This window comes from Xenopus tropicalis, chromosome 6, assembly GCF_000004195.4.
Source record: "Xenopus tropicalis strain Nigerian chromosome 6, UCB_Xtro_10.0, whole genome shotgun sequence".
Taxonomy (NCBI): Eukaryota; Metazoa; Chordata; class Amphibia; order Anura; family Pipidae; genus Xenopus; species Xenopus tropicalis.
This window is the reverse complement of record NC_030682.2, coordinates 10,033,823-10,178,001: the sequence shown is the minus strand read 5'-3', so window position 1 is coordinate 10,178,001 and position 144,179 is coordinate 10,033,823. Positions and strand designations below refer to the sequence as shown.

At 45.0% G+C, this 144,179-nt stretch overlaps 1 protein-coding gene across 1 annotated transcript; it reads left to right on the top strand.

Moving 5' to 3' along the window:
* Positions 1-36,321: 36,321 nt before the first annotated feature.
* wnt3a (Wnt family member 3A) lies at positions 36,322-99,857 on the top strand. The gene is made up of 4 exons (XM_002939308.5): positions 36,322-36,735; positions 77,823-78,064; positions 94,940-95,205; positions 98,518-99,857. The coding sequence occupies exons 1-4, from the start codon at positions 36,665-36,667 to the stop codon at positions 98,995-98,997; spliced, it is 1,059 nt and encodes a 352-aa protein (XP_002939354.2). The 5' UTR covers positions 36,322-36,664; the 3' UTR covers positions 98,998-99,857.
* The last annotated feature ends 44,322 nt before the right edge of the window (positions 99,858-144,179 follow it).

Here is a 144,179-nt window from a genome sequence, read left to right as displayed (position 1 = left end):
GGAGATCCAAATTACGGAAAGACCCCTTATCCGGAAAACCCAGGTCCCAAGAATTCTGGATAACAGGTCCCATACCTGTACTTTTATGGGCAGCTTAAGAATGAGAATAGGAGATTGATTCCCCCACCCAATTCAGAACGACCTGCATGGGGGTCAGAACTGAAGATAACTGCCAATGGAAATGCTGATTTCCTGATGTCCCTCCCCCCAGGGAAAAACATTTTCAATTAGTTTGTAAAATAGAGTTGAGCTTGAAGTTTTTTTAACCCATGATAGTGATGTGTTACTATTTCACTAGCAAATATCTATGAATTTTAAAAGGTTTAAGGTTTGTTTGTTCTGTGCCAGTCGTACGAGGGACTGTGCCCCCTTAGTGAAGGAGCCAGAATATCCAGTGGTGCAGGGGAGTAACATAATGTAGGGGACCCTATTACCTTTGAGAGAGTAGTTGCCCAATTGGCCCAAGGGAGTTATGACCAAATCCTGTTTGTGCTTCATGTAATGGCTCTTCCACTCTGCTCACCTCCATCTTCCAGGGAAGGGTGTGCTGGGAGCCTGGAGCCCGAGTATCAATCTTTGGGCCTTAAGGAGACCTTAGAGAAGTCAGGAAGCCCCATGAATGAGGTAAAATCAGTGGATACTTATCTGTCAACTCCCGTGTATTCCCTGGGAGCTTCCTGGTTTTGGACCCCCCCCCCCGGACTCCCTTCACTATATGCCATTCCCAACAGTCTTACCATCTAAGTTATATTTATACATAAGAAGTGACCATTGGACCCTCCCAATAGGCCACACCCATATTTTTGTCATGCTCCTCGCGCCTCCAATCCCCTGGGAAACCTCACTTCATGGTTATAGCCCTCTCATAGGAGTTGTGGGTCAGGCAGCCTAGCAAGAGCAGCTTTTACTCCACCAAGGAGTCGTAGTGTGGAGGCAGAACTCCCAGGAAACACTTACCAAAGAGTAGGAGCTACAGTCTGGAACGGCACCATTTTTTCCCCAAAGTACTTATATGTTTAAAGTTAGAATTTAGCCTCAAACCTTTCCTCCACTACCTTGTGGGGGTCCAGCTGAGAACATCCCAATTTAACTAGTCAGCAGTTGAGGTAAAAGAGGGCAAATCATTCAACCCTTTCCCCCCTTCTACCCATTACAATTCCCTTATTGTTACTGGTTGATGTTCAGTTCTACAGCCCAACTGAATGCCGGCGTGCCATATTGGCAGTTGGGAGGTTCCAGCTGGATCAAGAATGTCAGATGGTTTGCAGTAGAACAGGAGAAGCCACCATTATCAGTCTCTGTGATGGAGGAAAGGGAATGGTGCAAGGGGGTGGTGCCAATGGTGCAAGGGGGCGGTGCCAATGGTGCAAGGGGAGGTGCCAATGGTGCAAGGGGAGGTGCCAATGTTTCAAGGGGAGGTGCCAATGGTGCAAGGGGCAGTGCCAATGGTGCAAGGGGCAGTGCCAATGTTGCAAGGGGAGGTGCCAATGGTTCAAGGGGCAGTGCCAATGTTGCAAGGGGAGGTGCCAATGGTTCAAGGGGTGATGCCAATGGTGCAAGGGGAGGTGCCAATGTTGCAAGGGGGGCTGCCAATGGTGCAAGGGGCGGTGCCAATGGTGCAAGGGGGCGGTGCCAATGGTGCAGCTGCATCCTCCTTACATGTATTCAGCTCTACTTAATTTTTTTACTTTAGTAAGCTTTTATCTTCAAAATGACAGAAAAGAAACAATTAAAACCCGCTGGGCAGAATTAGGCTGGAATTTTGGAGAAATTGCTGCATTATGGGGAATGAATTTCCTGATTTCTTGCACTTTGTAAATGAGATTAAAAAGGCTTTTTAGGTTGTTGCTCGTGCTTTGAAGGGGCTCGTATTTCTCTCAACCGGCCGCCTAGGGACCCCCGGATCCACGCTCCATTTGCGCTGCCTGAGCTCAAATCTACGCAGCGAATCCAAATGGGCGCTTGGGGGCCGTGCTGGATTTTGCGAGCGCAGAGAGAGCCGCCATGCAATGAAATGACACGGGCTTTTGAGCAGGAAGAACCGGCACAGACTCTCAGATTTACAGCTCTGCGGCCAATGTGGGGTCTCCGGAAAGGAGGAAGCCCATTCGCTCAAATCACTGGGTTAATATGGGGCAATAAAATTCAGAGCAGAATAATGTATGAGTCTGGGGGGGGGGGGTTCCCCTAATAAATTGGATTTAAGCACAGGATGAATTATTTGTCTGTATATTTGTCCCTGGCAGATCATACTGTACCTGCCCCTGTCTGGCCAATGTCTTGCCCCATAATAATTCTGCTTCAGAAATAACCCAGAAATAAAAGCAATAAGGCCATGGCCTACACAATGGCTCGTTGGGATTGGCCTAGCCAGCTAGGGTCGGTGCTGGTACAGGTATGAGATCTCTTATCTGGAAACCTGTTATCCAGAAAGTTCCGAATTACAGAATGGCCATCTCCCATAGACTAAGATATAATTACCCCTTATTGGGGGCAGAACAGCCCTATTGGGTTTATTTAATGGTTAAATGATTCCCTTTTCTCTGTAATAATAAAACAGTACCTGTACTTGATCCCAACTAAGATATAATTACCCCTTATTGGGGCAGAACAGCCCTATTGGGTTTATTTCATGGTTAAATGATTCCCTTTTCTCTGTAATAATAAAACAGTACCAGTACTTGATCCCAACTAAGATATAATTACCCCTTATTGGGGGCAGAACAGCCCTATTGGGTTTATTTCATGGTTAAATGATTCCCTTTTCTCTGTAATAATAAAACAGTACCAGTACTTGATCCCAACTAAGATATAATTACCCCTTATTGGGGCAGAACAGCCCTATTGGGTTTATTTAATGGTGAAATGATTCCCTTTTCTCTGTAATAATAAAACAGTACCTGTACTTGATCCCAACTAAGATATAATTACCCCTTATTGGGGCAGAACAGCCCTATTGGGTTTATTTAATGGTGAAATGATTCCCTTTTCTCTGTAATAATAAAACAGTACCTGTACTTGATCCCAACTAAGATATAATTACCCCTTATTGGGGCAGAACAGCCCTATTGGGTTTATTTCATGGTTAAATGATTCCCTTTTCTCTGTAATAATAAAACAGTACCTGTACTTGATCCCAACTAAGATATAATTAATCCTTATTTAACAGACTTAAGTTATGGAGATCCAAACTATGGATATATCCCTTATTCGGAAAACTTCAGGTCCCAAGCATTCTGGATAATAGGTCCCATACCTGTATTACAAATTGACCAGAAACCCTTCCTACAGACCCCTCCCTTCCCTTACCCTCTCCTTCCATCACTCCTTCCCCTTTTAGCCTCTGCCCCACCCACTCCACACCCCTTTTCCCTGCCTTGCCCACACATTTCCCCGCCCCATTACATCACCAAACCGCCCCCCCCATGCCGAAGGCCGGTATTAACTCCGCACAAAGGTGGCAAAGGTATTAACCTCAATGCTGGCCATGGAAATCCTATAGAAATGACTCTGATCCCAGAGATCTGAAGTGATTGGGGCCTGTTATGCCCCCTTTGCCCCCATGCCCTGTCCCCCCTGCCACTCTCCCTGCTCCACTGCTTCAGGCAGTATCGGAGGACTTTGGGTGATAATTCTATGAATTTTAATAGAGCAGGTCACTTAGGTTTCAGTTACTGACAGCGAGGATGGACTTGTTACTGACGGCAACCAGTGGGGAGGAGCCTAAATCAAAAACACTCCCAACAAAAATGGGAAAGACAACATGTCTGGGATACTTGCCTGTGAAATGAAGTTCCATTCAGATAGCGAATGGGAGCAACAAATAGTGGCCCAAATGGTCAAAATTGTGCCACAGGTCTAACTCATAGTTGCTAACATTGTCGGGCTAAATCTGCCTGTGGGGCCACATTAAGGCTCCGCTGAATGCAGTAAGCTGGGGGCGGGGCTTGATGTAGACAACAGATACAAGATGGCTGAACACAGCAGAGCTAATAGCTAACAGACTGCAATACAAAATCAAAACTTCTGCTTCAAAGAAAACATTTTACACACGTGGAAGGTATATGTTATAGTCTGTAAAATCAAAAATCATCGCGGTAATTTGGGCCGTTACTGATACTTGTAATCTTTTAAAGGGGAGATATACCCCCATTTTCAACATGAGTTCAGCAAATAGGTCATTGGTTCTGCCTATTCTTTTCATCAAGATATATCTGAATCTGAACAGCCTATAACTGGGGTAGAAGGGGGTTTACTGCCCCTTGAAAAAGTCGTACATGGACATTGGGTGGGATTAGTGGGCCACTATACATATACCAATCAGTGTATATATGGCTAGTGATGGGCGAAATATTTCACCAGGCATGGATTCGTGGTGAATTTCCGTGTTTCGCCATTGGCGGATAGTTTCGCGAAACGGATGAAAAAATTTGCCACGGGAAACATGTGTTGTGCGTCCAAAAATTGTCGCCCGCGTCAAAAAAGAACACGGGCGTCAAAAGAATAGTCGCGTGACAAAAGAATAGCCGCAAGCAAAAAAAGAATAGCCTCGCGACAAAAAAATAGCCGCGGGCGACAAAAGAATAGCTGGGAGCGAAAAAAGAATAGCCGCGGGCGACAAAAGAATAGCCGCGGGTGACAACAGAATAGCCGCGGGCGACAAAAGAATAGCCGGGAGCGACAAAAGAATAGCCGCTGGCGACAAAAGAATAGCCGCGGGCGACAAAAGAATAGCCTCGGGCGACAAAAGAATAGCCTTGGGCAACAAAAGAATATCCGCGGGTGACAAAAGAATCGCCGCGAGCGACAAAAGAATAGCCGCAGGCGACAAAAGAATAGTTGTGGGCGCCAATTTTTTTTTGATGCACAACATTTTCGCCGTTTCGCAAATTTTTTCGCCGTTTTGCGAATCTTTTGAAAGATTCGCTAATTTTTCCGTGAATCGAGACGGGACAGATTTGCTCATCATTACATATGGCCAGTGTAGGAATGCCCCTGATCTGGTCCCATTGTTTGCTGCCTCGATTAGTAGCCCCCTGATTTGGGGGGGGCACCATAAGCACCAATACCCCCCCCCCCCACCTTCTGCCAATAACATTCCCTGCATCTGTGCTGTTTCTTGCCTTCTATTTAGCATTTCCAGTCAATCCCCACAAAGACTTGGCCCCGCTCGCTCCTAACGCTCGCCGGGGGACGCAAATAATCTGGGATAAAGTCATAAATATGCAGATTGAGTGACTGCGCAATGTGTTTCTCCGCACGCCCTCACCACAAACGATCCCTGCGCTGCATTTTTTGGATTAAACCAGAGAAATAAATTTCACATCCTTTGCATAAAGCGCTTATAAAATACTTGCGCATTTCCACCCAAGCGTAGATTCCGTTTCCAGAACTTTCCGAGAGCGCGGGAGGAGTTGATTTGTAGTTCCTGGGAATGCCCATAAGAGACTATGATGTCAAGGTTTTAATGATGTCACACAGCCAGGTTTTTCTTACCCACGATATAAAACTGCATAAGGCCAAGGCTGGGGTTGGAAAGGAACCTTTCTGCTCTTTGTCTTGAAGGACTTTGGACATGGATCAAACTGGTGGACACCATAACCCTGCACAGACAACTTGTCCCCCCTATCTCTTATCCATTTATTAGTTATAACCAAATGTGAACAATGATATGATGAGCACCCTCCTGAAAACCAACCTTCCCCCCCCCTGCCCAATTGCCATGTCATGGTTCCACCTTGGCCATGGATCGAAGGGAGAAAGACATTACATGGGACTGGTCAGGACTGGGGAGGTGAAAGGACAGGGGTGAAAGACTGAGGAAAGTCAATATAGCCAAACTGGGCCCTCAGAATTGGGCAAGTGTCCAGTTTATTAAGGTGGCCCATTTTACCCCAAAAACAGTTATTTAGGTTTAAGTTGCAAAGTAATAAAGTAAAAAGTCAACCACTACTTCCCATCATAACATTGGCCCATTGTATGAGCATCTCCTTCAGCTGCTCTACAGTGGAACATGCCAACAAAGTTTGCATCGATAATTGCATCTGGTAATTGTTTTTTGGCCCATTTTGTACATCCATTTTTAGTTCCTTTCTATCCTAATAAATCAGTCCGCCCTGCCTGTACCCACATAATAGATGGAGTGATAGGGCAAGTGGGCAGGCTGAATTACAAGTAGGAGCAGCTCTGAGAGTTGATATTCCAACCACACCCAGTCAAGCCCAATGCCCGGGAATACATGTTATTTGTGTACCAACAGTTGTCTTTATTTTTGTGCAGTCTTCCTTTAGTGCCAATCAGTATAATATTTTGGAATCAGGCATTCCAAAATTCCAACATTCCATCCAGTAGAGAGGGAACTAAAGTTTTGCTGAGGGGCCCACAGGTATTGCCGATGGAGGCCCTAAGCGATGTTCCTCAAGAACTTGCTGTGGAGTCTGGGGTCTTCCCATTGTACCTTGGGCAGAAACACTGCACAAATACACTGACCTGGGCTCATTTTGATAGGCTACAATAGCTGGCCATAAGCATCCCAAGCTTCCGAGACATTGGTGCCTTCATGGTTGTCTTTTAATGAGTGTCCCTACTTATGTTCAAAGCTGGAGGGTCTTGTAGTGTTTCACTGCGATGTACAACCTTAAGGTGCCCATACACGTAACGATCTGCTCGCTTGGCGAGGTCGCCAAGCGAGCAGATCTTCTCCCGATATCCCCACCTACGGGTGGGCGATATCGGGTGAATTTAGGCTAATTCAGTTGTTTGGTCCTGGGGCCAACTGATCAAATTAGAACGCCTGTAATGGGTGCAGTCAGTTCGGGGACCCCATCAACGAGCCGATGCGGTCCCTGATCCGACTAAATTTTTTAACCTGCCCAATCGATATCTGGATGATTTCAAGCCAGATGTTGGTCAGGCTGGCCAGTCATTAGTGCCCATACACGGGCCGATAAGCTGGCAAATCGGTCTATGGGACCCATATTGGCAGCTACAATCTGCCCCTGTATGGGCACCTTTACAGTATCTTCATATCACTAGCCACGCCCTCTCTGGTGATGTCAGAGGTGGGTGAGTTGAGCATGGGTGTATCATTGTGATGCATCTGGGTGGGTTCAGGTAGGAAGAGGGTAGGTTAGAGTCGGTGCAGATATCAATATTATACAAGGTGCATTGAGATGACTCTACTCTAACGTTATCCCACCATTGGATACTCAGATACAGATGTACCTTTAAACAAATGCACGCTTGGTGCCCCCACCCTTCTCCAACATGGTCAGGCTCCGCCTCCTTCCAACAACATGACCTAACCGTGCCGTGCGCGGCAGCCACTCCATCTCAGGTGTTGATTCGTGCTCTCACCCTTGGCTCTTTAACACCCGCACAGCCACCCTTCAGACGCCGGCATCACTTAACCATTCACACGACTGGCAAAGGAGAGAAAATGTTACCCCCCCCCCCCAAAAAAAAGCCTAATCTGCGTAAAAGTGATACATTGTGCGTCGCGCCAACATAAACCACAAAGAGAACTTGGCTCAACGGATGGTTTGTAGGAAGAAATGTTGATCTGGGCCTTCGGGGGATACATTTTCCAAAATGTACGTGTAATTGCCGCAGCGTGCAGCTGGTACCCGGCGAATGGGAGCCGGAATATTCAGCATTTAACCTCTTCCTCACCGGGCCCCCATGCACTGCTGTGTGCTATGTAGAGGCAATATATCATAAAAACCAGGGAAATGCACAAATGGGGTTATTGCTTCATTTTAAAATTGCAAAATTGTGAAAAGAAAGGTTCTCACCATAAATGAATGGTATTCATTCCTCCTGGCTTCTCATATTCTGCTTACCCGTTACTGGGGGTTCAATACCCGCCTACATCCACAGGCAGACATGTAAATATGCCATTTATGTGCTTTATTACGGACATAAGCACAACAGAGACCTTTTCCGCACACCCTGGCTCTCCCAAATAATGAAATGCCCGGTGCACACTGCTGGAGGGATCGGCACCCTCCCAAATCCAATCTCGCAACAGAACCAAATGGCACTCAGAGCTGCAAACAAGGGAACAAAATGACCCCTTTATCAAGCATATTATTATTATTTTATTGCACCTCCGAAATAAAATTTTTTAAGGGCTTGTTCCCTTGTTTGCAGCTCTGAGTGCCATTTGGTTCTGTTGCTTTATTACGGACATCACCGGATCATCATCTGCCCCAAAAGCAATAAAGAAGTTTGTTTGAGAGACATTGGAGGTTCTGGTCACTTACTCAACGGGTGTTTCCCCAACAGTTGGGCTGACCCCCATCTGAATGAGCAGAACTAATGGTAACATTTGGGGTCCCCGGGTGGTGCCCTAAGGGTATAGCATGCAGCCCACACACACCGTTACTAAAGCCAACACCTAAGGGTGCACCACAATGCTTATGTTTTGGAAACCATCTTGGAACCCATTTGGAATCCAAATAAACCCACTCTTCATTCTTCTTATTCTGCATTATGGGTGAAAATATCTTTTCAGAGGGGCAGAAACCCAACAGCTATTTCATGACCTCAGAGCCAAATTGTGCGCGAGGCCCAAAAGGCCGGCCAGGTGGTTATAGAGAAGATCCAAGTACCTGCCTATCATCCCAACAATGGGCATTTAGCATTCTACATGCAAGATTGATTCAAATATAATTATATAATTATATATATAATTCTATTGTCCATTATGCATAGCATTTAAATGTTTAATTAATGGATTGCCAAAAAGTGAACGACTGGTAGAAATACTTAACCTTCACTATCACAACCTACTGCATAATAATGTTGAAAAAATATATATCCTGATAATTGTGTATGAGGATGTTTAGGATAGTTCTTTCTGAAAAACAGAATCAGGTACCTTCATGAAAGATCTATTTCCAGGGGTACCCATGGCACAAATAAGCACTCACCCCAAATCCCCCCCTAACTGGCCTTCAGGCTGGGCCCCCTTAGCCCATAACAAGGTTACAGATATATAGAAACATTGGGGTAACAGTCACCCCGCTATAGTTCCAGGGGTACCCAGGGCACAAATAAGCACTCACCCCAAATCCCCCCCTAACTGGCCTTCAGGCTGGGCCCCCTTAGCCCATAACAAGGTTACAGATATATAGAAACATTGGGGTAACAGTCACCCCGCTATAGTTCCAGGGGTACCCAGGGCACAAATAAGCACTCACCCCAAATCCCCCCCTAACTGGCCTTCAGGCTGGGCCCCCTTAGCCCATAACAAGGTTACAGATATATAGAAACATTGGGGTAACAGTCACCCTGCTATAGTTCCAGGGGTACCCAGGGCACAAATAAGCACTCACCCCAAATCCCCCCTAACTGGCCTTCAGGCTGGGCCCCCTTAGCCCATAACAAGGTTACAGATATATAGAAACATTGGGGTAACAGTCACCCCGCTATAGTTCCAGGGGTACCCAGGGCACAAATAAGCACTCACCCCAAATCCCCCCCTAACTGGCCTTCAGGCTGGGCCCCCTTAGCCCATAACAAGGTTACAGATATATAGAAACATTGGGGTAACAGTCACCCTGCTATAGTTCCAGGGGTACCCAGGGCACAAATAAGCACTCACCCCAAATCCCCCCCTAACTGACCTTCAGGCTGGGCCCCCTTAGCCCATAACAAGGTTACAGATATATAGAAACATTGGGGTAACAGTCACCCCGCTATAGTTCCGGGGGTACCCAGGGCACAAATAAGCACTCACCCCAAATCCCCCCCTAACTGGCCTTCAGGCTGGGCCCCCTTAGCCCATAACAAGGTTACAGATATATAGAAACATTGGGGTAACAGTCACCCCGCTATAGTTCCAGGGGTACCCAGGGCACAAATAAGCACTCACCCCAAATCCCCCCCTAACTGGCCTTCAGGCTGGGCCCCCTTAGCCCATAACAAGGTTACAGATATATAGAAACATTGGGGTAACAGTCACCCTGCTATAGTTCCAGGGGTACCCAGGGCACAATTAAGCACTCACCCCAAATCCCCCCCTAACTGGCCTTCAGGCTGGGCCCCCTTAGCCCATAACAAGGTTACAGATATATAGAAACATTGGGGTAACAGTCACCCCGCTATAGTTCCAGGGGTACCCAGGGCACAAATAAGCACTCACCCCAAATCCCCCCCTAACTGGCCTTCAGGCTGGGCCCCCTTAGCCCATAACAAGGTTACAGATATATAGAAACATTGGGGTAACAGTCACCCTGCTATAGTTCCAGGGGTACCCAGGGCACAAATAAGCACTCATCCCCAAATCCCCCCCTAACTGGCCTTCAGGCTGGGCCCCCTTAGCCCATAACAAGGTTACAGATATATATAGAGACAGAAGATCACCCAAACGCTGCGGTGCAATTAGGATTTAATAGCCCCCCCGTAGATCACCTACATTCAGTGACAAATCTTTCCCTCGCCCTCGTTTATTCTACAATCTTGCTTGGATTTTGTCCATAAAACGGTATTTTTTTCCAGTCCATTTGTTTTTGTGCTAAAGCAAATTTTTGTAAGTTTGCAGAATATAAATATCCCCCCTATGTCTACGGATCTGGCTTTTGTTCTGGAAAACTCGGACAAGTCTCGCTTTGTCTTTAGTATTTACAATGGCTGACTGGAAGCAGATTTATTCGGGGCTATTTATTTTCTTTTATTTTTTTCATACTGGACATGAAACTCCTTTATTACTTTCCCTTCTTTACGGGACGAATATCAAATCTTTTCTCTTCTCGTTTTTACACGCGGACGAAAACCTTGCGCTTTATCCTCGGGTATTTTTTTGAAATCCCAGACACACGTGATAAAAACGATTTTACAAGCTCATAAATTCGCTCGCCCTTAACGTAAAAAATATAGGATATTATTTATGCCGTGGAAAATGCCTTCTATTTTTTTTATGGTCCAATGAAATTATTTTAGGAGTGTTTTTAAGAAGGCAACGAAAAATGGATCAATTAATAAAAATGAAATCTGTTGCCGTCTCGAAAGGTTGTTGGACGGAAAAGCAGCGGCGTTATCCAGAATGCTTGGGACCAAGGGTATCCCAGATAAGGGGTCTTTCCGTAATTTGGATCTCCATACCTTAAGTCTACAAAAAAATCAATAAAACATGAATTACAGTAAACCAAATAGGGCTGTTCTGCCCCAATAAGGGGTAATTATATCTTAGTTGGGATCAAGTACAGGTACTGTTTTATTATTACAGAGAAAAGGGAATCATTTAACCATTAAATAAACCCAATAGGGCTGTTCTGCCCCAATAAGGGGTAATTATATCTTAGTTGGGATCAAGTACAGGTACTGTTTTATTATTACAGAGAAAAGGGAATCATTTAACCATTAAATAAACCCAATAGGGCTGTTCTGCCCCCAATAAGGGGTAATTATATCTTAGTTGGGATCAAGTACAGGTACTGTTTTATTATTACAGAGAAAAGGGAATCATTTAACCATGAAATAAACCCAATAGGGCTGTTCTGCCCCAATAAGGGGTAATTATATCTTAGTTGGGATCAAGTACAGGTACTGTTTTATTATTACAGAGAAAAGGGAATCATTTAACCATTAAATAAACCCAATAGGGCTGTTCTGCCCCCAATAAGGGGTAATTATATCTTAGTTGGGATCAAGTACAGGTACTGTTTTATTATTACATACCTGTACTTGAAATTATGAAGCATTTTAAATTGTAAATTGTAATAAAGCATTTTAACAAGTCAGCAGGTGCTTTGCACTATTTTATAGACTTGTGTGGAGAAAGAAATGTCATCAATATATCAGCCAAAAAGTGTACCAAAATTCTTTATAAACAGAATGAAATCGAGATCCAGGAGGCTCATCTGTCACAGGCCTGTTGTAGTATTTCTTGAGCTCAACCCACTTGGAAATACAAAGTGGCCAATGTCATTGCAATGCTCTCTGGGAAAGTTCTTGCTTGGGCTTCTCCATCATGAGAATAGGATGACCTTCTTGTCCACAATTTAGCTGCTTTTCTCTCCCCCTTCTGAAAGATATTTAATGTGTCTGGTCACAAAATTAATACCTCCGTCTGCCTCATGACAATATCTCAAGGCTCACTGTTCCTTAATAATGACGCCATAGTAGCTGCTTTTTGGCAAGGTTAAAACAAAGATCTCAAAGATGAGTTGGTCACCTGAAATTTGCTTTAAAAGCTTGAAGAATTGGTGTCTCTAGTTAACAGAATAGACACTAGGATAAGGTGAGGAAATCACAGAAGCCACATGCCCCTAAACTTGTTCCAGCTTTAGGACCTACTTCTGAGTCCTCTTTGGTGGAACTCCTCCAAGTTGAACAATTCATGCAGCTCAGAGCCACTCTTCTATCTCTTCTATCTTCTGGGCTATGCCTACATTGGGGTCAGAGTGGTCACCCTCTCCAGGTCCTGTCCAGTCAAACCCAAGCAACAGGGAAACTCTCTCTCGCCTAGGTTTGACTCTCCCCTAGGTATTTCACATCTAAATTCCTGCTTCCTTGCTTTGTCTTCCAAGTCATATCCTTGTCAAGCACCCCTGGACTCTAGAGCAGCTACAAATTTCATTGACGTTTCCTTCCAGGAACCATGTGGTTTTCCTTCTGTTCCTCGCAAGGTGTCACTTTCTGCCCAGGTGGTAGATAGCAGACTTGTTAGTCCTGGACTATTGACTTCTGCCTCTGTAGGAAGGCTACACATGGAGGCAATCACCTTTCTAATTATTAAATGCCCTGCCACTCCTTTCATGCTAAAGGTTCTTGGCTAAGACTGCGTAATCCTGTCCTTAACTTAGTCTCAGGGCAGCTCACAGCTTGGAGTCTGTCCTACTTGTTGACAGGGTTGGACTGAGCCGCCGGGACACCGGGAAAAATCCTGGTGGGCCCCGGCCCTAGTGGAGCCCATTGGCCCAGACCCGACCCTTGCCATCGCTCCTCCTGCCCGACTGTTCCTCCCCTGATGCATTGAACTTACACGAGGTCAGGGGAGGACATAGGGTGGGGGACCCTGAGGGGGGTTAGGGGGGCCCCTGCGGGGGAAGGTGGGGGGGGGTCAGGGGACGCAACCAGCAGGAGCCCTGGTGCGGTGGGCCCTGCAACCCCCAGTCCGACCCTGCTTGTCCAATTGGATTTTGTTTCCTGTTCTACCAGTTCCTGTATCTTCCATTCTTTATGGTTGAACCCTTCCACTTGAGTGCTACTGTGAGTTCTCTGATGTCTTTGAGAAAAAAAAAACAGAGACTCTTCCTCCATGCAGGTCATACCTAACCGCTCAGGGGTAGAACTTATTCTTTAAATGTCCCAGACACTTAAGCCATGAAGGACTTCCAAGAAAACCTCCCAACGGTTTTATCAGAAAATCTACTTCTTCAGCGGAAGCCAGCTTCTTCTTCATTTCGCATTCATTACTGAGGTCTTAATAAAATGACTGTAAAGAATCGTTACCCTCTTCTTTTAGTCCCTGAACTCAAAGGAGGCCAAGATTTTCTCCAAACTTGATCTTCGTGGTGCCTTCAATCTTTTTCACATTCGACAAGGAGATGAATGGATCATCAACGATTTCAATGACATCTTCTGAAATTCACTTCAATCTTGAGGTCTACTCCTCTTCTTCTCAAGTTAAGACTTGTTCTCCGGCATCCAAGGGAAAATAAACTTTCCACAGTTTTAAACTGATCCACGCCTGTTGGCCTAAAAGCCATTCAGCATTTCCCAAGTTTCGCCATTTCCTTCCGAAGATTCATGAAGAGGCTTCTCCCAAGTTGTTCTTCCTATTGCGTTCCTCACCAAAATTGAATGCAAAGTGTACACACTTGCATTGTGGGTTCATTGATCACACCACTTACATATAAAGATCTAATGGTCTGTCCACTCCAGGCATCAAAATTAGTAGATCTAATTTACCCACCCTGGTGGAACAGTGAATCAAGTTGATCCTAAAATGCAGCCCAAACCCAACCTTAGTTGGTGCTGGAGACTATATCAGTCAAGCCACACTATCATCATGTCAGGGAAGCACATTCATTGGAATCTCAATCGCTACATATAATAAAGAACTAAAGAGAATCAGCCTACAGAGGGGTCCACTAGGGCAGGTCTGGGCTGGGAGTAAATTCAGGCAAAAACATTCCAAGTAAGCAGAAAAAGGGCCCCCCCAACCCACTAAATAGTGACTTTCTATGGCGTCTTACAGCACCCCCTTCCCCCCTGGCATTTGCCAGAACCTACAGATTGCCAGTTTAGGCCTGCACTGGGGTCTGGACCTACCAGAAGATCATTGGTACAACCTTGAAGGTACTTGACCTTGACATTTGGTGTGAGCTTGCTGACCAGTCCCCCCAAAAAGGCCCTTTCCAATCCCAGTCTTTAAAACTAAAAGAACCTGCTCCCTCTTTACAGGTAGGACAAGAGCTGCAAAAGAGTTTGGTTGGACCTCACCAGGCATGTTCTCCACTCAAATACCCGGTCTAAAAAGACACCAGTCTATTAATTGTTAGATGGCTCTGGTCCACCCTTTTTAGCTCCATTCCACACAGCCATGTCTCATTTTATATACTGCTTGGCTGTCATTGGCTCTTGATGTCTCAAAACCACTAAGACGGGACGTAGTTGGTGGTGGAGACTATATCATGCAGACTCACATCTGTCAAGCCACACTATCATCATGTCAGGGAAGCACATTCATTGGAATCTGAATCGCTACATATAATAAAGAACTAAAGAGAATCAGCCTACAGAGGGGTCCACTAGGGCAGGTCTGTATTGGGAGTCAATTCAGGCAATAACTTTCCAAGTAAGCAGAGCCCCAAAAAGGCCCCCAGCCCCCTAAATAGTGACTTTCTATGGCATCTTACAGCACCCCCTTTCCTACCTTTCTACAGATTGCCAGTTCAGGCCTGCACTTGGGTCTGGACCTACCAGAAGATCATTGGTAGCCAGGCAGGCCAGTACAACCTTGAAGGTACTTGACCTTTAAACATTGTCTACTGAGGCCCTTAGACAAGATCTAATGATGCAATAATTGTTTCCTTTGAACAAGTCATTTGGCTTAAGCTTGCTGAGCAGTTCCTCCAAAAAGGCCCTTTCCAATCCCAGTCTTTAAAACTAAAAGAACCTGCTCCCTCTTTACAGGTAGGACGAGAGCTGCAAAAGAGCTTGGTTGGACCTCACCTCTCCACTGAAATACCTGGTCTAAAAAGACACCAGTCCATTAGTTGTTAGATGGCTCTGGTCCACCCTTTTTAGCTCCATTCAACACAGCCATGTCTCATTTTATATATTGCTTGGCTGTCATTGGCTCTTGAGGTCTCAAAACCACTAAGACGGGACATAAAATGGAGCCCTGCTCCGGGGATTTAGGTCTTCAAGAAAGACTACAACTCTATTCATACATTCATGCAAAGGTCTCCCTTGACTTTAGGTGTCAATGACTGATCAGTAGAGGGTTGCCAAGCCGAGTAGACCTTGTCTCATCCACCTGTGAAAACATTGGGGAGAATATGAGGCTTTCAAGGCAAAGATAATAGACTGAGGCAAAGTATGGACCATCCTGTTCCACCGCTGCATTAGGCGTTTAGCAAGAGGGACGAGTCTGCTCCAACAAAACCCTATTTATTTTCTTAGCATTCTAATGGGATTTGCAGTAAGCCGGCTAATGGACAATTTTCGGTGGGGAGCAGGGGGGGCTAATATATCATTTAGAACCAGAGGCCGTGAGTCATATAAAAATATCAGGCTACAGGCCGATGCACTTCATTACTGCACTTGTTAATCCTGCCCTAAATGGTGCTAAATCCACTATTAAGCCCTCGGGCTGCTCCGAACCGGGGGTGGCAAAGCCGCTGCACTTCATTGAGTTGATACAATAATCACCGTACCTACGTGCGCTAATAATCAGGTATAATAGGAAAAATCTACTCGCTCAGTTAAAGGGAAAGTATGAGCAAAAAAATTGCAAATTCAACTTTTTTTTTTACCTTTTTGGCGAAAATTCAAATGAAAAATGTTGGCTACTAAGACCTGGAGAGCTTCTACGGGAGTCAGTGGGGGGTTCCAATATTCGGGAGTTGAGGGATTGAGAAAAAAATCACTGTACAGTATGTGGCAACTCTTGCACCATCTTGGGCTGAGTGGTATTGGTGCCCAAGGCAAAGCTACTTGGCCTGGTACCCAGCCTATCCATTTTAACCAGCATGGTATCTGAATCCCCACCAATTTGCTCCACCCCCTATTGGGTCACAGAGCTGCTAATTGGACATCACTGACTCTCTCATTCCCCCAGGCATCTAAGGTTGCCACCAGTCCCATATCTTACGTGGCCAATAAAACAAGAGCCCAGACCGGGGTTGGTATCACAAGTTTACCGGCAATGCACTGGGCAATAAGTTTGTAATACCCTTGGATTATGCCCCTGACCCGCCCACCTAAAGGACTGAAACTGGCAGCTCTGATTGGCCCATCTATAGGCACCAAAGATGGACCTCCCCGACCAACATCTGGCTTGAAATTGGGCAGATCTTGATCAGGCAGGTTTGATTTTTCCATCGGATCAAGGACTGCATCGGCTTCTTGATGTGGTCCCAGAATCAACGCCACTTATGCCCGCCATTTTAATTAAATCGTTTGGCCCTAGAGCCAAAGGATCGAATTAGCCGGATATGGACCACCTGTAGGTGGGGATATCGGGAGAAGATCTGCTCATACAGTGTATGGCCACCTTTACCTGTTCTCTTCCCCAATCAGTCCACAACCCATCTATTATGTCAAGCTCCACCCTGTTTGCATCATTACTCTGCCCCTTTGTGTCCCTGCCCTGCCCCTTTGCACCACTGCCCACCCACCACAAGGTGGCAGCTATATTTGCCCCCTCCCTAGTTGCACCCAAGGCAGGTGACTCTGCCTCACCCCATAAAGGAAGCAGTAGGTGCCTATAACCCAGGGACACAGGGGCCCCAGTGCTCCTGATAAAGATTCCCCGGATTCCCGCGGAACAATACAATCTCACTGGGAACAACGTGACTCTTTGCTTCCCCAAACCCCGTCGTCTCCAGCAGAACCGCGATAAAGGGCAACAATCAGCTCAGTGGCGAAGTAACACAGAAACCGAGATCCCGGGGGCAGATAAGCGCTACCCCTGCGAGTGCAGTTTCTGTTTGGACATGTGCGATAACTTCTTTGTAACCATGGCAACAGCTCTATTAGCAACTGATAAGGGACAATAGTGAAGTTCATGAATGAGTTAATGGGACGTTCAACTAACAGGTTCCACGTTCTGAACAGAATAAAGGCTTTGAGATGTCACCCAGCATGGGAGCAACCCTCTGGCATCGGGCAGGCTGTGAGCAAACTTAGGGGGCTGTTCCTGCTTAATTGTGTTTAGTACAGGAGAATCCCTATGTGCCATAGTTTTATGGTATCTCTCTGTACAGGCTATGAGCAAACTTAGGGGGCTGTTCCTGCTGAATTGTGCTTAGTACAGGGGAATCCCTATGTGCCATAGTTTTATGGTATCTCTCTGTACAGGCTATGAGCAAACTTAGGGGGCTGTTCCTGCTGAATTATGCTTAGTACAGGGGAATCCCTATGTGCCATAGTTTTATGGTATCTCTCTGTACAGGCTGTGAGCAAACTTAGGGGGCTGTTCCTGCTGAATTGTGCTTAGTACAGGGGAATCCCTATGTGCCATAGTTTTATGGTATCTCTCTGTACAGGCTATGAGCAAACTTAGGGGGCTGTTCCTGCTGAATTGTGCTTAGTACGGGGGAATCCCTATGTGCCATAGTTTTATGGTATCTCTCTGTACAGGCTGTGAGCAAACTTAGGGGGCTGTTCCTGCTGAATTGTGCTTAGTACAGGGGAATCCCTATGTGCCATAGTTTTATGGTATCTCTCTGTACAGGCTATGAGCAAACTTAGGGGGCTGTTCCTGCTGAATTGTGCTTAGTACAGGGGAATCCCTATGTGCCATAGTTTTATGGTATCTCTCTGTACAGGCTATGAGCAAACCTAGGGGGCTGTTCCTGCTGAATTGTGCTTAGTACAGGGGAATCCCTATGTGCCATAGTTTTATGGTATCTCTCTGTACAGGCTATGAGCAAACTTAGGGGGCTGTTCCTGCTGAATTGTGGTTACCAATCTGACCAGGCTCTGGTAGTCTTGGCTACTAGTTGCAGTTGCAGGGCCGGCTATGCTGTTTGCTCTGGCAGAGACGCTATCAGGCTGTACCTGGAAAACATTTCCTGCTCCCTGATAACCTTTTAATGGTTGAATTGTTCAGAGAGCAAATATTTCCCTGTGAACAGAACAGCAGAGAAGGATCTCAGTCCGGCTGCACTTCATGGGGGGCTTTATAGCCTTATGGGGGGGCTTTATAGCCCTAGTTTTATGCCAAGAAACCCCTAGCCAGGGGGGCTGAACTGGTAGTTTTGCTCTGAGCCAATGACACATGGGGCATAGTTACTGCCTGGGGGCTCAGTTGAGGCAGTGGCTACTGGCCCGGCCTCCTGCTGCTGAGGGTCCGGGTAACTAAGTCGTGTGAATGAGGCCCAGTGGCAGCCTTAATAATAAGCTCTGTGATACAGCAAAATGCTCTCACCAAAATATTCCCTATACTTCAGCCAGGTACTAAATGGCAATGGAGCGCCACCTAGTGGTAAAAATGTAGATTTTTATTTTTTTTTAAGAAACCATTTCAAAAAATAAATTGTAAAATTTTGCCTCTGTCCTGTACAATGTAATTTTATGCAGCCACCACCATTATGTTTAGAGCAGCCATGCATAAGTCAATCCCTTGTGCTAATCAACCTACATCCAAACTACAGGCCCATGGGCTTTTCAGATAGAACCTACACACCAATGGACTGCTTAGTCGGAACCTACAGGCCCATGGGCTTCTCAGATGGAACCTATAGGGCTATGATCTGCTGAGACGGAACCCACAGACCCATGGGCTTCTCAGATGGAACCTACAGGCCCATGGGCTTCTCAGATGGAACATACAGGCCCATGGGCTTCTCAGATGGAACCTACAGGCCCATGGGCTTCTCAGATGGAACCTACAGGCCCATGGGCTTCTCAGATTGAACCTACAGGCCAATGGGCTTCTCAGATGCAACCTACAGGCCCATGGGCTTCTCAGATGGAACATACAGGCCCATGGGCTTCTCAGATGGAACCTACAGGCCAATGGGCTTTTCAGATTGAACCTACAGGCCAATGGGCTTCTCAGATGGAACCTACAGGCCCATGGGCTTCTTAGATGGAACCTATAGGCCCATGGGCTTCTCAGATGGAACCTACAGGCCCATGGGCTTCTCAGATGGAACCTACAGGCCCATGGGCTGCTCAGATAGAACCTACAGGCCCATGGGCTGCTCGGATAGAACCTACAGGCCCATGGGCTGCTTGGATAGAACCTACAGGCCCATGGGCTGCTCGGATAGAACCTACAGGTCCATGGGCTGCTCGGATAGAACCTACAGGCCCATGGGCTGCTCGGATAGAACCTACAGGCCCATGGGCTGTTCAGATAGAACCTACAGGCCCATGGGCTGCTCAGATAGAACCTACAGGCCCATGGGCTGCTTAGATAGAACCTACAGACCAATGGGCTGCTCAGATAGAACCTACAGGCCCATGGGCTGCTCAGACAGACCCTACAGGCCCATGGACTTCTTAGATAGAACCTACAGGCCCATGAGCTTCTCAGATAGAACCTACATGCCCATGAACCTACAGGCCCATGGGCTGTTCAGATAGAACCTACAGGCCCATGGGCTGCTCGGATAGAACCTACAGGCCCATGGGCTGCTTAGATAGAACCTACAGACCAATGGGCTGCTCAGATAGAACCTACAGGCCCATGGGCTGCTCAGACAGACCCTACAGGCCCATGGACTTCTTAGATAGAACCTACAGGCCCATGAGCTTCTCAGATAGAACCTACATGCCCATGAACCTACAGGCCCATGGGCTGTTCAGATAGAACCTACAGGCCCATGGGCTGCTTGGATAGAACCTACAGGCCCATGGGCTGCTTAGATAGAACCTACAGGCCAATGGGCTGCTCAGATAGAACCTACAGGCCCATGGGCTGCTCAGACAGACCCTACAGGCCCATGGACTTCTTAGATAGAACCTACAGGCCCATGAGCTTCTCAGATAGAACCTACATGCCCATGAACCTACAGGCCCATGGGCTGTTCAGATAGAACTTACAGGCCCATGGGCTGCTTGGATAGAACCTACAGGCCCATGGGCTGCTTAGATAGAACCTACAGGCCAATGGGCTGCTCAGATAGAACCTACAGGCCCATGGGCTGCTCAGACAGACCCTACAGGCCCATGGACTTCTCAGATAGAACCTACAGGCCCATGGACTTCTCAGATAGAACCTACAGACCCATGGGCTTCTCAGATGGAACCTACAGGCCCATGGGCTTCTCAGATGGAACCTACAGGCCCATGGGCTTCTCAGATGGAACCCACAGAACCATGGGCTGCTTAGATGGATAGTGTATGAGGGGCCAAAACAGCATGGCCACCTTTCCATTGCTCCAGTCATTTGGACAGATGGCCTGAATGGTTGGAAGAGCAAGATATAAAGTAGCTGATAAAGATTCCCTGGCTGACATGACGCTTTGGGAGGTTAGATTTCCCACCATGTGTGTGCTTGTAGCTAATTTGGGCAGATTAGTGCCACTTCCAGTGTGCCTGTATATTTTATTCAGCCTTGGAGTGCTCCCACAACCCCCCTTTTTGTGTGTATTTATGTACTTTAGCAGAAAGAATGGCCAAATATCTATGTGGCTGTAGCACCCCCACACCCATCCCTTTAATGGTGGTCTTATGCCTTTAAAAAATGGGTGTTGGTCAATGGGTACTCGGTTACTTTACAAGCCACACATGGGCTAATAGCATGGGGAGGGGGGCTAAGCCCTGTGACCAACGCCCTGGTTAGGAGACACTTTGCCCAAGGAATGCTGCCATGCAGGGAGGTGCCAGTCTTTGAAAAATGACCGGAGGTGAATAGTCAGGACCATATGGGGTTTACCGTGACCTGGGATAGTGGTTTACCAATTTAATCCAAACTGACCGATAGCTGTAGAAGATGAATATTGGTCAGGATTGGCCACCATACCCAGGCAGGGTGCCGCTCTGCCCTGACTTGACAGGCACAAGGGTTCCAGCAGGAACAGCACAGAGTAGAAAGTACCTGCCTGCACTTGGCAAAGCAATACACTAGGTGGCGCTCTTGCTCTTCTACAGTTCATTACAGAGAGTCCCATAGCACAGTCGGCAGTCACCCAAGCACAAGTGCCGGTACAGTGGCTTAGATTGCTCTTTGCTTTTGCATTTTACATTCATTTTATTTTTTTGCTGTTCTACTTTCAAGATGTTGGTAGTTTTTATTGCAAACGACAGCGCCACCTGCTGTTCATTTCTGCCAAGTGGAGACACTCGGTGGAAAATGCAGTCAGTGAGAAGAGGAAAGTCTCTGTGATTCTGCTGAGAACTGACCGGAGAAACATTGGGAATCAATTAACGATTAAGCTACTATAGAGCAGCTCATTCCTTAATGGGGGAGGGTTCACCTTTTATAGTAGTATTTTATAGAAAGGCTTATTCCTCGCAATTTTGCAGTTGGTCTTCATTATTTATTCTTCAGAGTTTTTACGTTATTTTTCTTCCTCTCCTGCCTGTTTGCAGCTTTCAAATGGGGGTCGCTGCCCCCGGCAGCCAAAACCCTATTGCTCTGTGAGGCTCCAGTTTTATTGTTATTGTTATTTTTCATTACTTATCCACCTATTCAGTCCTTCAATCCTTCTACAAACCACTGCCTGGTTGCTAACAAAAATAAGACCCTAGCAACCAGATAGCTGCTGAAATTCCAAACTGGAGAGCTGCTGAACAAAAAGCTAAATAAATGAAAAAAATAAAAAATGAAGACCAATTGCAAACTGTCTCAGAATATCTCACTGTCTACATCATAATAAAAGTGCATTTAAAGGTGAACAACCCCTTTAACCCTTTGAAATCAGGTTCCGTGTCAGAACTTTGGGGCTAATAACAGAGAGAGTAGCCCAATCGGCTGCTGGTAAGCAATAATATCCCATAAATACCCATTTTCAGCCACTAGGGGGTGCACACGTCCACAATAAAAGCACAAAGCCCTGAGAAGCTTTTGAATGAATTTCTCTTAGTTCTGTATTGAATTAATAGTTGAGAAAGTGGCTCCCCAGCCATAGTCTTTCTCGGCCCCCCAAGGGGCCCCCGTATAGCAATGTCCAAGGGCAAATTAACTAAACTCAACTAACTGGGTTCCCACAAACAGTCACTGTTTCCTATTTTTATTCCTAATTTTTATTATTTGTAGTTTATTAATTATTTCGATTTTTGTTCAGCAGCTCTCCAGCTTGGGGTTTCAGCAGCTATCTGGTTGCTAGGGTCCAAATTACCTTAGCAACCAGGGTGTGGTTTGAATGAAAGACTGAATAGAAAGGTAAGCAATAAAAAGTATTAATAACAATAAAACTGGAGTCTCACAGAGCAATAGGGTTTGGCTGCCGGGGTCAGTGACCCCCATTTGAAAGCTGCATGGAGTTGGAAGAAAAAGACAAACAATTAAAAAAACTATGACAAGTAAATAATGAAGACCAATTGAATAGCTGCTTAGAATTGGCCTTTCCATAACATACTAAAAAAGGGCTGTAGGGGGCATTAAGTGTTACCCCCTGAGTAAAATCCCCGGCCGTTTATCTGTCTCTGGGTGCAACACCACGGCCACAGGGGGAGCTCTGTATCCTATAAAAACTCCCAGCAGCCACCCTGGGCAGGATCCTTAGCCGGGAGGTTGAGCCCAGACCAGAGATACTGCCTGTCACTTCCCCACTATTCCCTATATTACCCGTATCATTCCTTACACAGCCTGCAAATAATCTGCAAAGCAGCCTGTTAAGTCTTCCAACCAGCAGGCGGTGCTAGAGACCTTTATATGTTGATGCCTGTGGCATGGTTCTCTGCATTTAGATAGAATTTGTGTTTTTATTATTGTGTTCCAGTGGGCAACTTTGGCCCATGCAGAAACCTGTAGCAACCAAGGGCTAAACCAATATTTCACTGTTATAATACATGAGTGATCCTTATCATTTACAGTAGGGGGTACATTATCCCTTATAATACATGAGTGATACTCAGAGTTCCCTGTATAACTCAGCCTGCAGCCTTGTGCCTTTATATGGGCACAGAACCCCTCAGTGACTTCTAATATCCTTATCATTTACAGTAGGGGGTACATTATCCCTTATAATACATGAGTGATACTCAGAGTTCCCTGTATAACTCAGCCTGCAGCCTTGTGCCTTTATATGGGGGGCACAGAACCCCTCAGTGACTGCTAATATCCTTATCATTTACAGTAGGGGGTACATTATCCCTTATAATACATGAGTGATACTCAGAGTTCCCTGTATAACTCAGCCTGCAGCCTTGTGCCTTTATATGGGCACAGAACCCCTCAGTGACTGCTAATATCCTTATCATTTACAGTAGGGGGTACATTATCCCTTATAATACATGAGTGATACTCAGAGTTCCCTGTATAACTCAGCCTGCAGCCTTGTGCCTTTATATGGGCACAGAACCCCTCAGTGACTGCTAATATCCTTATCATTTACAGTAGGGGGTACATTATCCCTTATAATACATGAGTGATACTCAGAGTTCCCTGTATAACTCAGCCTGCAGCCTTGTGCCTTTATATGGGCACAGAACCCCTCAGTGACTGCTAATATCCTTATCATTTACAGTAGGGGGTACATTATCCCTTATAATACATGAGTGATACTCAGAGTTCCCTGTATAACTCAGCCTGCAGCCTTGTGCCTTTATATGGGCACAGAACCCCTCAGTGACTGCTAATATCCTTATCATTTACAGTAGGGGGTACATTTCCCCTTATAATAAATGATACTCAGAGTTCCCTGTATAACTGACTTCTAATATCCTTATAATATTCCGTAGGGGTTGCATTCTAGCGAGTAACATGGGGCCGTAGTTAGTTTGTGAGGGTCCCAGAGTGCAACAGTCGGACACAGAGAAACATTGGCAGGACACACAATTCCCTCGGATGCTTCTAATTGGATGAGCTTAAGTTAATTTGCTTAGGTGATCCATGACTCCTGCTGGGGCTCGGGGCGGATAAAGTCCTTTTGATACAGGGACCATGGCGCGGGGAGGGAATGTTCTCCTCTAATGGAACTGATTAGAGGTTTAGCCAATAATCCTTTTTTCATGAGAATCCCATAGTGAAAGGGCGCCACAATGGAGGACAAAGCCACATCTACTCCATGTCCCCGGAGTTATTTATCACTGCACCTTTTGCTCACTATTCATGACTTTGCTTTCTATTCAGGGATTTACTTTTTAGCTCATTTTGCCCCAGTTTGCCCCATTTGGAAGAGACCGAGCATGGCTGCACAAAGGGGAATCCTGTGCCATTGTGTATGGGATCCCGATAGAGAACAGACACATAGGAAGCCAAGAGAAGATATTTTTGGAATTTCACTTTATATCCATTGAAATGGTCATTAAAATACAAGGCACTGGTTATTCTGCCCAGAGAGGTCTCCGTGAGAAGCTGCCATATTGCTTCTAGATTGGAAAGGGATCCTCCTTGGACTCCAGTGGAACAGCGCCCCACTGTGACAACATATCAGGTCTCCAGTGGCCATGTTTAACTTTCACACAAGTAAAGGTGGCCATCTAACTGGCTGACACACAGTCATATATGGAGTCTATATAACTCAGTCCCCAAAGTACCCACACCTAGTCAATCTCAGCACCTCAAGAAGATCCAACCTTATTAAAGTTTACGTTTTTTATTGATCATCAGTGATGTATGGATGGGTGGCAGTTACAACCAATCATCCCGTAGGCCCACAAAACTGAAGTATGCACAGATACAACCGCAAATCAGATGAAGCTTCCTATCTGCATATGCATATAGCATCACCGGAACCAAGAAGTGACTAGAAGACCAGGAATTGATCATCAAACTAAGAAGTGCAGTACAAGAAGAGACAAGAAGATGAGGAATTGCTCAGTAGACCAAGAAGTGACTAGAACACCAGAAATTGATCATCAAACCAAGTGCATTGAAGCTCAGAAACTGATCAGCAGCTGGAGAAGAGACAAGAAGACCAGAAATTGCTTAGTAGACCAAAAATTGACTAGAAGACCAGGAATTGATCAGCAGTCAAAGAAGAGACAAGAAGACCAGGAATTGCTAAGTAAACCAAGAATTGACTAGAAGACCAGGAATTGATCAGCAGTCAAAGAAGAGACAAGAAGACCAGGAATTGCTAAGTAAACCAAGAATTGACTAGAAGACCAGGAATTGATCAGCAGTCAAAGAAGAGACAAGAAGACCAGGAATTGCTAAGTAAACCAAGAATTGACTAGAAGACCAGGAATTGATCAGCAGTCAAAGAAGAGACAAGAAGACCAGGAATTGCTTAGTTGACCAAGAATTGACTAGAAGACCAGGAATTGCTCAGTAGACCAAGAATTGACTAGAAGACCAGAAATTGATCAGCAGTCAAAGAAAAGACAAGAAGACCAGGAATTGCTTAGTAGACCAAGAAGTGACTAGAAGACCAGAAACTGATCAGCAGTCAAAGAAAAGATAAGAAGACCAGGAATTGCTTAGTTGACCAAGAATTGACTAGAAGACCAGGAATTGCTCAGTAGACCAAGAATTGACTAGAAGACCAGAAATTGATCAGCAGTCAAAGAAAAGACAAGAAGACCAGGAATTGCTTAGTAGACCAAGAAGTGACTAGAAGACCAGAAACTGATCAGCAGTCAAAGAAAAGATAAGAAGACCAGGAATTGCTAAGTAGACCAAGAATTGACTAGAAGACCAGGAATTGCTCAGTAGACCAAGAATTGACTAGAAGACCAGAAACTGATCAGCAGTCAAAGAAGAGACAAAAAGACTAGGAATTGCCTAGTAGACCAAGAATTGACTAGAAGACCAGAAACTGATCAGCAGTCAAAGAAGAGACAAAAAGACCAGGAATTGCCTAGTAGACCAAGAAGTGACTAGAAGACCAAAAACTGTTCAGCTGTCCCAGAAGAGACTAGAAGACCAGAAATTGCTCAGAAGACCAAGAAGTGACTAGAAAACCAGAAAGTGATCACCACACTAAAGAAGGACTAGAGGACCAGGAAGTGATTAACAGCTCAAGATTTGACTAGAAGAAAAGGAAGGGGTCAGCTGACCAACATATGATAAACAAACAGAGCCTATCAACCAACAAGCAGTGCAGAGCTGTTTGGGTTTCCACAATGGGCAAATCCACAATGGGGCTGGAGTCTGCCAACAGCCAATGGTTGGGTTCCTCCCCAGATGACAAGTGAAAGTTATGGAGGAAGTGCTATCTGCAGCTCCTAAAAAGGACTATGGGCAGTCTACAACTAAATAATTAACTCTCTCACTGCTACAGTTACATGCCAGCTGTTTGTAATCTCATTGGGTGTTCAAACCATAAAGATGACAGGACAAGGGACAAGATGGTTGGTTAAGGTCAATGAAATGGGCAACCTTAGGTCTGGCAGTCACTCACTTGAGACTGAGAATTCATTTGGATGAGGGCTCCTACTTTCCCATGTGGGAATCCTTCAGCCAATAGGAAGTAAAGCATTTATTAGGATCTATTATCCCATTATAGCACTTATGCCTTGATGACTATTGTATAACATCTTCAGAGCTCTACTCAGGAGGCACATTCACAATACATAGAGCTGTGTGACCAGCAGTGCTGGGGTCCCAGGATCGATTCCAACCAAGGCAATATCTGCAAGGACCTTCTATCTTCTGCCTGTGTGGGGTTCTTACAGGTACCCCTGTTTACACTCCAAAAATATACAGGTGGGGTAACTAGATCCTGATAGCAGTGACCCCTTGGGTTTCCACAAAGGGCAAATCCACAATGGGGCTGGAGTCTGCCAACGGTTGTCCAAACCATAAAGATGACAGGACAAGGGACAAGATGGTTGGTTAAGGTCAATGAAATGGGCAACCATAGGCCTGGCAGTCACTCACTTGAGACTGAAAATTAATTTGGACGAGGGCTCCTACTTGCTCATGTGGGAATCCTTCAGCCAATAGGAAGTAAAGGATTTATTAGGATCTATTATCCATTTATAGCACTCATGCCTTGATGACTATTGTATAACATCTTCAGAGCTCTACTCAGGAGGCATATTCAGAATACAAAGAGCTGTGTGACCTAGGATCGATTCCGACCAAGGCAATATCTGGTTGGAGTGGGGTTCTTACAGGTACCCCTGTTTACACTCCAAAAACATACAGGCAGGGTAACTAGATCCTGATAGCAGTGACCCCTTGGGTTTCCACAATGGGCAAATCCACAATGGGGCTGGAGTCTTCCAACAGCCAATGTTTGTCCAAACCATAAAGATGACAGGACAAGGGACAAGATGGTTGGTTAACGTCAATGAAATGGGCAACTATAGGTCTGGCAGTCACTCACTTGAGACTGAAAATTCATTTGGACGAGGGCTCCTACTTGCCCATGTGGGAATCCTTCAGCCAATAGGAAGTAAAGGATTTATTAGGATCTATTATCCCATTATAGCACTCATGCCTTGATGACTATTGTATAACATCTTCAGAGCTCTACTCAGGAGGCATATTCACAATACATAGAGCTGTGTGACCATTAGTGCTGGGGTCCTAGGATCGATTCCGACCAAGGCAATATCTGGTTGGAGTGGGGTTCTTACAGGTACCCCTGTTTACACTCCAAAAACATACAGGCAGGGTAACTAGATCCTGATAGCAGTGACCCTAGCAGAAACCTTAGATCGTAAGCTCCTCTGGGGCAGCGACTGATGTATAATCTCTGCGTAACATGTCGGCTCTACATAATGAAAGGATAATACTTGGAAGGTGGAATTTATTGCATGTTGGCCAGCACTGACCAAGCGAGCATAAGGCAATTAAGGGTAATTAAGAGTCACTCATACATAATAAGAGCAAGTGGCAGGACAGGTGGCGACCCAGGCTCTGCATTAGGACATCATAACCCTGACTAATTTGTAAAGGGCCTGAAAGGAACGGCCATAACCCAGCGGATGCCGAGCCCCCCGAGGACACGACCTGCCGGGGGAAAGAGAAAGCAGGCTCTGGGCCTTGTTGGAGACTCGCTGCCTTTGAGTTTATAATGGGAGAGGGGGGAAAATACAAAACAAAACCAAAACCATTGTCATTCATTTCCCTTTGTCCCGGGCCTTTGTGAGGGGCTGAATGCATCTGTTTATGTATTGACTCAAACCTCTTTATTATCCCCTTGTAAATACTTCATCAACTTGTTTTCATTGCAAGGAAGAACGCCTTTATTTTTCTTGGGCCCCGACAGATGTGTCAGGCAGGCGGCCGCCGGGACCCTTTAATGGGCTGATCAGGTACCGGGGGGGGGGGGGTCCGTCCAAAATGCAAGTGACAAGGGGGCTAATGTTGAGCACCAAGGGAAGGGGGGGTAGAGATTAAAGTGAAGCTGCTATTAAGCCTTAATCCTTAGCATTTCAAGTTAGGTTTAAGTTGCCCTTTTATGGCCCAACACCAGAACACACACTCACTTACCCTGACGTTGGGCTCAGTCGGACCATGATTTGGTACAGAAACACTTTGGAACAGAGGTTGGGACAGGTGGGATTCCTACGCCCCGGTGGGAGCATCTGAGGAGACTTTCAATGGAGTTGTATCTTCTCCCAGGAGTTTGAGTTTATAGAAATGGGGGAGCTTGTAGGGAATAGGGGGTGTATGTATTTGAAGGGACAAGGGGGTGGGCATGTTACATATCTTGTAGATGGGCATAATCATTGGTGATGCACCAAATCCATTATTTTTGGGTTTGGCTGAACCTCATTTTCTTCGTGAAAGATTTGGTCCAATACCGAACTGAATCCGAATTTTAATTGCATGTGGAAATTAAGGTGGGCATATATGGTAGACCATACACGAGCAGGGCAGACCATACAGGGGCAGACTATACACGGGCATGGCAGACTATATATGGGGAGATCAAACATGGGCAGGGCAGGCCATACACGGGGAGACCATATATAGGCAGACCATACACAGAGCAGACCATACACAGAGCAGACCATACACAGAGCAGACCATACAGGGGAGACCATACACGGGGAGACCATACACGGGCAGGCAGACCATACATGGGGAGACCATACAGGGGAGACCATACACGGGGAGACCATACACGGGCAGGCAGACCATACATGGGGAGACCATACAGGGGAGACCATACACGGGGAGACCATACACGGGCAGGCAGACCATACATGGGGAGACCATACACGGGCAGGCAGACCATATATGGGCATATTTCAGCTGCCAATTCAGGTCCTTCAGACTGATTCGGCAGCTTATCTGCCCGTGTATGGGCACCCCCACCAGGCCTAACCAAACAATATCTTGCCTAAAATTGGCCACATCTTGATTGGGCAGGTTTGATTTTCCGTCGGATCAGGGACTACATTGGCTTGTTTTTGCGGTCCTCGACCCGATAGCACCTGTGCCCACAGTTTCAATTAGATCATTTGGCCCTAGGTACCTATAGGTGGGCATATCAGGAGAAGATCCGCTCATTTGGTGAGATCCCCCCGTGCATGGCCACTTTTTGGCTACAGAAGGGCTTAAAAATATTTATACTTCTGTGTTCATGTAACCAAAAGTCGTGATTTTACGGATTCGGTTCAGTTCAGACACTCGGGGTCACATTTGTGAACGCTCGAACCTTCGGTTTTTCCCCAACCAAAAAATGCTTGGCAGTTTTTAGGTGCTGAGCCTTTTAATTCTTTGGTCTGGGGAAAAAAACCCCTATTCGCATGAATCGGGCTATTCGGATGAAGAAACCACATTTGAATATTCCCTCTTGGATTTTCCCAATTCCTAATATTCCCTCTTGGATTTTCCCAATTCCTAATATTCCCTCTTGGATTTGCCTGAATCCTTATATTCCCTCTTGGATTTTCCCAATTCCTAATATTCCCTCTTGGATTTTCCCAATTCCTAATATTCCCTCTTGGATTTGCCCAATTCCTAATATTCCCTCTTGGATTTGCCCAATTCCTAATATTCCCTCTTGGATTTGCCCAATTCCTAATATTCCCTCTTGGATTTGCCCAATTCCTAATATTCCCTCTTGGATTTGCCCAATACCTAATATTCCCTCTTGGATTTGCCCAATTCCTAATATTCCCTCTTGGATTTGCCCAATACCTAATATTCCCTCTTGGATTTGCCCAATTCCTAATATTCCCTCTTGGATTTGCCCAATACCTAATATTCCCTCTTGGATTTGCCCAATTCCTAATATTCCCTCTTGGATTTGCCCAATACCTAATATTCCCTCTTGGATTTGCCCAATTCCTAATATTCCCTCTTGGATTTGCCCAATTCCTAATATTCCCTCTTGGATTTGCCCAATTCCTAATATTCCCTCTTGGATTTGCCCGAATCAGAATCCTGCTGATGCCGGATTGGGTGCAATCCCTAATAATCATGGCTGGTCTGGGTAGATCCAAGGCTGGGTAGATCTGTGCCATGGTGCCCATCATGTTTCTATATTGAAATGGAAGCAATTCACGGTTCCTCCACGGGATGTGAGGGGTTAAGTGGGGGGGTATTTTATGCTCTCTTTTTCATTGAGTCCAACTTGGTTGTATAAGGAGACCCCGGCTTTATTTTTACGCCCCTCGCTGCGGTGCAATGACTACAGGAGGTGTCAGTGACGCTGCCCCGGTGCATATGAATGCCCCATAAACAGCTGACTCTATAGGCCCAGCTCTCCGGCCCCTCCTCCAGGACCCTCCCGGGGTCATTCACTCGTCCCCCAGTACAATCAGCAGCTACTTGATAATGAATACAGGAAGCAAGAGTGAGCCACACGCTTCTATTCAAAGGCAGCAGAAAGGAGTTCAAACATCTCTGCCCCCTCGGTGGCTTCTTCTTTGTGCTATGAACTTGCCCTGTGGCCCCCCGGCCAGGAAATTCCTACCCCAGGATGGGAAGGAATGTCCCCAAATGTCATGATGGGATGTAGGGGCAGTGCGTGCCCATTGTCACTGGGCGAGGTCGGGGAGAATGTGACCTGTTGAACTGAGTATTGGAAATATATATATATTGATGTCACAATGGGGAAAGGTCACAATGGAGAGAGGTATTATTCCTGGCTCTCATATTAAAAAGTTGGGGCAAAGTCGCCCACTTACCTCACAGTAGAGTCCAGGAGAATGTGGCCTGTTATATTCTGAATATTAATTCAGAATATGGCTGGGGACGGGGTTTGCACCATCAGCATAGGAGGGGTTACTTTGCTGCAAGGGCAGTCAGGCCATGGAGGAGTCTAGCAGATAAAGGCAAATATAGTTTATATGATTTGTTAGATACTTCAGGGCGTAATGAATTTTATTTTGGGGGGGTGGTTGCCACTCCTCCCGCTTCAGGTTATATTTTATTATTGGTTATACTTTATTACAATTTAAACAGCTGTTTGGTTGCTCGGGTAGGTAAGACCTTAGCAACCAGATGGTAGTTTCAATTCAGAAACGGAAGAGCTGCAGGGTACAGCGTAAAATCATTTTAAAACGACAAAGAATGAGCGAGTAATGTGCAGCTGGAAACTGCCTGTGTGCGTGATAGTAAGGGTTAAATATAAGGTGCCCCGCCTCCTTATGTTACAGCAGCTTTAGTCACATGACTGCAGTTACAGCTCAGGCCTCAGCAGGGGGAGCCGCTCACCTACCCAGGGTTTCATTACAGGTGGAGCTGATCTGAGCTGACAGGTTCCCTGGCTCTGGGGGGAATGTGCCTTTCAGCTCTGTGTATTCTCACATCAGGGGGGCCTCGTACTGTGGCACTAAGAACTACACTTCCCAGCATCCCCTGAGTAAGGCTGGCTTTAGTTATGGTGGGACCCTTGGCAGAACAGCTTTGCTGGGCCCCAGTATCTGGATAACGTAGTTCTGTCCAACCCATGGTCCTACAGATGTTATTAAACTACAACTACCAGCCTGTGTCTGCCAGTGCTGAAAGCAATAGATGGGCAGCACCAACATAATGTATTCTGGTACCTTGTCCTACTGTCCCCATCTTGTCCTACTGTCCCCATCTTGCCCTACTGTCCCCATCTTGTCCTACTGTCCCCATCTTGCCCTACTGTCCCCATCTTGCCCTACTGTCCCCATCTTGTCCTACTGTCCTCATCTTGCCCTACTGTCCCCATCTTGTCCTACTGTCCCCATCTTGTCCTACTGTCCCCATCTTGCCCTACTGTCCCCATCTTGTCCTACTGTCCCCATCTTGCCCTACTGTCCCCATCTTGCCCTACTATCCCCATCTTGTCCTACTGTCCCCATCTTTCCCTACTCTCTCCATCTTACCCTACTGTCCCCATCTTGCCCTACTGTCCCAATCTTGTCCTACTGTCCCCATCTTGCCCTACTCTCTCCATCTTGCCCTACTGTCCCCATCTTGCCCTACTCTCTCCATCTTGCCCTACTGTCTCCATTTTGCCCTACTGTCTCCATCTTGCCCTACTGTCTCCATCTTGCCCTACTGTCTCCATCTTGCCCTAATGTCTCCATCTTGCCCTACTGTCTCCATCTTGCCCTAATGTCTCCATCTTACCCTACTGTCTCCATCTTGTCCTACTGTCTCCATCTTGCCCTACTGTCCCCATCTTGCCCTACTGTCTCCATCTTGCCCTACTGTCCCCATCTTGTCCTACTGTCTCCATCTTGCCCTACTGTCCCCATCTTGCCCTACTGTCTCCATCTTGCCCTACTGTCTCCATCTTACCCTGCTGTCTCCATCTTGCCCTACTGTCTCCATCATGCCCTAATGTCTCCATTTTGCCCTACTGTCTCCATCTTGCCCTAATGTCTCCATCTTGCCCTACTGTCTCCATCTTGCCCTACTGTCTCCATCTTGCCCTACTGTCTCCATCTTGCCCTACTGTCTCCATCTTGCCCTACTGTCTCCATCTTGCCCTACTGTCTCCATCTTGCCATACTGTCTCCATCTTGCCCTACTGTCTCCATCTTGTTCTTCTTTCTCCATCTTGCCTTACTGTCTCCATCTTACCCTACTGTCCCCATCTTGCCCTACTGTCCCCATCTTGCCCTACTGTCCCCATCTTGCCCTACTGTCCCCATCTTGCCCTACTGTCCCCATCTTGCCCTACTGTCTCCATCTTGCCCTACTGTCTCCATCTTACCCTACTGTCTCCATCTTGCCCTACAGTCTTCATCCTTCCCTACTGTCTCCATGTTGCACTACTGTCTCCATCTTACCCTACTGTCTCCATGTTGCACTACTGTCTCCATCTTGCCCTACTGTCTCCATCTTGCCCTATTGTCTCCATCCTGCCCTACTGTCTCCATGTTGCACTACTGTCTTCATCTTGTCCTATTGTCTCCATCTTGCCCTACTGTCTCCATCATTGCCCTATTGTCTCCATCTTGCCCTAATGCCACTATTTTACCCTACTGTCTCCATCTTGCCCTAATGCCACCATTTTACCCTACTGTCCCCATCTTGCCCTACTGTCTCCATCTTGCCCTACTGTCTCCATCTTGCCCTACTGTCTCCATCTTGCCCTACTGTCTTTTTCTTACTCTACTGTCTCCTTCATTCTCTGGTGTCACTGACTTGGCCTACTGTTACTTTAGGGTTTCCATCTTCTCCTACCGTCTCCACCTTCTCTCAATCTTGCCCTCTTTAGTGTCTCCATCTTGCCCTTTTATGTTCATCATCTCTCTTCCTACCAACACCTGCTGTGCTAGGGGGCTCCCCAATGTATGAGGCACAAAGCAACCCCCCATGTTTGCCTCTTGCCTGAGACAGACGGGCCCAATGGCAACTGGTGACTGCCTGCATGAGTGATTGCTAGCCTGTGGCCAATACCCTAAGGCAGTGCGTGGCTATAGGTGGGAACTGTAATATAGGGAAATGGAGCCATAGTTAATCAGCCCCAAACTCAGTACATTTCCTCCCAACCAGATTCTATAATATATTATTGTCTTGTTGCCTCATGATTATTATAATTGCAGGGTCCCAGTAATTAGTGCATTGGCTTATACTGTACAGCTTGTTCCATGTTCTAATCCGGTATCAACATTATGTTATAACCCTTCTCCAAGTAATTGAAATATGGAATCTGTCATTTGGGTGGGGAAGGGGGGGGGGGCATTCTTTTATTTTTTAATTTTCAAATATTTGCTCTTTTGTCTGCTTCACAATTTATTGTGCCTGTTACTATGGGATATTCTCTATAGTTGCAATCAGCTGGGACAGTACTTATGGGTTCTGGGGATCAAATGAGGCATTGCAATGAGAGGGTTTACTTACCCTTTAAAGTAATGTGGATCCAAAATGAAAGGCAGACGTCCCTTGCCTGGGAGAAGCCAAATGAGCGGGGGGGGGGCATTGTCACAAGGGGACGTGGGGAACCAGCCAATGGGAAATCAGGGTTTAGGCAGCAACGTGGGAAGGGATATTTGAATGAAATGATTGAGGTGAGTGTTGCTGGGCAGGAATGGGGTTAATCATGGGAATAATGGGGTTAATAATGGGGTTAATAATCATCTGCTGACTGAGGAACCAAGTCAGTTAGAGACAGACTATTGGGGTGTAGCAACTCAACTGTTATCCCCCCCCCCAGCCAGTCTTTCTGTGTCCCAAATATTAACCCTTATAGAGAACCAGGGGTGGAGACTTAGGAGGGAGGGGGGGGTTGGGGCAAATATGAATTAATAACAGCAGATGCAGCCAATATTGCAGTACAGTCTTCTTAAATAATTCAGGGAGGGATTGTGTCAGGGGAGCTTCATATGGGTTTATATTACTATTAATATTTTGTATTTTGTATTATTATTACTGATATTATTATTATTACTGGTATTACTAGTATTATTATTATTATTGTTATTATTATTATTGATACTATTATTATTACTGGTATTACTAGTATTATTATTATTATTGTTATTGTTATTATTACTGGTATTATTATTATTATTATTATTATTATTATTATTATTATTGTTATTATTATTATTGGTAATAATAACAATAAAAACAATATAATAATAATAATGAACAATATGTAATAATCATCATCATCATTATCATCATCAGTATTTTATCATATTATATTATTATTATTACTGGTATTACTGGTATTACTAGTATGATTATTATTATTGTTATTATTATTATCATCATCATCATTATTATCATTATTGGGATGATGATGATTATTATTATTATTGGTAATAATAATAATAATAATAATAATAATAATAATAATAATAATAATAATAATAATAATAATAATAATAATAATAATAATAATAATAATAATAACACAATTCTGCAGTTCAAAGATAATAGGGAATTACTGGAAATCCTTACTATATTAAATATATTTATTGTATTAAAAAAAAAATATTCAGACACTGCCCTGTTACTATAATAAATATCTATATCTCAACAAACTCGGTTCATCGTTTCCTAAATACACTTTCGTTTCGGTCGGGGGTTAGTGCCATATCTGATTCGTACGATAAATCGAAAAAAATAAATAAATAAAAGCATCAGGATAAAAAATCAGGTGTTCGAATGAAATAAAACTAAAAACTGTCAAAATATTTCTCCAAGTTTAATCGAAATCGATTTTCGTTAAATCGTACAGAATAACAACATAACAAAATACAGGCAGGTGTTTCCTGGTCGCTATAAAAAGACAATATTTAAGACCAGTTGAAACGAATACGGGAGAAAATAAAACCGCGGCCTTTTCGCCGCTGCGCAAAATAAAGTCGCTGCTATTTTGTTGCTTTTTTGTGTGTGTGTTTTTTCCTTCATGGGGAGACGTCGTTTCTCCGGGCAGGTTGTTATAGTTACCCGATCCGCAGGGGTCCCGCTGTCTATTTAAACCCTTAAATCTTTCCACCCCTAAAAGAAAAAAAAAAAAAAGAAGGTATTTTATCAGTGGGGCTGCCATAATGATTATTAAAAGCCTATCTCCTGGCAATTAGCTCATTCCTGACTTGGCTTTCCTGACTGACAGACTGGGAGCAGAGTCTTAAGAATTTCCCTATGGCGAAAACTGCTGATTGGGTCTTTAAACTCAGCCAGTAACTAACTTTTTTTTTTTTTTTTTTCTAAGATTTTTGCCTGAGTGCTAGTGAGTGTGTGTGTGTGTGTGTGTGTGTGTGTAAGTGTGTGTGTGTGTAGCCTGGGAGCAGTCAACACCCTCTGCTTTCTTTATAAGGAGCCAAACTCTACCTGCTAGGGCTCAGCACCCACATCTACATACATTTATATATATATACCCTGTATTTATCAACAGAAACGCCGATAATAGCGTTTAAAAGCGTTTTTTTTTTTTTATTTTTACGCGTCTACGATTTTGGTACAATTACGCGGAATCGCTGGGGAACTGAATCTGAAGATTTCAACGATTTTTGTTGTGTGTTTTTTTTATTTATTTTTTTTATTAATATTTTTTGAACGACCCCCCCCCCCCCTGGGCTGGAGATGGGCTGCTTTGGATATTTCCTTATCATTTGCGGGCTGCACCAAGTCGCGGCGACTTATCCGATCTGGTGGTGAGTTTTGGATATTTCGATTTTATTTGGGGGGGGGGGGATTATATTTTTATAGATTTGGGGAAATGGGGTTGTTGTTTTATTTTTATTTTTTTGTGTATAGAGATCGGTTGGTATTGATTGGGAAGGATCGGTGGATAGTGTGTTTGAGCTTGTAGGTGCGACAGGGTATTGGGTGTCGCTCAGTGCTATCAGGTTGCAGTTGGGCGCTTTGATCCCGCACAGAACAAACGAATTAAGGGGATAATGATGGAAGTGACAGGGGGGGGGGGCAGGCAGGGGGGCAGTTGTTCTTACCCCCGGGAGGGAGTCGCACTGGGGCAGGTAAGAGCTGACAGGGACCGGGCAGAGGCTACAGGGGGGCAGGTTTGTACAGAGACTCAGGGAATAGAAGCTGAGATGTAGGGGAATCATTCCAGGTGTTGCACTGAAGCAGCGACTCTCTGCAACCAACAGATTGTTGGATATGGTGGTGTCTGTACTGAAGTGGGTGGCGGTTGGGGGTGAAGCTCTATCTCCTTATTGATTACAAAGGAGCAGGCAGAGATGGAACCCGGAGAGATACAGTGTAGCGCTAAATAAGCGGAACCGACGGGAGATACTGCGCGATTTAAACGTCCCCCGGTAGCGAGTAGCGCTGGCAGTCAGTACCGGCAGTGAGAGCCCCACACTCGCCCTATGGAGCCGGCCGGCAGTATGTGTGGGGTAGGGGGGCTGGGACTGGGCCCAATGGGCCGGCAGTATGTGTGGGGTAGGGGGGCTGGGACTGGGCCCAATGGGCCGGCAGCAACACTGACAGCCTAGGAGTGGGAATTGGGGAGAGGGCAGGGGTCTCATTCAGTAAGGGCAAGTACAGTAAGTGTCAGATCCCGGAAGAGGCAGGTACAGTAAGTGGTAGTCAGATGCAGTAAGGGGTAGGTACAGTGAGTGACAGTGAGGGGTAGGTACAGTAACTGGCAGTGAGGGGTAGGCACAGTGAGTGACAGTGAGGGGTAGGTACAGTAACTGGCAGTGAGGGGTAGGCACAGTGAGTGACAGTGAGGGGTAGGTACAGTTACTGGTAGTGAGGGGTAGGTACAGTAACTGGCAGTGAGGGGTAGGCACAGTGAGTGACAGTGAGGGGTAGGTACAGTAACTGGCAGTGAGGGGTAGGCACAGTGAGTGACAGTGAGGGGTAGGTACAGTTACTGGTAGTGAGGGGTAGGTACAGTAACTGGCAGTGAGGGGTAGGCACAGTGAGTGACAGTGAGGGGTAGGTACAGTAAGTGGCAGTGAGGGGTAGGTACAGTAACTGGCAGTGAAGGGTAGGCACAGTGAGTGACAGTGAGGGGTAGGTACAGTAAGTGGCAGTGAGGGGTAGGTACAATAACTGGAAGTGAGGGGTAGGTACAATAACTGGCAGTGAAGGGTAGGCACAGTGAGTGACAGTGAGGGGTAGGTACAGTAACTGGCAGTGAGGGGTAGGTACAGTAGCTGGCAGTGAGGAGTAGGTACAATAACTGGCAGTGAAGGGTAGGCACAGTGAGTGACAGTGAGGGGTAGGTACAATAACTGGAAGTGAGGGGTAGGTACAGTAAGTGGCAGTGAGGGGTAGGTACAATAACTGGAAGTGAGGGGTAGGTACAGTAACTGGCAGTGAGGGGTAGGTACAGTAACTGGCAGTGAGGGGTAGGTACAGTAACTGGCAGTGAGGGGTAGGTACAATAACTGGAAGTGAGGGGTAGGTACAGTAAGTGGCAGTGAAGGGTAGGTACAGTAAGTGGCAGTGAGGGGTAGGTACAATAACTGGAAGTGAGGGGTAGGTACAGTAAGTGGCAGTGAGGGGTAGGTACAATAACTGGAAGTGAGGGGTAGGTACAGTAACTGGCAGTGAGGGGTAGGTACAGTAACTGGCAGTGAGGGGTAGGTACAGTAACTGGCAGTGAGGGGTAGGTACAGTAACTGGCAGTGAGGGGTAGGTACAGTAACTGGCAGTGAGGGGTAGGTACAGTAACTGGCAGTGAGGGGTAGGTACAGTAACTGGCAGTGAGGGGTAGGTACAGTAACTGGCAGTGAAGAGTAGGCACAGTGAGTGACAGTGAGGGGTAGGTACAGTAACTGGCAGTGAGGGGTAGGTAGAATAACTGGCAGTGAAGGGTAGGTACAGTGAGTGGCAGTGAGGGGTAGGTACAGTAACTGGCAGTGAGGGGCAGGTACAGTAACTGGCAGTGAGGGGTAGGCACAGTAATTCGCAGTGAGGGGTAGGTACAGTAACTGGCAGTCAGGGGCAGGTACAGTAACTGGCAGTGAGGGGTAGGTACAGTAACTGGCAGTGAGGGGTAGGCACAGTGGGTGACAGTGAAGGGTAGGTACAGTAAGGGGGCAGTGAGGGGTAAGTACAGTGACAGTGAGAGGCAGGTAAAGTAACTAGCAGTGAGGGGCAGGTACAGTAAGGGGGCAGTGAGGGGTAAGTACAGTAAATGACAGTGAGAGGCAGGTGCAGTAACTGGCAGTGAGGGGCAGGTACAGTAAGGGGGCAGTGAGGGGCAGGTGCAGTAACTGGCAGTGAGGGGCAGGTACAGTAACTGGCAGTGAAGGGTAGGTACAGTAACTGGCAGTGAGGGGTAGGTACAGTAACTGGCAGTGAGGGGTAGGTACAGTAACTAGCAGTGAGGGGCAGGTGCAGTAACTGGCAGTGAGGGGTAGGTACAGTAAGGGGGCAGTGAGGGGCAGGTGCAGTAACTGGCAGTGAGGGGTAGGTGCAGTAACTGGCAGTGAGGGGTAGGTACAGTAACTGGCAGTGAGGGGTAGGTACAGTAAGGGGGCAGTGAGGGGTAGGTGCAGTAACTGGCAGTGAGGGGTAGGTGCAGTAACTGGCAGTGAGGGGTAGGTGCAGTAACTGGCAGTGAGGGGTAGGTGCAGTAACTGGCAGTGAGGGGTAGGTGCAGTAACTGGCAGTGAGGGGTAGGTGCAGTAACTGGCAGTGAGGGGTAGGTGCAGTAACTGGCAGTGAGGGGTAGGTACAGTAACTGGCAGTGAGGGGTAGGTACAGTAAGGGGGCAGTGAGGGGTAGGTGCAGTAACTGGCAGTGAGGGGTAGGTACAGTAACTGGCAGTGAGGGGTAGGTGCAGTAACTGGCAGTGAGGGGTAGGTGCAGTAACTGGCAGTGAGGGGTAGGTGCAGTAACTGGCAGTGAGGGGTAGGTGCAGTAACTGGCAGTGAGGGTAGGTACAGTAACTGGCAGTGAGGGGTAGGTGCAGTAACTGGCAGTGAGGGGTAGGTGCAGTAACTGGCAGTGAGGGGTAGGTGCAGTAACTGGCAGTGAGGGGTAGGTGCAGTAACTGGCAGTGAGGGGTAGGTGCAGTAACTGGCAGTGAGGGGTAGGTGCAGTAACTGGCAGTGAGGGGTAGGTACAATAAGTGAGAAGTCGGATATCGGTGGAGTCGGAAGAAGGAGTTTGGGCAGCGCTTGGCACTGATCTGATGAGTGTGCGCAGGTTTTACCCCCGGAGGGTGAGGGGGGGGGGGCAGAAACCTGACAGTTTTCGCAGCCTCAGTTGAGGCCTGAACTCTGTGGCCCCCGGGGAGGCTCTGATGTATGTGTGGGGTATTATGGGCACTGAGTGCGCAGAGCGGTATGAAGGCGCAATGCCGGGTTACGCAGGTCGGGATGGAGGGGCAGCGGCAGGTGTCGCAATGGGAAGTGATAAATCGCTGAGCTGAGATCGCAGTGTCATCGTATCTGGAATGAAATGAAGAGAGGGACCGTTTTTTGTGTGTGAATTGGTGCTATTGTGGCGCAGTCGCTATAGTTAGTACATACAGTAATACCAGCTTGTAGCTCTCGGAGTGTGGGAGAGAACCCTGGCATATAATACTGTAGCCACCAGAGCTAGCAATCGGTACATAACCCCAGTGAGACCTGCGCAGAGCCAGGGGTCCCACACTATTCTCTCTCCTACCGGTGCCCCCCAACTGTGCCCCCACAGGAACCCCCACAGGATCCCCCCATGAAAAGTCTTTATTATGACAGAACCCCGACTGGAATGTTCTGTATGGACTTTCCCAGGGAGACTGGATTGCAATCATCAGTAGAGTGCAGTACCTGAGGGATTAGAGTGCAGTACCTGAGGGATTAGAGTGCAGTACCTGAGGGATTAGAGTGCAGTACCTGAGGGATTAGAGTGCAGTACCTGAGGGATTAGAGTGCAGTACCTGAGGGATTAGAGTGCAGTACCTGAGGGATTAGAGTGCAGTACCAGGGAGGTTAGAGTGCAGTACCTGAGGGATTAGAGTGCAGTACCAGGGAGGTTAGAGTGCAGTACCTGAGGGATTAGAGTGCAGTACCTGAGGGATTAGAGTGCAGTACCTGAGGGATTAGAGTGCAGTACCTGAGGGATTAGAGTGCAGTACCAGGGAGGTTAGAGTGCAGTACCAGGGAGGTTAGAGTGCAGTACCTGAGGGATTAGAGTGCAGTAGCAGTGAAGTTAGAGTGCAGTACCTGGGAGGTTAGAGTGCAGTACCTGAGGGATTAGAGTGCAGTAGCAGTGAAGTTAGAGTGCAGTACCTGGGAGGTTAGAGTGCAGTACCTGAGGGATTAGAGTGCAGTACCTGGGAGGTTAGAGTGCAGTACCTGAGGGATTAGAGTGCAGTAGCAGTGAGGTTAGAGTGCAGTACCTGGGAGATTAGAGTGCAGTACCTGAGGGATTAGAGTGCAGTACCTGAGGGATTAGAGTGCAGTAGCGGTGAGGTTAGAGTGCAGTAGCGGTGAGGTTAGAGTGCAGTACCAGGGGGATTAGAGTGCAGTAGCGGTGAGGTTAGAGTGCAGTACCAGGGGGATTAGAGTGCAGTAGTGGTGAGGTTAGAGTGCAGTACCAGGGAGGTTAGAGTGCAGTACCAGGGGGATTAGAGTGCAGTACCTGAGGGATTAGAGTGCAGTACCTGAGGGATTAGAGTGCAGTACCTGAGGGATTAGAGTGCAGTACCTGAGGGATTAGAGTGCAGTACCTGAGGGATTAGAGTGCAGTACCTGAGGGATTAGAGTGCAGTACCAGGGAGGTTAGAGTGCAGTACCTGAGGGATTAGAGTGCAGTACCAGGGAGGTTAGAGTGCAGTACCTGAGGGATTAGAGTGCAGTACCTGAGGGATTAGAGTGCAGTACCTGAGGGATTAGAGTGCAGTACCTGAGGGATTAGAGTGCAGTACCAGGGAGGTTAGAGTGCAGTACCAGGGAGGTTAGAGTGCAGTACCTGAGGGATTAGAGTGCAGTAGCAGTGAAGTTAGAGTGCAGTACCTGGGAGGTTAGAGTGCAGTACCTGAGGGATTAGAGTGCAGTAGGAGTGAGTTTAGAGTGCAGTACCTGGGAGATTAGAGTGCAGTACCTGAGGGATTAGAGTGCAGTACCTGAGGGATTAGAGTGCAGTAGCGGTGAGGTTAGAGTGCAGTAGCGGTGAGGTTAGAGTGCAGTACCAGGGGGATTAGAGTGCAGTAGCGGTGAGGTTAGAGTGCAGTACCAGGGGGATTAGAGTGCAGTAGTGGTGAGGTTTAGAGTGCAGTACCAGGGAGGTTAGAGTGCAGTACCAGGGGGATTAGAGTGCAGTAGCGGTGAGGTTAGAGTGCAGTAGCGGTGAGGTTAGAGTGCAGTACCAGGGGGATTAGAGTGCAGTAGCGGTGAGGTTAGAGTGCAGTACCAGGGGGATTAGAGTGCAGTAGTGGTGAGGTTAGAGTGCAGTACCTGAGGGATTAGAGTGCAGTACCAGGGAGGTTAGAGAGCAGTACCTGAGGGATTAGAGTGCAGTACCAGGGAGGTTAGAGTGCAGTACCAGGGAGATTAGAGTGCAGTACCTGAGGGATTAGAGTGCAGTACCAGGGAGGTTAGAGTGCAGTACCAGGGGGATTAGAGTGCAGTACCTGAGGGATTAGAGTGCAGTACCAGGGAGGTTAGAGTGCAGTACCAGGGAGATTAGAGTGCAGTACCTGAGGGATTAGAGTGCAGTACCAGGGAGGTTAGAGTGCAGTACCTGAGGGATTAGAGTGCAGTACCTGAGGGATTAGAGTGCAGTACCAGGGAGGTTAGAGTGCAGTACCAGGGGGATTAGAGTGCAGTACCTGAGGGATTAGAGTGCAGTAGCGGTGAGGTTAGAGTGCAGTACCAGGGAGGTTAGAGTGCAGTACCTGAGGGATTAGAGTGCAGTACCAGGGAGGTTAGAGTGCAGTACCAGGGAGGTTAGAGTGCAGTACCTGAGGGATTAGAGTGCAGTACCAGGGAGGTTAGAGTGCAGTACCTGAGGGATTAGAGTGCAGTACCAGGGAGGTTAGAGTGCAGTACCAGGGGGATTAGAGTGCAGTACCTGAGGGATTAGAGTGCAGTACCAGGGAGGTTAGAGTGCAGTACCAGGGGGATTAGAGTGCAGTACCTGAGGGATTAGAGTGCAGTACCTGAGGGATTAGAGTGCAGTACCTGAGGGATTAGAGTGCAGTACCTGAGGGATTAGAGTGCAGTACCAGGGAGGTTAGAGTGCAGTACCAGGGGGATTAGAGTGCAGTACCTGAGGGATTAGAGTGCAGTACCTGAGGGATTAGAGTGCAGTACCAGGGAGGTTAGAGTGCAGTACCTGAGGGATTAGAGTGCAGTACCAGGGAGGTTAGAGTGCAGTACCAGGGGGATTAGAGTGCAGTACCTGAGGGATTAGAGTGCAGTACCTGAGGGATTAGAGTGCAGTACCAGGGAGGTTAGAGTGCAGTACCAGGGGGATTAGAGTGCAGTACCAGGGAGGTTAGAGTGCAGTACCAGGGGGATTAGAGTGCAGTACCTGAGGGATTAGAGTGCAGTACCTGAGGGATTAGAGTGCAGTACCAGGGGGATTAGAGTGCAGTACCTGAGGGATTAGAGTGCAGTACCTGAGGGATTAGAGTGCAGTACCAGGGAGGTTAGAGTGCAGTACCAGGGGGATTAGAGTGCCGTACCTGAGGGATTAGAGTGCAGTACCAGGGAGGTTAGAGTGCAGTACCAGGGGGATTAGAGTGCAGTACCAGGGAGGTTAGAGTGCAGTACCAGGGGGATTAGAGTGCAGTACGTGGGAGATTAGAGTGCACTGCACACAGAAATGTCAGGGTTAGGGGGCTGCACAATCCGGTTATAGGGTAGGCCTCAGGCTGGGGTGCTAGTGTAACTGGGCCACTTACCTGTATGTAGGTGCCTGGCAGTTTGATGCGGTGCCCTGCCTGTACCCACGGGGCCACAGTCGCCGGCCGTGGAGCCCCCTATATAACTGTCAGCAGAGATACAGTAAAGGCAATGGGGCAGGGTAAGTGCCAGCAGAGAGGGGCCGGAAACCAGCTGCCCCCCCCCCCCCCATACACTCAGTAATATGACTTAGTAAATCCCCTGGATCTATTCTAGGCCTATGGCTAACTGCCCCCGGGGCACATATATTAACCCTGCGCTCTGCCCCGTGTCTCTCTGTCAGTGTCACTCACAGATCCAATGAGGAGGTCTCTCCTCTGTGTGAGCGCAGTCTCATGCCTGTCAGCAGGGCCCTCTCTTCTCCTAGGCACTCTCACCTAGGCACTCTCTCCCAGCCACTCTCTCCCAGCCTCTCTCTCCCAGCTTCTCTCTCCCAGCCTCTCTCTCCTAGGCACTCTCTCCCAGCCACTCTCTCCTAGGCACTTTCTCCCAGCCACTCTCTCCCAGCCACTCTCTCCTAGGCACTCTTTCCTAGGCACTCTCTCCCAGCCACTCTCTCCCAGCCACTCTCTCCCAGCCACTCTCTCCTAGGCACTCTCTCCCAGCCACTCTCTCCCAGCCACTCTCTCCTAGGCACTCTCTCCCAGCCACTCTCTCCTAGGCACTCTCTCCCAGCCACTCTCTCCCAGCCACTCTCTCCCAGCCAGTCTCTCCTAGGCACTCTCTCCCAGCCACTCTCTCCCAGTCACTCTCTCCTAGGCACTCTCTCCTAGGCACTCTCTCCCAGCCACTCTCTCCCAGCCACTCTCTCCTAGGCACTCTCTCCCAGCCAGTCTCTCCCAGCCACTCTCTCCTAGGCACTCTCTCCAGCCACTCTCTCCCAGCCACTCTCTCCCAGCCACTCTCTCCTAGGCACTCTCTCCCAGCCACTCTCTCCTAGGCACTCTCTCCCAGCCACTCTCTCCCAGCCACTCTCTCCCAGCCACTCTCTCCCAGCCACTCTCTCCCAGCCACTCTCTCCTAGGCACTCTCTCCCAGCCACTCCCTCCCAGCCTCTCTCTCCTAGGCACTCTCTCCCAGCCTCTCTCTCCCAGCCACTCTCTCCTAGGCACTCTCTCCTAGGCACTCTCTCCCAGCCTCTCTCTCCTAGGCACTCTCTCCCAGCCTCTCTCTCCCAGCCACTCTCTCCCAGCCTCTCTCTCCCAGCCACTCTCTCCTAGGCACTCTCTCCTAGGCACTCTCTCCCAGCCTCTCTCTCCTAGGCACACTCTCCCAGCCACTCTCTCCTAGGCACTCTCTCCCAGCCACTCTCTCCCAGCCACTCTCTCCCAGCCACTCTGTCCTAGGCACTCTCTCCCAGCCAGTCTCTCCTAGGCACTCTTTCCCAGCCACTCTCTCCCAGCCACTCTCTCCTAGGCACTCTCTCCTAGCCACTCTCTCCTAGGCACTCTCTCCCAGCCACTCTCTCCCAGCCACTCTCTCCCAGCCAGTCTCTCCCAGGCACTCTCTCCCAGCCAGTCTCTCCCAGCCACTCTCTCCTAGGCACTCTCTCCCAGCCACTCTCTCCTAGGCACTCTTTCCCAGCCACTCTCTCCCAGCCACTCTCTCCTAGGCACTCTCTCCCAGTCACTCTCTCCTAGGCACTCTCTCCCAGCCACTCTCTCCTAGGCACTCTCTCCCAGCCTCTCTCTCCTAGGCACTCTCTCCCAGCCACTCTCTCCCAGCCAGTCTCTCCTAGGCACTCTATCCCAGCCATTCTCTCCTAGGCACTCTCTCCCAACCACTCTCTCCCAGCCACTCTCTCCCAGCCACTCTCTCCTAGGCACTCTCTCCCAGCCACTCTCTCCCAGCCACTCTCTCCCAGCCACTCTCTCCTAGGCACTCTCTCCCAGCCACTCTCTCCCAGCCTCTCTCTCCTAGGCACTCTCTCCCAGCCTCTCTCTCCCAGCCACTCTCTCCTAGGCACTCTCTCCTAGGCACTCTCTCCCAGCCTCTCTCTCCTAGGCACTCTCTCCCAGCCTCTCTCTCCCAGCCACTCTCTCCTAGGCACTCTCTCCCAGCCACTCTCTCCCAGCCACTCTCTCCCAGCCACTCTCTCCTAGGCACTCTCTCCCAGCCACTCTCTCCCAGCCACTCTCTCCCAGCCACTCTCTCCCAGCCACTCTCTCCTAGGCACTCTCTCCCAGCCACTCTCTCCCAGCCTCTCTCTCCTAGGCACTCTCTCCCAGCCTCTCTCTCCCAGCCACTCTCTCCTAGGCACTCTCTCCTAGGCACTCTCTCCCAGCCTCTCTCTCCTAGGCACTCTCTCCCAGCCACTCTCTCCCAGCCAGTCTCTCCCAGCCAGTCTCTCCTAGGCACTCTCTCCCAGCCAGTCTCTCCTAGGCACTCTTTCCCAGCCACTCTCTCCCAGCCACTCTCTCCTAGGCACTCTCTCCTAGCCACTCTCTCCTAGGCACTCTCTCCCAGCCACTCTCTCCCAGCCAGTCTCTCCCAGGCACTCTCTCCCAGCCAGTCTCTCCCAGCCACTCTCTCCTAGGCACTCTCTCCCAGCCACTCTCTCCTAGGCACTCTCTCCCAGCCACTCTCTCCTAGGCACTCTCTCCCAGCCTCTCTCTCCTAGGCACTCTCTCCTAGGCACTCTCTCCCAGCCACTCTCTCCCAGCCAGTCTCTCCTAGGCACTCTCTCCCAGCCACTCTCTCCTAGGCACTCTCTCCCAGCCTCTCTCTCCTAGGCACTCTCTCCCAGCCTCTCTCTCCCAGCCACTCTCTCCTAGGCACTCTCTCCTAGGCACTCTCTCCCAGCCTCTCTCTCCTAGGCACTCTCTCCCAGCCACTCTCTCCAAGCCAGTCTCTCCCAGCCACTCTGTCCTAGGCACTCTCTCCCAGCTACTCTCTCCCAGCCAGTCTCTCCTAGGCACTCTCTCCCAGCCAGTCTCTCCTAGGCACTCTTTCCCAGCCACTCTCTCCCAGCCACTCTCTCCTAGGCACTCTCTCCTAGCCACTCTCTCCTAGGCACTCTCTCCCAGCCACTCTCTCCTAGCCACTCTCTCCCAGCCACTCTCTCCCAGCCACTCTCTCCCAGCCAGTCTCTCCCAGGCACTCTCTCCCAGCCAGTCTCTCCCAGCCACTCTCTCCTAGGCACTCTTTCCCAGCCACTCTCTCCCAGCCACTCTCTCCCAGCCACTCTCTCCCAGCCACTCTCTCCTAGGCACTCTCTCCCAGCCAGTCTCTCCTAGGCACTCTCTCCCAGCTTCTCTCTCCCAGCCACTCTCTCCCAGCCACTCTCTCCTAGGCACTCTCTCCCAGCCACTCTCTCCTAGGCACTCTCTCCCAGCCTCTCTCTCCTAGGCACTCTCTCCTAGGCACTCTCTCCCAGCCAGTCTCTCCTAGGCACTCTCTCCCAGCCACTCTCTCCCAGCCACTCTCTCCCAGCCACTCTCTCCTAGGCACTCTCTCCCAGCCACTCTCTCCTAGGCACTCTCTCCAGCCTCTCTCTCCTAGGCACTCTCTCCTAGGCACTCTCTCCCAGCCACTCTCTCCCAGCCAGTCTCTCCTAGGCACTCTCTCCCAGCCACTCTCTCCTAGGCACTCTCTCCCAGCCTCTCTCTCCTAGGCACTCTCTCCCAGCCTCTCTCTCCCAGCCACTCTCTCCTAGGCACTCTCTCCTAGGCACTCTCTCCCAGCCTCTCTCTCCTAGGCACTCTCTCCCAGCCACTCTCTCCAAGCCAGTCTCTCCCAGCCACTCTGTCCTAGGCACTCTCTCCCAGCTACTCTCTCCCAGCCAGTCTCTCCTAGGCACTCTCTCCCAGCCAGTCTCTCCTAGGCACTCTTTCCCAGCCACTCTCTCCCAGCCACTCTCTCCTAGGCACTCTCTCCTAGCCTCTCTCTCCTAGGCACTCTCTCCCAGCCACTCTCTCCTAGCCACTTTCTCCCAGCCACTCTCTCCCAGCCACTCTCTCCCAGCCAGTCTCTCCCAGGCACTCTCTCCCAGCCAGTCTCTCCCAGCCACTCTCTCCTAGGCACTCTTTCCCAGCCACTCTCTCCCAGCCACTCTCTCCTAGGCACTCTCTCCCAGCCACTCTCTCCCAGCCACTCTCTCCTAGGCACTCTCTCCCAGCCAGTCTCTCCTAGGCACTCTCTCCCAGCCAGTCTCTCCCAGCCACTCTCTCCTAGGCACTCTCTCCCAGCCACTCTCTCCTAGGCACTCTTTCCCAGCCACTCTCTCCCAGCCACTCTCTCCTAGGCACTCTTTCCCAGCCACTCTCTCCCAGCCACTCTCTCCTAGGCACTCTCTCCCAGCCAGTCTCTCCTAGGCACTCTCTCCAGCCAGTCTCTCCCAGCCACTCTCTCCTAGGCACTCTCTCCCAGCCACTCTCTCCTAGGCACTCTTTCCCAGCCACTCTCTCCCAGCCACTCTCTCCTAGGCACTCTCTCCCAGCCACTCTCTCCTAGGCACTCTCTCCCAGCCACTCTCTCCTAGGCACTCTCTCCCAGCCTCTCTCTCCTAGGCACTCTCTCCTAGGCACTCTCTCCCAGCCACTCTCTCCTAGCCAGTCTCTCCTAGGCACTCTCTCCCAGCCACTCTCTCCCAGCCAGTCTCTCCCAGCCTCTCTCTCCCAGCCACTCTCTCCTAGGCACTCTCTCCCAGCCACTCTCTCCCAGCCACTCTCTCCCAGGCACTCTCTCCCAGCCAGTCTCTCCTAGGCACTCTCTCCCAGCCACTCTCTCCCAGCCACTCTCTCCCAGGCACTCTCTCCCAGCCACTCTCTCCCAGGCACTCTCTCCCAGCCACTCTCTCCCAGGCACTCTCTCCCAGCCACTCTCTCCTAGGCACTCTCTCCCAGCCACTCTCTCCCAGCCACTCTCTCCTAGGCACTCTCTCCTAGCCACTCTCTCCCAGCCACTCTCTCCCAGCCACTCTCTCCCAGCCACTCTCTCCTAGGCACTCTCTCCCAGCCACTCTCTCCCAGCCACTCTCTCCTAGGCACTCTCTCCCAGCCACTCTCTCCTAGGCACTCTCTCCCAGCCACTCTCTCCCAGCCACTCTCTCCTAGCCACTCTCTCCCAGCCACTCTCTCCCAGCCACTCTCTCCCAGCCACTCTCTCCTAGGCACTCTCTCCCAGCCACTCTCTCCCAGCCACTCTCTCTTAGGCACTCTCTCCCAGCCACTCTCTCCCAGCCACTCTCTCCCAGCCACTCTCTCCCAGCCACTCTCTCCCAGCCACTCTCTCCCAGCCAGTCTCTCCTAGGTACTCTCTCCCAGCCTCTCTCTCCTAGGCACTCTCTCCTAGCCACTCTCTCCCAGCCACTCTCTCCCAGCCACTCTCTCCTAGGCACTCTCTCCCAGCCACTCTCTCCCAGCCAGTCTCTCTTAGGCACTCTCTCCCAGCCACTCTCTCCCAGCCACTCTCTCCCAGCCACTCTCTCCCAGCCAGTCTCTCCCAGCCACTCTCTCCTAGGTACTCTCTCCCAGCCACTCTCTCCTAGGCACTCTCTCCTAGCCACTCTCTCACAGCCACTCTCTCCTAGCCACTCTCTCCTAGCCACTCTCTCCCAGCCACTCTCTCCCAGCCACTCTCTCCTAGGCACTCTCTCCCAGCCACTCTCTCCCAGCCACTCTCTCCCAGCCACTCTCTCCCAGCCACTCTCTCCCAGCCAGTCTCTCTTAGGCACTCTCTCCCAGCCACTCTCTCCCAGCCACTCTCTCCCAGCCACTCTCTCCCAGCCACTCTCTCCCAGCCAGTCTCTCCCAGCCACTCTCTCCTAGGTACTCTCTCCCAGCCTCTCTCTCCTAGGCACTCTCTCCTAGCCATTAACTGTGGGACAGTGTGTATAGTAAGGCAAGTAGATGTAAGAGAAGGGCCAGTAACTGTGGGACAGTGTGTATAGTAAGGCAAGTAGATGTAAGAGAAGGGCCAGTAACTGTGGGACAGTGTGTATAGTAAGGCAAGTAGATGTAAGAGAAGGGCCAGTAACTGTGGGACAGTGTGTATAGTAAGGCAAGTAGATGTAAGAGAAGGGCCAGTAACTGTGGGACAGTGTGTATAGTAAGGCAAGTAGATGTAAGAGAAGGGCCAGTACCTGTGGGACAGTGTGTATAGTAAGGCAAGTAGATGTAAGAGAAGGGCCAGTAACTGTGGGACAGTGTGTATAGTAAGGCAAGTAGATGTAAGAGAAGGGCCAGTAACTGTGGGACAGTGTGTATAGTAAGGCAAGTAGATGTAAGAGAATGGCCAGTACCTGTGGGACAGTGTGTATAGTAAGGCAAGTAGATGTAAGAGAATGGCCAGTACCTGTGGGACAGTGTGTATAGTAAGGCAAGTAGATGTAAGAGAATGGCCAGTACCTGGGCGACAGTGTGTATAGTAAGGCAAGTAGATGTAAGAAAAGGGCCAGTAACTGTGGGACAGTAAGCTCCAATCACAGTGAGTATACACTCATATAAAGCCAATCAGTGAGGGGCCCCCTGACTCAGGGCTCTATAGCTCACCATTATTTAGTAGGAACCCACTGAATTTCGCTGCAATAACTGGGGGTTGGGGGCAGAGGGCTGTAGCCGGTTGCTAAGGGCTGATGGGGCGGGAAGGCATCCCAGGTATGTGTGACAGGGAGAGGGCAGGGCAATTAAGGCAATAAATACAAATTGCCCCAGATAAGGGAGGCATGGGGAACAGCTGGAGTGCAGGGAATAAAGGGGCCGATCATGTTCCCCCTGATTAGCAGCGTGTACTTAGCAACCTGTGTGCTGGGGGCATCCACCAATCCCTGTGCAGCTCTGTAACTATTCCCCTGTAGCTCCGCCTCCTGCGCTTCAACTTCCTCCTCCTCCTCTTCATCTGCACCTATACTGCAACAGCCGCAACAGCAGCGATGTGCCCTACAGCTTCCTCCGCTTCCACTGCCTCTGTCTGTCTGTCTATTATCTATCTATCTTCTATCTATCCATCATCCATCTATCTATCTATCTATCATCTATCTATCTTCTATCTATCCATCATCTATCTATCCATCATCTATCTATCTGTCTATCTATCTATCTATCCATCATCTATCTATCTATCTATCTATCTATCTATCTATCTATCTATCTATCTATCTTCTATCTATCCATCATCTATCTATCCATCATCTATCTATCTATCATCTATCTATCTATCTATCCATCATCTATCTGTCTATCTATCTATCTATCTATCTATCTATCTATCTATCTATCTATCTATCCATCATCTATCTATCTATCTATCTATCTATCTATCTATCTTCTATCTATCCATCATCTATCTATCCATCATCTATCTATCTATCATCTATCTATCTATCTATCTATCCATCATCTATCTGTCTATCTATCTATCTATCTATCTATCATCTATCTATCTATCTATCTATCTATCTATATCTATCTATCTATCTATCTATCTATCTATCTATCTATCTATCTATCTATCTATCTATCTATCTATCATCTATCTATCTATCTATCTATCTATCTATCTATCTATCATCTATCTATCTATCTATCTATCATCTATCTATCTATCAATCATCTATCTATCTATCTATCTATCTATCTATCATCTATCTATCTATCTATCTATCATCTATCTATCTATCTATCTATCTATCTATCATCTATCTATCTATCTATCTATCATCTATCTATCTATCAATCATCTATCTATCTATCTATCTATCATCTATCTATCTATCTATCTATCTATCTATCTATCATCTATCTATCTATCTATCATCTATCTATCTATCTATCATCTATCTATCATCTATCTATCTATCATCTATCTATCTATCTATCTATCTATCTATCTATCTATCTATCATCTATCTATCTATCTATCTATCTATCTATCTATCTATCATCTATCTATCTATCTATCTATCATCTATCTATCTATCTATCTATCTATCTATCTATCTATCTATCTATCATCTATCTAATCTATCTATCATCTATCTATCTATCTATCTATCTATCATCTATCTATCTATCTATCATCTATCATCTATCTATTTATCTATCTATCTATCTATTTATCTATCATCTATCTATCTATCTATCATCTATTATCTATCTATCTATCTATCTATCTATCTATTATCTATCTGTCTATCTATCTATTTATTATCTATCTATCTATCTATTATCTATCTGCCTATCTATCTATTTATTATCTATTTATCTATCTATCATCTATCTATCTATCTATCTATCTATCTATCTATCTATCTATCTATCTATCTATCTATCTATCTATCTATATCTATCTATGAATCATCTATCTATCTATCTATCATCTATCTGTCTGTCTGTCTGTCTATCTATCTATCTAGGCCCATATTACCCATGATGCCCAGCACTGCGGAACAGGTCGGCACTTACAATAACAATGAATCTGATGAAACAGGTGCCGAATCTCCTCCAGATCCCAGAGACTCCAGTTCCCACAATGCCTTGCATGTTCTGTAACTGACAGACCTGGGAAGAAGCGTGCAAGGCATTGTGGGAATCGGAGTCTTGGCAGGAGCAGAGCTCTAGAAATAACTGGGCATTATTTGTGGGGTTCTCCCATTGGTGCATTTGGGGCGCAGTCACGTGTTCCCCAGGTCTGACCCTGTAATGGCGCAGCATAAAGAGCCCCCATTGGCTAAACCATGGCAACTGGATTCCGCCCGTAGCATTCCTGCCTGACTCCTGCAGAGGAGCTTACAATCCATGTGTTATTCGGGGGGGGCGCAGGAAATGCAAACACGCAGGGGACCCCCCGCCCGGCGCTCTGCCCATTGTGTGTAATGATCAACCAGTGAAAGAATCCCAATGAGCTGCTCTTTTATGTGTGTGTTAATTATTTATGGGGAGCCATTGGGGGGGGTTCCTTACCCCCATACATCTTGTTCAGCCTGTCTCATCGCACACAATGCGTCAGGCCGGGATAAAGGGCAACTGAGCCCCCTGACAGCCTCTCGGGGTGATGTCTCTTATAGAGGCACAATGGGATTCCTCTCTCTCCTCTCTGTCTCCCTATTGTGCAGTTACACGAGGGGCTGCCACACTGAGTGCCGGCCCCCACTGGCCCACACTGGCCCCCACTAACCCCCACTGGCCCCCACTGGCCCCCACACAGCGACATGGCTAAGGCAATCCACACATGGCCCCATGATCTGTCCTGTCAATATCTAACTGACACTCTATTGGATAAGGACTGTGGGAGGAGTCATATCCCAGGGGGTCTGAACAGGCTATGAGCAAATTTTGGGGCTGTTCCTGCTGAATTGTGCTTAGTACAGGGGAATCCCTATGTGCCATAGTTTTATGGTATCTCTCTGTACAGGCTATGGGCAAACTTAGGGGGCTGTTCCTGCTGAATTGTGCTTAGTACAGGGGAATCCCTATGTGCCATAGTTTTATGGTATCTCTCTGTACAGGCTATGAGCAAACTTAGGGGGCTGTTCCTGCTGAATTGTGCTTAGTACAGGGGAATCCCTATGTGCCATAGTTTTATGGTATCTCTCTGTACAGGCTATGATCAAACGTGGGGGGCTGTTCCTGCTGAATTGTGCTTAGTACAGGGGAATCCCTATGTGCCATAGTTTTATGGTATCTCTCTGTACAGGCTATGATCAAACGTGGGGGGCTGTTCCTGCTGAATTGTGCTTAGTACAGGGGAATCCCTATGTGCCATAATTTTATGGTATCTCTCTGTACAGGCTATGATCAAACGTAGGGGGCTGTTCCTGCTGAATTGTGCTTAGTATAGGGGAATCCCTATGTGCCATAGTTTTATGGTATCTCTCTGTACAGGCTATAATCAAACGTGGGGGGCTGTTCCTGCTGAATTGTGCAGGAAGTTGTTGCAACAGCAGAATGAACACCAAAAACCCCAGCCATGCTAGCAGTATCAGGTCATACCTTCAGCTTATGTGATGGAAAGGAAGTGGGGGGGGGGGGGGTGAAGAAAAATAGTTTCTCAACAGTGTAATTTGCCTTTAATCTAAATCTTCCTATTGTGGAGTATTTAGAGCAGGTGTAAGCAGAATGGCACTTTGCCCAAGAGCTTACCATTAGATGTGTATGAATGGGAGGCAGGGAGTAGCAGGGAGATGGGGGTCTGTGCCCAAGAGCTTACCATTAGATGTGGGGGCATGGGAGGCAGGGAGTAGCAGGGAGATGGGGGTCTGTGCCCAAGAGCTTACCATTAGATGTGGGGGCATGGGAGGCAGGGAGTAGCAGGGAGATGGGGGTCTGTGCCCAAGAGCTTACCATTAGATGTGTGTGAATGGAAGGCAGGGAGTAGCAGGGAGATGGGGGTCTGTGCCCAAGAGCTTACCATTAGATGTGTGTGAATGGAAGGCAGGGAGTAGCAGGGAGATGGGGGTCTGTGCCCAAGAGCTTACCATTAGATGTGTGTGAATGGAAGGCAGGGAGTAGCAGGGAGATGGGGGTCTGTGCCCAAGAGCTTACCATTAGATGTGTGTGAATGGAAGGCAGGGAGTAGCAGGGAGATGGGGGTCTGTGCCCAAGAGCTTACCATTAGATGTGTGTGAATGGAAGGCAGGGAGTAGCAGGGAGATGGGGGTCTGTGCCCAAGAGCTTACCATTAGATGTGTGTGAATGGAAGGCAGGGAGTAGCAGGGAGATGGGGGTCTGTGCCCAAGAGCTTACCATTAGATGTGTGTGAATGGAAGGCAGGGAGTAGCAGGGAGATGGGGGTCTGTGCCCAAGAGCTTACCATTAGATGTGGGGGCATGGGAGGCAGGGAGTAGCAGGGAGATGGGGGTCTGTGCCCAAGAGCTTACCATTAGATGTGTGTGAATGGAAGGCAGGGAGTAGCAGGGAGATGGGGGTCTGTGCCCAAGAGCTTACCATTAGATGTGTGTGAATGGAAGGCAGGGAGTAGCAGGGAGATGGGGGTCTGTGCCCAAGAGCTTACCATTAGATGTGTGTGAATGGAAGGCAGGGAGTAGCAGGGAGATGGGGGTCTGTGCCCAAGAGCTTACCATTAGATGTGTGTGAATGGAAGGCAGGGAGTAGCAGGGAGATGGGGGTCTGTGCCCAAGAGCTTACCATTAGATGTGTGTGAATGGAAGGCAGGGAGTAGCAGGGAGATGGGGGTCTGTGTCCAAGAGCTCACCATTAGATGTGTGTGAATGGGAGGCAGGGAGTAGCAGGGAGATGGGGGTCTGTGCCCAAGAGCTTACCATTAGATGTGGGGGCATGGGAGGCAGGGAGTAGCAGGGAGATGGGGGTCTGTGCCCAAGAGCTTACCATTAGATGTGTGTGAATGGGAGGCAGGGAGTAGCAGGGAGATGGGGGTCTGTGCCCAAGAGCTTACCATTAGATGTGGGGGCATGGGAGGCAGGGAGTAGCAGGGAGATGGGGGTCTGTGCCCAAGAGCTTACCATTAGATGTGTGTGAATGGGAGGCAGGGAGTAGCAGGGAGCTGGGGGTCTGTGCCCAAGAGCTCACCATTAGATGTGTGTGAATGGGAGGCAGGGAGTAGCAGGGAGATGGGGGGGTCTGTGCCCAAGAGCTTACCATTAGATGTGTGTGAATGGGAGGCAGGGAGTAGCAGGGAGATGGGGGGGTCTGTGCCCAAGAGCTCACCATTAGATGTGTGTGAATGGGAGGCAGGGAGTAGCAGGGAGATGGGGGGGTCTGTGCCCAAGAGCTTACCATTAGATGTGTGTGAATGGGAGGCAGGGAGTAGCAGGGAGATGGGGGGGTCTGTGCCCAAGAGCTCACCATTAGATGTGTGTGAATGGGAGGCAGGGAGTAGCAGGGAGATGGGGGGGTCTGTGCCCAAGAGCTCACCATTAGATGTGTGTGAATGGGAGGCAGGGAGTAGCAGGGAGATGGGGGGGTCTGTGCCCAAGAGCTCACCATTAGATGTGTGTGAATGGGAGGCAGGGAGTAGCAGGGAGATGGGGGGGTCTGTGCCCAAGAGCTCACCATTAGATGTGTGTGAATGGGAGGCAGGGAGTAGCAGGGAGATGGGGGGGTCTGTGCCCAAGAGCTCACCATTAGATGTGTGTGAATGGGAGGCAGGGGGTAGATGAGAGAGCGGGGGCAGAGCTATATTATGTGCAGGATGGGGCCCCCAGGGCATCTCTCCCTCCCACACACACTCCGTGCCACCGGGCGGCTCAGCAGGGCACCGCACTTGCATCTCGGAGGCTGATTGATGTGAGTAATGAAATGCATCGGCGCTCCCTCTCTATATGCAGCGGCGCAGACACGGAATGCTAATGGCCCCTGTGCCCCCCGGCGTGGCTACTACCCTGGCACAGAGAGGATATCGCCCTATTTATCTCTATATTGCACCAATATCCCTGTGTGCCCGCAGTCACATGACACAGGACTGTCAGCCTAGAATTAGAATCTGGAGCCGCATTGTGCATCGGCCCCTGTGTTCTAATGCTCTGATTGGCTACTGGCTGGTTGAGGCCCGAGCCAGTATTGGGATTTTAAATACAATCAGTGATGAGCAAATCTGTCCCTTTTGCTTCACTGAAAAATTCACGAAACTATGGAAAAATTTGCGAAACGGCGAAAAATCCGCTCAGCGCTGTTGGACTTTTTTTGACGTGACCGCGAATTTTCGTGGTAAAGTTTTGCAGAAGTTTCACAAAACAATTCGCCAATGTAGCGGAAAAATTTGCTTATCACTAAATACAAGTTTTTTTGTACCCGGAGTCCAAATCTATGTAGTTCTGTCTGTATGGGGATTTGAACCCCCGGCCGTAGCATTAGCGGCATTACCATGTGATTCTGGCGCTGCTAATTATACGCTAGTGCTCCCCACTCTGTAATTGTTGCACCAGATATGGAAGCACATTGTGGGGGTTCCTATCATTCCATATGGGGCGCCCAATGTTACTGTATTGCTGTTACTGTGTGTTCAGAACCATGGAGAGCGCTGTTGCCCCCTGAATGGGTGATGCCCTGGGGCTTATAACATTACTCTGTGTCCACTGGGAAAAGCAACCAATCGGATCTCATGCAGGGTTTGTTGGTTTGTTCAGTTCCTTTTTTTTGAAATCCACTGAGGGGGCTGTTCCTGCTGAATTGTGCTTAATACAGGGGAATCCCTATGCTGTCATAGTTTTATGGTATCTCTCTGCAGTGGCTATGAGCAAACTTAGGGGGCTGTTCCTGCTGAATTGTGCTTAGTACAAAGGAATCCCTATGTGCCATAGTTTTATGGTATCTCTCTGTAAAGGCTATGAGCAAACTTAGGGGGCTGTTCCTGCTGAATTGTGCTTAGTACAGGGGAATCCCTATGTGCCATAGTTTTATGGTATCTCTCTGTACAGGCTATGAGCAAACTTAGGGGGCTGTTCCTGCTGAATTGTGCTTAGTACAGGGGAATCCCTATGTGCCATAGTTTTATGGTATCTCTCTGTACAGGATATGAGCAAACTTAGGGGGCTGTTCCTGCTGAATTGTGCTTAGTACAGGGGAATCCCTATGTGCCATAGTTTTATGGTATCTCTCTGTACAGGCTATGAGCAAACTTAGGGGGCTGTTCCTGCTGAATTGTGCTTAGTACAGGGGAATCCCTATGTGCCATAGTTTTATGGTATCTCTCTGTACAGGCTATGAGCAAACTTAGGGGGCTGTTCCTGCTGAATTGTGCTTAGTACAGGGGAATCCCTATGTGCCATAGTTTTATGGTATCTCTCTGTACAGGATATGAGCAAACTTAGGGGGCTGTTCCTGCTGAATTGTGCTTAGTACAAGGGAATCCCTATGTGCCATAGTTTTATGGTATCTCTCTGTACAGGCTATGAGCAAACTTAGGGGGCTGTTCCTGCTGAATTGTGCTTAGTACAGGGGAATCCCTATGTGCCATAGTTTTATGGTATCTCTCTGTACAGGATATGAGCAAACTTAGGGGGCTGTTCCTGCTGAATTGTGCTTAGTACAAGGGAATCCCTATGTGCCATAGTTTTATGGTATCTCTCTGTACAGGCTATGAGCAAACTTAGGGGGCTGTTCCTGCTGAATTGTGCTTAGTACACATGCTACAGAGGTGCCAGTGTAAGTACAATGGCGGCTGTTCATAAATGACCCATAGCAATATCAGTGCAGAAGAGGCAGAGGAAATAAAGCCCCAGACCAGCTGGAGAGTAACCACGTGCTGCAGTCGGAGGAATTTCCGCGCGTATGAACCCCCCCCCCCCTTACCTGCACGTCCCCAGGCAGCGCACCTGAGAGAATGTAAATAATCTTATTCAGAGGGATTTATGCAATAACAACTCTCCTGAGCAGAACCCAACCTGTGCCCCAAATATCTCACCGTCTCCGGGGAAGTTCACCTTTAAAGTTAACTTTCAGTATATTATTGAATGGCCTATTCTAAGCAACTTTTCAATTGGTCTTCATTATTTATTTGTCATAGTTTTGTAATTATTTGCCTTCTTCTTCTGAGTCTTTGCAGCTTTCAAATGGGGGTCACTGACCCCGGCAGCCAAAACCTATTGCTCTGTGAGGCTCCAGTTTTATTGTTATTGTTACTTTTTATTCCTTATCTTTCTATTCAGCCCCTCTCCTATTCATATATCAGCCCCTCATGTAAACCACTCCCTGGTTGCTAAGGTATCTTGAACCCTAGCCACCAGATAGCTGCTGAAACGTCAGCATCTGTCTTGGCTTGGCAGCTACTAGGAGACCAGTACAATAATGTCCACTGGGGTGGGGAACTTGGTGGGCGCTTGAACTTGGACCTCAATCCAACTGAACCCCCATGTCATGAATTGGAGCCCCAACTGTGAGCCAGAACCGATTCCCCAACATCAGTGCCCAACATCACTACTGGTTTTGTGGCTGAATGGAAGCAACTCCCACCAACAATGTTCCAACATCTAAAGCAGGGATCCCCAACCAGTGTCTCGGGGGCAACATGTTGCTCCCCAATCCCTTGGATGTTGCTCTCAGTGCCCCCAAACCAGGGAGTTATTTTTGAATTCCTGACTTGGAGGCAAGTTTTGGTTGAATAAAAACAAGATTTCCTACCAAATAAAGCCCCCTGTAAGCTGATAGGGTGCATAGAGGCCCCTAATAGCCAATCACAGCCCTTATTTGGCTCATCCATGAACTTTTATGGTGCTTGTGTTGCTCCCCAAGTCTTTTTACAGTTGACTGTGGCTCCCGAGTAAGAAAGGTTGGGGATCCCTGATCTAAAGGGACCTTCCCAGATAGACAGAGGACCAACTTCATATTAATCCCCTTGGTTTGGGAATGAGATGAGGTGTGCCTATTAGTGATGAGCAAATGTTTTTAATTAGTTGAGAAATTCCACATTGGCAATTTTTGCCAAAAATTTGCAGAGTGAGGAAGAAGTTGAGGTTGAGTAAAAAAAAAAAAGTTGCGCACTTCAAAAAAATCACGTTGTAGCTGCATTTCGTGAATTCTTCACTGGTTGGCTGGTTTGCTGACCTCTAAGCAGGATAGGGTGTATTTATGTATCCCCGGGCAGTAGTGCCTACCCCTCTTGCCCCACATGAGTAGAGATAGACATAGGCTAGGGCTGTATTAATGGGGGCAGCTGAGGTCTTAGAGCTCTAAGATGGACCTGAGAAGCCACCAAAGATCAGCCCACCTCAAGCCTCTATAATGCTACTTTTGTCCCTCATTGGGGCATTGGGAGGCAATAAATAGGGCCCCATCAGGAGAGCTGAAGACACTTGACCTCATGTTGGTCACTCATCACTCATCTGTTGGTCTTTACGCTTGTGCGCTCCAATGATAATCACTAAATCTACTACTGTAGGCCCTTTCTACTTACTCTTCCAAGGAAGCCAACCATTTCCAACTCTCATGATCCACTTATAGATCCCCCTAAAAGCCCTTTACAGAAAAAGGGGAATTTATATTCGCAAAGAGAACAGACTAACTCGTTCCGTGGGTTTTTAGAGTTGCTTTTCCAGGGAATTCAGGCAATTACAGTTCAATAGCGGCGGTGGAAGGGCCCCGAGTTGGACTTACATAATACCGGTATTTCCCACCCATCAAGGCAGCAGAAGCATTAAACGTTCCCATTCAGATAAGATCTCCCTTCTCCTTGGATGTTTATCCAGAATGATTAGTTATGATTTACATTTTCATTCAACACATCGGATGGAGTTCATGTGAAATCGCTTCTCCTGGTGACGCAACTTGGCCTTTATTTTCTGTAGGGCTTTGTCTCCAGTCGGCCTCATTAGCGCTGATGTATCTGTCTTCTCTGTGATAATGATGTAGTAGATCTTCTCCAGCAGATTCACACAGTAACTCTTGGCTAAAACAGCTACTTCTTGCTCTGTTTGAGAGATAACATCAACAAAAGTAACATTTCATGGGAGTGAAAGCGCCATGTGATGCTGAGTAGGACGCCACTCGAACTTAAAGCTCTATTTTCTGTTTGCATAGGGGAATTCATTTCCTGGTAGTAGAGGAGAGTAGGTTTTTAGGCTTTTAGTTATATTTTCTACTCATGTGGGGAAATATATTTACTAGTAGAGTAATATTTAGCCTTATAGTTATATTTTCTGCTTGCCCAGGGGAATGCATTTCCTGGTAGAGTAACATTTAAACTTATAGTTATATTTTCTGCTTGCAGAAGGGAAAGCATTTCCTGGAAGAATAACATTTAGACTTACAGTACAGTAATGTTAAGACTTATAGATGTATTTTCTGCTTGCACAGGGGAATGCATTTCCTGGCAGAGTAACATTTAGACTTTTAGTTATATTTTCTGCTTGCAGAAGGGAAAGCATTTCCTTATAGAGTAATGCTTAGACTTACAGTTATATTTTCTGCTTGCACAGGGGAATGTATTCCCTGGTTGAGTAACATTTAGACTTATATTTTCTACCTGCTCAAGAGAATGAATTTCCTGGTACAGTAATGTTTAGACTTATAGTTGTATTTTCTGCTTACTCAAGAGAATGCATTTCCTTGTACAGTAATGTTTAGACTTATAGTTATATTTTCTGCTTGCCCTGGGGAATGTATTTCCTGGCTTGTTCAGGGGAATGCATTTCTTGGTACAGTAATGTTTAGACTTATAATTATATTTTCTGCTTGTTCAGGGAAATGCATTTCCTGGCAGAGTAATGTTTAGCCCTATAGTTGTATTTTCTGCTTGCTCAAGAGAATGCATTTCCTGGTAGAATAACATTTAAACTTATAGTTATATTTTCTGCTTGCCCAGGGGAATGCATTTCCTGGTACAGTAACGTTTAGAATTATAGTAATATTTTCTGCTTGCCTAGGGGAATGTATTTCCTGGTACAGTAATGTTTAGCCTTATATTTATATTTTCTGCTTGCCCAGGGGAATGTATTTCCTGGTACAGTAACGTTTAGCCTTATAGTTATATTTTCTGCTTGCCCAGGGGAATGCATTTCCTGGTACAGTAATGTTTAGAATTATAGTAATATTTTCTGCTTGCCTAGGGGAATGTATTTCCTGGTACAGTAACGTTTAGCCTTATAGTTATATTTTCTGCTTGCCCAGGGGAATGTATTTCCTGGTACAGTAACGTTTAGACTTATAGTTATATTTTCTGCTTGCCCAGGGGAATGTATTTCCTGGTACAGTAACGTTTAGCCTTATAGTTATATTTTCTGCTTGCCCAGGGGAATGTATTTCCTGGTACAGTAACATTTAGACTTATAGTTGTATTTTCTGCTTGCCCAGGGGAATGTATTTCCTGGTACAGTAATGTTTAGACTTATAGTTGTATTTTCTGCTTGCCCAGGGGAAAGTATTTCCTGGTACAGTAACGTTTAGCCTTATAGTTATATTTTCTGCTTGCCCAGGGGAATGTATTTCCTGGTACAGTAACATTTAGACTTATAGTTGTATTTTCTGCTTGCCCAGGGGAATGCATTTCCTGGCAGAGTAACATTTAGACTTATAGTTGTATTTTCTGCTTGCCCAGGGGAATGTATTTCCTGGCAGAGTAACATTTAGACTTATAGTTGTATTTTCTGCTTGCCCAGGGGAATGTATTTCCTGGCAGAGTAACATTTAGACTTATAGATCCTAAAACGAACACGTTTTTGTGAGTTTGGTTTCCCAGAGATTGCAGTGCCGCCTCCTTGAACCCCTGACATTTGATGAACTCTGTTGCCCCAGGCCAGGCAGCTACCAGTGACCCTTCTGATGAAGACCTTGTACTTAATGTCCTGATCCTTTCACAAAAAATCCTTTCCTCTCAGTGAATAAGAATAAAAAAGGTGAAGCAGACTTACCTGTAACCTGCCAGACACTGTAATAGAATACGTTCAGTGGCCAATTACTGGCATGGGTCGTTCCAGGAGATACATGGGCAACTCATCAGATTGGAAGAAAAGAGCTTTCATCTTAAAGGGCATGTAAACCCAAACATCAAATGTTGGCTGATAAAATAAAATGCATTTCTGAGCAACTTTTTAATAAACATTCAACAGAGTTGAGGGGATTTTGTTGCCAGCACAAGTACAGGTATGAGACCTAACTAAGATATAATTACCCCTTATTGGGGGCAGAACAGCCCTATTGGGTTTATTTAATGGTTAAATGATTCCCTTTTCTCTGTAATAATAAAACAGTACCTGTACTTGATCCCAACTAAGATATAATTACCCCTTATTGGGGGCAGAACAGCCCTATTGGGTTTATTTAATGGTTAAATGATTCCCTTTTCTCTGTAATAATAAAACAGTACCTGTACTTGATCCCAACTAAGATATAATTACCCCTTATTGGGGGCAGAACAGCCCTATTGGGTTTATTTCATGGTTAAATGATTCCCTTTTCTCTGTAATAATAAAACAGTACCTGTACTTGATCCCAACTAAGATATAATTACCCCTTATTGGGGGCAGAACAGCCTTATTGGGTTTATTTAATGGTTAAATGATTCCCTTTTCTCTGTAATAATAAAACAGTACCTGTACTTGATCCCAACTAAGATATAATTACCCCTTATTGGGGGCAGAACAGCCCTATTGGGTTTATTTAATGGTTAAATGATTCCCTTTTCTCTGTAATAATAAAACAGTACCTGTACTTGATCCCAACTAAGATATAATTACCCCTTATTGGGGGCAGAACAGCCCTATTGGGTTTATTTAATGGTTAAATGATTCCCTTTTCTCTGTAATAATAAAACAGTACCTGTACTTGATCCCAACTAAGATATAATTACCCCTTATTGGGGCAGAACAGCCCTATTGGGTTTATTTAATGGTTAAATGATTCCCTTTTCTCTGTAATAATAAAACAGTACCTGTACTTGATCCCAACTAAGATATAATTACCCCTTATTGGGGGCAGAACAGCCCTATTGGGTTTATTTAATGGTTAAATGATTCCCTTTTCTCTGTAATAATAAAACAGTACCTGTACTTGATCCCAACTAAGATATAATTACCCCTTATTGGGGCAGAACAGCCCTATTGGGTTTATTTCATGTCCCATACCTGTACTATAAATGACTGCATATGTTCTTGTCCCAATGCAAAGCTAATGGAAGAGTATAAAGTATAGAGTATATAGAGTATAAAGGCCCAAACTAGCTGCAGGCCACCATTAAGATAGGGATCCATTCCTGATTTATTTTTCTGTTCTTTATCATTCTACAGATGAATATAGGCTGTAAAAACCAGGACTGGATCCTTATCTCCCCAGTCACCTAGAGATGGTTGCTATCACTGGAGCGGCATTTACTGCTTGTTTCATTTCAGTTGGGGAGGAACTAGACATGTCCATGACCATCTAGAGATCTAGGGTTGTCCATATGGGGCAGAACTATCCTTCCCCCTATCTAGATACTTCATCAGACAAAATAATAATAAGCCTTGTCAGGTGGCTCCTAAGCAAATAGCCCTTTGTGCTTTTCCCTGGACATCTTGGAATGGGCAGAGGAGGAATTCCAGAAATGTGGCTCTGAAAAATAATTCCCAGGGTCCCTGATGGCCACAACCTGAAGATGTTTTCAATAGGGACATAGGAGATGTTCTCAGTGTAGCACCAATCTTTACTATAGTATTCTATAAAAGAAGGGGGGCAATCCCTATGTGCCATAGTTTTATGGTATCTCTCTGTACAGGCTATGAGCAAACTTAGGGGGCTGTTCCTGCTGAATTGTGCTTAGTACAGGGGAATCCCTATGTGCCATAGTTTTATGGTATCTCTCTGTACAGGCTATGAGCAAACTTAGGGGGCTGTTCCTGCTGAATTGTGCTTAGTACAGGGGAATCCCTATGTGCCATAGTTTTATGGTATCTCTCTGTACAGGCTATGAGCAAACTTAGGGGGCTGTTCCTGCTGAATTGTGCTTAGTACAGGGGAATCCCTATGTGCCATAGTTTTATGGTATCTCTCTGTACAGGCTATGAGCAAACTTAGGGGGCTGTTCCTGCTGAATTGTGCTTAGTACAGGGGAATCCCTATGTGCCATAGTTTTATGGTATCTCTCTGTACAGGCTATGAGCAAACTTATGGGGTTGTTCCTGCTGAATTGTGCTTAGTACAGGGGAATCCCTATGTGCCATAGTTTTATGGTATCTCTCTGTACAGGCTATGAGCAAACTTAGGGGGCTGTTCCTGCTGAATTGTGCTTAGTACAGGGGAATCCCTATGTGCCATATTTTTATGGTATCTCTCTGTACAGGCTATGAACAAACTTAGGGGGCTGTTCCTGCAGAATTGTGCTTAGTACAGGGGAATCCCTATGTGCCATAGTTTTATGGTATCTCTCTGTACAGGCTATGAGCAAACTTAGGGGGCTGTTCCTGCTGAATTGTGCTTAGTACAGGGGAATCCCAATGTGCCATCATTTTATGGTATCTCTCTGTACAGGCTATGAGCAAACTTAGGGGGCTGTTCCTGCTGAATTGTGTTTAGTACAGGGGAATCCCTATGTGCCATAGTGTAATGGCATCTCTCTGTACATAAACCCAGTAGTTGCCCTTGGAGAGTTCCATTTATGACTGTTTAGCTGACCATGCCTCCAATTACATTATGTTAACCCCAGGCTTGCTAGGCCACACCTCTCTCTGTTTTTTCCCCTGGGTTTATAACACAACAAGAGGCTTATGGGAGGAAATAAGACAGCTGATGGCCAATAAGCCAATAAGACAGGGGCATTGTATGGTCTGCAACTAAAATCTCCTGCAGTTATACTTTGATAGAATCTTGGGGGCAAAGCCAAGGGAAAATAAATTTGTATTACTATTGTCTCTATTTCAATATATAATGAAGCTAGCGCCCAGATACGAGAGTGCTCGCGAGGCAAGCAGCCAAAGACAGCAGGGCCCGAGCCTCGCTGGGCTCCCCATACGGATAGCTAGAGGTGCGCATTCCTTAGGAAGGGAAAAAAAAAAGCAGCAGAACATGCTCTTGGTGTGAGGAGGAGAATGTATGGCCCGGGGCAGTATGTGTAAAGTGAAAAGTCTCAGGACTCCTGCACAGGCTTGTTCCAAGTATGCATCAATAATACCAGCAGGCTTCTGCTTGGGAAGGCAAAATTAGGTTAAGGACGAGACGAGCAACTGTCTGAGAGCGACAGCAGCGGCTTCCCATAGTGATATCTACTATACCGTAGCCCTATGGTGCTAGAGGTGCGTCTTAAGGCGGCCTTACACGGGCATATTGGGTCAGCTTATCTGCCCGTGTAGCCCATGTATGGGCACCACCTACCTTATATTTGACCTAAAATTGGGCAGATCTCATTGGGCACAGTGTCGGACTGGGGTGCCGAGGGCCCAACAGGAACCCTTAGACCTTAGGCCCACTCTCCCCTTCTCTGAGTTACTTCATTTTATATACTATTATCTATCTGTTCTTCCATGTCTTCTGTTTCTTCTCAAATAGAATTGAGTAATGGCCACGGTATAGGCATACAAGGCAAATGGTTGGGTGGGCAGGAGGGCCCCCTGACACAAACAAAATGGGGTTGGGTCACATGTTCTGTGACATCATCGCCACAACGCACAATACTTAGAGCTAAATCCCCAGCAATTATCCTTTTTTCGGACGCAATCGGGGGTTAATATGTGTAATATAATGTTTGTATCAAGAACTTTCTTTTGAATAAGTTATAATTACTTTTTTAATATCTGCGCGGGGGACTGTATTTCCAGGTGCGCACGTGACTTTCTCTACTTCCTTATTGGCAAAAAAAAAAAAATGAAAGGCAGTTCAGTCCTGGTATCCCAGGTTTGAAATGGGGAAAACTATAAACTCTGGGGCTTCTGGGTGCAGAGCAGGACATGGCACCGGGGATAACTTCCTGTTGCGGGTGCTGATATTTTAAAGGGCAAGCAAACAACACAAAGTAATTGAATATTGTTATTGGACTGCTTTTTGTATGGATTCTATGCATTGACAGATACTCTGGAACTGGCCAATATAAATCTTATGGTGTCTATGCATTCTGGGAGTTGTAGTTCTTCTGTAGCTGGTAAATAATCAGGCCCCCTTTGTGCAACATGGTATATACCACCGGCGTGTGCCCAAGGGGAAATGTTCCCCCCTCCGACCCGTGTTACCAAATGGAATTATTCCTTTATCCGGTGACTGTACATCTGGTTGATACGGTACATACATGTTGCAACAGCCTTACTTATTGCTGGACCGGATTCAAACTCATAACGTTCCTGGGAGAAGCCTGGAGATAAATATACATTATAGCAATATACAGTCTCCCGGGCCGTGGTACTGAGCCCATAGGCGGCTGAGAACGTAACATATAATCCCTTTGGTGGTTGCGGAGGGGCTGGGATATTCAGTTCATAGTAAGGGCGATGCTTGCACCATAGATAAATGGAGAAAGAAGCAAAAGGTTGGATTTGATATCACAATCAGCCTCAGTAGGACTATTGCTATGGGAAAAGCATCAGTTTATTTGGGAATATCCCCAATGTTAATGATATTAGTCATTCCATAAGCACCTGGACTGGCGGGACACTGGGAAAAAACCCGGGGGGCCCCAACTACCCAGGGTAGACCCCCACCAGGAAGTATTAGAGTTTGTTCGCTGACCTCCATCCCCCAGTCTCTTGGGTAATTATGAGCTGTGGCGGGGGTAAATGGTGGTGGTTGGATAGTGGGGGCCCCTGGGGGTGGCATCTCTAGTGGGCCCCCCACACACCGCAGTCCAACCCTGATCAGCACCCCCTTTTAACTATCATCATATGAAATGCTAGGGAGCACATTATACCTAATAAAACATAAGGGTTTTCCTATGTTGACCGTGAATTGTTTATATAATGAACAACAAAGAAAGTGTTAATCACTGGAAACATTGTTCATTGTAACCTTATGGTAAAACATTGGGGGTAATTTATACACGAGTTAAATTGCACCATTGTAGCTCACTATAGCTACTGGCCGGAGTCTTGGTTTCATTACATAACTTGAAGTAGTCTGATTGGCTACATGCTATGGTTTAGCACCTGATTTAGCACCAACTGAGCTTTAATGCGGAATAAGGTAAATTGTCTAAGGTCCCAGGATTCATTAAGACTTTCCCCAAGTCAGTGGTTCCCAAACTGTTGGGTTGGCCCTCGGGAGGCGCTTGGAGCAGTTGCGGAGAGGGCTCGGCCTTAAGGCCAGTGAGGGTGAACATCAGGGAGAAAGGTTTCTTGATCTCATAGATTAAAACTGAGCTTGAAGGCCAGCTGAGATGAGCTTTGAGATGATTGGTGCTCATTTCATGACCTAAGGTCTACCAAAAGGTAGACCTTCAGGTGGGGCTTGAACTGAAGTCTGACACCCACTGCCCTAAATCTAGTATTAAAGGCTACACAGCCCTCGCCTCACTATCATGTATGGCTGGCCATTGTAATAATAATAATAATAGGGGCCCATACTGTTCCATAAATGGGTCAACCTGGTCTGAAGAGGCTGGCAGTTCATGTTGACCAATTATGGAAAAGTTTATTGACGTGATCACCTTTAATATTCAGAATATAAGATAGGAGGGGATTGGTCATTACAATAATATATTCTAATGTGCAGCGGAGCAAATTGGCCATACTGTGTGCAGCTGGGGGTTATATTATTGTCAGTAGACATGTCATACCCACCATAGCATGATTATCCCTTTCACTTCTACTGGAGAGAGAGAGAGGTTGGACATCCAGTGCAAATGGATCATCAACAACAGAATACCCAGAATCCCTTTTTGTGTTTGAAATGCGAGAGGCCATTACCATAAAGTTCACTGAAGGGCCACGTAACTGCAGGCGACAAAGCAATGAGCAATTTACGTTAGTCTAGGAACTTGTCATTAGTCCCGGGCAGCAGTGAGGCATGATTGATGGCTTCTCTCCATTATAAAAAGGATAATACACTGACCAATTCTACTGGCCACACTTTTGGGATATTGAATAACTCGTCCAGGGTCGTTGGTGGCCAACTAGAGGCGTGCCGTCATCGTGAGCTGGAGAGAGTGCAGAGACTGCAACTAAACTGGTTAAGGGGATGGAAGATTTAAACTATGAGGTTAGACTGTCGAGGTTGGGGTTGTTTTCTCTGGAAAAGAGGCGCTTGCGAGGGGACATGATTACTCTGTACAAGTACATTAGAGGGGATTATAGGCAGTTGGGGGATGTTCTTTTTTCCCATAAAAACAATCAACGCACCAGAGGTCACCCCTTTAGATTAGAGGAACGGAGCTTCCATTTGAAGCAGCGTAGGTGGTTTTTCACGGTGAGGGCAGTGAGGTTATGGAATGCCCTTCCTAGTGATGTGGTAATGGCAGATTCTGTTAATGCCTTTAAGAGGGGCCTGGATGAGTTCTTGATCAATCAGAATATCCAAGGCTATTGTGATACTAATATCTACAGTTAGTACTAGTGGTTGTATTTATAGTTTATGTATGTGAGTATAGATTGGTAGGTGTGGGTTAGGTGTGCTGGGTTTACTTGGATGGGTTGAACTTGATGGACACAGGTCTTTTTTCAACCCTATGTAACTATGTAACTAACTATGTAACTATGATTCTGACTGAGCCCCACCGGAGCGTGCCTTTGGGGGTCATCGGGCAACTAGATTTGATTTTATTAGGAACAAAGCTAAAAAGGACAAACGAAAGCCCCATATTTGGACCAATGATCTGCCCAAACCAGTCTGCATGTTTCAGATCCGCCATTTTGTAAATAGAATATGCATGCATTTTATTCCGTTTCCAACACCTGTGCTTTTCTACATATGTAGGTTATATGTTGTTCTGTCTATGGGTGGGTTTTACCAACAGGTAAAACATGGTGCCTTATGATCCTTGAGGACTAAGCTCCTCCCAGGCCCCTTGATTCTTGTACCTCTAATGCTCATAGGTGGGCACTGCAGACCAGAGGCTTTCAGAGGCCAACTCAGAACAGAAAACTTTGAGGATAAAGTAGCTCAAAATGTATTATCTGCGTCAATGTGGTCTAGCTGCATCCACTCCTATAATAGCAAAGAAGATACCAAAACAATGGAGTTTCATTAAGAAGTTGAATTTATTGAATCTGATGGTTAGGGGTGTACAACCAACATTGCTGATGTTCTTGTTGGCTTCCAAAGTTCTCATTGGGTGGGATTAAGGTCCCCATACACAGGCCGATTATAGCTGCCGATATGGGTCCCTTGGACTGATTCAGCAGCTTATCGGCCCGTGTAGGGGCAGAACCGAGGGGCCTGGCCAACCGATATCTGGCCAGATATCGATTGGCCAGGTTAGAAAATCCAGTTGGATCGGGGACCACATCGGCTAGTTGATGCGGTCCCCGAATCGACTGCCCCATTGCCAAACGATCGAATTCGCCTACATGCCTCCCCGATATCGCCCACCCATAGGTGGGGATATCGGGTGAAGATCCGCTCGCTTGGTGACATTGCCAAGTGAGCGGATCTGCCCGTGTATGGCCAGCTTTAGTCTACCTTCATGGTTTGCAAAAGGACTGTATTGCTCTAGAAAAGTTCTAAAGCTTTGGTAGCCTACAAGTTGCTCTTGCCCTTTGATATTTCCAAGGTTTTTATTGGCAACAAGCTGGCCCTAACTCCATACAGAGAGGGATACACACTGCCAATACAAGCTACAATAGGCTTTCACATTACAGGCAATACCACCCGCACTGTAGTAAATAGCACAGCAGTAACGTATATAGAGTCATATTTGGTTGCAGTGGGGCCAAAGTCACCTGCAAAAGATGCACGGCAGTTCAACCAATTATGATTATTGATGCAATAGAATTTTTTCATGATATTGACCCCCATCTGTGATCTCTATATCGTCCCTGGATATAGTTGATGAGTGGGGCGGAAACATCTAAATATGTATTTTTATATCCAAATACTCTACTTTTAGAGAAACGTATATTTGCCATTCAGGTTAAATCAGGAACCATTTTGCAGACTATTGGCGCAAGTTTATTTGTGTACTGTATATATTGGCATTGTGATGCATTTTAACGAGGAAAGATCCCTGGCAGTTCATTTATTGGTTTGTGATTTGTAGGTCAACTCTCAACTTGGTTAGTTAAGGCTAAGGACCCAAGGAGCGGTTAAATCGCCTGCAATAGATCTCTGCTATCGTAACCACTCTGAAGGTGGCCATACATGGGCCAATTGTTGCTGCCGATATCTGTCCCTTGGACCGATTTGGCAGCTTATCGGCCCATGTAGGGGAATCAACGACGGGCCTGTCCGACCAATATCTGGCCTGAAATTGGCCAGATATCAATCAGGCAGGTTAAAAAATTCAGTCGGATCGGGGACCACATCGGCTCGTTGATGCTGTCCCCAAACCGACTGCACCTATTCCAGTCGTTATAATCTGATCATTTGGTCCCAGGGCCAAACAACTGCATTAGCCTAAATTCTCCCGATATTGCCCAACCGTAGGTGGGGATATAGGGAGAAGATCCGCTTGCTTGGCGACCAGGTGTATGGCCACCTTAAAAAGCTTCTCCACCGGCAACAATAAGAGTTGCCGGTGGAAAGGCCATCGGAGAGATGCTACTAGCATGATAGGAGTCGCCAGTGGAAAGGCATATTGGAGAGATTAATTGCTAGTGGTAGCAGAGATCTATTGCAGTTAAGGCTGCCACAGATCGAGCGATCAGCTGGTTGGGCGAAGTCGCCAAATGAGTGGATTGCCTCCCTATCCCAATCAGAATCAAGCATTAGGCTAAGGACCCACAGAGAGGTTCAGTCGCCAACTGAACTGCTCTATGGGTCCTTAGCCTAATGCTTGAATCTGATAGGTTTATTGGCTAATTATGACAAATTTGATTACACCTCTGGTTCTTTGGGCAGCTGAAGTCAAAGCCAGACACGGAACATATCAATCCATCATCAATCGAAGCTCGGTTGCCTTGTAAATAAAAAAAAAAAAAACAACGAGGCATTAGGAAGCTTGTCATTGGCTAACGCGTACGTTAAACCTGATATGTACCTTGGCAATCAAACTCAAAGGCTTGGTTTACTTTACTAAATGCTTGACAGCAAAGTTCTGCATGTCAAAGCTGGTATTTACTTAATAATGAACAGCCGGCAGGTAATTGATCAGAGATGGGCAGCGTGCCCAAATGTTTAATTCAGCATTAGAAATCATTACGGGTTGGAAGACTGCTCGCGTAGATGTGTCAAAGAACAGGCTCGGGGTGGCACCAACAAACACGGAGCCATAAGGATATCATTGTGTCTTGGCAAGTGTGCAAAATAGGCAGCAGGTACAGGGAATGAATGGCAGCAGGATCGTGCATAGTGTGTATCTGTTGGGTCTGCACAGGCCTAGGGTGGAAGGAAAGCTTGAGCACCACAGAATAGGGATATGTATGAGTGCATGCTGGGAAATGCTTGAGTATTGGAGGGAGGAGATTTACTGGGAGCAAAACCTGTGGAGTAAGTCAGACCAGTTCACTAAACAGAATGGCCTCCTCTATCTCCTTGGGTGCACTTTGCTCCTGTGCCGTGGTTCCGGGAGTTATATAATTTCCTACCACGGGGTTTCAGGAAGACCTGAGAGCTCCCATCATTGTTTCTTGCTAATTAACGTTGGCATTGTGAGCACTGGCAATGGTATGTTTATGAGTCAGACTCTGGGCCTGTTTTGCCTTGCGTGACATAGTTGCATGGGATTAACAATAAAAATCAGCACTTCATAATATACCTTCCAACTCCGCGGGAGATATTCATGATCTTCTCTATATTGTATCCTTCTATTCCTACATTCAGCTTTATTGGTGCAATCTAGGGCTTCACAAACTGTGGGGCCGGCACCCCTGAAAGAACCAGGCTCAGCCTGAAGGCCAGCTAGACTGCCTCATTGCTCTCCTAGATACACCAGAAAGCCCATCTTGGAGGACAATTAGGGTGACATTTGCCACTATGGCAGAATACAGTAATGTTTTTCTATATCTTTAACCACCTTGTCATGAGTTAAGGAGGAACCTGAGCCTCTAAAGAGGCCTGAGGTGTTTAGATTCATAGGAAAACACTACACCAACATCAATGGCTGAACAGAGACATCCGTCACTTCATCCTGAGCTTATTTGGCAGAAGACGGCTGGTAACGAGATGGCCCGTGGGCGCAATATCCCTTGTCCAGTGTCACAAATACCTCATTTAACCTTCTCTGTGCTGACAGCTACACGTGCACAACTTCTGCCGGCGTCATCTTCTACTTTGGCCTCTATCGTGGGTGTGAATTATTTATATATAAAGATGATAGAGAGTACAACTATGGGTTTTATTCCCCCCGAAACTGCACCTTTAAACAAAGGCAGGAGAAAAAGCCTCTGCACTGAGAGGGAGGGAAGGGCACGCGGGAACGTTCAGCAAAGCTATAAACAGCTGGAAGCTACTTCTCAGGTCGGGTAAGACCGGTCTGGAGAGACACGGCAATTTTTTCAATTATACAGCATGCCCTGGCCTGCAAAGATGAAAATCAATTTGTCCTTTTTTAAAAAAAAAAAAAAAAATTTTTATACTGGGAGAGCTCAATGGCGTCAGCGCCCAGCATGTAAATATGAAGGTGCATCATTCATGCAAAGGGGGAACGTTTAGGGGAAATGTTTGGCGTTTGGTGCCAGATCTCGGGGGGGAGCAGGTATGGCCCTTGCTGGTGGCTTTGGGATTCGGCCGAACCCAAAATACTTTGTGAAAGGAATCCAAATACTAATTTACATATGCAAATGAAGACAAGGAAGGGTTAAAAATGTTCAACTTCCTTGTTTATGTGACAAACAGTCACATGATTCTAATGATTTGGATTTGGTTCAACCAGAGGCATGGATTCGGCCAACTCCGAATCCTGCTAAAAAAAGGGGCGAATCCTGAACTCCGAATTCTGCTGAAAAATGAGCAAATCCCGAACTCCGAATTCTGCTGAAAAATGAGCGAATCCCGAACTCCGAATTCTGCTGAAAAATGAGCGAATCCCGAACTCCCAATCCTGCTGAAAAATGAGCAAATCCCGAACTCCGAATTCTGCTGAAAAATGAGCGAATCCCAAACTCCGAATTCTGCTGAAAAATGAGCAAATCCCGAACTCCGAATTCTGCTGAAAAATGAGCAAATCCCTAACTCCGAATTCTGCTGAAAAATGAGCGAATCCCAAACTCCGAATTCTGCTGAAAAATGAGCAAATCCCTAACTCCGAATTCTGCTGAAAAATAAGCAAATCCCTAACTCCGAATTCTGCTGAAAAATGAGCGAATCCCGAACTCCCAATCCTGCTGAAAAATGAGCAAATCCCGAACTCCGAATTCTGCTGAAAAATGAGCGAATCCCAAACTCCGAATTCTGCTGAAAAATGAGCGAATCCCAAACTCCGAATTCTGCTGAAAAATGAGCAAATCCCGAACTCCGAATTCTGCTGAAAAATGAGCAAATCCCGAACTCCGAATTCTGCTGAAAAATGAGCGAATCCCAAACTCCGAATTCTGCTGAAAAATGAGCAAATCCCGAACTCCGAATTCTGCTGAAAAATGAGCGAATCCCGAACTCCCAATCCTGCTGAAAAATGAGCAAATCCCGAACTCCGAATTCTGCTGAAAAATGAGCGAATCCCAAACTCCGAATTCTGCTGAAAAATGAGCAAATCCCGAACTCCGAATTCTGCTGAAAAATGAGCGAATCCCGAACTCCGAATTCTGCTGAAAAATGAGCGAATCCCGAACTCCGAATTCTGCTGAAAAATTAGCGAATCCCGAACTTTGAATCCTGCTGAAAAATGAGCGAATCCCGAACTCCGAATCCTGCTGAAAAATGAGCGAATCCCGAACTCCGAATTCTGCTGAAAAATGAGCGAATCCCGAACTCCGAATCCTGCTGAAAAATGAGCGAATCCCGAACTATGAATTCTGCTGAAAAATGAGCGAATCCCGAACTCCGAATCCTGCTGAAAAATGAGCGAATCCCGAACTCCGAATTCTGCTGAAAAATGAGCGAATCCCGAACTCCGAATCCTGCTGAAAAATGAGCGAATCCCGAACTATGAATTCTGCTGAAAAATGAGCGAATCCCGAACTCCGAATCCTGCTGTAAAATGGGCGAATCCCGAACCAAATCCTGGATTCAGTGCAACCCGAGTGATTTAGCCACTTGTAGAATTGTTTTGCTTCTGGAATTGTAGAATAGTTTCTAAAATGCATCATTAAAGGTGCGTCACTTTCATGGTTTGGCCTTAGAATGATGGTGGCTAGAGGCAAGAGCAGCCATCCCCACCAGAGACCAAGATGTTTGATGTTGCCCCAAGTGGCCCCAAAGCAGGAGCTAATATTTGTGACTTGGAGGCAAGTTTTGGAGGTATAATGACCACGTGTGCTGCCAAAAAGAGTCTACCAGTCAACATGGGGCTACCAAATAACCAATCTCCAATAGAGATGTAGCGAATAGAGATGTAGCGATTCCAAGTGGCCCCAAAGCAGGGGCTCATTTTTGTATGTCTAACTTGGAGGCAAGTTTTGGAAGTATAATGACCACGTGTGCTGCCAAACAGTCAACCAGTCAACATGGAGCTACCAAATAACCAATCTCCAAGTGGCCCCAAAGTAGGGGCTCATTTTTGTATTTGTGACTTGGAGGCAAGTTTTGGAGGTATAATGACCACTTGTGCTGCCAATAAGAGTCTACCAGTCAACATGGGGCTACCAAATAACCAATGTCCAAGTCCCCCCAAAGCCGGCAAGATGTTGGATATGGCTCCAAGTGGCCCCAAAGCAGGGGCTCATTTTTGTATTTCTGACTTGGAGGCAAGTTTTGGAGGTATCATGGCCATGTTTACTGGCAATAAGAGTCTACCAGTCAACATGAGGCTACCAAATCACCAATCACAGCCCTTGTTGGGCAACTCCTAGGAAATGTTCTTTTGTGTTGCTCCAGGCTAGGAGAATACATGGTACCATGTAGGCACAATACAATGATGATGATTATATAACTGCCCTCTATCTGCTATACTCCTTTGCTTGACCCTCGCTGTCAGTGTAGGCCCCATATGGACCATCATCTGTAGAACAGGATATAAAGTTACCTAAAGTTACCAGGGGCAGCAAAAAGCCACTCCTGCCCCCCTCAAAAGCATAAAAACCTAAGCGCAGAGAGGCGGCATCCCATAGGCTGCCTCAGAGGGGGGTCAGAATGCCCCTGATCGCCACCCGATTGTGGGTAAAAACAGGGAGACCTGGGGAAGATTTAGCCATGGGGGAGGGAGGGCATTATGATTGGCTCCAGTGCAGGGTATAAGAATATAATGGGACCATCCCAGGCCCTACTGTAGGGCAAAATGCTATTTTTGGTCGACATTAAAGGGGAACTAACACCCACGCATTAAAAAAGCTGTTTAATAAAAGTCCTATAGAGATTAAACATGAAACCCAAATTCTTTTCTTAATTAAATCATCCATACCTGTTATAGATGGACTTAAAAATCTGAGCTGTCAATCATACATTGCCTGCCCCGCCTCTATGCCGGAGGCATAGAGGCGGGGCAGGCAATATATGATTGACAGCTCAGATTTTCAATTACAATGACTTTTACTTTCCATTCAGCACTTCCTAGATGGCAAATGCATAAGATTTTGGGCTGATACAAAGCTTTGCCTCAATAACAGTGCACACAAAATGGCGCCGGCCTGCTGGCTGTGACTGTAAATTCCAAGAGTGAAGGGAAAAGAAATTCAATCATTTATATAGTGTAAGTAACGTTTATTTGGCTCTACTAACCTGATAGAAAAGGATTTGACATTATTTCTTAGGGTGACAGGTCCCCTTTAAGGGCAGATGTGGCGTGCTGCTTGCTGAATATTCTGCCAGGCATTAGAGCAGCCAATCCGAAGAGCGGGTTTAGGGAGCGCTTTGAAGTGCGCGGCAATGTTGCTCGCTGATAAATCGCCGGCTAACGTATGCACGGCTGTGAGAGGGGGGAAGGGGGGGGCTCATTAGCGCGGATCATGATTAGGAGGCACTTCGGGTCCCTGGGGAGTTATTTCTTTCCCTCACAATATTTCTCCCTTTGAAATGTAAAATCATCTTCCAATATGGAGTCTTTCCTTTGCTTCATCGGGTTCCTGGAACCCCGCAGAGATTTCCCTCGCTATCTCTCCGTCTAGAAATGCTCGGAGCGCCACGGAATAGACTGCAGATGTCTGAAGTGACACCTATGGATCCACACAGCTAATTATGGGCTAATCATCCAGCTCATGCTGCATAGAGTTATACAGGGAACTCATGTATTAGAAGGGATAATGTGCCCCCTACTGTAAATGATAAGGATATTAGCAGTCACTGAGGGGTTCTGTGCCCATATAAAGGCACAAGGCTGCAGGCTGAGTTATACAGGGAACTCTGAGTATCACTCATGTATTATAAGGGATAATGTACCCCCTACTGTAAATGATAAGGATATTAGCAGTCACTGAGGGGTTCTGTGCCCATATAAAGGCACAAGGCTGCAGGCTGAGTTATACAGGGAACTCTGAGTATCACTCATGTATTATAAGGGATAATGTACCCTCTACTGTAAATGATAAGGATATTAGCAGTCACTGAGGGGTTCTGTGCCCCCCATATAAAGGCACAAGGCTGCAGGCTGAGTTATACAGGGAACTCTGAGTATCACTCATGTATTATAAGGGATAATGTACCCCCCTACTGTAAATGATAAGGATATTAGCAGTCACTGAGGGGTTCTGTGCCCATATAAAGGCACAAGGCTGCAGGCTGAGTTATACAGGGAACTCTGAGTATCACTCATGTATTATAAGGGATAATGTACCCCCTACTGTAAATGATAAGGATATTAGCAGTCACTGAGGGGTTCTGTGCCCATATAAAGGCACAAGGCTGCAGGCTGAGTTATACAGGGAACTCTGAGTATCACTCATGTATTATAAGGGATAATGTACCCCCTACTGTAAATGATAAGGATATTAGCAGGCACTGAGGGGTTCTGTGCCCATATAAAGGCACAAGGCTGCAGGCTGAGTTACACAGGGAACTCTGAGTATCACTCATGTATTATAAGGGATAATGTACCCCCTACTGTAAATGATAAGGATATTAGAACACGCAAGGAGCTTTGTGACCATACAAAGTGATATGGCTGTAGGCCAAGTGCTTTTATACATATCAGTGACATATCTGCATATTTTCACCTAGGGGGTACATTCATTCTCACAGTATATAGTGATATTACTAAATGCCAATTCTACCTGATGCTATTGCTAAGTGCCAGCACTGAAGGAGTTTCAGCTCATTTAATACTGGTACAATATTGCCGAAACAATAGCATTTACTGCTGTATAGTTTCCAGCAAAGCTTAATTGTACAGACATTTGTAACATAGAATATAATTGGTTACTGAAGCCTCGGGGCAAAATAAACCTAGAAAACTACCAGAACACTTGTACTATATCACAATTATTCTCTCTTTCCATGCAGGTCATTAGCTGTCGGGCAACAATACTCCACTCTGGGGACCCAGCCCATTCCCTGCGGGACCATCCCGGGCCTGGTGGCCAAGCAGATGCGCTTCTGCAGGAATTACATGGAGATCATGCCCAGCGTGGCGGAAGGGGTTAAAATCGGCATTCAGGAGTGCCAGCACCAGTTCCGAGGGAGGAGGTGGAACTGCACGACCGTTAACGACAACCTGGCTATATTTGGACCGGTGTTGGATAAAGGTAGGCGTCACCATCATGTGATCTCTCGTTGGTAGTGTCTGGCAGTCACACAGCCAATCAGATGTCAGATTGCGGTGGGAGCTGCCATGTTACTTGCTTAGCTTGCCTTACCCAGGGTCAGTATGGCTACTGCTGCTTGTTGAGACAGATACTTCATATATTTAAACAGGAATCCCATATACAGGTATAGGACCCATTATCCAGAATGCTCGGAACCAAGGGTATTCCGAATAAGGGGTCTTTCTGTAATTTGGATCTTCATATCTTAAGTCTACAATTAAGGTTAATTAAACCCATTAGGATTGTTTTTCATCCAATAAGGGGTAATTATATCTTAGTTGGGGCCAAGTACAGGTACTGTTTTATTATTACAGAGAAAAGGGAATCATTTAACCATTAAATAAACCCAATAGGGCTGTTCTGCCCCCAATAAGGGGTAATTATATCTTAGTTGGGATCAAGTACAGGTACTGTTTTATTATTACAGAGAAAAGATAATCATTTAACCATTAAATAAACCCAATAGGGCTGTTCTGCCCCCAATAAGGGGTAATTATATCTTAGTTGGGATCAAGTACAGGTACTGTTTTATTATTACAGAGAAAAGGGAATCATTTAACCATTAAATAAACCCAATAGGACTGTTCTGCCCCAATAAGGGGTAATTATATCTTAGTTGGGATCAAGTACAGGTACTGTTTTATTATTACAGAGAAAAGGGAATCATTTAACCATTAAATAAACCCAATAGGACTGTTCTGCCCCAATAAGGGGTAATTATATCTTAGTTGGGATCAAGTACAGGTCCTGTTTTATTATTACAGAGAAAAGGGAATCATTTAACCATGAAATAAACCCAATAGGGCTGTTCTGCCCCAATAAGGGGTAATTATATCTTAGTTGGGATCAAGTACAGGTACTGTTTTATTATTACAGAGAAAAGGGAATCATTTAACCATTAATTAAACCCAATAGGGCTGTTCTGCCCCAATAAGGGGTAATTATATCTTAGTTGGGATCAAGTACAGGTACTGTTTTATTATTACAGAGAAAAGGGAATCATTTAACCATTAAATAAACCCAATAGGACTGTTCTGCCCCAATAAGGGGTAATTATATCTTAGTTGGGATCAAGTACAGGTACTGTTTTATTATTACAGAGAAAAGGGAATCATTTAACCATTAAATAAACCCAATAGGGCTGTTCTGCCCCAATAAGGGGTAATTATATCTTAGTTGGGATCAAGTACAGGTACTGTTTTATTATTACAGAGAAAAGGGAATCATTTAACCATTAAATAAACCCAATAGGGCTGTTCTGCCCCAATAAGGGGTAATTATATCTTAGTTGGGATCAAGTACAGGTACTGTTTTATTATTACAGAGAAAAGGGAATCATTTAACCATTAAATAAACCCAATAGGGCTGTTCTGCCCCAATAAGGGGTAATTATATCTTAGTTGGGATCAAGTACAGGTACTTTTTTATTATTACAGAGAAAAAGGAAATCGGTTTTAAAATTCTGAATTATTTGATTAAAATGGAGTCTATGGGAGACAGGCTTTCCATAATTCTGAGTTTTCTGGATAAGGGATCCCATACCTGTATCAACAAGTAACACTGTGATGAGATCAAATGGATAATCCAAATAAATCTTCTTTAGTCTCTGTGGATTATGGAACAGATTACCCCGTGGTGCAGTTATACCTATTACCATCGACCAATAAAGAGTTTGTAACCAGGGGCCCTATCGGCACTCTGTAAATAGAGCTTGTGTTGCACCTACAGTTGAAAATATTTGGTTTGGTCCGGTATCTAGGCTGCTATATTGTTGCTAGGGTCACTGACCCTGTGTTATCTAAAACAATTCTAGGTCCTAGAGGGACAGAGAAGGAAAATAATTCTAAAAAAACCCTTGCCTATTGGGCATATATCCCTTGGGGGTCTCTAGGGGCGCTGGGTAGTCCGGGCAATAGAGAAATTCCCCTCCACAAACCTCGCTCTCCTACCCCAGCGCAGGGTATATAGTCATTATCTCCAATCACAGACACAAAGAACTGACGTATGCAAAATACCCCTCTACTGTGACCCGGTCAGAGAAAACTGATCCATTCCCCCCCCCTCCTTCCCCAGCAGGTGGGCACTTCCATCTCCTCCAGGAACGCTGACAGGCCAGAATCTCGGGATTACTTTAATTAACACATAATTAAGCAATTAACTCTAAACCAAATGCTTAGGTGTGTGCGTCGCCCCGAAGTCTTGGCTTGTCAGTGGTTATTGTCAGGAATGGGTCTTTGTAGTCCTTTCTGTAACCTTGTTATGGGCTAAGGGGGCCCAGCCTGAAGGCCAGTTAGGGGGGGATTTGGGGTGAGTGCTTATTTGTGCCCTGGGTACCCCTGGAACTATAGCAGGGTGACTGTTACCCCAATGTTTCTATATATCTGTAACCTTGTTATGGGCTATGGGGGCCCAGCCTGAAGGCCAGTTAGGGGGGGATTTGGGGTGAGTGCTTATTTGTGCCCTGGGTACCCCTGGAACTATAGCAGGGTGACTGTTACCCCAATGTTTCTATATATCTGTAACCTTGTTATGGGCTAAGGGGGCCCAGCCTGAAGGCCAGTTAGGGGGGGATTTGGGATGAGTGCTTATTTGTGCCCTGGGTACCCCTGGAACTATAGCGGGGTGACTGTTACCCCAATGTTTCTATATATCTGTAACCTTGTTATGGGCTAAGGGGGCCCAGCCTGAAGGCCAGTTAGGGGGGATTTGGGGTGAGTGCTTATTTGTGCCCTGGGTACCCCTGGAACTATAGCAGGGTGACTGTTACCCCAATGTTTCTATATATCTGTAACCTTGTTATGGGCTAAGGGGGCCCAGCCTGAAGGCCAGTTAGGGGGGGATTTGGGGTGAGTGCTTATTTGTGCCCTGGGTACCCCTGGAACTATAGCAGGGTGACTGTTACCCCAATGTTTCTATATATCTGTAACCTTGTTATGGGCTAAGGGGGCCCAGCCTGAAGGCCAGTTAGGGGGGGATTTGGGGTGAGTGCTTATTTGTGCCCTGGGTACCCCTGGAACTATAGCGGGGTGACTGTTACCCCAATGTTTCTATATATCTGTAACCTTGTTATGGGCTAAGGGGGCCCAGCCTGAAGGCCAGTTAGGGGGGGATTTGGGGTGAGTGCTTATTTGTGCCCTGGGTACCCCTGGAACTATAGCGGGGTGACTGTTACCCCAATGTTTCTATATATCTGTAACCTTGTTATGGGCTAAGGGGGCCCAGCCTGAAGGCCAGTTAGGGGGGGATTTGGGGTGAGTGCTTATTTGTGCCCTGGGTACCCCTGGAACTATAGCAATATATATAATACAGCAGAGCCATAGCCGCACACACAGCTCGCTCCCCACACAAACTACACATCTCATTATGGGAGCGAGTGCCAGGCCTGACAGATGAGCTGGGAAATACCCATTAGATGTTGTGGTTAAACTACTTTTGATGAACCTTTGAGGAATGATACTTTTGATGATTTAGCAGGAGTTTAAGCTTGCGTGTAATGTGATTGGTTGTCACCGCCTTCCCATTGAGGTGCAAATATGGAATAATACGGAATAATACGGAATGTCTCTCCTACTGTTCTGGCCGCACTAAGGAGCAGGTCAGAGGGAGGGAGGCTCATCCCAAGGAGACTCAACTTGAGTTAATCAATCTGATTGGATTAGGGTCACTGGCGACCTTCATGATGTCAAAGGTCAAGCTAACTGGATTAAGTGCTTTGTTATAAGAGGCTTGGGCCTTTGAGCTGGGGATGAAGAGAACTTGTTTATTAGAGTTTAACATTCATGGAAATCTTAAGTGGAATGGTGTCTTTTATTGGGGAAGGTCCTATAGTTTCAAGCACACAGGGCATTACTAGAAAGTGGTGCTCAAATGATGATTTGTTGTTTCATCTTCTTATGAATCTCAGCCATAAAGCAGGGCAGGACTGCTGCTTACAATGGGGGGATCAGATAGGATCTGTGTCACTGTGACAGAATGCTCTGTTATACAGATAGCTAGAATCTCAGCCATAAAGCAGGGCAGGACTGCTGCTTACAATGGGGGGATCAGATAGGATCTGTGCCACTGTGACAGAATGCTCTGTTATACAGATAGCTAGAATCTCAGCCATAAAGCAGGGCAGGACTGCTGCTTACAATGGGGGGATCAGATAGGATCTGTGCCACTGTGACAGAATGCTCTGTTATACAGATAGCTAGAATCTCAGCCATAAAGCAGGGCAGGACTGCTGCTTACAATGGGGGGATCAGATAGGATCTGTGCCACTGTGACAGAATGCTCTGTTATACAGATAGCTAGAATCTCAGCCATAAAGCAGGGCAGGGCTGCTGCTTACAATGGGGGGATCAGATAGGATCTGTGCCACTGTGACAGAATGCTCTGTTATACAGATAGCTAGAATCTCAGCCATAAAGCAGGGCAGGACTGCTGCTTACAATGGGGGGGATCAGATAGGATCTGTGCCACTGTGACAGAATGCTCTGTTATACAGATAGCTAGAATCTCAGCCATAAAGCAGGGCAGGACTGCTGCTTACAATGGGGGGATCAGATAGGATCTGTGCCACTGTGACAGAATGCTCTGTTATACAGATAGCTAGAATCTCAGCCATAAAGCAAGGCAGGACTGCTGCTTTTTGAAAAATGGGATAGACACAGAGGCAAACCTACAGATATCTGCAAACATGTTTCTCCCCATGAGTTCTCTATCTCTCGGACGTTACACGCTACTCCGCACTGAGCGCAGTGTTTGCTATTTGTTCACAACCAATCAGTGCTTCCCGCAGGGATCATTATTTCACTAAGGCCGTCTGTCTGCACCTTTTGCCGTACATCTGTAAACAGTAAGCGGCAGGTTTGTATTTGCAGAGCAATTCATGAGAAGAAGGATGGAATAAAGGAGAGCTTAGTGTGATAAAGAGTTGGGTTGCTAAGATGAACACCCAAAAACAAAGGCTGCTCAGGGGTCACGTGGTGAGGGCTATATATCATTATCAATACACAGCTTTAGTGTTATGGAAATAGCTCCACTGTGTATTCTTCCCCACACAACTCCTATGTATCTCCACCCAAATCCTCCATCTGATATCTACCAAACCTTCTGATTCATCAGAAACCCATTCAAGGGGAGCAAAGGATTCTCAAAACAGGTGCCATAGTAGTAGTTCCTGAGTCAATTCAGCAATTTATTGGATGCCATCATGGGGGTTAGCTGTCAATATTTTGGTGAGGAGAAGAGACCTTAGTGACTGTAAGAGAGAAGACTCTGTAGGCATAAGTTTTTTCAGGAGATACAGAGAGGAATGCTCAGTTGGCCAATTTTTGGATTATCGTGGCCAGAGGAAGAGACCTCCATGATTGAGAGAGAGGGTAGATTGTTGGTGCATCCTTGCCAAGAGAAAGATGCCCAACTTGACATCTCCATCTAGGGTCCACCATGAAACAGCTCTGGTAGAGTTGGGTTGTTGTACATCTAGTCCTTATCTGTAGCTACTTCTGGATGCTGGAACCCCACGCCCCCAAAAATATCCCATATATAAGGAATATTTTTGATGCTAGTGCACAGTTATGTTTATTTTGCCCTGACCTAGTAACCCGAAGAAACCATTGAGATGTTTGCTTTCCTTAGTCTATCAAATTGCTGGGAGAGGAATGCCCAGTTGGACAATTTTTTTATTATCTTGGCTAGAGGCAGAGACCTCCATGATTAGAGAGAGAGAGGGGGCGGGGAAGAATGTTGTTGCATTCTTGCCAAGAGAAAGATGCCCAACTTGACATCTCCATCTAGGGTCCACCATGAAACAGCTCTGGTAGAGTTGGGTTGTTGTAAATCTAGTCCTTATCTGTAGCTACTTCTGGATGTTGGAACCCCACGCCCCCAAAAATATCCCATATATAGTGAATATTTTGGATGCTAGTGCACAGTAATGTTTGTTTTGCCCTTGCCTAGTAACCAGAAGAAACCATTGAGATGTTTGCTTTACTTAGTCTATCAAATTGCTGGGAGAGAAATGCCCAGTTGGCAAATTTTTTTTATTATCTTGGCTAGAGGCAGAAACCTCCATGATTGAGAGACAGGGGGAAGATTGTTGGTGCATTTTTGCCAAGAGATAGATGCCCAACTTGACATCTCCATCTAGGGTCCACTGTGAAACTGAGCTGGTAGAGTTGGGTTGTTGTACATCTAGTCCTTATCTGTAGATACTCCAAATGTTGGAACCCCACATGCCCAAAAATATCCCATATATAGTGAATATTTTGGATGACAGTGCACAGTAATGTTGACATCTCCATCTAGGGTCCACTGTGAAACAGAGCTGGTACTTCTTGCCCATCATTCATTGCACTGGTTTAACTTACAAGACAAAGTCAATGCAAAACTCTGAATTAGATGCTGAATATAATGAATCAAGGGAGTGCTCAGGCCGTAGTATCCATGAATTGTTAAATTAGAAAGATCATAGAGTTGGGTTGTACATCTAGGCCTTATCTGCAGATACCTCTGGGCTCTGGAACCCCACATCCCCCAAAATATCCCATATATAGTGAATATTTTGGATGCTAGTGCACAGTAATGTTTGTTTTGCCCTGACCTAGCAACCCGAAGAAACCATTGAGATGTTTGCTTTCCTTAGTCTATCAAATTGCTGGGAGAGGAATGCCCAGTTGGCCAATATTTTTATTATCCTGGCTAGAGGCAGAGACCTCCATGACTGAGAGAGAGAGAGAGAGAGAGAGAGGGAAGAATGTTGTTGCATGCTTGCCAAGAGAAAGATGCCCAACTTGACATCTCCACTAGGGTCCACAGTGAAACAGCTCTGGTAGAGAGAGTTGGGTTGTTGTACATCTAGTCTGTATCTGTAGCTACTTCTGGATGTTAGAACCCTGCATCCCCAAAAATATCCCATATATATATTGAATATTTTGGATGCTAGTGCACAGTAATGTTTGTTTTGCCCTTGCCTAGTAACCCAAAGAAACCATTGAGATGTTTGCTTTCCTTAGTCTATCAAATTGCTGGGAGAGGAATGGCCAGTTGGCCAATTTTTTTATTAACTTGGCTAGAGGCAGAGACCTCCATGATTGAGAGAGAGGGAGGAATATTGGTGCATTCTTACCAAGAGAAAGATGCCCAACTTGACATCTCCATCTAGGGTCCACCTTGAAACAGAGCTGATACTTCTTGCCCATCATTCATTGCACTGGTTTAACAAGACAAAGTCAATTTAATTTTAATTAAAAAGATCATAGAGTTGGGTTGTACATACCTCCGGACTGTGGAACACCACATCCCCAAAAATATCCCATATATAATGAATATTTTGGATGCTAGTGCACAGTAATGTTTGTTTTGCCCTGGCCTAGTAACCCAAGTAAACTATTGAGATGTTTCCTTAAGGTGGCCATACACGGCACAATCTGCCAAACGTGCGGATCTTCTCCTATGGTGGGCGATACTTGGCTAATTCAATCCTTTGGTCCTAGGGCCAAGCAATCAAATTAAAATGGCGGATATATGGATCGTTGGACCGAGCCAATGCGATCCAATGGGAAAATCAAATTTGCCCCATCGAGATTTGGCCTAAAATTGGGCCCAGGTAGGCCAGTCGGGCTGCCCATACATGGACAGATAAGGTCTAAAGGACTCCAATCCTTTAGTCTAACTATCAAACTGCTCATTGGTTGCTATGGGCTACTGGGCCTTCAGGCTACTACTATATTAACCCCTTCAGAGTTAATTCACCGTTTTTTCCTCTGGTTACGTTTCTTTTTGCTAATAGCAGGGTTAATGGGGCTCTTTGCACAAGCGGTTATTAATAAAACATATTTTAACCAGTGAAGGTGGGAGGAATTTGTGGCTGATGAAAGTAGTTTTTGATGACAAAATGATTCAGTGATATATTATATACTCAGTGAATGGAGCAGATTAAGGCAGAACGGGGCGCTGACAGATACGCGGTCGCTGCGGTAAAAGATTGCCGAATGAAGACACGCCCACATTTTATCCAATAAATGAGACATTTGAGGCAATAGAAAAACAGGAAGAAACTTTGGCTCCGGGACTAGTAACCCATAGCAACCAATCAGATGTTGCTAAATGGTTGTATTTGGTTACTAAGGGGGTTACTATGGTCACCAGGGCAGGGACTGGCACCTACTATTACTTTACCACTAGTATTAAAAATATTCTTACATGGACGTTTCTAGAAAGAAAGAATTTATTATATATAGTCTGGTCCTTGGAGACATCTACTCAGAGTACATAACACTATACATAACCTGATACTAGGACACATCTACTCAATGTGTATATGACTATACTTTACCTGTTATTAGGACAAAATTACTCAGCGTACATGATACTATACACAATCTGGTCCCTGAAGACATCTACTCAGAGTACATAATACTATATGTAACCTGGTAGTAGGATGAATCTATTTAGAGTACATAACACTATACATAACCTGATACTAGGACACATCTATTCAATCTTTATATGACTATACATCTACTCGGAGTACATAATACTAGATGTAACCTGATACAGGACACATTTACTCAGTGTTTATATGACTATACTTTACCTGGTATTAGGACAAAATTACTCAGCGTACATGATACTATATGTAATCTGGTCCCTGGAGACATATATATAATACTATATGTAACCTGGTAGTAGGATGAATCTATTTAGAGTACCTAACACTATACATAACCTGGTACTAGGACAGTTCTACACAGAGTACATAACCTAGTAGTAGTAGATCTAGTCAGAGCCCAATACATTAGACATGCCCTGGCTTCTCCATACATTTACTCACATTATACTTTGTCCATTTTGCTAAAAAACATCATCTATATATCTTCATTTAATTGCGGAAAACAAGTTGTAATCAGTTTTCCTGATGTTTATGAAAGTGATGTTTTACTAACCTATTTGGGACTTTGAAATCTCACGGAACCATAGAACCTAAGTGGTTAATAAGGAAGCATTCACCTTGGAGGTGGTCTCAATGGTGGAATAAAGGCAGGCCTCTGTGTTTCATTCTAGAGATGCATTATACTAAGGGTGTAGGGGTTGACTTAGTTGAACTGTAACTTTTCACACAAAGCAAAGGATCTGCATGAAACCCGTGGGGCGTAGGAACGTGTGGGCATCTCCCCCTGGGCTCATCACTGTGTGCGGAACCCAGCCAAGGGCGACCGTGGGAGCCTCCCAACAATAGTGAACAGTAGGGGGAGCTAATTAGCATCCTATTGTCCGGCAGGATTCTTCCTTTCCAATGGGCTCCGAGGGGTATCGGAATGAACACCCACACACACAGCTCAATGGGAGCTGAATGGGAGCTGAATGGGGGCTGAATGGGAGCTGAATGGGAGCTGAATGGGGGCTGAATGGGAGCTGAATGGGAGCTGAATGGGGGCTGAATGGGAGCTGAGAGGCAGACAATGTCGCTTATCTAGATACATTTGTTTTTTTACTTCCACCATTCAGTTATTAGTATGAAATCCTCCTGAAATCTCCAAAACGAGAGCTGATTTAAACATCAATACAAATAAACTTTAGGGAGAAAGGGAAACCGGCGGGGGGGGGGGGGACCTGTGGGTTATGGGGTAGATTTTACCCTTAGGGTACAGCTTTATTAGGGTACAGCCTTCCCTATTGTGAAATGGGTATTATTCATAATTTAGCTTTATTGAAGACAAAATGTCCAGAGATAAGTGAAATCTAGGAAAATAGGTGATGATAGATACATACATACATACATACACAGATAGACAGATAGCGAAAGAAAGATGATAGATAGATAGATAGATAGATAGATGATAGATAGATAGATAGATAGATAGATAGATAGATGATAGATAGATAGATAGATAGACAGACAGCGAAAGAAAGATGATAGATAGATAGATGATAGATAGATAGATAGATAGATGATAAATAGATAGATAGATAGATAGATAGACAGACAGCGAAAGAAAGATGATAGATAGATAGATAGATAGATAGATAGATAGATAGATAGATAGATAGATAGATGGATAGATAGATAGATAGATAGAGAAAGAAAGATGATGATAGATAAATAGATGATAGATAGATAGATAGATAGAGAAAGAAAGATGATGATAAATAGATAGAGAGATAGATAGATAGATAGATAGCGAAAGAAAGATGATAGATAGATAGATAGATAGATAGATAGATAGATAGATAGATAGATGATAGAAAGATAGATAGATAGATAGATAGATAGACAGATAGCGAAAGGAAGATGATAGATAGATAGATAGATGATAGATGATAGATAGATAGATAGATAGATAGATAGATAGAAAGATAGATAGATAGATAGACAGATAGCGAAAGAAAGATGATAGATAGATGGATAGATAGATAGAGAAAGAAAGATGATGATAGATAAATAGATAGATAGCTAGACAGATAGAGAAAGAAAGATGATGATAGATAGATAGATAGTTAGATAGTTAGATAGATAGATAGATAGATAGACAGATAGAGAAAGAAAGATGATAGATAGATAGATAGATAGATAGATAGATAGATAGATAAACAGATAGAGAAAGAAAGATGATAGATAGATGATAGATAGATATAGATAGATAAATAGACATATATATAGACAGACAGAGGAGTGCTCACATAAGTATCTATCTCTGCTCTCGGTGTCAGCATCAGTTTTATTATGAGCAGGAGGCTCCCCTTGTTGCCTAATGAGTCTCTGGTGCCTGAACTTGTTTGCAATTAAATTAAGAAGTCATGGAAAACCTATAAAATCCTGTAAGGGAAGAAAAAAAAATAATGCAACATATTGAATGTTTATTAAACAAGAACTTTGCCTGGAGACCAACCAGTGAGTGTGAGACCCTTCCCAGCAGGGATAGTGGGGGGTCATTCCCAGCTTTGGGGCCCTTGTACATGTTTCTGAGCCTCTATGTCCTTGGCTATTGGTTCCAGTCACTGATACCGGCAACTAGGGGGTAGTCTGAGTCTGAGCTTTCAGTAGGAGCCGGCGCTACACATTAGAACTGCTTTCAGCTAACTTATTGTTTCTCCTACTCCCATGTAACTGGAGGAGTCCCAAGCCGGACTTGGATTTCTTACTATTGAATGCTATTCTGATACCTACTGGGAGCTGCTATCTTGCTCCCTTCCCATTGTTCTGCTGATTGGCTGCTGGGGGTGAGGGGGATATCACTCCAACTTGCAGCGCAGCAGTAAAGTGTAACAGGTTGAAGGCAGGAAGATTCTTGAGGATCTAGACGGCTTTCCCAAACCAGTGTACCAGCAGTGATGTTAATTACATTTCCTTCTTTTTTTGTGACACTTCAACTAGTAAACAGCATGACTTTATGGGCCGGTGCTTGTGGGCTCACATGGTGGTAGGAATTGTAAAAACCATGTGTGGCGGTTTGGCTGCCGTCCCTCTGGGAACCAACCCTTTCTTTAAAGTCTATCTAGATGTTGTATCCCATAATAATCACAGCTGGTCATTTGCTCGTCCATTGCCTCTGAAATTCAAATCGCAACCAACAATTTGGAATATTTTAGTACAGGTATGGGACCTGTTATCCAGAATGCTCGGGACCTGGGGTTTTCCGGATAAGGGATCTTTCCGTAATTTGGATCTCCATAACTTAAGTCTACTAAAAATCATTTAAATATTGAATAAACCCAATAGGGCTGTTCTGCCCCAATAAGGGGTAATTATATCTTAGTTGGGATCAAGTACAGGTACTGTTTCATTATTACAGAGAAAAGGGAATCATTTAACCATTAAATAAACCCAATAGGGCTGTTCTGCCCCAATAAGGGGTAATTATATCTTAGTTGGGATCAAGTACAGGTACTGTTTTATTATTACAGAGAAAAGGGAATCATTTAACTATTAAATAAACCCAATAGGGCTGTTCTGCCCCAATAAGGGGTAATTATATCTTAGTTGGGATCAAGTACAGGTACTGTTTTATTATTACAGAGAAAAGGGAATCATTTAACTATTAAATAAACCCAATAGGGCTGTTCTGCCCCAATAAGGGGTAATTATATCTTAGTTGGGATCAAGTACAGGTACTGTTTTATTATTACAGAGAAAAGGGAATCATTTAACCATGAAATAAACCCAATAGGGCTGTTCTGCCCCCAATAAGGGGTAATTATATCTTAGTTGGGATCAAGTACAGGTACTGTTTTATTATTACAGAGAAAAGGGAATCGTTTTTAAAAATTAGAATTATTTGCTTATAATGGAGTCTATGGGAGATGGCCTTTCTGTCATTCTGAACTTTCTGGATAACAGGTTTCCGGATAAGGGATCCCATACGTAGTTTGATTGTTCTCATCGACCTCGTCCTATTTCTCCCCGGTAACAACGGGGAGAACAACCAATGAGATATTAAAGATCCGTGGAAGCCTGGGGAGGATTCACCACCCAACACAAAGACATTGTTCCATTGTCAGCTATTACTTAACCAGTCAACCAGAAGCCCCCAAACGGCAACTAAAACCCATGAAGGTGACATGTTTTAAAGTTCATCTTTGACTAGGATTCTGAAAAGAGCCCCCCAAATCCAGGTTACGACCCATAACCTCTGGGGTAGAATCTGGAACCATTGAGGATGTGTTCGAAGGTCCATCCTTTTGATAAAATGTGTGTTTCACTTTGCCATGGGGGGGGGGGAGGCAGCCGCACTGGTGTATCATTGCCTCGCAGGGGAAAAGAGAGGGGCTGTTAAAGAATTGACGGGAGACCTTGGGCCCGCACCCTGCTGGGGTATACTCGCAACACAATATCTTGGAGACCATGAGATTAGGCTGGAGGGAGAAATGAAAATGCTTTTCCCCATTCACACGCCCTTTAGATTGTTTTATTAAACCATTTGAATAGGGATTTCCCTTTTGGGCCCTTCCAATGCATAGTTCTAGGTTGCTATGACTTAGCTGGTCCTTGCTAATCACTGGCGAGGGCGAATTTCATATAAAATATCTGGGCCTATTGTTGGTGTAATGCAGCGTGACAGTGCCAGCACAAAGAGGGATTCATTCACCCAGCAGGTAATAAGGACAATTTGCCATACCAACCAGGCCGAGGGTCGGGGGGGGGGGCTGTCTCGTGATCGGGCCGCTGAGATTCCATTCTCAGGTGGGTTTGGGGCAATCCTATTGTCATGGAAGTTTTCTGTCAATCGCAGTTTTGACTCGACACTAGTAAATATCCCATTGATGGGGGGGCTTCCTTTCATTTATTGCCCCCATTATATATGATTTACATCTCATTAGCCTTTGTTGAATTACACGGCAAAAGGAGAATAAAAACATCACCGACCTCTGTACTTTATTCCGTTGTTCTTTTCCATGTTGAGTTTAGACGTTGGTGCCATTTTGCCAAAGGTTTGTTGGGTTGATGGGTTCTACTGCTCTCCATTGGCACAAGGGGTAACCGAGAACTTCCTTAGCCAAAAATAAATGTCTTTACCCTGTCGTAATAGTTCTTTGTGCCTTATGCCCAAAATCAAAAACACTCTTAATTATAAACTCAAAATAAATTCATTTCCAATTTCTTGAGAACATGATATATTTTTGATGAGTTTCGGTCCATGTGTGGACTCATACCAGGGCAATTGGTCATTTAGTCAATGAAACAGGTTAGAAAATTCCGGTGGGATAAGGATAAAATCTGTGCCTGTGCAAAATATCGGACGGTACCCTTGGGGGCCCTACAATGGGAGTCACTTTCGTACGATTGGTTACTATTCCATGTTCAGAACCTCCTCCCATTGGAGTTTTAGCTCGTTGCATTTAAACGTACAACCAATATCTAGAGATGAGCGAATCAGTCCCGTTTTGCTTAGCCAAAAATTCCGCAAACCTTTCAAAAGATTCACGAAATATAAGAGGCGAATTTTGACGCCCGTTTCGCTAAACGGGGAAATACGGGAATTTGCCTGGAGAATAATTCCGTCCATCCCTACTGATATCCAAACGTTCACCAGAGGAAGACTTAAATCTGAACGTTAAGGAAATTGGTTTATTTTAAACTGATTCCCAGGCAATGAGGTGCCCTCTACCTCTGTCATATGGTCACAGTTTATTGCAACCCGAGCATTAGACCACTTTTTATAACCTCGATTTTTGGATTGTAACCAATACACTGTGAATTTGTTGTGCTTCCTTGTTCCCTTTTGGAATGCTTCTGTGGCTTTTACCCAGTGCCGGACTGGGACCCCAGGGGCCACCAGAAAACATTAGACCACAGGCTCAATTTCTAGACTATTTTTCCTCCTTTCCTCACCCAACCTCTTTATTCTCCTAGTCTCTTTAATGTACATGCTAGCATATATTCTTCCATCTATTTCTCCTCTTTCTTCCCATTCAGAAATAGGGAATGGCCATGAAACAGGCCAAATGGTCAGGAGCAGGAGGTCCCACTGACACCTGGGCCCACCGGGAGTTTTCCTGGTATCCTGGTGGGCCAGTCCCACGCTGCTTTTACCCACCTAAAGGCAAAGTAGTGTGAGGAGGTAGAATTCCATATAAACCATCATGTAAACATCTCAACAGCCATAGTTACTCTATTTCAGTAGGCATGCCTGGCCTGGAGTACATGTAGCAAAGCCCACCACCACTGCCTTTTGTTCCGAACAAAGAATGATGCTCTCGGTCATGTCATTGTACCTTACACATACAAACAGGGCCCATGTTACCTTCCCTTACAACAGGGGTCCCCCACCTTTCTTACTCGGGAGCCACAGTCAAATGTAGAAAAACTTGGGGAGCAATACAAGCACCATAAAAGTTCATGGAGGAGCCAAATAAGGGCTGTGATTGGCTATTAGGGGCCTCTATGCACCCTATCAGCTTACAGGGGGCTTTATTTGGTAGGAAATCTTGTTTTTATTCAACCAAAACTTGCCCCCAAGTCAGGAATTCAAAAATAACTCCCTGGTTTGGGGGCACTGAGAGCAACACCCAAGGGGTTGGGGAGCAACATGTTGATAACGAGCCACTGCTTGGGCATCAACCAAAAATATTGGTCAGTAGGTCATTAAAGTCTTCCTCCATTACCTGGAAATAAGTTGATGGATCTTAAAGAGCATTGTGTTGGGTGCGGCCAATCTGAAGGAAGGTGGGGCTTCAAGCCACCTGTAACCAATCGGCTAGACCAGCCTGTTACTGACAACTTCATTAGAACATTCTAAACACAATGGAATCGTTAGGAAAGGGGATTTATGTGCCTAGAGACCAGGCGAGTAGATTTGGCTGTATGTTTTCTGTTTGCTGTGACACATGTAATCCAGCTCCCCAAGGCAGAACGTTTCCCTCTACGTGTCGGAGGTTTATAGTTGCACTTACCTTGCTAATCGCACTGAAGGCTCCAATGAATGAGACACGAAGCCTTGTTAATAGGGAAAGTGGTACGGCCTCACCGACGTTTCCTTTCAGCAGATCCCTTCGCTTCCAAAGTATCTGTCTGCACCGCAGCTTTGGGTGTTAATGGATAGAAGGTAGAATGAAGGTACGGAATATTCCGGCTTTAATTGCACTTTGGGGATCATGATTTACGGAAGCTTTTCAACAAAACCCGGATTCCTTTTTGTAAATTGACTCCCAGCCACTTCCTAAACAGTTGGTTGAGGATCTGCGTTGGCTTTCCGAGTCCAAGTGTTTATAGAACAACATTAATCTCTGTACAATAAGTCATTCTGTTACAGTGTATTTATATATATTGTGTCTTGGCTTTCATCACTCGGCACTTAATTACTTGTGTTCATTAAATCATATAAATATGTGTATAAATAGGGTAACAGTAACGGCTCTTACTTAAACATACCATAATGTTATATCCATATACAGGTTTAGGACCTGTTATCCAGAATGCTCAGGACCTGGGGTTTTCTGGATAAGGGATCTTTCCATAATTTGGATCTCCATACCTTAAGTCTACTAAAAAATAATTTAAACATGAAATAAACCCAATAGGGCTGTTCTGCCCCCAATAAGGGGTAATTATATCTTAGTTGGGATCAAGTACAGGTACTGTTTTATTATTACAGAGAAAAGGGAATCATTTAACCATTAAATAAACCCAATAGGGCTGTTCTGCCCCCAATAAGGGGTAATTATATCTTAGTTGGGATCAAGTACAGGTACTGTTTTATTATTACAGGGAAAAGGGAATCATTTAACCATTAAATAAACCCAATAGGACTGTTCTGCCCCCAATAAGGGGTAATTATATCTTAGTTGGGATCAAGTACAGGTACTGTTTTATTATTACAGAGAAAAGGGAATCATTTAACCATTAAATAAACCCAATAGGGCTGTTCTGCCCCCAATAAGGGGTAATTATATCTTAGTTGGGATCAAGTACAGGTACTGTTTTATTATTACAGAGAAAAGGGAATCATTTAACCATTAAATAAACCCAATAGGGCTGTTCTGCCCCCAATAAGGGGTAATTATATCTTAGTTGGGATCAAGTACAGGTACTGTTTTATTATTACAGAGAAAAGGGAATCATTTAACCATTAAATAAACCCAATAGGGCTGTTCTGCCCCCAATAAGGGGTAATTATATCTTAGTTGGGATCAAATACATAATAGTAAATAAATTTATCTTCTATTTTCTTGATTTCATATAACACTATTTCCTTGCCTTGATAGTATTGGTAGTTATACTGAGTGCAGATACACAACAGAGACAGACGTTCTGCCCTGGGCGCCCAGTCTCGGTAGTGACCACCTTGAGATGAAATCGAAATCTAATTCATTCCATTTCTTCCTTTGCAGCCACGAGAGAGTCGGCCTTTGTTCACGCCATCGCCTCAGCTGGAGTTGCGTTTGCCGTTACCAGATCCTGCGCCGAGGGATCTGCCACCATCTGCGGCTGTGATTCCCATCACAAAGGACCTCCCGGGGAAGGCTGGAAGTGGGGGGGCTGCAGCGAAGATATGGATTTCGGAAGCATGGTGTCTCGAGAATTTGCAGATGCACGGGAGAACCGGCCCGACGCCCGCTCAGCCATGAACAGGCACAACAATGAAGCCGGCAGAACAGTAAGTTACTTTTCTACTTCATCTGCTCTTCCATAGACAGTGTTTTTTCAAGACCCAAATGATAAAAGTAGAACTTAGGGCTCAACCCACAAGTCTTTTCTGTTATTTTGAAGTGTTATAAATCAGCATTTATCTCGTTGAGTAGAATGAATGGACATATATACATATATATATTATATAGACTGTAAGCTCTATGGGGCAGGGACCTCCATCCTCTTGTGTCTTTGATTCTTATCTTATTGCAACTGTATCTTGTATTTATTTGTATTTATTGTTATACTGTGTATTTATCTATTATTATCTTAATAACCCCCTGTTTGTATTAATGTATTCTACTGTACAGCGCTGGGTACATAAGTAGCACTTTATAAATAAAGATATACATACATACATACATACATACATACATACATATACACATACATATATATATACAGTAAATGCCCCATAAACCATGTCTTTGTATTATTCCTTTCTGACCCATTCAGTTTCCGAAAAATAAAGGTCATAAAAATATTTAATAAAGGCAATGTGTATATATATGTATGTATGTATGTATATCTTTATTTATAAAGTGCTACTTATGTACCCAGCGCTGTACAGTAGATACATTAATACAAACAGGGGGTTATTAAGATAATAATAGATAAATACACAGTATAACAATAAATACAGATAAATAAAAGATACAGTTGCAATAAGTTAAGAGTCAAAGACACAAGAGGATGGAGGTCCCTGCCCCGTAGAGCTTACAATCTATATAATATATATATATATATGTCCATTCGTTCTACTCAACGCTTCCAATTTGAATGGAGGTCCCTACCCCGTAAAGCTTACAAAAATATACTTTCTTAATATATTTATAATAAAAGGTAGGGAGCAGATACTGTATTATCTGATAAAATAAATGTTTCATCAGTTCTTGAGATGTGTAAAGTAAAATAATTCCACCCATTGCCAATCTGCCCCTACTATATATACAGATTATTATGTAATTAAATGACATTTAATACAAAAGCCATATAATAATGATCAGTTCTTGAACCAGCAGAATATCCAAGGCTATTGTGATACTAATACCTACAGTTAGTATTAGTGGCTGTATATATAGTTTATGTATGTGAGTGTATAGATAGGTAAGTATAGGTTGGGTTTACTTGGAAGGGTTGAACTTGATGGACTCTGGTCTTTTTTCAACCCTATGTAACTATGTAATTACGTAATAAATATTACAAGGAAAATTGAAATTTTATCCTTGTAGAAAAAAAATCTTTTTTTATTTATCGGACTTCAATTTTTTACCCAAAAAGTATCGCTTTATTTGTTATCAATGACGTACATCAAGTAGGCATCTACTTAACAAGACATGTTGGATAAATAAAGGTTACTCATTGGAGTATTATCTTCTCATGCAATCAGAATTCTGGCTGTGAGGGTTCAGCTGAGTAAAGGATAATGATTTGCTACAAGAAGTGAGGCTGAAGCAATATTATATATAATATGAGCTTCCATAGAGGCTCATATCTTGCTGTTACCCATTGGGAGATAAGGGCCTATACAGTTATACACCTTGGGGGGCATTTATCAACGGTCGAGTTTTATATTTATTTTCTCGATTCGAGTAATGGTCCGAAAACTCGAATGTCTGGTATTTAAGTGCAAAAAAACTTGAAAATCCAAATGTAAAAATTTGCCACCCAAAAGCTTGTGAGTTTCTATAGAAGTCAATGGGAGTTGCCCTAGGCAAAGTCACGCCGTATTCTCAAACTTGAATTTTTTTTGAGTTTTTTGAGCTCATAAATGAGTTTTCCCTATTGATAAATAAGCGGCCATTCCATTTGCCAGTTTATCTGATTTAGAAAAACACACTTGAATTTGCAGACTTGAAAACTGATAAATAAGCCGACTTATGTGTAGCTGTTCATTGGTTTGCCTCTTTCCAAAACTAACCAATAGTGACGAGCGAATTTGTCCCGTTTCGCAGTAAAACTTGCGAAACGACCAGATCATTTGCAAAATGAGGAAAAATCCGTGAAATTTTTTCATCAGGCATGGATTCGCAGCGAATTTCCACATTTCGCCATTGGCGAAACTTCTGTGAAAATTCACAGCAAAAAAAGCGCAGGCGACAAAAAAGACGCGGACGAGAAAAAAAATTGTATACCAAATTCGGGACAGGTTCGCTCATCACTATTTGTTGTCCATGACTTTTTTGTCGCCCGCTGGGTTTTTTACGCGACCACGCCCATTTTGCCATTGCCGCATCCATTTTGCCACGACCGTGACTTTTTTGGATGCGCAACAAATTTCTATGCGGCGAATTTTAGCAGAAGTTTCATGAAACAATTCGCCAATGGTGAAATGTGGACATTTACTGTGAATCCATGTCTGGCAGAAAAATTCGCTCATCACTATTAACCAACCGTTCCTTATACCTTTAGGGTGAAGACACACGGAGCTACTAGTAGCAGCTACTTGTCGCGGCTACTAAAACAGACAATGCTGATCATTTACTGATAAGTGTCTCTATGGGGCACATTTACTAATCCACGAATCTGAATCCCAAATGGGAAAAAATCGGATTGGAAACGAAAATTTTGCGACTTTTTCGTGGCCGTCGCCTTTTTTTTCAGATTTTGCGAATTTTTGTTCGTCTCCGTCACGACTTTATCGTATTTTGCATGACTTTTTCGTCGCCGTCACGACTTTATCGTATTTTGTGCGACTTTTTCGTCGCCGTCGCGATTTTTTCTTATTGAGCAATTGTAAACGCCGGAGAAACCAATCCGATTTTTTCACGACAGCGACGAAAAAGTCGTGGAAAATATACGATAAAGTCGTAACGGCAACGAAAACAACGCGGGACATACGGAAAAGTCGCGACGGCGACGAAAAAGTCGCAAAAATACTGATCATTGCGAAAAAACGTGTTCGGACGCTTTCGGTCCGTTCGTGGATTAGTAAATGTGCCCCTATGTGTGTTTAGCAGAGGCAATTCTCAGTATTGTCTATGGCAGGGGATTTTCTGGAGTTTAGAAGCAGTGACAAGTAGCTGCTACTAAGTAGCTCAGTGTGTCTTCACCGTTAAAGTCCCTTGAGTGTCTTAAAGATAGATACGTTATTTTTGGGCTCATTTTTCATGTAGTGATAATCGTTTATTACTATAAATATAAATGTATTCCTAGTGTCTGTAGAAGATTCTGTCTGATCTTTGCCTGAATAATATCTATAATATCTGGATATTTATAGTGGATTTGAATTGTTGGAACTAATACTAATTTTTTATTTTTTTTTTCATTTTGTTTCCAGTCGATCTTAGATCACAGACATCTTAAATGCAAATGTCACGGATTATCCGGAAGCTGTGAAGTGAAAACCTGCTGGTGGTCCCAGCCAGACTTCAGGGTGATCGGCGACTATCTCAAGGATAAATACGACAGCGCCTCCGAAATGGTGGTGGAGAAACATCGAGAATCCCGGGGATGGGTGGAAACCCTGAGGCCCAAATATACGTTCTTTAAGCCGCCTACAGAGAGAGATTTGATTTACTATGAGAGCTCCCCCAATTTCTGTGAGCCCAATCCCGAAACCGGATCCTTCGGAACCCGCGATCGGGTGTGCAACGTAACCTCCCATGGAATAGACGGCTGCGATCTTTTATGTTGCGGCCGAGGACACAACACAAGGACTGAGAAACGGAAAGAAAAATGTCACTGCATCTTCCATTGGTGTTGCTACGTCAGCTGTCAAGAATGTATAAGGGTATACGATGTTCATACATGTAAATAAGCATCTATTCCTAAACCGGGCTCTAGACATGAATCACGGGCCGGTTTGTCAAGCACCAGTAAGACTTTGACTGGTCGAATGGCGTAGGTGTTAAAGCTTCTTGGAAAGACTCAATGCACCTGGAGATTTAGACCTACTCAAATATGATCTTCACACACACAATACACAGTATATCCATGTTATTTTGCAATGGCATGAAGTGAAACGCAAGATAACCCCAAACTTCAGTGGTTCAGAAGATGCAACAACAACAGATAATCTACAAATATCACATTCCAAATACGTAACTGATGTTCTTGAGATGTTCTCAGTCGATGAGGAGTTTGTGCAAACTCAGTTGGATATTTAACTTTTCATTAAGCAAAAAAAAAAAGGGAAAAAAAAACACTACTGGGCAAAAAACTCAACGATAAAGACGACAGACGGGGGAAAAATTCATTTTGCTGTTTCCTTTCCCCCCCAGATTTCACAATGATATGAAATTCACCATTTGAAAAGGACTTTTTTTTTGTTTGTTTTGTTTTTTAAATATTGACACAAAAACAAAAATCGACATTTTGTGAAACGGCTTCCGTCGTCGTCATAAAACCGTTCTGGGTGATCGGCGGCCGAGCAGACTGTGTTTGGACAATGACCCCGTTGCTTAAATGACTGAGATATAAGAGTCGTGTAATTTCAAAGGATTCGAGTTGGAAACCGCACTTAATGAATTCATCGCTCCCCGTTACGATACAGGATTCGACATAGAAATGGGTCGGATCGCTGGGACAAGAATAAGCCAAATATCCTTAGTATAGATGGTTTTGACAGTATTTCCCACCAAGTTTCTCTATTATATCCATTAAAGGGAAAGAAATCAATACTGTTAAGGTATTTGGAGATGATTCCAAGTCAATGGGCTTCAACGTTATCGTTGATGCCACCAAAGTCCCTCTGATTCAGGCTGATACTCACAGAATCAAATGATGTGCATATCTTCATATATCTGGTTTATTGCATAGATAACTGGACCTTAAGAGAAGATGAACCTTCCACATGCAAATATGTTTCCAAAAAAGCAGGAAAAGCCAATAAGGCATCTTGGTGGCCACCCCTTCCTCCTGATGTCAGCGGACATATCATAGACATGTGGGGATAAGGATGGGCAGGCTAACCAGCCAGTAAGACTGTGTTAAGGTCCCCCAATCAGAATAATAGTATGTCATCCATCTTAGTGACTGTTTAACTCAGGGGTCCTCAAACTTTTTAAACATGGGGCCAGTTCATGGTCCCTCAGACTGTTGGGGGGCCAGACTGTAGTCCTCAAACAACGACCCCTCCGCGTCCCCAAACTATGGCCTGCTCCCTGCTGCGACCCCGCTCCCCACTCCATCTCCCTGCTCCCCGTTGCGTCCTCCGGCTTCCTGCTCTCCCACTCCCCCCTCCAGCTCCCCCACTCCCCAGCTCCCTGTTCCCCATTAAATCCTCCGGCTCCCTGCTCCCTCGCTCCCCCCTCCGGTTCCCTGTTCCCCTGCTCCCCATTGTGTCCTCCAGCTCCCTGCTCTCCTGCTCCCCCTCCAGCTCCCTGTTCCCCCACACCCCCCTCCAGCTTCCCGCTCCCTGCTCCCCCACACCCCACTCCCCCCTCCAGCTCCCCGCTCTCCCACTCCCCGCTCCCCCCTCCAGCTCCCCCACTCCCCGCTTCCAGCTCCCTGCTCCCCGTTAAATCCTCCAGCTCCCTGCTCCCCCTCTGGCTTCCCCGCTCCCCCCTCCAGCTCCCTGCTCCCCCATCAGGCTCCCTGCTCCTCCCTCCGGCTCCCTGCTCCCCCCTCCAGCTCCCTGCTCCCCCATCAGGCTCCCTGCTCCTCCCTCCAGCTCCCTGCTCCCCCCTCCAGCTCCCTGCTCCCCCGCTCCCTGCTGTGTCCTCCGGCTCCCCCCCTCCGTCTGCAGACAGGTAGTAGCCAGGGGTGAGGATGCAGTGGGGGGCCGGATCGTAGTTTGAGGATCCCTGGTTTAACTGGTTGAAAACAAAGTTTGTGAGTGCCAAAATACTCTAGTTTCCCCCATATTGTATCACAGAATACTGTCAAACCTGAAAAATCCTTATTTTTTTTAAACCGATTAGTTCACTGAACCTTCTTAATCTTTAGTGAAAATAGTTTGAACCCAGAGGATAAAACCAGGACACCGTATTGGCCTACAGAAAGCACTACTGAAATCAAATGGTTTTATTTTTCCCCTTGAAATGCTGCTATCCAACTTCTAACTATACAAATATTATTGTTTTCTTTCTATGAAAGAAATTGTGTAGATGTTAGTTTTTTAAGAAAAAAAATGATGTGAAGTTTTGTAATTATTCACCTTTCGGATATTTGTACACACTCTATAGGCAGGAGGGGGGTTTTTTTTCTTCTTTCGGGGGGGAAAACAGGGAGGGTATTTGTACACTCTGAAAGGGCAATTACTCATGTACAGAGCTATAGCGAGTATCACTGACGGGCAAACGCCGAGGAAGAAGTCAAGGATTGAATAATGGATATTTATAACATTTATTAAAAAAAGCATTTTTATATCACGTGATTGTGACACTAAATTCTTAAACTGGTCCGTTTGGAACATTCCAAAGTGGGACGTCTGCATCATTTGGGTCAAAATTTGACACTATGGGGCTGATTTACTAAGACACAATTTCGAATCCGAATTGGAAAAATTCCGATTGGAAACGAACATTTTGCGATTTTTTCGTATTTTTTGCGATTTTTTTCGGCGTCTTTACGATTTTTGCGTAAAAATGCGAGTTTTTCGTAGCCATTACGAAAGTTGCGCAAAGTCGCGATTTTTTCGTAGCGTTAACACTTGCGCGCAAAGTCGCGCCTTTTTCGCAGCGTTAAAACTTAAAAGGCGCAATGTTTCGCGCAAGTTTTAACGCTACGAAAAAATCGCGACTTTGCGCAACTTTCGTAATGGCTACGAAAAACTCGCGTTTTTACGCAAAAATCGTAAAGACGCCGAAAAACTCGCGTTTTTACGCAAAAATCGTAAAGACGACGAAAAAATCGCAAAATTACCGATCATTACGAAAAAACCGCAGTCGGACGCATTCGGCCCGTTCGTGGGTTAGTAAATGTGCCCCTATGGGTTTGATCTTAAATTTATTCAACTCTGAATTTTGTATTAAAAAGTTTGTCTTTGTGCAAAAGAGGATTTAGATCATGTTCGAGAATATGTAGGGGGTTATGAAGCAACTAGTGATGAGCGAATTTGTTCGCCAGGCATGGATTCGCAGCAAAGTTCCGCATTTTGCCATTGGCGAATTGTTTTGCGAAACTTACGTGAAAATTCAGTGCGTAAAAATCAATCGCACGTAAAAAACATTTGTCGTTCATCAAATTGGGCGCGTCAAAAACACACGGGCGACAAAATAAAACAAAAATTCAGGCGACAAAAAACACACGGGTGACAAAAAAAAAAACTTGGGCTACAAAAAACAACTCATGCGCGACAAAAAAAAACTGCGCAACAAATGCGATAAATGAATTTTTGCCAGTTTTGCGAATTTTCTTGCCGTTTTGCGAATTTTATGGCGATTCGCTCATCACTAGTAGCAACGAAACAAAAGTCGTCCTGATCCACTGATCTGTAATGTCTAATTAGTATCATAAAGAAGGGAAAAAATTAGGGATTCACCGAATCCACTTTTTTGGATTTGGCAAAACCCCCAAATCCTTCCTAAAGGATTCGGCCGAATACCGAGCGAATCCGACAAAAAGTCACGTGATTTTTCGGATTCGGATTCGGTTTGGCCAGGAACATGAATTTGTCCGAATCTAAATCCTGACGAAAAAGGCTGAATTCCAAATCAAATCCCGGATTCGGTGCATCCCTAGAAAAAATGGACTGAAGGGAACTGGTTACGACTGTGCTACTTATTATTATTATTATTATTATTATTATTATTATTAATGCCCTTATTATTTTGCAATTTTTTCAAACATTGAGAGGCCCATTTATCAGCATTCTGATTTTCATGGTTTTAGAGTTTTTTTGAAACCACGACGAAACTCATTTCCACTAAAACCACGAATATCTAGTCATTTACCAACAGATCCGTAGTGAAAAAGCATGAACTGATTAAAATGAAAACACAAAGAACATGAAAACCACACATTTTTCGTGGTTTTTTTATATTTTTCCATACATTTTTTTGAAAACCTCTAAAACCACAAATTAAAAAAAGATTGTCATTTGCTTAGGGCAACTCCCATTGGCTTCTACATGACCATAATAGCTTTGAAATGGTGACGTTTTGTATAAGTGGTATTCGTGGTTTTTACTAGTGATGGGCGATATAATTCGCCAGGCATGGATTTGCCATGAGTCCAAAAAGTGTCGCCCGCGTCAAAAAAAATTGTTGCACGAATAAAAAAAATGAGGCACGTCAAAAAAAATTGTTGCCTGCATCATTGTTTTGATGGGCAACATTTTCATTTTCAGCGTTTCATGGATTTTCCACCGTTTTGCTCATTTTTTGCAAGATACGCAAATTTTTCGGCGAACAGGACAAATTCGCAAAATGGGCAGCAAAATTTGGAAAAATTTGCCGCGCACCAAAAATGGTTGCCTGTGGGGAAAAAAATGTTGCGTGCATTAAAAAATGCCACGCGGCAAAAACGCGGCAAAACAACGACGCACACAACTATTTTGTTTTTGACCTGCAACATTTTCATTATCACCGTTTCGCAAATCTTTTACAGGATTCGCAAATTTTTCGGCACACAGGACAGATTCGCAAAATGGGAAACAAAATTTGCCGCGCACCATAAATGGTTGCCTGTGGGAAAAAAATGTTGCGTGCATAAAAAAATGCCACGCGGCAAAACAATGACGCACACAACTATTTTGTTTTTGACCCTCAACATTTTCATTTTCACCGCAAATTTTTCGGCAAACAGGACAGATTCGCGAAATGGGCGACAAACTTTGCATTGGAAAAATTTGCGGCGCACCAAAAATTGTTGGGCGCGCATTATTTTTTTGATTGGCGCAGCAAAACAATGACGCACACAACTATTTTGTTTATGACGTGCAACATTTTCATTTTCACCGTTTTGCGGATTTTCTGCCGTTTCACAAATGTTTTACAAGATTTGCAAATTTTTGGCAAAGCTAAACAGGACAGATTCGCGAAATGGTTGACAAAATTCGAATTGGAAAAATTTGCAGCGCACCAAAAATTGTTGTCCATGTCAAAAAAAATTGTTGCGTGCAACTATTTTTTTTTGACACGCAGCATTTTTCCTGTTTCGTGGATTTTTTGCCGTTTTGCAAAGCTTTTGCAAGATTTGCTAATTTTTTGGCAAAGCCAAACGGGACAGATTTGCTCATCACTAGTTTTTACACTTAATAAATAACAAGAAATTTGTTGAAAAATTCCAGTTTTAGCGCAAAAAAACACCAAGTGTGGAAAAAAAGAAATACAACCGTTGTAATTGCCCCCCTGAGAGATACTATCATCGTAACAAAAACTGTTTACTGGTAACTGAAAGCAAAGATTAATATTATGTAAAGATTTGGGAGCAATTTATTTATTACTCTAAAAAAAGTTATTCATTTTTGTATTTGCCCGGGGCAGAATATTTCTTGGAATTCATGGGAGTTTTCCCTTTGTAGAAATCAGTCCTATCTCGCTGGTAGGGATTCTAGATATGCAATCAAGATTAAAGCTGTGCTTCCAAAAGGCAGAAGAAATTCTCTATTATATTTCAGATAATTAAATATTACGAAATCTGAAGACGAAATCCGACACCATAAACACTTGTGTCAAAAATAACTTCATTTTATCATCAATCATAAATTTATAATCCCTTAAGATATTTGAAATCCATACACCATTTTTATCAGATGATCCTTTTCTCTCTATGGGGAGAAGGTGAATTTTATCAAAAAAATATAAAAATATATATTTTTTTCATGCACAACCCTATTAAAAGCCACATTTGAGTGTCAGCTCTGCAGACCGGCAACAGAAATCCGATAGACGAACTGTATTTATCAGGGACTAATTTATTAAAATCTGAGATCACATTTGCTCTGCGATTGGACTTTTTTGCAATTCATGGCAAATTTGGAATTTTCCAATTTCTTTAGGATTTAGCAAACGATAATACCTTGAGTGAAAAACTTCTGCAGGTTCTGCGGAAAGTATATTTTAAAATCTTTTCAAATTTAAAAAAAAATTAAAATTTTGAAGACAAACAACTACCAGAAAGGGATTTTCGTGCGATTTATGTGTCTCCATTTAATTCAGATTCAAGGTTTTTTGTAAATAAGCTGGCTATCGAGGAAAAAAACTTCAAGTTCACTTAAGTTTTTGGGGGTTTTTTTTTCCAAATTTGAAAAACTAGAAAATTTGAAAATCTGAATTTTAGTAATTGTGCCTCAAAGTGGTTTAATTTAGATATTGAACCAAAAAGCTAAGTCAGTTTATTATATCTGGTATACTTAAATGTATTTCTACATATTAGGTACATTTGTCAAAGCTATTGGCCATTCTAGCTGCCGATATCGGTCCCTTAGACTCAGGGTCAGAATGGGGGGTGCAGGGCCCACCGGGGCTTCCACCCGAGGGGCCCTGCAGGTGCCCCTGCAGGCTGCGTCCCTTAACCCCCCCCCCGCGCAAGGTCTCCCACCCGACGTCCTCCCCTGAGCGTGCGTAAATTTAACGCGTCAGGGGAGGAGCAGTCGGCCAAATGGATCGCCGGCAAGGGCCGGGTCTGACCCTGCTTAGACCAATTTGGCAGCTTATCTGCCAGTGTATGGGCACTAACGACTGGCCTGCCCAATCAATATCCGGCCTGATTTTGGCCAGATCCCGATGGGCAGCTTTGATTTTTCATTGGATTGGGGACCGCCTCAGCTCATTGACGCGGTTCCTGAAACCGCCCGACGCCTATTTGACCCGTTGTTCTGATTTGATCATTCGGCCCTAGAATTAGCCCAACATTGCCCACCCATAGGTGGGTATATTGGGAGAAGATACGACCTTGGTTGGTTCCGGGACCAACAAAAATAAAGGGTAGACTTTGGTCAAGGAGTCTGGTTATTGACTCCCAACACTTTCCAACCGATCCACACCCAAACTTCCGAATGGGATGTTCCATCTAAAATTCCTAGTTCCGATATCGACCGACCAATCACATCAGCCCAGAGCTATTGTAAGGGAATAAATATTAACTAGTGAACGACTAATCCTTCCTTGTTCTTCGTAGAGCTATAAGGACCCCCCCACCCCCTTCCAAAATGCACGTAATGTATATTAAAGTCCAAAGCTATGTACAAAGTAGGTTACTTTTTTTTTTTTTTTGTATTTCTTAAGTTCAATGATTTTTTTTATGACTATTTATTTTATGAATAAATGTATATATTAGTGAGAGTATATATTTTCAGAAATAACTTGTTGGGACAGTGTTGATATTGCACGCTTACTGTTGTCTTGACCTCAAGTCTTACTCCGGCTTTTGCTGACGGCACAGTAGACGTGGCTTCATGTTTATACCTGTTTTGTAAAGAAAGTCGCTAGATGTGTTAACTCTATAATGATAATTAAATATGTATTAATTTTCCTTTGGGCTCTTGTATTGATTTCAGGGTGTTTCAGAATTTTCAGATGTATTTTTTTTAATATATGGCTTAAAGATGTTTGGTTGGGATTTTATAACTAAAAAAATCATACGTTCTGTTGACCACATGGCCTCTGATATTAGCTCACATCACAACTGGGAATGTTCACCATAAACCATTAACTAGCCATATAGCATGTCAACCTAACCAAACTGGATGACATTGCTTTTAATTAAAGAACCTACAAACCATCAGAAAGGCTACTGAGCCTCTACTGAGCCTGGAATCCATCCATAGAGCCTCTACTGAGCCTGGAATCCATCCATAGAGCCTCTACTGAGCCTGGAATCCATCCATAAAGCCTCTACTGAGCCTGAAATCCATCCATAAAGCCTCTACTGAGCCTGGAATCCATCCATAAAGTCTCTACTGAGCCTGGAATCCATCCATAGAGCCTCTACTGAGCCTGGAATCCATCCATAAAGCCTCTACTGAGCCTGGAATCCATCCATAAAGCCTCTACTGAGCCTGGAATCCATCCATAGAGCCTCTACTGAGCCTGGAATCCATCCATAAAGCCTCTACTGAGCCTGGAATCCATCCATAGAGCCTCTACTGAGCCTGGAATCCATCCATAAAGCCTCTACTGAGCCTGAAATCCATCCATAAAGCCTCTACTGAGCCTGGAATCCATCCATAGAGCCTCTACTGAGCCTGGAATCCATCCATAAAGCCTCTACTGAGCCTGGAATCCATCCATAGAGCCTCTACTGAGCCTGGAATCCATCCATAAAGCCTCTACCGAGCCTAGAATCCATCCATAGAGCCTCTACTGAGCCTGGAATCCATCCATAAAGCCTCTACTGAGCCTGGAATCCATCCATAGAGCCTCTACTGAGCCTGGAATCCATCTATAAAGCCTCTACTGAGCCTGGAATCCATCCATAAAGCCTCTACTGAGCCTAGAATCCATCCTTAAAGCCTCTACTGAGCCTGGAATCCATCTATAAAGCCTCTACTGAGCATAGAATCCATCCATAAAGCCTCTACTGAGCCTAGAATCCATCCATAAAGCCTCTACTGAGCCTGGAATCCATCCATAAAGCCATAGCTAATACCCAATGGGTTCCATTAGCGAGACCCCAAGTGTAGCACATGTCCAGTCTGCTTTCTTGAGGTGCAGGTAATGGTTCTCCCTGAAGGAAGAGGGAAATAAAGTCAATCCAGCCCTTGGAGAAAGAGAGAATGAAAATGAGTGCTGCTTGAGTTACAATATGTTTATCTGTATAAAGGTGGACACACATGTTAAGATCTTTCTCACAATATGTAGTAACCATTATAATTGAATTACAATGACAGGTATAGGAGCCGTTGGAGCGAGGACCACAAGAATGAGCAGATGTAGTCTTCGAACTGATGGAAAACCCGAAACTGCCCAATTGGCATCTGCTTAAGTTTTGGCCAGAAATCGTGGTCCTTATTCATGGGCAGATAAGGTGCCAAATCAGTCTGAAGGACTCAAGTCAGCAGCTTAAATCTTATGTATGGCCTCCTCTAGTCTACTGACCATTGGGAACTGCAAATGAGTTCTAGCCTGTAGTTGGCTTGATGACTCCTGTTGATAAACTCCAAGGCTGATTAACAACGTTGCAATTTACAAATGGATATGGGCTTTGAGGACCCTATTAGTAAACTGCCCAAATAGAACTGAATTTTATATCTGGGAATTTTGATGGTTTTCGGGTTGATTGGAAAGTTGTTCCAGGGCTAGATGATACAAAGTGAAATATTAATGAAATACAGGACATTGTAGGATAAAGCCCTAAAAATAACCAATGAGAGGAGGTTCTGAACATGAAATAGTTGGCAGCACCAATCGTACGAAAGTGACTCCCATTTAGGGCCCGCAAGGATATCGGCAGATACACAATACAGGCGCAGATTGTATCCTTATCTGAAGTTTTTAACCTGTCCCATCAACTAAATAACCAATCACCATGGTAGGTCTATGAAGATTCTCATTCATCCAGGTCATGATATACAGTATCTAGTAGAATTAAGTTTAAAACAACTGGACTTTTCGGAGTTTTTCTTGAAAACGTTTCACCACTCATCCGAGTGGCTTCTTCAGTTCAAATGACTGGTAGGGAATTCCACGGTATTTAAACCCTTGAGGGTAGTACAGTCACAGACATCCGGGGAATTCCCTGCCAGTCATTTGAACTGAAGAAGCCACTTGGATGAGTGGTGAAACGTTTTCAAGAAAAACTCAGAAAAGTCCAATTGTTTTAGACTTAATTCTACTAGATACTGTAGATCACCCTGGTACGAACTATCAGGATGATAATTCGGAGCCAAAAATTGATCCAAAAATTGTACCAAGCTGTGTTTCAAACGATTTTATTGGTGCGTGTAGGGCCAAGTGTTGAAGATCAGCCCTAACTATTCCACTGAGATACCTACAGATCCAAAAGAACTGGGTGGGAAGGAAAGACATATTAGATATCTCTGAGTACAGTAAGAGCCCCTTGGGTTTATACAGGGTCATGGTGGACTTTTCATGTGAAGCTCTCCATGATCCAGCGCGTTGTATAAATATATTCAAGCCCTATGTGATATAATTGCTAGGCTAAAGGGGAATATGTGTAGAAGGCTTTTTTATGAGCAGCTGGGCCTCTTTTCATCTTTCAGATGAACGCTCTAACTGTTCTAGAAGCTCCGGTACTTAGTAAAACCCTCTGAACTCCTGTATTTGTCGGTTTAAAATACTGCCCCACCGGTGAGAAAGAAGCACTGGAATCATTTCTTTCATTTGTAACATTGTCTGGAAATTATAGCTGCTTTTCTGCCAGCATTTTTAGTTGTATGTGTATTTATCCTGGTGATTGTAGTTCAAACCTCCCTTACATAGGTCAGTAGTCCCAAATTTCCCTTTGTTCTTTTCATATTACCGTGACTTGAAGGTGAAGGTAATGCATTTTGGCATTTTATTGCCAATAGATTAACCACAATAGTACAAGCTAAAACTATTTATTTATTCTTAAGAAAGCTTTACCATACCTGAGTAAACAGTCCTAGAATCTCCCTCTTCTTGTTTAAGATAGCAGCAGCCATTTTAGCTTGGTCTCTGTAGCTTATGTGCTGCAGCTCTGGCTGCTGGTAGCTCTAATTACACAGAGTTGGGAGGGGGAGCAAGAAGATATGGGAGGGGGAGAGAGGAGAGATGGGAGGGGAGAGAGTAGAGATGGTAGGGGGAGAGAGGAGAGATGGTAGGGGGAGAGAGGAGAGATGGTAGGGGGAGAGAGGAGAGATGGTAGGGGGAGAGAGGAGAGATGGTAGGGGGAGAGAGAAGAGATGGGAGGGGGAGAGAGAGTAGATGGAAGGGAGAGAGAGGAGAGATGGGAGGGGGAGAGAGAGGAGATGGGAGGGGGAGAGAGAAGAGATGGGAGGGGGAGAGAGGAGAGATGGGAGGGGGAGAGAGAGTAGATGGAAGGGAGAGAGAGGAGAGATGGGAGGGAGAGAGAGAGAGAAGAGATGGGAGGGGGGGAGAGTAGAGATGGTAGGGGGAGAGAGTAGAGATGGTAGGGGGAGAGAGAAGAGATGGGAGTGTGGGAGAAATAGAAGGGAAGAAGAGAGAGCAACAAACTGTGCAGACTCATGCCGTGCCCTGAAGGATTTTTTTTTGAGAGAAGGAAATCTAATACCAAAGAACATGTGTACACAAAAGAAGAACATAAATCCTGTGTGTCTTTTGATAGAGGACTTCTGTGAGTTCCTATAGCTGTATTTACCTTTCTGATAAAGCGTATTTAGTTGTTACCTTTCCTTCTCCTTTAATAATTGTTTTCCAGGACCTGCTATAGAGACAGCCAGAATCCTATGGATGGAAGAAAGCAGAAGGAAGTATTTTCCCTTGTGCATCTGCAATAAAAGTTCCAACACATGAATTCATCAATAACCAGCTCTTATGTGCAAGCTATGTACCCAGCTACAGTCTAAATTTATAATGCTCTTACACCCACACTCCATGGGGTAATTTACAGAGACCCTACTACGGGATGCAAAAGTGTACGTCTTTGTGCCCATTCAGAAAGCACTTGGGTCTGGTTGTGCTCGACAGATACCCGTACAGCCTGTTAGTCTGACTATGGGCAATGTATGCTTGGGCTATCTTTCCATATACAATTATCATCACTATCTATCCACCTTCATTCTTCTATCTATCTATCTATCTATCATCTATCTATCTATCTATCATCTATCATCATCTATCTATCATCTATCTAACTATCTATCTATCTATCTATCTATCATCTATCTATCTATCATCTATCATCTATCTATCTATCTATCTATCTATCTATCATCTATCTATCTATCTATCTATCTATCTATCATCTATCTATCTATCATCTATCTAACTATCTATCTATCTATCTATCTATCTATCATCTATCATCTATCTATCTATCTATCTATCTATCATCTATCTATCTATCTATCTATCTATCTATCTATCTATCTATCTATCATCTATCTATCTATCTATCTATCATCTATCTATCTATCTATCTATCTATCTATCTATCTATCTATCTATCATCTATCTATCTATCATCTATCTATCATCTATCTATCTATCTATCTATCTATCTATCTATCATCATCTATCTATCATCTATCATCTATCTATCTATCTATCTATTATCTATCTATCTATCTATCTATCTATTATCTATCTATCATCTATCTATCTATCTATCATCTATCTATCTATCATTTATCTATCATCTATCTATCTATCTATCTATCTATCTATCTATCTATCTATCTATTATCTATCTATCATCTATCTATCTATCTATCTATCTATCTATCTATCTATCTATCTATCTATCATCTATCTATTATCTATCTATCATCTATCTATCTATCTATCTATCTATCTATCTATCTATTTATCTATCTATCCATCGAATCCATGTTCTGTTGGTTAAGAAACAATTTGTTGGTGTGTATCTCCATATCTTTAGTACAGACAGCAATGGCAGACGAGACAGCATTGTGCCCATGACTAAAATAGGACTTAATCCCCCCCCCCCAATGGAAAGAATGGCACACAAGACACACAAGGAGAATGACAGCACGTGAGAAACAATGCCGGGGTGTAGGGATAGCAGTAATAATATTAATCTGGCTCCGGGCATGCTGGCCATAACAAAGCAACGTTGGGGTCAGAACAACACGAGAAAGTCCTCTCTGCCCACAATCCCGGCTCTTCTCGGCTAGGGGCGAAGCAAAGAGCATCTTTGTGTCATCCAACCCAATAATCCGCCACCATTTTTCTGTTAAAATTATTATCTGAGCCTACTAATTCCCCACAGCTTTCCCCATTTGACTCAGAGGGAACCTTAGCAAGAATAAGCTCCTTCTGTAACGGAGCCAGCTGGTAGACAATGTGGCTCAATCTCCAGCAATGGGCCGAAGGAACCTTCCATTTGTCCCGGGGAGAATAATCAGCGGTAATTCTCCTTGTTAGGCGGCGGACTGCTGGCAGGGTATAAAGACAGAAAAGTCTGTTTGTGTCACTCAACAAAAACTGCCAGCCCCAAGGAAATTCCCCCCATTCAAGACGATGACCCAATTCTCCAACAACAGAGGAGAAATGGAAAAAGACTTCATAAAGTCTAATTCTGCTGGGTTTTAACCCCAACCCATCGGTGTTACATCGAATTTTTTCCAACAGTTATTTGGAAATGTATCTGACATCGAAACCAGTAGTTGTTTGTACGTGGTTCTGACTCATGAAATGCCACAGGAGAATTCCATTTCCCACAATGCCTTGCGTGCTTCCATTGTTTCAGTAGAACAATGTTCTGAAAACAGCTAAAACCACTAAAAAAATGTAATAAATGTATAGAGGAAAGTCGCTCAGAAGGTTTTCTATTATTAGGGTTGCACTGCCGCTTCAATGACAATTCCATACTAAATGGGGGGTGATGTGTTTTGACAACAGTCAACATAACACCCAAAATTCCATTTTTTTTAAAAATTATATTTATATTTACTCCATCCAGTGTTAGTAAAAGGGTTAAAACTGATACCTGCGGAGAAGGCAGGACCTTAAAACCACAAACTCACACACTTTTCCACTGCTTTATGGTTGGCGCCGACAAAAGCCATAGAAATCCTGCACCTAAGGCCGCCATTGTGTTTAGGTTTGGTAGACCACCGAGATAAGTCTCTGACTGTGCATTATTGGAGGAGTATTCATTAAAAAGGGCTTTGCACACATTATAGGGCAGTGCATGGGAAGGCGGCATTGGGCATTCTGTATGGAGGCAATATTGTTTCCCTACAAAGGGGCTCTCCTCATGCTGAAAGTACCCACAGAAATGAGCTAAAAACCTCGGAGATAAAAACCCAACCAATGACTTAAATGAATATATTTATACCTGGCAATGCACACTGATTCCTGGGTGCTACCAGATACAGGGAACATGTCCCACCGGAGTCATTGGCTGAACTGCCCCCCCCCGATATGCAGTTGGGAGCAACATAATGTCGGCATAATAATCATTTATCACTTATGGTTGTTTATTCCTGTTGGTTTCTCTTTCACTCTCCCATATACCTTCAATATCAAATACGAATAGGATGAACGCCTTTTGTCTTATCCTTACTGGTTAGAAGATATTCCATTACTTAGGCATTAATTATGCATCTATAGTTAGTTGGGCAAAAATGTCATCTATAAAGGCTTGTGTGGGCAGATGTCTAACATAATAGCCAGAACACTACTTCCTGCTTTCAACTCTCTAACCAGTGTCAGTGATATATATCTGAAGTGCATTACAGAGATTATACACCATTCACGTCACTTGGAAGAAAAGGAAACCCACTCAGACTCATAGGGGACATGCAACATCTTGTTTGTGTCCTGGCTGAAATTCAACCTAGGACTTGCACACATTATAGGGCAGTGCATGGGAAGGCAGCATTGGGCATTCTTTATGAGGCAATTTTGTTTCCATTAATTAGGCATTAATTATGCATCTATAGTTATTTGGGCAAAAATGTCATCTATAAGGGCTGGCGTCTAACATAATAGCCAGAACACTACTTGCTGCTTTCAGCTCTCTAACCTCTTAGTTAGTCAGTGATATATATCTGAGGTACATTACAGAGATTATACACCATTGACATCACTTGGAAGAAAAGGAAACCCACTCAGACTTATAGGGGACATGCAACCTGTATGTATGTATGTATGTATGTATGTATGTATAACTTTATTTATGAAGTGCCACAAGGTACAAAATACAAAATTACACACAGGGAGGACAAGTGTTATAATAAATACAATAAATAAGTATAAATACACAGGGAGTAAGTGCCATGTGGTATGAGACACAGTAGGAAGGAGGTCCCTGTCCCGTAGAGCTTACAATCTAAGTAACATGTCCCTGATAGTGCCCTGGCTGGAACTAAACCTAGAACTTAGCTTTATATATATGTTGCCTTGCTATGTGAGTCCCCAACAAATGACAGATTACAAATTACAATGGATGTAAGCCATTTCATCAACCAACACGTTGCTGGTTCCCATCGCTTTCAGGAAGGTTCTGTATGTTCTGTACTCAGACAAATAGGAGGGACGACCCAAAGCATTTGGTTTGTTCCACAAAGCCAGCCTTAATGGCACAGGTTCAGACGAAGGGAAGACCAAGTATGCGGCTAATGTCCATCTGGTAGAGTTAAGGAGGAAACCAACCAAACACCGAATCCTATAGAGTATGTACTGTACATTGTGGGGTGCCCCTTACTCTTAGGTTGGTTCCATTTCCTAATGGTTTCATACACACTTGGGATAGGGGGTTCACATAAGAGACACCCTTGGTTTGGGGTTCGGCACAAATATAAAGAGACAGCGCAGGGGCAGAGGGAGCCCTGTGCCTCACACCTGGCCAATGGCAGTTGCCTTGTTCCTATTGTGCTGCTCATGGACCCTTGTTGCTAAGTGACAATTAATAGGTGCTATAAAGTTTAAGAGGAAGCAATAGGTGGGTTTAGTCTGCCCAATAAGTACTCAGTCTAGTTTAATTGCTTTGTACATGTCGTATAGTTGAATTCCTTTACTGAGTTAGCCCCCCCTGAAACAATCTGCAAGAAGGTCTTGGAGGCTTCCTGATGTGCTTGGTAAGAAAGACCATGAATCATCTTGTTGACCTTCTCCAGACAGTTGCTATATTAGTAATGTCTGGACTTCCAGAACTGACCACCATATGCAAGTAAGCCCACAGGGACTTTTTAGTGGCAATAATAGTCCAACATTAGACTTTTCCACCGATTAATTTCATTTCTTGCTTATGTTATTGTCATCCTAGATCCCTATCGCTTGTATGCAACTTCAGAGTTTCTGTGCCCTACATACATTGTTTTTTAAAGATGTCCTCCTAAGAATTTACACCTTACTGCTCCAAAAATGCCCCTGAGAAAGCACAGTAGTGCCACAGGATTGGCCGCCACAAGTCTAGCCTTGGCAAGTCCAGTCTGGAGGCTTCCTGGCATTGATTATTGACCAGGAACATGGGCACTGGAACCCAGGACCAGATGAGTCTCCAGTAGACATGCTCCTTCTTGGCTATCAAAGCCCGGAAGCTTGCACACCCAACGGGCTGCCAACCCCTCTGCATAATGGGGCAAGAGGCCGCTGGTGGGGTATCATTAGATGCGGTTAAGATGGGGGAAGGGGTCCCGTTGAGAGGGGTGCACTTTTAAAAAATCACCAAGAGTGGGTTGTGTTCTCCTATAAATTTAAGACCCTGAATCTTTGTCCAATGCTTATTGGCATAAATTCTTAATGTATGAAGTTTTTACAGGTGCAAATTTGGGTATTTTATTTGCCCCTAGCACTGTGCCCAATATTAGTCCAAAAGGAGCCTTCCCCCCCACCCTGTCCCCTAAAACTCACATTCTATATCTTTCTTCATATGGCACATAATATTATTGACATTATTTATTACCCAATCCCATTGCGGGGGGGGGGGGGGTAGGAATAAGATCCTTTTCAGCATCTTGTACAAAGAATCCGAGACCTTTGCAGCCAACAAGATACTGAGAAACCCCAACAGGGTGACACGAATCTGTTTGGGAGGATGGCCAAAAGGAGAAAGGCGAAAGGAAAAACCTAAAGGATTAGGAAAAATAAGAAAAGCTATTTTGTGCTAAGCTAAATATTATTTTGTCTCTTTTGAAAGGGTTAAGAAAACAAAGGGCGAGTTGACAATTTCAGCCCAGTGGCCGCTGGGAAGGCTCCACGGTGGGACAATGCTATCATTATCACATGGGCCTTTTCTCACTGGATTTTCCACAAAATCTTTCATAATTTGATTCTTTTCAGACCCAGCAGCCAGCTGAGCTCTTGAGAAACAGTAACAAAACCCAGAGAAAAAGGCCACTACTGAGCGGGGAGCTTTGGGGTAATGTTGTGCAGAAGCCGATTAAGGCCTAGCGCGGAGGCTCAGCCCTGCAGCCTCTGTCTCTTTCTTCTCAGCACAATATCACCACCGGGGCCCCGGCCCAGACACTAAACTACACTATTATAGAGAAAATAACTAGATGGATACACAAACTTTGCCTCCCGGGAGGAGTGAATCTTCCACACAATGTTTCACTGCTCGGCCCATTCGGGGGGGGGGCTTGATGTATCCCATTCAGAATAAGCATATCGGCTCTTAATTGGGCTACCAACATGGGGGAAGAGGGTTGTAGCTGTTGGGGTGATTATTTCCCAGAAGCCTCGGCAGGGAGGGAACCCTGTCAGAAAGAGACAAGTTTCCTGCTTCTTAAAAACTACGACTGGTAAGGAAAATGCACAAAAATGAGCCATGAATAGTGATGAGCGAATCTGTCCCGTTTCGCCGAAAAATTTGCGAATCTTTCAAAAGATTCGCGAAACGGCGAAAATGTTGCACCTCAAAAAAAAATTGTCGCCCGTGACTATTCTTTTGTCGCCAGCGGCTATTCTTTTGTCACCCGCGGCTATTCTTTCGTTGCGCGGCTACTCTTTCGTCGCCCGCGGCTATTCTTTCATCACCCGTGGCTATTCTTTCATCGCACGGCTATTCTTTTGTCGGCCGCGGCTATTCTTTTGTCGCGCGGCTACTCTTTCGTCGCCCGCGGCTATTCTTTCATCACCCGTGGCTATTCTTTCATCGCACGGCTATTCTTTTGTCGGCCGCGGCTATTCTTTCGTTGCGCGGCTACTCTTTCGTCGCCCGCGGCTACTCTTTCGTCGCCCGCGGCTATTCTTTCATCACCCGCGGCTATTCTTTCATCGCACGGCTATTCTTTTGTCGGCCGCGGCTATTCTTTTGTCGCGCGGCTACTCATCGTCGCCCGCGGCTATTCTTTCGTCGTGCGACTATTCTTTTGACAATTCTTTTAAAATTTTTGGACGTGCAGCAAATTTTTCCATCCGTTTCGCGAAACAATCTGCCAATGGCGAAACGCGGAAATTCGCCGCGAATCCATGCCTGGGGAAACATTTCGCCCATTACTGGCGAAACATTTCGCCCATTACTAGCCACAAACACAAATGGGTGCAACAAACCCCCAAGCTTGGAATATGGGGTGTTTGTATTTTACTTTCTTATAGTGATAAGTAAATCTGTCCAAAAAATCACAAAACTGCTGAAAAATTCGTGAAACGGCAAAAAAAATCACAAAACGCATTGAAGTCAATAGGCGACAATAGGTGAATCTTCCACACAATGTTTCACTGCTCGGCCCATTCGGGGGGGGGGGCTTGATGTATCCCATTCAGAATAAGCATATCGGCTCTTAATTGGGCTACCAACATGGGGGAAGAGGGTTGTAGCTGTTCAGGTTTTGGGGTGATTATTTCCCAGAAGCCTCGGCAGGGAGGGAAACCTGTCAGAAAGAGGCAATTTTCCTGCTTCTTAAAAACTACGACTGGTAAGGAAAATGCACAGAAATGAGCCCCAAATAGCGATGAGCGACCCCGGCAGCCAAAACCTATTGCTCTGTGAGGCTCCAGTTTTATTGTTATTGTTACTTTTTATTACTTATCTTTCTATGTAGCCCCTCCCCCTTCATATTCCCATCTCTAGTTTAAACCACTGCCCGGTTACTAGGGTAAATAAGACCCTAGCAACCAGATAGCTGCTAAAATACTGCTGCATCATATTAAAGGTGAACTTGCCCTTTAAGCCATTTGGAAAACATGTTTAGTACGTTGAGGCTGAGCGCCGGGTACTGTCTGGGATGAAGAGGAGATAACACAGTAGATGTTACCTACTTGTAATCACATTGTGGCTCACTGACATAACCCCTTTCACGTCTAATCCCATGATTATACTCCTGTGTGAGAGAAATGGCCCATTCCCTCATCATATGTTTAGAAAAACAACTGGATTATGGGATTTCGGCAATAAGCTTGTTATTTAGTGCTGCTGTAAGGTCTCTAGTTATAATTCCGTGGGGGCTCAGATAGACACATTAGGGGTCATACACAATGCAGGATGTGGAAAGTGCAAAGAAAAAGGTTGCAGTTGGTCATTTTTTGCACTTCTCTCTTGTACTTTTAGTATGTTGTAGGATGACCTATTCTAAGCAACTTTTCAATTGGTCTCCATTACTTTTTCCAACTCTTTGCAGTTAACATGGGGGTCACTGACCCCGGCAGCCAAAAAAACTATTACTCTGTGGACATAGTAACATAGTAAGTTGGGTTGAAAAAAGACATACGTCCATCACGTTCAACCATAATGACTATATAAAACCATAAGGACTAAATAAAGCTAAAGCTACCATTTTATTGTTATTGTTATTTATTGTATTGTCTCTCATCCCAACCACCCCCTGGTTGCTAAGGTAACTTGGACCCTAGCAACCAAATAGCTGCTGAAATTCCATACTGAAGAGCTCCTGAACTGAAAATAAAATAACTAAAAAAACTAGCAGTAATAAATAAATATAGTAGAGGTGTATTGATGCCATATATATGGGAGCTGCCATTATAGTAGGGGTGTGTTGATGCCATATATATGGGAGCTGCCATTATAGTAGGGGTGTGTTGATGCCATATATATGGGAGCTGCCATTATAGTAGGGGTGTATTGATGCCATATATATGGGAGCTGCCATTATAGTAGGTGTGTGTTGATGCCATATATATGGGAGCTGCCATTATAGTAGGGGTGTGTTGATGCCATATATATGGGAGCTGCCATTACAGTAGGGGTGTGTTGATGCCATATATATGGGAGCTGCCATTACAGTAGGGGTGTATTGATGCCATATATATGGGAGCTGCCATTATAGTAGGTGTGTGTTGATGCCATATATATGGGAGCTGCCATTACAGTTGGGGTGTATTGATGCCATATATATGGGAGCTGCCATTATAGTAGGTGTGTGTTGATGCCATATATATGGGAGCTGCCATTACAGTAGGGGTGTATTGATGCCATATATATGGGAGCTGCCATTACAGTAGGGGTGTGTTGATGCCATATATATGGGAGCTGCCATTACAGTAGGGGTGTGTTGATGCCATATATATGGGAGCTGCCATTACAGTAGGGGTGTGTTGATGCCATATATATGGGAGCTGCCATTACAGTTGGGGTGTATTGATGCCATATATATGGGAGCTGCCATTATAGTAGGTGTGTGTTGATGCCATATATATGGGAGCTGCCATTATAGTAGGGGTGTGTTGATGCCATATATATGGGAGCTGCCATTATAGTAGGGGTGTGTTGATGCCATATATATGGGAGCTGCCATTATAGTAGGGGTGTGTTGATGCCATATATATGGGAGCTGCCATTACAGTAGGGGTGTATTGATGCCATATATATGGGAGCTGCCATTATAGTAGGGGTGTATTGATGCCATATATATGGGAGCTGCCATTACAGTAGGGGTGTATTGATGCCATATATATGGGAGCTGCCATTACAGTAGGGGTGTATTGATGCCATATATATGGGAGCTGCCATTACAGTAGGGGTGTATTGATGCCATATATATGGGAGCTGCTATTATAGTAGGGTGTGTTGATGCCATATATATGGGAGCTGCTATTACAGTAGGGGTGTATTGATGCCATATATATGGGAGCTGCCATTACAGTAGGGGTGTATTGATGCCATATATATGGGAGCTGCCATTATAGTAGGGGTGTATTGATGCCATATATATGGGAGCTGCCATTACAGTAGGGGTGTATTGATGCCATATATATGGGAGCTGCCATTACAGTAGGGGTGTATTGATGCCATATATATGGGAGCTGCCATTATAGTAGGGGTGTATTGATGCCATATATATGGGAGCTGCCATTACAGTAGGGGTGTATTGATGCCATATATATGGGAGCTGCCATTACAGTAGGGGTGTGTTGATGCCATATATATGGGAGCTGCTATTACAGTAGGGGTGTGTTGATGCCATATATATGGGAGCTGCCATTACAGTAGGGGTGTATTGATGCCATATATATGGGAGCTGCCATTATAGTAGGGGTGTGTTGATGCCATATATATGGGAGCTGCCATTATAGTAGGGGTGTATTGATGCCATATATATGGGAGCTGCCATTAGTAGGGGTGTATTGATGCCATATATATGGGAGCTGCCATTACAGTAGGGGTGTGTTGATGCCATATATATGGGAGCTGCCATTAGTAGGGGTGTATTGATGCCATATATATGGGAGCTGCCATTATAGTAGGGGTGTATTGATGCCATATATATGGGAGCTGCCATTATAGTAGGGGTGTATTGATGCCATATATATGGGAGCTGCCATTATAGTAGGGGTGTGTTGATGCCATATATATGGGAGCTGCCATTATAGTAGGGGTGTGTTGATGCCATATATATGGGAGCTGCCATTATAGTAGGGGTGTGTTGATGCCATATATATGGGAGCTGCCATTACAGTAGGGGTGTGTTGATGCCATACAGTGGTGTGAAAAACTATTTGCCCCCTTCCTGATTTCTTATTCTTTTGCATGTTTGTCGCACTTAAATGTTTCTGCTCATCAAAAACCGTTAACTATTAGTCAAAGATAACATAATTGAACACAAAATGCAGTTTTAAAATGAAGGTTTACGTTATTAAGGGAGAAAAAAAACTCCAAATCTACATGGCCCTGTGTGAAAAAGTGATTGCCCCCCTTGTTAAAAAATAACTTAACTGTGGTTTATCAATTTCAATTTTCAATTTCAATATCAATTTGTGTAGTCACCCCCAGGCCTGATTACTGCCACACCTGTTTCAATCAAGAAATCACTTAAATAGGAGCTACCTGACACAGAGAAGTAGCCCAAAAGCACCTCAAAAGCTACACATCATGCCAAGATCCAAAGAAATTCAGGAACAAATGAGAACAAAAGTAATTGAGATCTATCAGTCTGGTAAAGGTTATAAAGCGATTTCTAAAGCTTTGGGACTCCAGCGAACCACAGTGAGAGCCATTATCCACAAATGGCAAAAACATGGAACAGTGGTGAACCTTCCCAGGAGTGGCCGGCCGACCAAAATTACCCCAAGAGCGCAGAGACAACTCATCCGAGAGGCCACAAAAGACCCCAGGACAACATCTAAAGAACTGCAGGCCTCACTTGCCTCAATTAAGGTCAGTGTTCACGACTCCACCATAAGAAAGAGACTGGGCAAAAACAGCCTGCATGGCAGATTTCCAAGGGGCAAACCACTTTTAAGCAAAAAGAACATTATGGCTCGTCTCAATTTTGCTAAAAAACATCTCAATGATTGCCAAGACTTTTGGGAAAATACCTTGTGGACCGACGAGACAAAAGTTGAACTTTTTGGAAGGTGCATGTCCTGTTACATCTGGCGTAAAAGTAACACAGCATTTCAGAAAAAGAACATCATACCAACAGTAAAATATGGTGGTGGTAGTGTGATGGTCTGGGGTTGTTTTGCTGCTTCAGGACCTGGAAGGCTTGCTGTGATAGATGGAACCATGAATTCTACTGTCTACCAAAAAATCCTGAAGGAGAATGTCCGGCCATCTGTTCGTCAACTCAAGCTGAAGTGATCTTGGGTGCTGCAGCAGGACAATGACCCAAAACACACCAGCAAATCCACCTCTGAATGGCTGAAGAAAAACAAAATGAAGACTTTGGAGTGGCCTAGTCAAAGTCCTGACCTGAATCCTATTGAGATGTTGTGGCATGACCTTAAAAAGGCGGTTCATGCTAGAAAACCCTCAAATAAAGCTGAATTACAACAATTCTGCAAAGATGAGTGGGCCAAAATTCCTCCAGAGCGCTGTAAAAGACTCGTTGCAAGTTATCGCAAACGCTTGATTGCAGTTATTGCTGCTAAGGGTGGCCCAACCAGTTATTAGGTTCAGGGGGCAATTACTTTTTCACACAGGGCCATGTAGGTTTGGATTTTTTTTCTCCCTAAATAACAAAAACCCTCATTTAAAAACTGCATTTTGTGTTTACTTGTGTTATCTTTGACTAATAGTTAAATGTGTTTGATGATCAGAAACATTTAAGTGTGACAAACATGCAAAAGAATAAGAAATCAGGAAGGGGGCAAATAGTTTTTCACACCACTGTATATATGGGAGCTGCCATTATAGACAATACCCCAGTGTGCATTTTTTTTCCGTTCCATTGTGCCCATATGGTGTAATGTAATGGAGAAATGGAACTAGCTGAGGCTTCCAGGAGATTGGGGTGACATTTGAGGTTACATTGGATTTGCAGCCCTAGATATTCTTGGAAGTAGAGGCATTTGTGGGTCTATCTATCTGTTTGTGGTTATTAGGGGGTGCAGCTCTATGCATCACCTTCTGTGGGTGCTCTCCGTGGGGCAGGGTGCAAAGCACCTGCTTTTGGTGCTTTCCATCCTGCCCTGTGGGATGTAAACCACCCCCAATGTTTTTATAGTGGGCCATTCTTAGTGTTGCCACCTCTGCTGGCTTTAGCCTCAGGGCAGGGGGGGCGGTGATGTCATAGGGGGCGAGTGGTGACATCACTAGGCGGGTAGCGACATCACAGGGCGGGACTATGATCTCGAAAACAGGGCTGTCCGAGTCAAAACGGGACAGGTGGCAACCCTAGCCGTTCTGTATTTGTATGTACATGTATATTACAGTAGCTGGTGGGCCAATCAGCTGGCTTTCTGACTTTAATGTTGCACATATGTATATCTTTCATTTTATATGAGGGTAATAAGTGCTACCCTCTGGCATTGTGGGAAATCTATGTAATTGGTGCCTTTGTAGTTTCCCTTCTTTCACATTGGCGTCCCCTTCAGAATCCCATAACCCCACTATGAACCGTGACCCTCACAGCCAAAAAGGGGTCAAAAACAGAAAAGGCCAGAACAGCAAACATGCACCTTAAGATTATAGTCTTAACCCCGTATGCCCCACACCGCAGCCACTACCTGCTCATTACACGTCGGATTACTACTTAATCTCACTGTCTAAGTGCAAAGCTAATTAGTCTGAAAGCAACACGTCCAGAAAACAGTGAGAGGAAAGAGTGAAAGTCGGGCAGATTCATATCCAAGATACTGAATTTAGTGGAAAAAATCGGCCTTGCAAGGGAGGCTCTGCCAATGGCAAATGTTATTTTACTGCAACTTACATTTCTGACTTCATCTTAGAAAACACAAAAACAGACGCATTTGATCCCATTTGAAAAGAACCGCACTCGTGACCTAGGGACGTTCTTCAGATCTTTAGGGCAAGGTCAGTGCAGGACCAGACATGTAAGAGGTGAATGAGCAGAAGGTTGGTTTGTACTGTCAGGGCCTGGAGAATTCCCACTGCCGGGACCTGAGCTTCCCAAACTGTTCAGCTGAGCCCCCACAACAGAGGGACTTGGGGACCAGTTATGGTGGGATTTGAGGACAAAACTTACTTTGTATACTTGAAGCCCACTCTGCAGGTCGGTGAGGGGGACATTTGAGGTTACATTGGATTTGCTGCCCTAGATAATCTCGGAAGTAGAACAGTATAACTTAACTATAGGAATGTGATTGATAGGGAGGGACCTTAGATTGTAAGATCACTGGGGCAGAGACTGATGGGAATGTGATAGGGACCTTAGATTGTAAGCTCACTGGGGCAGGGACTGATGGGAATGTGATAGGGACCTTAGATTGTAAGCTCACTGGGGCAGGGACTGATGGGAATGTGATAGGGACCTTAGATTGTAAGCTCCACTGGGGCAGGGACTGATGGGAATGTGATAGGGACCTTAGATTGTAAGCTGCACTGGGGCAGGGACTGATGGGAATGTGATAGGGACCTTAGATTGTAAGCTCACTGGGGCAGGGACTGATGGGAATGTGATAGGGACCTTAGATTGTAAGCTCACTGGGGCAGGGACTGATGGGAATGTGATAGGGACCTTAGATTGTAAGCTCCACTGGGGCAGGGACTGATGGGAATGTGATAGGGACCTTAGATTGTAAGCTCCACTGGGGCAGGGACTGATGGGAATGGGATAGGGACCTTAGATTGTAAGCTCCACTGGGGCAGGGACTGATGGGAATGTGATAGGGACCTTAGATTGTAAGCTCACTGGGGCAGGGACTGATGGGAATGTGATAGGGACCTTAGATTGTAAGCTCACTGGGGCAGGGACTGATGGGAATGTGATAGGGACCTTAGATTGTAAGCTCCACTGGGGCAGGGACTGATGGGAATGTGATAGGGACCTTAGATTGTAAGCTCACTGGGGCAGGGGCTGATGGGAATGTGATAGGGACCTTAGATTGTAAGCTCCACTGGGGCAGGGACTGATGGGAATGTAATAGGGACCTTAGATTGTAAGCTCCACTGGGGCAGGGACTGATGGGAATGTGATAGGGACCTTAGATTGTAAGCTCACTGGGGCAGGGACTGATGGGAATGGGATAGGGGCCTTAGATTGTCAGCTCACTGGGGCAGAGACCTTTACTGTTTGGTCTGTAACAAGCCGGAGTAAGACATAGTGCTGTGATGGCAGCAAACTGTATAAGTTGAAGCCTGAGGAACGGGATGGGGGTTAGGGTTGGATGGGACAGTTTCAGTGAGGCTGTAAAGCACCTGTACATTATTGGGGGCTGAGAGTCGGATTCTCTAGGAAATTATACAGGGTAAATGTGTAGGACTGGATTGTGTAAGTAAAGGCAAATTGGCCAGTTAGCAAGTAGTCGAGAAGCCCCCAGAGGTGTGAGAACTGCTGCTCTCTGGGAGAGGCTTCTGTCGGCTAATAACCATATAAAAGGGCAACAATAGAACTAATTACAATTGATTCCACTTCCACCCTCCCTTTCCTCTTCTCTGCCCCTGACAGACATTTACCTAATGCCATTACTCCATGGCAGAAAGAAAAAAATAAAATAGTTGCCTAAAGGCAGACAGTTCCGCATTTCTATAAATTCTACTGCTGGAAGGAAGAAGCATTCAAATGCCTGTGGCTCGGGGCTTCCCAGGCCTCTCTATTGCCCGGAAAATGTCACACCTCGGGTCAAAATGGCTCGCTGTTGTCTTATGGGGGCTTTGATGTCTCCCATTAATGGCCGGTAGCAGTGGCCTCTGTGTGACTATAGATATAGGCGGCCATTGGGAGCGGGCGGGGCGGAAATGTCTACAACACACCAGTCATTTCATGATTTTACATGCAAAAATCAAAATAAGTCCCATTCTGAATTGAACTCACCACTTGGAACAGTGAGTCCGGGGGAAAACACGCCCCCAGACCTTCAGCTAAGGGGAGGAGCCACAAATTCTTCTAGAAAAAGCCAGACTGAGAACTTGATACATCTTATTCAAAGTATATTTAATCCCCACGCGTTTCGTGCCTATACTCGGTACTTAATCATAGGCAAGTGTAAAGCAAACATCATACACTATTTAAATGGATTTTAGCCAATCACAGAGTTCATGGTGCATTGTAATCGACATTTGGAAATTCAACAGCTATCTGGTTGTTAGGGTCCAAATTACCTTAGCAACCAGGGAGTGGTTTAAATGACAGACTGACATATAAATTGAGGAGGGCCTAAACAGAAAGAAGTGATAAAAAGTAATAATAACAATACATTTGGAGCTACACAGAGCTATAGTTGGGGCACTGCTGGGGTCAGTGACCCCCATTGGAAAGCTGGAAGGAGTTAGAAGAAGGCAAATAATTAAAAAAAACTAAGTCCAATTGAAAAGTTGCTTGGAATTGGGCATTCTATTAGAAACATGCCCCCATATGTAATAAAAGGCACTAAGTTTGCCCCGGGAGCAGTAACACATAGCAACCAATAGGATGTTTACTTTTAAACAGGTGACCAGTAAATGCTTCCAGCTGTTTGGTTGCTATGGGTTACTGCTCCTGGACAAACTTAGTGCCTTTTATTACATAACCCATGAAAAGTTAATGTTTGTTTTACATTTGCCTACAAACAGGGTCGGACTGGGGGGTGAAGGGCCCACCGGGGCTCCCACCCCAGGGGCCCTGCAGGTGCCCTGGGGTGGGAGCCCCGGTGGGCCCTTCACCCCCCAGTCCGACCCTGTTCGTAGGCCCGCACGGCCACCCCACCCAACGTCCTCCCCCGAGCGCGTAAATTTAACGCACCAGGGGAGAAATAGTCGGGAAGGGGGAGTGCCGGCAAGGGTCGGGTCTGGGCCCAGTCCAACCCTGCCTACGAATATGTGCCCAGTATAGTAGGGATGCACCAAATCCATTATTTTGGGATTCGGCCGAACCCTGAACACTTTGTGAAAGATTCACCAAATTGAATCCCAACACGCTAGGGGTAAAGAGAACCCGCGCAGCACGTGGCAAAAAAATTTGAATCCAAATCCTGCTGAAAAAGGCCGAATCCTGAACCAAATCCTACAGTATAGGCACAAAACGCGTAGGGATTTAATGTACTTTGCATGATGTATCAAGTTCCTAATAAATAGTCTATTTTATCTGCATATCTACGTCAGTCCCGGTCTTGTTACCAGACCGTATTTTTTCCATGTCGTTTCGTGACTTCCCTTGGACAAGATGGAACAGGGCGGCCATCGAGGTCCCACGTGGAAGCATCTCATCCGGATAATTAAAGACAAATGTCCATCAAAGTCGTGTAAACATGAGTCGGCTTCTTGTTCTCCTAAGGACCATCTTGATCTTTGCAGCCGAGCATGATAAAACACGCCGCGCACTTACCGTACATCACACACATTTCAACATGATTTTCCGGGGAAAGGGGGTGCAGACAGGCAGACAGCGCTGGGGAGAAGCAACGCACCTGTATGGGGAAGGAAATGGCTTATCTGCCTCATACATCAGCCGCTGCACAATCAGCACTCCCACTGACAGCCGCTCAGAGGTATGACATTTATTGCATTCTGCACTCACAGCTCGGCTAGCAGCGCCTATGGGGCAGATATTATTCCCCACTTGGGTTCATTGTTCCGCCCAACTTTGTCTAGTCCTCCAAAGCCCATAAAAAGGAAGGGAGCAAGATAGCAGCTCCCAGTAGGTATCAGAATAGCACTCAATAGTAAGAAATCCAAGTCCGGCTTGGGACTCCTCCAGTTACATGGGAGTAGGAGAAACAATAGGTTAGCTGAAAGCAGTTCTAATGTGTAGCGCTGGCTGAAAGCTCAGACTCAGGCACACTTTACTGCTGCGCTGCAAGTTGGAGTAATATCCCCCCCCTCACCCCCAGCAGCCAATCAGCAGAACAATGGGAAGGGAGCAAGATAGCAGCTCCCAGTAGGTATCAGAATAGCACTCAATAGTAAGAAATCCAAGTCCGGCTTGGGACTCCTCCAGTTACATGGGAGTAGGAGAAACAATAGGTTAGCTGAAAGCAGTTCTAATGTGTAGCGCTGGCACCTTCTGAAAGCTCAGACTCAGGCACACTTTACTGCTGCGCTGCAAGTTGGAGTGATATCCCCCCCCCCCTCACCCCCAGCAGCCGATCAGCAGAACAATGGGAAGGGAGCAAGATAGCAGCTCCCAGTAGGTATCAGAATAGCACTCAATAGTAAGAAATCCAAGTTATACAGATAGCTAGAATCTCAGCCATAAAGCAGGGCAGGACTGCTGCTTACAATGGGGGGATCAGATAGGATCTGTGCCACTGTGACAGAATGCTCTGTTATACAGATAGCTAGAATCTCAGCCATAAAGCAGGGCAGGACTGCTGCTTACAATGGGGGGATCAGATAGGATCTGTGCCACTGTGACAGAATGCTCTGTTATACAGATAGCTAGAATCTCAGCCATAAAGCAGGGCAGGACTGCTGCTTACAATGGGGGGGATCAGATAGGATCTGTGCCACTGTGACAGAATGCTCTGTTATACAGATAGCTAGAATCTCAGCCATAAAGCAGGGCAGGACTGCTGCTTACAATGGGGGGGGGATCAGATTCCAAATGTACTCTATTTTAGATATAATGTTTAGTCACAAACACTGAATGAATGAATGGTTACTATGAATGGCATTTTATAGAGGAAGCTGATAGAATTAAATCTGTAATTCCGTACTTGGGGTTGCATCTGGTCATTGTTTTCCCACTGAAAGGCATTCGGTAGGTATTTATATTACTCCAATTATACAGTTTCCTCAGCTTGGGGGATGTAGGAAGGTGTGAATAAATGGCAGTAGCTGATTATATATTAGGAGGGGTAGGAGTGTGCCTGGGGGCACCCAAGCTCAGAGAGCCCCACCCAATGGGCAATGTAGTTGCCTTGGCTCTTCCTATAGGGAACACTCGGCTGTTCCACCATACAAGGCTGGGGTGGGAGACCTTCTGTGGAAACACCTACCCCAGTCCCAGCAATCAACTGTCACCAAGCTGGACATGCCCAGGGACACTAGTGATACACCAATGACCACAAGGCTAGTAATATTTCTCTAGTAATAGGGGCTCCCCCTGCTGGTACACTCAATGTTTACCACCTTCACCTACTTTATCAATTTCTTCAGAAAGTGCTCCGTGAATGGAAATCTGAAAGGTTAATATTTAATCGCTACTGGGAGGCCATTCTGGCTAAATACATGGGCGGATATTGGTGCCGATTTGGGTTCTGCACACCAATTCGGCAGCTTATCTGCCCGTGTATGGGCACCCCTGATGGGCCTACATAACTGATATCACACATTAGCCCATTGATGCAGTCCTTGGCCCGATGGCCCATATACCCGCTGTTTTCATTTGATTGTTTGGCCCTAATTTATAAGGCACATCGGGAGACAATATATTTGTCTTGGAATTGTCATATTCCAATGCCAATGACAGAATCCTTATGATCAGTGATGGGCGAAATGTTTCGCCAGGCATGGATTTGCGGTGAATTTCAACGTTTCGCCATTGGCGAATTGTTTCGCGAAACGGATGAAAAAATTTGCTGTGGAAAAATTCACAGCGCATTAAAAAATTGAAGCCCGCGTCAAAACAACGGACGACAAAAGAATAGCCACGGACAACAAAAGAATAGCCGCGGGCGACAAAAGAATAGCCTCGCGACAAAAGAATAGCCGCGGACGACAAAAGAATAGCCGCGCGACGACAAAAGAATAGCCGCGCGACAAAAGAATAGCCGCGGACGACAAAAGAATAGCCATGGCCGACAAAAGAATAGCCGCTGGCGACAAAAGAATAGCTTCGCGACAAAAGAATAGCTGCGGACGACAAAAGAATAGCTGCGGACGACAAAAGAACAGCCTCGCGACAAAAGAATAGTCGCGGGAAACAAAAGAATAGCCACGGACGACAAATGAATAGACCTGCGACAAAAGAATAGCCGCGCGACAAAAGAATAGTCGCGGACAACAAAAGAATAGCCGCGGACGACAAAAGAATAGCCATGGGCGACAAAAGAATAGTTGCGGGTGACAATTTTTTTTTCACACGCGACATTTCCGCCGTTTCAGGAATTTTTCGCCATATCGCATGGAGGTCACTGATACAGTCCTGTCCCAGGGAGTCTGCCAGGGTCCCTATTATGATCCAATCTTTGACCCTAGGGCAAATGACGGGATTAGCCCAATTCAGAGTGCAACTTGTCTGGCCAAACCATACAAAAACCAAGTGTATCTGTCCCTGTATGGGCAGCTTAGGAGCAGCTAGACATGTGGATAATTATACAGTTTTCCCCAAATCTTCAGAGAATAGACCAACCCAACATTCATTGCATCTGGTTCCTCCCAAAGGCAAGTTCCTTTTTGCTTTTTTTTAGTGCAAATACAATAACAGTAATGGAATTAAATCATTAAGTCTCAGTAATCAGCAACTGCACCTTTGGACTTTGTGGAGACCCTTTAGGAGCACAGATCAATCTGGAAGCCACCGGCCCTTCAGCAAGGAAGAGGTTAAGTTTTTTTGGCCAAGAAGAGAAAGAGTCTCTCCCTGGGGCTATGCCCCGAATTCTCTGCATTCTTTTCCTTTCTGTCATTTCTTATTTTCCTCCCAGTGCCTATAGCAAATGTGCAAATAAAAATATACAGCGTAATATCCCTTGTATGTACGTCTCCCTACCAGCTTCTGTCATTGTGTGACCCTGAGGCACAGGGCCCACTGTTTGTCCTAATAATTTATATAAGGTAAATTGTAATTTGTTAAACTACAATTCCCACCAACTGCTGTGTCTTTGGAGTTGTAATTCAACAGCAAGTGCAGAGCCCCTGGTTGGGCAACACTACTCTCTCCCTACTATACCTGCTATCCCACAGCCCCAGTCCCTTCCCAGAGGCTATTATCCCCCCACTGCTACTATAGGCACCATCTCTCCCTACTATACCTGCTATCCCACAGCCCCAGTCCCTTCCCAGAGGCTATTATCCCCCCACTGCTACTATAGGCACCATCTCTCCCTACTATACCTGCTATCCCACAGCCCCAGTCCCTTCCCAGAGGCTATTATCCCCCCACTGCTACTATAGGCACCATCTCTCCCTACTATACCTGCTATCCCACAGCCCCAGTCCCTTCCCAGAGGCTATTATCCCCCCACTGCTACTATAGGCACCATCTCTCCCTACTATACCTGCTATCCCACAGCCCCAGTCCCTTCCCAGAGGCTATTATCCCCCCACTGCTACTATAGGCACCATCTCTCCCTACTATACCTGCTATCCCACAGCCCCAGTCCCTTCCCAGAGGCTATTATCCCACTGCTACTATAGGCACCATCTCTCCCTACTATACCTGCTATCCCACAGCCCCAGTCCCTTCCCAGAGGCTATTATCCCCCCACTGCTACTATAGGCACCATCTCTCCCTACTATACCTGCTATCCCACAGCCCCAGTCCCTTCCCAGAGGCTATTATCCCCCCACTGCTACTATAGGCACCATCTCTCCCTACTATACCTGCTATCCCACAGCCCCAGTCCCTTCCCAGAGGCTATTATCCCCCCACTGCTACTATAGGCACCATCTCTCCCTACTATACCTGCTATCCCACAGCCCCAGTCCCTTCCCAGAGGCTATTATCCCACTGCTACTATAGGCACCATCTCTCCCTACTATACCTGCTATCCCACAGCCCCAGTCCCTTCCCAGAGGCTATTATCCCCCCACTGCTACTATAGGCACCATCTCTCCCTACTATACCTGCTATCCCACAGCCCCAGTCCCTTCCCAGAGGCTATTATCTCCCCACTGCTACTATAGGCACCATCTCTCCCTACTATACCTACTATCCCACAGCCCCAGTCCCTTCCCAGAGGCTATTATCCCCCCACTGCTACTATAGGCACCATCTCTCCCTACTATACCTGCTATCCCACAGCCCCAGTCCCTTCCCAGAGGCTATTATCCCACTGCTACTATAGGCACCATCTCTCCCTACTATACCTGCTATCCCACAGCCCCAGTCCCTTCCCAGAGGCTATTATCCCCCCACTGCTACTATAGGCACCATCTCTCCCTACTATACCTGCTATCCCACAGCCCCAGTCCCTTCCCAGAGGCTATTATCCCACTGCTACTATAGGCACCATCTCTCCCTACTATACCTGCTATCCCACAGCCCCAGTCCCTTCCCAGAGGCTATTATCCCCCCACTGCTACTATAGGCACCATCTCTCCCTACTATACCTGCTATCCCACAGCCCCAATCCCTTCCCAGAGGCTATTATCCCCCCACTGCTACTATAGGCACCATCTCTCCCTACTATACCTGCTATCCCACAGCCCCAGTCCCAGAGATTATGTCTACTCTATGTGTAAAAATATGACTTCTGAATGTCTCTTAATAGTATTTAAATTCTAGTTTCTAAATATATAATTAATTGTTTTACTTCATTTCAATGGTATAAACAGCCTGGAAGTCTCTCTATTTTTCCACTGATGTTACTTTTATCTAAGTACCATTAATAAATAAATAAATAACACGTGCCCCAGCTTGACAAATTGTAGCAGAAGTCTGAGCCATTCATGGGAGATTTATCACGGGTTTTTACTGTATAATTGAAACTTGCCTGACCATGGGGTTTGTAGGTTTCCCAACCTGAGTTGGGAGAGTTTATGGGGCAGGTATTATTCTCGGCAGTGTTTATGGCTACGCCGGTTGCTTTATGTAGAGCTGGAAGCCTTTCTCTGCTGAGTTTTTATGGACAGTTTTCTTCTGCAAAATGAGTCAAGAGGGTTTTTTGCTCAGAGAGTCTAGACGATTCGCTCAGTGAGTCACTGGGACTGATCTATGAAGGTTTAAAAGAGAAATTAAAAGACAAACAATGTAGGAAAATATCTGAATAGTTTGCTATTTACTGAAGTTGTATATTTAAACCTTTTACGGCAATTCCAGAGATGTTCTGTGTCCATCTTGACAAAGCTGGTATATATCTCCTATTTATTATACTGTAATTCTTATTAATTACTGCGGCAATAACTGCAATAACTGGCCTTTACCTTTCATTTAACTGTAAACTAGTTATGGGCAGAGATTATACATTACTCCTATCAATCCCTGTGTAAACTGAGCTTACAATCTAAGGTCCCTATTACTTAGGGTCCAGAGATAGGAGATCATTTACCTGCCTGTATCCATCTGAAGTGCAGGAGGAATCCCGAGCAGGTACAGAAAGAACATGGGATTATTGTGACGTAGTTGGGCAGCCTGAAGTATATATCAATATGTGGTTAAAAATCTAGTGGTGATCGCAACTTTCCCTTTTTGTTATAGTTTATACAGGAGCAGTGGCCAGCTCCATGTTGTGGCTCCCACCCTTCCCAGCTACAGTCAGGTGATCCCAATGGGCCAAGTAAAACTCAGTCCCTTTGTTAAATGTATAATGTAGGACTGGCCAGACATGGGGTGAGTGAGTGTAGGACTGGCCAGACCGAGGGTGAGTGATTGTAGGACTGGCCAGACATGGGGTGAGTGAGTGTAGGACAGGTCAGACCGGGGGTGAGTGAGTGTAGGACAGGCCAGACCGGGGGTGAGTGAGTGTAGGACTGGCCAGACCGGGGGTGAGTGAGTGTAGGACAGGCCAGACCGGGGGTGAGTGAGTGTAGGACAGGCCAGACCGGGGGTGAGTGAGTGTAGGACTGGCCAGACCGGGGGTGAGTGAGTGTAGGACAGGCCAGACCGGGGGTGAGTGAGTGTAGGACAGGCCAGACCGGGGGTGAGTGAATGTAGGAGGGGCCAGACCGGGGGTGAGTGAGTGTAGGACTGGCCAGACCGGGGGTGAGTGAGTGTAGGACTGGCCAGACCGGGGGTGAGTGAGTGTAGGACTGGCCAGACCGGGGGTGAGTGAGTGTAGGACAGGCCAGACCGGGGGTGAGTGAGTGTAGGACTGGCCAGACCGGGGGTGAGTGAGTGTAGGACTGGCCAGACCGGGGGTGAGTGAGTGTAGGACTGGCCAGACTGTGGTTGCGATTACACAGCAAATAATTCCCTCTGCCATTTAACATTTTATTCTTCAACCAACAAATGTATTTGTAGCTGTAATATTGGTGTGTAGGCGCCATCTCAGTGCCTTGTGCCTGAGTCTGAGCTTTCAGAAGGAGCCAGCGCTACACATTAGAACTGCTTTCAGCTAACCTATTGTTTCTCCTACTCCCATGTAACTGGAGGAGTCCCAAGCCGGACTTGGATTTCTTACTATTGAGTGCTATTCTGATACCTACTGGGAGCTGCTATCTTGCTCCCTTCCCATTGTTCTGCTGATCGGCTGCTGGGGGGAGGGGGGGATATCACTCCAACTTGCAGCGCAGCAGTAAAGTGTGAGTGAAGTTTATCAGAGCACAGGTCACATGGCTGTGGCACCCCGGGAAATGAAGAATATGGCTAGCCCCATGGGAAAAACAGATTACAATGCAGGATTCTGCTGGAGAAGCGCTATTAAGTGATGGTTCGCTAACACAGAGCTCTGTACCAATAGCGCAGAAGGACCACATTTTTTTTAAAAAGAACAAATATAGAAATGTGACATTTAGTGAGTGAGAGATAAATTGCCGCTGTCACCTCCGGGCTGTGACACTCGGCTGGCAGTGAGTGAGTGATACAATCACACAAATAGCCAGTGACAGTCGCACACAACTATTCCTTTCATGCCGGCCCCGACGAGCTGTGTCACAACTTCAAATACGAGTGAAGCCGAATAACAAATGAAGCAATTAAGGACATTGTTTTGCTAAATTGCTTTGATGGGTAAAAAAGCGCTGGGAATGCAGGTGAAGGTCTGAGATCTAGGAGAAAACAAGCCTTGTCTGCGTGGGAGACTCCGGCACGGACTGTTAGTGTTAGTGCTTCCTACCCGCAGAGAGAACTTTCAGTTTCTTGGTTATGTTTTTATGCCGGTATCTTCTACCAGAAACAGCTTAAAGGGATATTGTCATGGGAAAACATGTTTGTTACAAAAGTTAATAGAACTTCTCCAGCCAATCAGCAGAACAATGGGAAGGGAGCAAGATAGCAGCTCCCAGTAGGTATCAGAATAGCACTCAATAGTAAGAAATCCAAGTCCGGCTTGGGACTCCTCCAGTTACATGGGAGTAGGAGAAACAATAGGTTAGCTGAAAGCAGTTCTAATGAGTAGCGCTGGCTGAAAGCTCAGACTCAGGCACACTTTACTGCTGCGCTGCAAGTTGGAGTGATATCCCCCCGCTCCCCCCCAGCAGCCGATCAGCAGAACAATGGGAAGGGAGCAAGATAGCAGCTCCCAGTAGGTATCAGAATAGCACTCAATAGTAAGAAATCCAAGTCCGGCTTGGGACTCCTCCAATTACATGGGAGTAGGAGAAACAATAGGTTAGCTGAAAGTAGTTCTAATGTGTAGTGCTGGCTGAAAGCTCAGACTCAGGCACACTTTACTGCTGTGCTGCAAGTTGGAGTGATATCCCCCCCTCACCCCCAGCAGCCGATCAGCAGAACAATGGGAAGGGAGCAAGATAGCAGCTCCCAGTAGGTATCAGAATAGCACTCAATAGTAAGAAATCCAAGTCCGGCTTGGGACTCCTCCAGTTACATGGGAGTAGGAGAAACAATAGGTTAGCTGAAAGCAGTTCTAATGTGTAGCGCTGGCTCCTGGCACATAACTTTAAAATGCATTAAAGTCAATGGGTGTTTTTTGGGGCAACTTTTTTGTCTCACTGTACAGTATATACAATAACCCTCTATGCTGATACATAGGATAATGGCTCTTTATTGGATTTCATATTTGATGTTTACTGGCCAGTCTAAGGGCTAAGTAAGGCCCAAGCCGACACTGCTGCCTCAATGTGCTGCCATGCAGAGAGCAAAGGGCAGATTTAATTTGCTTAATTGGGGCTATTAAAGTTCCCATCTTGTGTACATTAAAGGCCAAGGGATGTGTAAGGAGCAATTCTCTCAGCTGTCAGTGTAGGAAGCTGACAGTAAGTTCTACTGAAGTTGAAGCATTGCTTTATAATGGGCTGAACTCCCCTCTGGCACTTTGTGATTAAACTGGACACAGGTGTCAACAGATCTTGCTGAAGGGGGACAAAGGCCAGTGTCACATTTCCAACAGTAGCAACAAAATCACTGGTGTAAATGCTCATCATCCTTATTAATACTGGTACTGGGTCTGTTACTGGGAATGATTGGGACCTGGGGGTTTCTGTATACGGGGTCATTCTGTCATGTAAATCACCGTACCTTAAGGCTAACATGGATTTATGGGGTTTAGTGACTTTGAATATCCTTATCATTTACAGTAGGGGGTACATTATCCCTTATAATACATGAGTGATACTCAGAGTTCCCGGTAAAACTCAGCCTGCAGCCTTGTGCCTTTATATGGGCACAGAACCCCTCAGTGACTGCTAATATCCTTATCATTTACAGTAGGGGGTACATTATCCCTTATAATACATGAGTGATACTCAGAGTCCCCTGTATAACTCAGCCTGCAGCCTTGTGCCTTTATATGGGCACAGAACCCCTCAGTGACTGCTAATATCCTTATCATTTACAGTAGGGGGTACATTATCCCTTATAATACATGAGTGATACTCAGAGTTCCCTGTTTATGACTCTGCCTGCAGCCTTGTGCCTTTATATGGGCACAGAACCCCTCAGTGACTGCTAATATCCTTATCATTTACAGTAGGGGGTACATTATCCCTTATAATACATGAGTGATACTCAGAGTTCCCTGTATAACTCAGCCTGCAGACTTGTGCCTTTATATGGGCACAGAACCCCTCAGTGACTGCTAATATCCTTATCATTTACAGTAGGGGGTACATTATCCCTTATAATACATGAGTGATACTCAGAGTCCCCTGTATAACTCAGCCTGCAGCCTTGTGCCTTTATATGGGCACAGAACCCCTCAGTGACTGCTAATATCCTTATCATTTACAGTAGGGGGTACAGTATCCCTTATAATACATGAGTGATACTCAGAGTTCCCTGTATAACTCAGCCTGCAGCCTTGTGCCTTTATATGGGCACAGAACCACTCAGTGACTGCTAATATCCTTATCATTTACAGTAGGGGGTACATTATCCCTTATAATACATGAGTGATACTCAGAGTCCCCTGTATAACTCAGCCTGCAGCCTTTAGAACTCAAGCAGTACTGTGCCTCTAGTGAATGGTGCACAGATTCCTGATCTTCTACATTGGAGCCCAAACAGATGCCCCAAGCCAGGTGGTCTCACATACTAATAATAGGTATCACTCAAACTTGCAGCACAGCAGTAAAGTGTGACTGAAGTTTATCAGAGCACAGGTCACATGGTAAGAAGTAAAAATTGGAAAAGAGACCAAAGCAGTAACAGAATAGGGCAGAGAAGATAGCAGGCAAGATAGAATACATGTATAACAAGGGAGAATATGAATGAAGGGGAGAGTGTTAGTTGGACACGTTTCTAAGGTTTTAACAATGTCCACGTAAAGTAAAGTCGTCATGATGTAACAGGATCTAATTGGACTCCTGGTGCCTGAAGGTACATCTATAGGAGTTTCTTGGGGCTTAATGTAAAACTACACCCCCAGAATGAATACGTAACCAACAGACAGTTTATATCATATTAAGGGGCCGATTAAAGAATCTCCCCAAACTGGAATATATATATCAGTAAATATTGCCCTTTTACATCCTTTCCATTGAGCCGCCATTTAGTGATGGGCTGTGTGCTCCCTCAGAGAGAGATCAGCTGACAGGAAGTGATGCAGCTCTAACTGTAACAGGAAGTAGTGTGGGAGCAAAAGGCAGAACTCTGCCCATTCATTGGCTGATGGGGCCTAGCATGTATGTGTGCCTTGGCTTGTTTGTGTGCACTGTGACTCCTATGATCCCAGGGGGCGGCCCTTAGTACCTAAAATGGCAGTTTTCTATTTAGGATTACCCAATGGCACATACTGCTAAAAAAGTGAAAATGGTTTATTGAGATGAAGCAGGGTTTTACATATGAGCTGTTTATACAATATATTTCATAGAAACCTACATTGTTTGGGGGTGTAGTTTCCCTTTATGGGGGTCGGCGACTATTTCCAATAGGGAGATGCCATGCAGCGGAATTCAGCTTTCCGTGTTTATAAATGGGAATATGTGCTGTATAATTGCGGTAAGTAATTAGCCCCCCACTAGTGCCGCTTTGGAACGTTCCGTGGGAGTATTACCCCGCTCTAAATGCAGAATTTGGGATTTTTTGGCAGAGTCCATCTCACCTAGCCAACCGCAGGGACCTGCTGAGCATTTTCACCTCAGCGTACTTAGTCAGCATAGCAATTACCCGCACAATGACTACCTCTCAGCTCACAAAAGGTCAGGAGACATTGCTTGCAACGCTCCATAAGCCTTCTAACCATAGGGGTGAGAGGCGGACTGAGTTAGTTTTTAATTAGCTGTGACCCACAGCCATTCCTACAGGGTAATCACTATAGATTACTCATTTAATAAGGAGCGCTTCACAGTCTCAGAGAAAGAAAAAAAAAAGTAGATTCATTCCTGAGAACCGTCCAGTTATGGCAAATGGAATCAGAAGATTATTTTCCCCTTTGAGTTAACGTTTAGTATGATGTAGAGAGTGATATTCTGATACAATTTGCAATTGGTCTTCAATTTTTATTAATACAGGTATAGGACCTGTTATCCAGAATGCTCGGGACCAAGGGTACTCCGGATAAGGGGTCTTTCCGTAATTTGGAACTCCATACCTTAAGTCTACTAAAAAATCAATAAAGCATTAATTAACCCCAATAGGATTGTTTTGCATCCAATAAGGATTATTTATATTTTAGTTGGGATCAAGTACAGGTACTGTTTTATTATTACAGAGAAAAGGGAATCATTTAACCATTAAATAAACCCAATAGGGCTGTTCTGCCCCAATAAGGGGTAATTATATCTTAGTTGGGATCAAGTACAGGTACTGTTTTATTATTACAGAGAAAAGGGAATCATTTAACCATTAAATAAACCCAATAGGATTGTTCTGCCCCCAATAAGGGGTAATTATATCTTAGTTGGGATCAAGTACAGGTACTGTTTTATTATTACAGAGAAAAGTGAATAATTTTTAAAAAATATAATTATTTGCTTATAATGGAGTCTATGGGAGATGGCCTTTCCGTAATTTGGAACTTTCTGGATAACGGGTTTCCGGATAAAGGATCCCATACCTGTATATGAATAGTAGAGGGGCTGAATAGAAAGATAAGTAATAAAAAGTAACAATAACAATAAAACTGGAGCCTCACAGAGCAATAGGTTTTGGCTGCCGGGGTCAGTGATCCCCCGTTTGAAAGATGGAAAGAGGCAGAAGAAGACGGCAAATAATTAAAAAACTATAAAAAAATAAATAAATAATTAAGACCAATTCAGAAGTTGCTTGGAATAGGTCTAGAACATACATACTGAACATACATTCTAGAACAGGGGTGGCCAAGACGTCGTTCACGGTCCACCAGTCGATCCCCCATGGATTTTTAGTAGACCACGTTTAAGCCGGGGGATGCGGAAGTGCGGTGCGTTTAATAGGAATGCGTACGGACTGCTGCGTCTTGGGGGAGGAGTCAGAGGTAGATCACACCCCTGCTCTAGAACATACTAAAAATTAGTAAGTAAGGAGCATAAGAGTGTGCATAAAATGACCATTTGCAGCCTATTTTTTTGCACTTTCCACACCACATCCTTCATTGTAAATATCCCCTAATGTGTCTATCTGAGCCCCCACTGAATTATAAATAGGGTCTATTTTGATCCACCCCTTTCAAAGGCATCCATGATCTTCTACATGTCCCTGGAAGACCAATTGCAAACTGTCTCAGAACATGACTCTCTACATCTGTGATCCCCAACCAGTGGCTCAGGGGCAACATGTTGCTCCCCAACCCCTTGGATGTTGCTCCCAGTGCCCCCAAACCAGAGAGTTATTTTTGAATTCCTGACTTGGGGGCAAGTTTTGGTTAAATACAAACAAGATTTACTACCAAATAAAGCCCCTGTAAGCTGATAGGGTGCATAGAGGCCCCTAATAGCCAATCACAGCCCTTATTTGGCTCCTCCATGAACTTTTATGGTGCTTGTGTTGCTCCCCAAGTCTTTTTACATTTGACTGTGGCTCCCGAGTAAGAAAGGTTGGGGACCCCTGGTCTACATCAGTTCAACCCCCCCTTTAACACCCGGTTCCGTGACTTTTGGCATCTGTTTTTCAAGCCCATTGTTGTGTTTGGAGAGATAAAACAATAAACAATCATGGCACGCCGGCGGTTACACGTGTTTTTGTTTCACAGCTACACAATCCCCTGGGGCTCGGGGGCAGATACAATGGGGAGTGTGAGTGTTTGTGTGTGAGTGCACGCATGTGTGTAGAACCTTGTTATGAGATAAACACCAGCAATGGCCTCCCTCACGCCTCAGTTCAGAGATCATTTCCTTTTATTTAGACCAACGTCTATAGGAAACACTGCCCCAGGGCTGTTGGAAGGCACATGTTGTGGATTGTTTGGGTCATCATGTTAGACTTCCAGTTGGATTTCTTGACAGGGGGTCCAGGTACCTTTCATCGTTTCCACATCCCCCATGGAGGTAAGGCATGGCAACCGCTATGTGAGCAGCAGCAGCAGTTTAGCTCTCATCTTTCTCTCCAAGATGACAACATATTTTTAATTCCACATGAAAACCAATCAGTTAATAGAGCTTCTCCAGCAGAATCCTGCATTGTAATCTGTTTTTCCCATGGGGCTAGCCATATTCTTCATTTCCCAGGGTGCCACAGCCATGTGACCTGTGCTCTGATAAACTTCATTCTCACTTTACTGCTGCGCTGCAAGTTGGAGTGATATCCCCCCCCCTCACCCCCAGCAGCCGATCAGCAGAACAATGGGAAGGGAGCAAGATAGCAGCTCCCAGTAGGTATCAGAATAGCACTCAATAGTAAGAAATCCAAGTCCGGCTTGGGACTCCTCCAGTTACATGGGAGTAGGAGAAACAATAGGTTAGCTGAAAGCAGTTCTAATGTGTAGTGCTGGCTCCTTCTGAAAGCTCAGACTCAGGCACACTTTACTGCTGCGCTGCAAGTTTGAGTGATATCCCCCCCCCTCCCCCCCAGCAGCCGATCAGCAGAACAATGGGAAGGGAGCAAGATAGCAGCTCCCAGTAGGTATCAGAATAGCACTCAATAGTAAGAAATCCAAGTCCGGCTTGGGACTCCTCCAGTTACATGGGAGTAGGAGAAACAATAGGTTAGCTGAAAGCAGTTCTAATGTGTAGCGCTGGCTGAAAGCTCAGACTCAGGCACAATGCACTGAGATGGTGCCTACACACAATTAGGAATTATTGGAGGGAATTATTTGCTATGTAACAGTGTCATTTAGAAATAAAAAGTACCCTATAAAAATCATGGTACTATCCCTATAAGGATGAACTTCGAGGAAGAAGAATAAGAACGATATCTGTTCACAGTACCTGTACTTGATCCCAACTAAGATATAATTACCCCTTATTGGGGGCAGAACAGCCCTATTGGGTTTATTTCATGGTTAAATGATTCCCTTTTCTCTGTAATAATAAAACAGTACCTGTACTTGATCCCAACTAAGATATAATTACCCCTTATTGGGGGCAGAACAGCCCTATTGGGTTTATTTAATGGTTAAATGATTCCCTTTTCTCTGTAATAATAAAACAGTACCTGTACTTGATCCCAACTAAGATATAATTACCCCTTATTGGGGCAGAACAGCCCTATTGGGTTTATTTAATGGTTAAATGATTCCCTTTTCTCTGTAATAATAAAACAGTACCTGTACTTGATCCCAACTAAGATATAATTACCCCTTATTGGGGCAGAACAGCCCTATTGGGTTTATTTAATGCTTAAATGATTCCCTTTTCTCTGTAATAATAAAACAGTACCTGTACTTGATCCCAACTAAGATATAATTACCCCTTATTGGGGCAGAACAGCCCTATTGGGTTTATTTAATGGTTAAATGATTCCCTTTTCTCTGTAATAATAAAACAGTACCTGTACTTGATCCCAACTAAGATATAATTACCCCTTATTGGGGCAGAACAGCCCTATTGGGTTTATTTAATGCTTAAATGATTCCCTTTTCTCTGTAATAATAAAACAGTACCTGTACTTGATCCCAACTAAGATATAATTACCCCTTATTGGGGCAGAACAGCCCTATTGGGTTTATTTCATGGTTAAATGATTCCCTTTTCTCTGTAATAATAAAACAGTACCTGTACTTGATCCCAACTAAGATATAATTACCCCTTATTGGGGGCAGAACAGCCCTATTGGGTTTATTTCATGGTTAAATGATTCCCTTTTCTCTGTAATAATAAAACAGTACCTGTACTTGATCCCAACTAAGATATAATTACCCCTTATTGGGGGCAGAACAGCCCTATTGGGTTTATTTAATGGTTAAATGATTCTCTTTTCTCTGTAATAATAAAACAGTACCTGTACTTGATCCCAACTAAGATATAATTACCCCTTATTGGGGGCAGAACAGCCCTATTGGGTTTATTTAATGGTTAAATGATTCTCTTTTCTCTGTAATAATAAAACAGTACCTGTACTTGATCCCAACTAAGATATAATTACCCCTTATTGGGGGCAGAACAGCCCTATTGGGTTTATTTAATGGTTAAATGATTCTCTTTTCTCTGTAATAATAAAACAGTACCTGTACTTGATCCCAACTAAGATATAATTACCCCTTATTGGGGGCAGAACAGCCCTATTGGGTTTATTTAATGGTTAAATGATTCTCTTTTCTCTGTAATAATAAAACAGTACCTGTACTTGATCTAAATATAAGGAATTCCTTTCCATTCTGACATTCTCCCTTTCTTTGCCATTGGGTGATGGAATGACTTTGTCTCATAAGACAATCCTGTTAAAACCAGGCACTTTTTCTCCCTTAATCTCCCTTCTTAGCCTGTTGCTTTTGAATATCCGTCAGATTTCAGATTATGTAAGTGGCTTCTGCTCGTCTCTCTCGCTATACAAAAGGAGATTCTGTAAAAGTGACTGCCACTCAGCAATTCTGCAGTGACAGAAAGGCCTTAGAGAACGTCTGTGATCCTTACCTGCTCTGTGGTTTAACCAATTATCTATTATCTCTGTCATCCATCTTTTAGATTAAAAGATCACACTGAACAAGGAGAAAGAAGGCCCAGTTCAGACACTGTCAATTACAGCTGAGAGTTAAGGAGCACCGAGGTACATAGAGTGCTATTGACTTAAATAACATTTCCAAAAGGTCATATTAGATGTCTGCATCTCTCTCCGGTCTGAAGCTCACCTGGAACTATTAGGCCAAGCATTCCTCTGAGCTTTTACTATATTTTATTTGGGGTTTGCTAAAATGGCAGAAAAATCACAGACCTAGCAACAAGGAAAGACAAAAAATGTAATTGAAAAAAACTTCAAAGACAAACAAAAAGCCTATCCAGATGTGAGTAATTGGTAGGTCAGAGCACTAATCATAGACACAGGCTCAAAGGCAAAGCGCTAGTTACTCCATCATTAAGGGGAAAAAAAAGAGAAAGAAGAAGTTCCAAACAAGGTTATGACTTAGAAAAATTCACTAAAATTAATCGAGGAGCCACACAGAGAGGTACATTGGAGTTACAAATGGACTGGGTGAGGTTTTGAAGCTGAGGTGTTTGATGTAGAACAGTCTTTGGTCTTCAACTCCCAAGATCCTAACATCTGGCCAACCAAGAGTAAAGTTCTGCATTGGGTCATATGGTTGTGGGTACCAACAGGATCTGCAAAGTGGTTGGTTGTTATGCAGAATTTTCCAGGTTTGTGAGAAACATATGCATCATATGCATTGGCCAATCAACAGACTAAACCACTTCCGTGTTGTTATTGTGCCAGTTCTGTTGGTTGGCCAATAGACATGATGAAGATGATGGTGGCAGGTTGGTTTAAGACACTTGCATATAATGTTGGATATTTTTATTCTCCAATTTAGACATACAGGTATGGGATCCCTTATCCGGAAACCACTTATTCGGAAAGTTCTGAATTACGGAATGCCCATCTCCCATAGACTCCATTATAAGAAAATAATTCTAATTTTTAAAAATGATTTCCTTTTTCTCTGTAATAATAAAACAGGACCTGTACTTGATCCCAACTAAGATATAATTACCCCTTATTGGGGGCAGAACAGCCCTATTGGGTTTATTTCATGGTTAAATGATTCCCTTTTCTCTGTAATAATAAAACAGTACCTGTACTTGATCCCAACTAAGATATAATTACCCCTTATTGGGGGCAGAACAGCCCTATTGGGTTTATTTCATGGTTAAATGATTCCTTTTTCTCTGTAATAATAAAGCAGTACCTGTACTTGATCCCAACTAAGATATAATTACCCCTTATTGGGGGCAGAACAGCCCTATTGGGTTTATTTAATGGTTAAATGATTCCCTTTTCTCTGTAATAATAAAACAGTACCTGTACTTGATCCCAACTAAGATATAATTACCCCTTATTGGGGGCAGAACAGCCCTATTGGGTTTATTTAATGGTTAAATGATTCCCTTTTCTCTGTAATAATAAAACAGTACCTGTACTTGATCCCAACTAAGATATAATTACCCCTTATTGGGGGCAGA

Coding starts and splice junctions, on each gene's coding strand:
- wnt3a (XM_002939308.5), top strand. CDS start 36,665: ATGGGCTGCTTTGGATATTTCCTTATCATTTGCGGGCTGCACCAAGTC. Junction 78,065..94,939: donor TGGACCGGTGTTGGATAAAG/GTAGGCGTCACC, acceptor CTTCCTTTGCAG/CCACGAGAGAGTCGGCCTTT. Junction 95,206..98,517: donor ACAATGAAGCCGGCAGAACA/GTAAGTTACTTT, acceptor TTTTGTTTCCAG/TCGATCTTAGATCACAGACA.